The sequence below is a fragment of the Diospyros lotus genome, chromosome 4 (genome assembly GCF_014633365.1).
Source record: "Diospyros lotus cultivar Yz01 chromosome 4, ASM1463336v1, whole genome shotgun sequence".
In the NCBI taxonomy this organism is placed as follows: Eukaryota; Viridiplantae; Streptophyta; class Magnoliopsida; order Ericales; family Ebenaceae; genus Diospyros; species Diospyros lotus.
The window spans coordinates 27,421,134-27,565,312 of NC_068341.1; the positions used below are offsets into that span (position 1 = coordinate 27,421,134).

The following is a 144,179-nucleotide window of genomic DNA, read 5'->3' on the forward strand; positions in this document are numbered from 1 at the left end:
CAAGAAGTGTAGAGTAAGAAGAGTTCTACTCAAGGCACTTCAGGTATTTATTTTATTGGAATTAATCTATCTACTTCTGATCAGTCCACATGGGTATTAGATACTGGATCTAGTGCTCATATTTACACTTTCGTGTATGGGCTTAGGAGTACGAGGAATTAATAATAGGAGAAGTGTACCTACACGTGGTAAATGGATCAAAAGTTGTTCCATTAATTGTAGGGACCTATTTATTAACATTGCCCATAAGTCTTGTATTGGAATTACATAACTGTTACTACAATCCTAGTTTGACTAGGAATATAATTTCTAATTCTTGTTTGACAAGAATGGATATTCATTTTTATTTAAAGACAATAGTTGTTCATTTTATAAAAATGAGTTGTTTTATGGTAAAACAACAGTACGTAATGGTTTGTATGTCCTTGATGTTGATACTCCTATAAATAACATAAATATTAAGCGACTTAAATCAGGTGATTTAAATAACACTTATTTATGGCATTGTCGCCTTGGCCATATAAATGAGACTCGCACATCCAACTTGTATAAAGTTGGATATCTTGGCACATTTGATTATGAATCATATGGTGCTTGCAAATCTTGTTTGCTTGGCAAAATAACTAAGTCTCCTTTTAAAGTAAAAGGAGTGAAGGCCACAAAAGTGTTAGGGCTTGTGCACATTGATGTGTGTGGGCCCATATCCACCCAAGCTTGAGGTGGTTATGTCTACTTCATAACCTTTACTGATGATAAATCATGTTTTGGTTATGTGTATCTTATGAGACACAAATTTGAGGCTTTTGAAAAGTTCAAATAATTCAGATTTGAAGTAGAGAAACAAACTAGGAAAAACATCAAAGTACTTCGATCAGATCGAGGTGGTGAATACTTGAACAGTGAGTTTCTAGATCATCTGAAGAAGAATGTGATTCTCTCACAATGGACTCCACCTGGAACACCAGAGATGAATGGTGTATCTGAAAGGAGGAATAGGATCTTGTTGGACATGGTTCGGTCCATGATGAGTCGCACTGAACTCCCTATTTCATTTTGGGGATACGCACTCCTCACCGCGATCTTTATTTTGAACAGGGTTCCAAGTAAATCAGTTACTCAGACTTCATATAAGATATGGAAAGGAAAGAAGCCAAATTTGTCTTTCCTTAAGATTTGGGGTTGTGAAGCTTATATCAAGCGTGTTGACAATAATAAGCTAAAACCCAAATCGATGAGATGTTTGTTTGTGGGATATCCAAATGAATATTACTTTTACCACCCATATGAACAAAAGGTGTTTTGTTTCCAAGCATATGGTATTCCTTAAGAAGGAATTCTTAGATGCTGTGGCTAGTGGGAGGAATGTTAAGCTCGAATAAGATTCGAGGCAAACCACAAAAAAATACTCCCCTCCAGGAACCTGAGAAAGATCAGACACAAGAAGTTGTGTCAACTCCCCAACCTTCTACACAAGAACCTCATAGGTCGATGAGGGTTCGTCGCGAGCAAGAGAGAAATGGATTTCTCATCTCGGCACATGGAGATGTGTTTCTAGCTGAGAACAATGAGCCTACTACCTATGATGAGGCAATGTCTGACATTGACTCTGGGTTATGGCCGATGGATGAAAAAATAGCTTTCCTTAATGGAAACCTGGTCGAGGATGTGTATATGACATAACTTAACGGTTTTGTTACTCATAAACATGCAAATAAGATTTGCAACTTGCAAAGATCCATTTATGGACTAAAGCAAGCATCCCGGAGTTAAAATCAATGTTTTGATGAAAAGATCAAAAGGTTTGATTTTTCACAAAAGGGAAGTTGATTCTTGTGTTTACAAGAAGGTTAGTGGGAGCGTGGTGGTCCTTTTAGTCCTATATGTGGACAATATATTGCTCATAGGGAATGATATTCCCATGATGCAATTAGTTAAAATATGGCTTTCAAAATATTTTCTCCATGAAGGATTTGGGAGAAGCAGCCTATATTCTGGGAATAAGGATCTATAGAGATAGATCCAGGAGGTTGCTAGCACTCTCCCATAGCGCATACATTGACAGGGTGCTAAAGAGGTTTAGTATGGAAGATTCTAGGAGGAGAAGTCTTCCCATGTCACATGGAATACATCTCTCCAAGGCTATGTGTTCGAAGACACAAGATGAGAGAGATAGGATGAGTAGAGCACCATGTGCCTTCGCTATTGGCTCGATCATTTATGACATGTTATGTATGAGGCCTGATATCGCATATACTTTGAGCATATGTAGTAGATATCAAGCTGATCCAGGTTAGAAACACTGGATTGCTATGAAAAACATTCTTAAGTACTTGTGAAGCACTAAAGAGATGTTTTTGTCATATGGAGAATGAGAGCATACCATGAAGGGGTTCATGGATGCCAGTTTCCAATTCGACCATGATGATCTTAAATCACGTACAGTCGAAATTTATATTTTGCCTATATGGCTAGGCCATGAGTTGGAAGAGTTCCAACAAGAGATAATGGCAGATTCAACAACTGAAGTCGAATACATAACAACCTTCGAAGCAGCTAAGGAGGTTGTATGGATCTGTAAGTTCATTGATGAACTTAAAGTGGTGTCCAGTATTGTTGATCCAATAACAGTTATTGGGACAACAATGGAGCCATCACGTAAGCGAAGGAACCACGGTCTCATCAACGAACCAAATTTGTATTGCGACATCACCATATGATAATGGAGATTATCAGCTAAGGTGACATATATAGAGAAAATGTCAACGGATGACAACGTCGTAGATCCCTTGACTAAAGCTCTGTCCCAGGAGAAACATGAAAGTCATGTTCGATCATCAGGTATAAGATACATGAGTGATTGGCTCTAGTACAAGTGGGAGATTGTTAGTGTAGGTGCTCTAGACCCAATTAGATTGGGCATGCTGTACACTGACAATTGTAATCATGTTTATTATTTGAATAAAGAGTTATTCAAATTCACAAGAAGTCATTCTATTAGTTTCTTGTTATTATTGTAATGACTAAATGAAACTAGATAGAAGTCCATATGATGTATACTATGATTAATCTATAAAGATGTGAGATGATGCATCACAGTTTCTAGACATCATTAAATGTCCCAAGTCGTAGCAATGTCAAGAATGGATATTGACAATTGTGGTAAGACTTGTATGTGCTATGTTTTTGCTATGTGATAGCAATGGGGTCTCACACCCATAGGCATGGGGATGCCTAGACAAGTACATAGGTGACTAATGTTGGAGAACATGTCACTGGACATGACTAGCCATGAGAATCTATTTTGGTTATATGTTGATGGAATTCTCATACGAGATGGGTGTAACTAATCCTTGGACCTGAGATTGTCACGGTCATCTCATAAGAAGACCGGTATGCTTTGACATCGTTTCAATGGGCTTAGAGAAAGGTTGCACGTGGGCGATCATTGGGTATATCGTGAGGCTTATGGAGATGGGTGTATAACCAAGATGGGACTCGTCTATCCCTTGATAGAGGATGATGTATCTAAGGCGCCTTCGGTGGATATTCACTTTAAATCCATGGCCATGGTGAAAGAGATCAATAAGGAGTTATTGATTTACTTTCTAATTAAGTGAAGATATCCAGAAGACCGAAGAAAACTCATGTGATCGTTATCAAGCAACACATCTCCATACTTGAGATCACATAAGATACATTGACGAGAGGATCGAATTACACGATAACCATGCTCGTGAAAGGTTATTTGTTGATTATGAATCCTTCTGAATAATTGGGTAGGCATGATGCCTTGCTAGAGGCCAATCTTGTCTTATGTGTTTGTACTGACACATTGCCAACATATTCAGAAGCCTAATGAGTCATACGTAATAGGCACGGTCCCTGGCTTAAATTAGGAGAGTGGACGTATGGTTAAGTGGGACACTTCGGCAAGAAGTTTTACCGTCGTAGGTTCTCACAGAAAAAGAACAAATAGACGTAATGACGTCGATATGACGAGAAGTCGTCATAATGGAAAGAGTTTCCTAAAATGGAAATTGATTAAATTAGGAAGGAGTTTCTAATTTAATAATTTTCTATTTGTTGGAGTGGCAAATAGGAAATAAAATATTTTGGGGCTTAAGTTAATATTTGGACTAAATTAGATTTGGGCCAAATATTAAATTAAATATTATATTTGGACTAAATTGGATTTGGGCCAAATATTAAAATAAATATTATATTTGGACCAAATTAGATTTGGGCTAACTATTAAATATTATATTTGGACTTGAATTAGATTTGGGCCAAAATATTTTATTTAAACCTATAAAAGGATTTGGACCATTTAATTATATTTCTCGTTGGACTAGAATAAGCCCACTTAATATTCTAATTAAATTAGAATTAATGGGGTAGTCCAATCCATTAGAGTTTTAGAAACCCTAGGATATTTCACTATAAATATCCCTTTATGGGTTGCCCAAAGTGTGGGTGATTTTTGGTGTCATTTTTCAAGAGTTGAAAAACGTATTGCCGTTCACTCTTCCCCGTTTCTTTTTTGCATCGATTTGAAACGTGGGCGTTCTTTTACCGTCCATACACAAGCCGCGCAAAGGAGAAGGAGCTAGCACTCCTATTCCGCTCTCCTTGCCAACGGACGCGTGCCGCGTATCACGAGTTAGAGGCCAGACGCTTGGACGGCTCAAATCCGCGAACGACTCGATAATCTAAAGGTTAGATTTATTTATTTGTATGTGAATGATTTGATTTCGACGTTGATCCAATCATCGGGATCGGGGTAAGTTCAAAAATTTTGAACTACACTGTTTGCCCCGTAGCGATCATGCTTTTCTTTCAGGGCAACCTTCCCAGGGCGCGTGTGGGGCCCTCTTGCCTTGAAATTTTCTAGTTATTCTCCCCACTTAATTCCTTTCAACCTTATATAAAAATATTGGAGGCTGAAACTCGTGTTTTCTACAGAAACTTAGGCCCAGTTGCCGTAAACAATAACTTCGAAAGATAAACCTTCAAGGTAAGAGTTCCTAACCAAAGTTTGGTTATATGGTGAGTGTTCCTACATAAAAACTTGGATTATTGTGAGTGGTTCAACCCTAGTCCTGGTTTGTTTTCAAGCAAATGGTTTTTAGTTGGTTTCATGTGAGTATTCTTATCGAAATACTTGATTTCGTTTCATGCAAATGGTTTGGGCATGTGAATGGTTGATTTCAAATGGTTTAACCTATGATGGGTTGATTTCATGTGGATGGTTCATCCAAAATATTTTCTTACATGTGCATTGAAATACGGGCATTGAAATGTCATTTGCATGATTACATGTTGTGGTTATGGCATTAGCATGTGTGTGGAAATGGGTAGTGTTTTCGAGATGCTTTTGAGTAGGAACGTAATCTCTAAAGTGATTGTGGTGAGCCAGATTACTGCTTTGATGTTGACCCTCCTATGGCGGAAGTGGTAATGATTGTTCCCAAGATGTCGGAGAGATGCGTTGATGTTGGCCCTCTTAAACTAGGATTGTGTTATGCCAATGCGTTAATATGGTTATGTTGTCTTTAGAGAGATTGCTCTTTTACTGAGGTATGGGTTAAGCGTTGTATGGGATTCTCTTGGGGTGGGACATGTTGAGATTTGTCATTTTATTCATGGTCTTGCATATATTCATGAAAATGTTTTGAACCCTCACTTAGATGATTCAACATCTAATTTGGACTATGTCCCTGAAATATTCAAACGTTGCAGGTGAAAGTAGCGGCGCCAAGGGAAATGAGGTTAGCGAGATGTAGTTGTTGTTACATAGGTGATCTTTAGTAGGTTTTGAATATGTTTGAGGTATTCAGTTGTTATTTTTGAGGGACGAGTCTCTATGTATTTTGTTTAGAAAATGTGATGTTAAATGATGATACGATTTCTATGTTATAAATAAAAGTATCACAATTATGTATCATTTGAGGTTTCGATCTTGCTTCCACATCTATGATGTTATTACCTGTCTTATCTTATTGATTATTAAGTTTGATACACTGAGAAGGTAGAATGGGATTGTTAGGGGTTGATTTATGTGTATTGGATTGAGTGTATGTACGTTAAGTGTATGTTGAAAAAAATATTCTTGAAATCCTCAGATAACTCCGCGCTTGGGAAAAGCGGGGTGTTACAAGCATAGTGATTAAATTGAAATCTTGGTGCGTCTAATATCCGCACATTTTCTTGTTGTCTGGTAGAGTTCTTTTCACTTTCTTGCTCTTTTCTTTTTTGTTCTCTATCTTCTCCTCCTACCATCATTCTCACAACTTCAGTGTGGAGTATGTACTTGTTTGCTCTAGCAAATAAGTCCGTCAAGGATTTTGGGGGATCCAAGGATAACGATTCTTGGAAGCATGTTAATCATGCCCTTTGCATCATAGCATATATTTCCATTTCGAGAGATAGGTTTTGATTTTCAAAAGTGGCATTTTGAAATCTATCCACATGCTATCGTAGGGTTTCTTTAGTTCCTGTTGAATGCTGAGAAAATGCATCACATCTCTCTTTTTACGACTATTAATTACAAAGGCTTTAACGAATTTTGTTCTCAATTGTGCAAATGATGAAATGGATGCTTTAAGTAATCCTTTGAACCAAGTTCGGGCATGCCCTATTAGAGTTAGCGAAAACGCTTGACACATAATTTCGTCATCCCACTTGTGAAGTACCATCAACGATTCATAATTCTCAACATGATCATCCGGGTCATCCTTACTAGTATATAGGGTAATTTGTGGCATTTTAAACTTTTTGGGCAATGTCTTCCCTAATATGCTTTGGGTGAACAAGGATTTCTTTCAAGGCTGCTCTTCAATAGTCGGGACAAATTTTTTCTATTCTAGCATTTCTTCTGTTACTTTTTTCATGTCATTTCGCATACTCATTACGGTATTATTGTCAGCTCCTATATTTCTTGGTGTTGAATTCCTAGCGGGGCTTTGTTTTCCACCTGTGAGCGTGTTTTCAACAACTTCTAGTTGTCTTTCACCCTTTAGGCTCCGCCTACCACCTCTCTCTCTTTGGTAATCCATCTTACGCTCTCGATTTGGTCGTGGGGAGGCGTTAGGGTCCCGTGATGAGAGCTTTGAGCAATTACCTTGGTGGGGTGAGGACTGAGAGTGAGTTTCGGACACAGCTTCTTGATAAGAGTCAAGTTCCTTATCTCTTGATTGAGTTTTCCTTGGCGGTGTTGTTTAAGGTATAAATCTTCCCAGTTTTGCCGGTAGTGTTGTACCAGGAACCATACTTTGAAGTATTACAACCATGTCTCATAAGGCTTGCATTCTTTTGATATGTTATTGCTGCAATGCCTTATAGTCTGCCTAAGAGACAATGGGAGGAGCCTGTTGTGACGGTTCAGACTGATGGTGGGGTTGATGCTGATTCATCTAGTGTTGAGAACTTGGTGGAGGTGGTTGTGTCTCTACTTGTGGTTGGGGATCAAATGGAGTTCACTGAAGACTCCCTTGTTGTTGAAAGCCAAGTGGAGGCCAGGGCATCCCTTTGGGATTTTGCGAGTCTCATGAAGAAGGGCGAATTTCAACGCCTTGAGAGAAAGTCTATCAATTACCCCAGGTGGTAGCCATTGATAGTGTTCTTTATTTGACTTTTTATTGCACTTTCCCACAGACGACGCCAATTGTTGTTGCCAAGTTACAACAGTGAATTTATAATATAGGAAAACAAGATTGACGTCCAAGTATAAAGATTATCAAGAGTCTAAAAATAATTAGGAAGCTGAAAAATGATCATAGGGCCTTGAGGGACAATGACTTGTTGATGCTAATGAATAGGAGCCTTAAATAACCAATTGCCCTGAAATAATCGACTAGGTCTTGAGAACTGATTGGCCTTGAAAATTGACTAGGCCTTAAGAACCGACTGGGCCTTGAGAACCGACTGGGCTTGGAAAATGAACAAACGGTGAGAGGCGCGGGTGATCCTACGCAAACTCTCTGATGCTTAAGTCAGTTCAAGTTTGGGAGTAAAATAGAGTCTCAACAAATGAATGGGCATACTTGAGAATTGACTAGGCCTCGAAAAATAAACAAACGGTGAAATGCGCGAGTGACCCCGTGCAAACTTTTTGATGCTTAAGTCAGTTCAAGTTTGAGAGTAAAATAGAGTCTCAACAAATGAATAGGCATACTTGACAGCCGATTGGGCTTAGAAAATGAACAAACGGTGAGAGGTACAGGTGACCCTACACAAACTTTCTAATGCTTAAGTTAGTTCAAGTTTGAGAGCAAAATAGAGTCTCAACAAATGAATGGGCATACCTAAGTGAGGAGGCAAGTCTCCTATTTATAGAGGAAGTAGAATGGGAATACGTGGCAGCCATCTCGAATTTCTCGGATGGCATATTTTTGGTATATTCTCAGCATATTGAGCATCATATTTGACTTAGGGGTTGAATAAGTGCTGAAGGATCTTTGAGTCGAGAGAGTCTCGGTTGTGGCAACCAGTTATTTGAACCGAGAGGCTTTTGGTTGTGGCCATATTTGAATTGAGAGACTCTTGATTCTCAACCGAGAATCTCTCGGTTGAGACGAGTGGGGTCTCGACATCTACTTGTTCTCCCATTTCTTACTTCATTTTTGTCTCTTTCATGTATTTGACCCATATTTGTTTTCTAATATTTGTTGGGCATATCACTTCACATCCATGACCATAACTTCAAATTTTAGATAAGAAATTGTAAAATCATACCGAATTTATCAATTTTATGAACATTTACAAATTCTTTTATTTTACAATGATCACGTAATAATTTTTTCCATCAATCTTCATATTCTAGTCATGACCATAATCCATAAACCCCTAAATAAATGATATTTTTATTTTTTATTGTCATAAGAACCTACCTATTGCCTATGATGCAAGAATTTTTTGTAAGAGCACCGTTTCGACATTTTCTAAACACTAAAAAACGTTTTCGGGTTACTTTTGTAATTTAAAAATTTTTCATGACTATTGTGCAATATTAGGAAAATATTGATCCACAAATAGAAATAATTTTTTTTCGTTTTTAACTATTTTTTTTTTAAAATTTGTTTTCAGAATTTATTTGAATTCGTTATGAAGTTTATGTTTATTTTTTGATTGAATAATAAATTTTTACAATTTTTATATTAAAGATTATATTTATAAAAATATCTTTATATTTTTTTATTTATCTATTTTCTCTTACATTTCTATATCTTATTTTTTTGAAAAATAACGTTTCACCATTTTTGTTTCGTATTGTTTTCGTTTTCATATAACTTAATTTGTTTCAAAGATAAAAACAAATGAGTCCTAAATTTATGATTCTAAATTATTTCTTTCTAAATAAAAAATCTCTAAATCAACAGCTTATTTAATTTGTTGGCAAACTGTGATTGCAACCAGACATTGTTTAGGTCGAATCTGCCTATTGATTTGATTCTTCCTAAAAGTTTTAATGGAAATTTAGGGGAAAAAAAAAGAAAGAGAAAAAGGGGAGGAAGCGTATGGCCCTCATGCGCCGCACCGCATCCAGGACTCTGCGTCTAATTCCTTTGGAGGGCTCAGATTCTGTACACTTGGAACCCAACTGTCCACGTGTATGGCCCTCAAAACGTCATTTTCTCCCAATTCTGTACGTTCATTTATATTGCCAACAGGAAAAATAGAACCTTTCAAAACTTAACTTGTTCTGAGACTCCAACTCCTCTGCTCTCGATCCCTCCGTCCAGCCCAGCTTCTATTTAGCACCGCTTTCCTTCAGGCTTTGGCTTCTTCATGCCCTTCTCTCAAAAGCCCTAATTTTCACCTCATTCTTTTGGGCTCCTCTAATGCTGGCCATCTGAATTTGGTCTTACTTTCCGAAATCGGAATTTGGAGGTGTGTTTTCACTTTCTTGATCATTCAGCTGATTTTTCAAAATGGGTTTTTTCTTTTTGATTTCTTTGGCTTTTTGAAGATTTAAAGCTTGAGCTTTTAGTTGATTCGTTGCTTTCTCTGTGCTTTGCTTGTAGTGGGCTTCATTGTGCTCGTGCTGTTGGAAATTCAAATTGCTTGTTTTCTGAATTGGGTTATTAAGTGTATTTGACTGCCGGAATGTAGTCCAGCCTCTAGCTTCAATAGTAGGAGTGTTGCTATAATCTGATATTAGATACTATATAAGAATAATGCTGCTTGATGCCCACGCCATCAATGTCATTATAGTGGAAGGCCTTGCACGTGATCCTACTCGTACTTTATTTAATTTGTTTACCTTTTGTTTCAAACAGATTTCTTTCATTACTGTTTAAGGATAGCATTTGGCATTGAATTGATTGTTTTATTCATGTCTAGAATCGCATAATAAATCTTGTAATCTTTCTTCATAAAGTAATGGACTGAGATACTTTATTTGCTAAAAACACATTAATCTACTATGAGACTATTGGCAATTTTCAGCTGCGGTTGGATAAAAATAAGAAGTAAAAATTGAGAAGTCCTAGAATTATGGTAGCACTGAAGGACTTATTTTCTTTTTTTAAATAATCATAATCTATTTATTAAGTTCTAATACGCAATTTGTTTAACGTTAAGTGATATTATTATCTTCATGACTTAAATTGAGCATTAATCTTTAATTAAAAGTTGATTATGTCTGTCAGACACGCAATCTGTTTAGTACATTCATCTTTAATCACCTAAAGTTAAGCACATATTTATGAGATAATGTGAGTTTATAGGAAAGAAAGACTACTGTAAGTAGACCCCTGTGTAGGCGTTTCTTGCATGGGGCAGTGATTGAAGTGAAGGTGGTTGAGACTACAGCTAACACTTCATTTTTGCTGGGATAAATTTGTCACATTATTGCTTGCTCCTTTTAAAACTTGTTTTACTTTCTTCTTTGAGTTCTTGCTTGCTCTTACAACCATTTCTATTGGTTGATCTGAGTGGTTATAATGCTCCTCTAGTAGATTTAAATTTGTTGGCTCTGCAGGAGCTGCACGTTTGTTCGAAGATGAGTGCTTATATTGTAGGCATCCTTGTTCCTCTTGTATTTACTCTTTTGCTTCGGAATTCCAAGAATGGGAAGAAACGAGGGTTGGCTGCTGATGTTGGTGGGGAGCCTGGGTATGCAATTCGAAACTTTCGTTTTACCTCCCCTGTGACAACAGCATGGGAAGGTATCTCAACGCTTGCAGATCTTTTTGAGCAATCATGTAAGCAGTTCCAGAACAAAAGGTTTCTTGGAACTCGAAGATTGATTTCAAGAGAGATGGAGAAGGCTGAAGATGGAAGGACTTTTGAGAAACTTCATTTGGGGGATTATGAGTGGTTGAGCTATGGCGAAGTCTTTGAAGTTGTGTGCAATTTTGCTTCCGGTTTGGCACAAGTTGGGCATAGAAGGGAAGAACGGGCTGCAATCTTTGCTGATACGCGAGAAGAATGGTTTGTTGCACTGCAGGTGCTCACCTTACTGTGCTAGTACATTAAACAGTTCAGCTGCTGATACATTTGGTGAACCCTGTTGACCAAATTTTTATTAGAAGTGATAACTGAGTCTGCCATACATTTTTTCATTCTTGTTTTCTGGAATGTAATTGAATTCTATAAAAGTAAAGACAAGTAAAGACAATGATGTATCTTGCACTTTCTAATTTTCTTACTTTTATGATTTGAATTCTATTTCCAGTAATGTCTTTTCTATGTCATTGAAAATGTGGTTTGTTTTGTCAGGGTTGCTTTCGGCGCAATATTACTGTGGTTACCATATATGCATCTTTGGGGGAGGAGGCTCTGTGTCACTCATTAAATGAGGTTCTCTTTCATTCTCACTTCACACAAATAAGTACAGATGTACACTGTGTACTTGCTTACTTCTGCATGTCACTATACAATCCAGGTTTTTGTGAGTACTTATGCAATCAAAAGCTTATTTGAGACTGCTGAAAATAATCAGAAGTTATTTTGAGAATTATTTGGAAAAAGGTGGACATTCTTATCTTTTCCTCTTTGTGAACTTCAGTGGTCTAGAGAATAGAATGCCGTCAAAACAAACAATAATTTGTTGTTACTTGATCAACTGTGCTGACAGGATACATTTTTGGAGTATTATTTGGTTGGGAAGCATATGGGGATTAGTAAGATGTACATGCGTTGCTTAACTTCAAATTGCTGTTCAGTCATCAAACCTGACAATAGCTTAATGAGGTGTTTGATAGAGATTCCAATTTGTTTTTTTGTTTTTTTTTTCAAATACTACAATTTGAAAACATATTTAAAAAATACTACAATTTTCAAACTATTTAGCAAAATATTCCATGGTCTTCCAAGTCAGCATCCGCATTGGAAGGGAGACTGTAGTGGGACCAGAAAAACTCGCCTGTCGCAGTGGCGAGTTATTAACTATTCTTAGGTCTCCTTGTTTTGTGTCTTATTCTTTGTAGTTTTTCTTCTCCTTGTGGCAGTTGATGGCTTGGCTGCTGCTGAGATGGGCATGTTTCATGCATCTATGTCGTGACATTAGACAAATCAAAGGCCTGTAAATAAAGATAATGAGGTCATGGGAAGCCAATGATTCATTCAATTGTGCCCCGCTATTTCTAATTGTTTTTAGTAATTAATTGTTAAAATGTAAACCTAGCAACCTGCATGCTGCAGTGCGTCCCTTGTTTTGGTAATCTTCCCTGGATTGCCTAGCCCAAGCCCCAGCTCCACCTCTGGCAGAGACTCAGTTGCCACCTGCTCCTCTGCTCTCTCTCTTTCTCTCTCTCTCACACACACACACACAGCTTTCAACGCTTTGGGGAATAGTAACTCACTGGTCAACGTGGTGAGTAGTAACTAGCCACTGCGACTAGCGAGTTACTGTTAGTTCTATATAATGACAAATATATCCTGAGAGAGGGAGGGGGGGGGTGAATTGAGATTTGGGTAAATTTTCGATAACTTAATAAACTTTTGCTTGCAGGACACTAGGTTTCGAAACTAGAAGGAGTATGTTTCGAAACTAACCTTTCTATTAAGTATGTTTCGAAATATAGATGAGCATGTTTTGAAATCAAACTTACTGGCAGGTATGTTTCGAAACCTACTATAATATGTTTTGAAATCTTACTCTCTGATTTGCTTATTTCGAAACTTCTTTAGCTTTTAAAAAATAATTTTTTTGACAGCATAGGCAATAATAGTAAGCAAGTGAAATAATCAAAATAAGTGCACACGAGATTTATAGTGGTTTGACACTCGCCTACTCCACTACCTTCAAGCTTACCCACTTAAAGGATTTTCAACTACAATCACTTTCACTAGCGATCAAACTCATCAAGGGTTTTACCGCGGTTCACCCTAAAACCTTTACACAATGAGTTTTTATGGCTTAACTCAAACCTTCACCACATGAGTTTTTTCGGGCTAAACTCGAACCTTACAACATGTGAGTTTTAGGCTCAACTAAAATCTTTCCACAATGAGTTTTAGGCTCAACTCAAACCTTACAACTTAAACAAGATAAATAAAGTTTATCTCTTACAGCCCAGTAGATTTATGTAATGAAAACGTCTTACCAATATGGCTGTACAAACCTCTTTGGTTTGAGAATAGGAGAGCTTAGTTGAAAGAGACTTTGAATGCTTTAGCTCGCTTCTCCTTTTTCACACCACACCACACACTTAGGAATAGATGGAATGGATTTTTGTTGAATGCTTTGTCAACTGTTTTCTTTCACATGTGCTTGTGAGTGTAACTTGTGTCTCTTGAGAATGTATACATGAGTAAGTGCTTGTTCTCTTCTGTTCTTGTGTATGCATGATTGTCTTTTTATTTTCAAAGACCTGCTATATATATCAAGAAATAAAGATCTGACTAAAAATAGCCATTAGAGACAAGATCAGAAAGCTAGGTTTCGAAACATGCAAACTGTGTTTCAAAACATCACAAAAATAGACCAGGGTTTTGAAACACACACATCAGGTTTCGAAACATCCAGGCTTCCAGCTCAACTTAGCACTTAGAGACACAAACAAGTGGGAGACATATACTTAAGGAATCTCATGACCATTAAGATATAAAAATGGTCTCCACTTAGCCATTTAAGAAATGAGTTTGCAGGGCATGGAGAAATCATTTGAAAATGATTCTGAAAGCTTTTTAGATTAAACAAACATTCAGCTCCCATGCTTCTTGGTTTTGAAAATATACCTCGGACAAAGTGTCAGAGGTTTTGAAACATAGATAGGAGGTTTCGAAACATATTTCAAAAATTTCTTTCAAAACATATGCAACTCAAAATATATAAATGCTCTGCTGACGGAGACATAGGTTTCAAAACATGCTAAGGTAAGTTTCGAAATATGATATACAGATTCAGCAAACATTGGAACCTAGACAAAGTGCATTTCGAAACATATATAGAAACATAGTAGAACAGTGTTTCGAAACATAGAAACTTGGTTTCAAAACATCAAACATGAACTTGGATTTTTTCAAACATTTAAGCATTCGCGCCAAAGACTATTCATGCATGTTTCGAAATATGAAAGCTTATTTCAAAATATGAATTTCACAATCATGATTTTTCATTCTAAGATAGGTTTTGCATAAGACACATTTTCTCATATACAAAAAAATATGATACAACAATTACAACTAGGCTTGCTGATGACACTGGCGAGTCTGGTCCGGCTACGATCTGCCATGCTGGAACTGGATGCTGACTTGGAAGAAAGTGTAGTATTATACTAAACAGTTTAAAACTGGTAGTATTTTTTTTTAAATAAGTTCTTAAATTGTAGTATTTTAAAAAAGAATTCCTTCCAATTTTCCATTTTCTCTTAACTGTTTTAGGTTTCAATTCTTTGTGCAACTTTTTTTTTTTTTCCTTTAAAGAAAGGGATAACTTAACATGTTCAGTAACTGTAGTTTGTTTCATTTATTTTTTTTTTATTTTTTGTTTCCTTTTTCTTTTCCTTTCCCTTCTCTCCATGGCTTGTAAAGTCACCCAAGTCAAGCAACTCCACAGTGGTCATTACTGAGCTCCTAGACCTTGCCTGGGAATGGTATAAGAGTAGTTGACATCCTTGTGAGTCTTAGGTGGGGTTCGGAGTTCAGTGACTTCTTTGATAACATAAGTTGCTATCCATGGGGAGGGGAAGAAATGAAATGAAATGGAAAATTTTGTGCACATGTTTTTTATTGTTTTCATTTGTTTTTTAACGTTCCTAAAGTTTTTCAAAATTTTTGAAAACTAAAAACAAGCAATCAAATACCATTTCTTCTTTTGGCTTCCAAAATAATGAAAATGCAAACAGAAAACTGAAATTGGAAGGCCTACCCAATGGCCCTAAATTATATTTATTACTCTTCAATTCATAATCATGTAAGTAGCAATCCTAGTTCAGGTGGTTGTTCATAACATAATTGAGGTCAAAATGCTGTCTTTACCCTGGAATTTGATCCTCATTGAAGCCCTACTACTGCCAAATTATTGCAGCTGCTGCTACTGGTACTTAAGTCATTCAAATTCATAACTATAACGAGTATTAATCTTTTTCATTAATCTTTCTATGAAAATCAGCTACTTCCACCTCGATTCCTCTACTGTTCAACTCTATGGTATGTAACAACACTCTTCCAACCCACCTTTTGTCACTTGATTTGTGGTTCCAGCTGCATGATGAAAGGGTTTCGTATATTCTTTATCTCCATTTTCATCCTTAAGACCACCTTCTGGTAAGTCAAAGGGGAAGTGGTTGTTCCAGGTTCTCTTCTCTATATGGGCTCCCAGAGGTTGTTGCCTCAGAAAGCATGTACAGCTCACAACAAATCCTCAATCATAAACCACATCTCAGCAATTCTGGTTGCTGGCCTTGCCTGCCTCGTCAATGTCCCCTAGCCTGTCCAACCATGACTTTAGTTGAAATCCCTAACCTAATCTTTGAATTATGTTGCTCTGACACTAGTTGATGTAGGGTGAGAATAGAGAAAGGCAGCAAAACACAGTAGAAGAATAGTCTAAATTAGGTGAGATTGAAACTAGAACCTAGAACTTGGATTCTAGGATCTGAAAACCTCTAATTCTTTGTTTACAAAGTAATGGCTACTTGCAGTAGTCCTAAATGACTATTTATATTAGGCTAACTGCTACGCTTTTAACCCCAGCTTGATTAAAACTCTATCCCATCTAATCTTAAACATCCAACTCTTTACCAACTAATAAGTCACATGCTAGTCGATGACCACTTACATAAAATTAAAACAGAATTGTAGTGCTAAATGAAACAAAAGCAAGATAACATAAGTAATTAGGAAAATTATATGCTCCTGCATCAGGGAATAATGGTGTTGGGGACAAAGATGACTTTGGAGGTTGTACTAACCTATCATGCATTTGAAAATTGAAAAAAATAAAAAAGTTTCTCCTTGCATTAATCATGCACTGTATGGTACCACTAAGGTAATTTCGGTTTATATGGTGAAAGATGCTATGACTTGGGGAAGTTGTTAATAACCTTATTATGCATTTGAAAATAGGAAAAACATAAAATAGAAGTTTATCCTTCCATTTAATCATGCACTGTTTGCTACCACTTAGGTGATTTCTGCTTATGTTGTGAAAAATGCTTGCCCTTTATTTGATGCAGCACTTTCTCAATAAATTATTTTGATATGTTGTTCCTTAAATTTACAATTTTAGCTTCTTGAATTCTTAAACTTTTTTCAAGTAGTACTTACATTTTTTGGTGAATCCTGATTTAATATTGGGTCTTTAGCTTTTATGGTTGAGACAACTTCAATTTTCATTATCAGACGTGGAAAGATTAATTGCATGATGTCAATATGTTTCTATGTTCAAAACTTGTACCTAACAACTAACTGCTCATCATTCCCCTCCTCCTCCTACAACCATTCTTTAGTTGTGGACTCATTCTCTTTACCGTGGCATTTTATCATTGTTAACATATTCTTCAGACGGAGGTCACAACTGTGATTTGTGGGCACAAAGAACTGAAGAAACTTTTGGAGATAAGTGGGCAACTTGACACGGTAAAGCGTATTATATGCATGGATGGTGAGATCCCATCAAATGCCTCATCAACTGAAAGCAGGAACTGGACAATCACTTCATTTTCTGAAATAGAAAGACTAGGCCTAGAGAATCCTGTTGATGCGGACTTACCTCTTCCAGCTGACATTGCAGTCATAATGTATACAAGTGGGAGCACTGGTTTACCTAAGGTTGGTAAAGATCTATCTGTATATATATGCATGTTTGTCTATATATCATAGACTCATTCTGATACCATTATTGTGATTATTATAATTTTCAGTATTATAGAAATCACTTATCATACTGCTCCCTTCCTGTTAGGAGCTCTGTTATTTCATTAAATTTCAATAATCATATATATGCACAAGGTTGCTAGTGAAAGTGAAAAACAGAATAATAATAAAAATCAAAAAAGAAAAGAACTTCTAATATGCATGACATGTGGAGGTGTGTTGAATAAATTGTCTTGTTGACAATTCCAAATAGTTCTGCAAGGACTTTCTTGAGTTGAGTGCAGTGACAAGCTTCTGGGTATGTATGATACACATGTTTCTGTTTTGACAAGCTTCTGGGCATGCATGACAAGCTTCTGGACTTTCCATTTTGATTTTCTTTTAAGCGTGTGAAATTATCACTGAGCAATTTTTTGGCTAATTAGATGAAATATTGTTCATTTTTGGAGAGAGATTCAAATACTGAGTAGGTTGACTATTTGAAGAATCTTGGTGTGGCTTGCCCTAATAGGTCTGGTTGTGGTTCTAAGGGTCTAAGCTGTGCAATAAATTTCCTAAGAGGTTGGAGGTTTTAGGGGCCTAAGATATGCAAATTCAACTATCTAAAAGAGGTTGCCTGAGAGATTTCGCAATTGCTTGTCAGTGGGTTTATGCAACAGTGAAGCAATATGTATATATTGGTGGACCCTGTTGTGTCCTGGGTGTATCTGAACATATCCATTGTCCTGATTGTATTTGAACATATCGGTTGATATGGTCCATAAATCAATGGATGTATCTGATTAGAACTTTAAAGCCTGTATGCTATTCTTGGTCTTTTATTCTGCAAAAACCTGAACCTCTATTTTTTTTTTCCTTACCTATTTTGTGTGATTTTGTTTTTGAAAATCTATCTGAAATGCTCAATAAAGCCTTACTAGATATATTAGTAGGGATAATAAATCATTAGTATAACTTCCAACTCATACAGGGAGTAATGATGACACATGGCAATGTTCTAGCGACAGTTTCTGCGGTCATGACAATTGTTCCTGGCCTTCGAAGCAAGGATGTTTATTTAGCATACCTACCCTTGGCTCATATCCTTGAGTTAGCTGCTGAGGTATGTTAAATCACTGAGGATCTTTGTAATTGTAATATATATATTTTTTGCTTGATTTAATTGGAATAGTTTGATGGCCATATTTATCTCATTTGATGGTGAATCCTTGCTTGTGTAAGAGTATTTTGAGAATTCATTTTGTCTTACAGAATGTTATAGCTGCTGTTGGTAGTTCAATAGGATATGGTTCCCCTTTGACTCTTACTGATACATCAAACAAGATAAAGAAGGGGACAAAAGGGGATGCTTCTATGTTAAGGCCTACATTGATGACAGCCGTCCCAGCAATTCTTGATCGGGTTAGAGATGGCGTGCAGAAGAAGGTCTATAAAAATTTTCTTGCACTTGCATTTATATTTGCATATATGTATATAACACATGTCTGTAAACTATCTTCTATATATTTCACTGCAGACTTCTATTTATTTATCTATTTGTTTGGCTTCTCTAAACAAGGCTGTTTATGTAAAAATCTTGCTAAATCTTTAGATTGTTGCAACTGGTGGACTATCAAAGACACTGTTTGATTTGGCTTATGCACGGCGGTTATCTGCAATGAATGGAAGTTGGTTTGGGGCATGGGGACTAGAAAGGCTTCTGTGGAACTTTCTTGTGTTTAGAAAGGTTAGAGCAATTTTGGGTGGCCGCATCCGTTTCGTGCTGTCTGGTGGCGCTCCTCTTTCTGGTGACACTCAGAGATTTATTAACATTTGTCTTGGGTTAGTACAATATCATATATTTTGTTTGTTCTTCACATTTAAAATTACCTAATGTTATGATGTTTTTGTTAACTTACCACTGGCTTTATGTGTTTAATATTTGGAAGCATTTATTCTCCTAAGTGCTCTAAACTCACCTTTGAAAGACCATTCTACTGTTGACCATTCTACTGTTGATCAAATTTGATGAGTGGAAATCCACCTCTCCCCCCTGCCCCCCACATCAACAAATAATAATAATAATAATAATAATAATAATAATAATAATAATAATAATAATAATAATAATAATAATAATAATGCTTAACAGAAAGCAAGAGATGGGAAATTTCTAATGTTATTGTAGTTCTATGAGTATTTATAAACTAAGGAGATGGAGAAATAAAGTTCTCTATTTTCCGTACTGCAAATACACTTATTCCTCTTTTTTCTTATAGAGGAAGAGTACAACATAATAGGAAAGAATAAAAAAGGAAAGAAGAATATACATAATATTCCTACAATATACTTTATCAATCAAGGAAGTGATTTGGGATATCAATTACTTAGATTGGAGATAATTCCCATTAGTTAAAGAAGGAAATTAGCTTTTTTCCATTTCTACATTCACCCTCAAGCTGGTTTGAAGATATATTCCATGGCAAACTTGCTCACTAATTTTTCAAACTAATTTTTTGTGTAATCCCTTTGTAAGAACATTGGCGACTTGATTAGCTGTTAGAATGTAAGGCATACAGATTATCCCATTATCAATTTTCTCCTTAAGAAAGTGCTTATCTACCTCTACATGCTTAGTCCTGTCATGAAGTATCGGATTGTGGGCAATGGAAATTGCATCTTATTATCACAATAAACCTTAGCCAATAAGGAAGCGGAGACCTTTAAGTCTTCAAGTAACCTCTTTATCCACATAACCTCACAAATCTTGTGGGCTCCCGAACGAAATTCAGCTTCAGCACTACTTTTGGCCACCACGTTTTGATTTTTGTTCCTCTAAGTGACAAGATTACCTCCCACGAAGGTGCAGTAGCCTGACATAGATCTTCTCTCAGTAACACTATGTCATGACCCAAGAATCTATTGAGGGGCAATATAGTAATAGGTTGATAATAGTTGTTAGAAGATATTTTAGATATTTTAGCTATTGGTTATAAGCACATGGGTGCTGTTATGCAGTTAGTTAGAAGCAAATATGCCTATATAGGGCTATGTAAACGGATGGGAGGATACGCTTGAATTGATGAAATGAATTTTAAACTCTATTCTCTCTCTCAATTCTTCTTCTCTTTCCTCCCCAATTCTCTCTGTTTCAATTCTAAATCTCCCTCCCGTTCTGCTTTCTCTTCTTAAATCCCTCCAAATTCCTATCACAACCCTAGCCAAACCCTAGGGCTGTGACAATTGCAGCCACTGTTATGCTTCAAGACCAAGTTTATTGTAACAACAGAAAAAATTGCACACTTACAGCGACTTGATCGGCCTCCAAGAGTCCTTTAGACCGTCTTAATTGTCAGCCGAGAATCACAATCGAAAACGCAGCAATTGAGAATCAACGGAACTGCTCTAGGAGTCTCCTTCAAATTCTGAATATAGATCACAGCCAATAATCGATGTGAATGCACCCTAGACACCCTGGACTGCTTGTTGTCAATTTTCGATCAACCTTGTTTCCTTCCAACTTAAATCTCAAACACAGAAAATCCACTGCTCAGTTCTTCAGCAAGGTTCACCACACTTTCGCTGCTCTGTCACGCAATGGCTGAGGCTCACCGGCTTAGGAATGCTTTCAAAACTACACTCCCGATTGCCACGAGACTTGCTGGAATTAGATACCGGAATTTCCGCACTTCTTAGCCGAGACCCCACAGAATTTAGCGGCAGTAAAAGGAGTCGAAAGCTGGAATTAGTTGTTGTGCTTTAGCTTGCTGACCCACACTGCCCAACCTCGGAAAATAGCCGCAAACAACCTACTCTTCCGCTTCACATAAGCCGCCCAGAACAAGCGATCGCCTCACCTTCTGGATCGACTACAACAATTCGGAAAACAGCAGCAATTCACCTTGTCGTTCCACCTTCAAAATCGCGACAGCCAAGATTGATTTGCTGCCTCTTTCGCATGCACGTCTTTCTTCTCGCTCAAGTGAATTCAAGATCGCTGGTGTAATCGCTACCCAATCACCGTCCACAAGCTCCTATCGTGAATCTTCCTGGCTGGCTCGCCTTCAATTCTGGACACGATTAGAGTCTTACCCGTGAACCGTCAGCCTCTTGCACTGATCGTTCTCCACACAAGATTGTAGGGGATTAAGATAGCCCAAGCTTTGTGTGCGTTTGCTGAGAATCAATGACTACCCCCAAACTCGCTTCCACTTCGCGCCTTCCTTTCTCGCCCGAATCAGTGCCTTTGTCTCACCCAACCGTCTTCGACGGACTCCCTCACCAATAGCGAGCGTTGTCTGTTCACGACGCTTCAGGTATGCTCGCCTATCGATCCACTCCAATCGTGAACGCTCCTCTATACTGATTGATGATGGGCTCCGTTATGAATCGGCGACGAAAATTACAGCCGACCAAATCAACCCACTCACTTACAAAAACGATTGAATTTACAACCTAGGAATGATTGGCTCTGGTTGGAATCACCTTCCAGAATCGTCCAGATCCAATTCAACAGCTGAGGACTGCCGCTCAGTTGTAGTTGAACTAATCAAAATCTTAGGACGGGCTCTGTTGCGGTCTCTGAGGATTCGATCGACTCTGTTGGAGCTCCCTATGAGTTCGATCAATACCATTGCAGCTCCTCAACAATCACTCGTATCACTGGAATTGCCAAATTCTGCAACTCATTTGCTTCCGTTAAGAGTTGCTTGAATTCGCTTTTAATGACCGTCTTGCTCCGCTTCGAATCTGGCTTGCTTACTTCAAATCTGATCGGACACTATTGATTTTCCAAAATCACAGCCAAGGAATGACTGCTCTGATACCAATTGTCACAACCCTAGGGTTTGGCTAGGGTTGTGATAGGAATTTGGAGGGATTTAAGAAGAGAAAGCAGAACGGGAGGGAGATTTAGAATTGAAACAGAGAGAATTGGGGAGGAAAGAGAAGAAGAATTGAGAGAGAGAATTAAGAGAGAGAATAGAGTTTAAAATTCATTCCATCAATTCAAGCGTATCCTCCCATCCGTTTACATAGCCTTATATAGGCATATTTGCTTCTAACTAACTGCATAACAACACCCATGTGCTTATAACCAATAGCTAAAATATCTAAAATATCTTCTAACAATTATTATCAACCTATTACTATATTGACCCTCAATAGATTCTTGGGTCATGACACACTACCTGCCCAGTCTGTGTCTGTATAAGCCTCTATGTGAAGATGTTTTCGTTTTTTGAAGAGCAAACCTTTTCCAGGTGTTCTCTTTAGGTACCTTAGAATTCTGTAGGTAGCTTCAAAGTGTTGTGAACTTGGTGAGTGCATAAATTGGCTTACAACACTTACTGCAAATGCTATATTAGGTCGAATGTGGGATAAATAGATGAGTTTGCTCGCAATTCTTTGGTATTTCTCCCTTTCTACCACATCTTTGGCCTCAACAAGTTGCAACTTCAAGTTAGGTTCGATGGGAGTTTCAGTTATCTTATACCCAAGCATTCTTGTTTCATTGAGAAAATACAAGACATACTTACGTTTGTTGACAAAGATTCATTCCTTAGATCTTGCAAATACCATCCCAAGGAAGTACTTTAGGGGTCCCAAGTCCTTGATCTCAAACTCATGCTAGTTTCCTCTTAAGCTGTCCAATCTCTCCCCTATCATCACTAGTCATTATTATATCATCCACATATACAATCAAAATAGCCCTCTTACTGTCTCTAGAGTGCTTGAAGAACATTGTGTGGTTGGCTTGGCTTTGAGTATAACTATAGCCCTTCATCGCCTTTCCAAACCTTTCAAACCACGGTTTTGAAGACTGTTTTTGAACAGATTTTGTTCTAAGGGTATAACGCCTGAGAACTTCAACTAAGCTTGTGGAAATCAAACTTGTTAATTGATTCAATGAACAGAAATCTATTTATACAATTTCTAGGCTGTTTAATCCTAATATTTAGGAGATAAGATGCAGTAAGAAGATAAACTACAACAGAATTTAAGCAATAAATAATAAAAGATAACAATCACATCTACTCCTATTATTTCTCCTGATTTCTAGGAGCTTTAATTTTCAACTTTATGCTTATCTTTCCAACTCCTTTAGCAGTCTTCTTTATCTCTTTAATCTCGGTAACACTCCCATTTCACTTAGGACTCTCCAACACCCCCCTCAAGTTAAGGAATAGATCATAGTTGTTGAATCGAGATTCGAATCGAGAATCGAAATCCTTATTTTACGAATCGTGAATTGAGAATCGAATCGAATCGTAAGATTCAGTACACATTTTTAATTTCAAATATAAATAATATATATCCATAGAAAATAAATAAAATATATTAAAATTATACCAAAAATATATTTATGTTGCCTTTAAATTCAAATTGTATCAAATCAAACCACTTTCAAAATAACAAACTAGAAAAAAACAACTATTAGCCATTAGGCTACCAATAAATGCCATTGTCCATAATTTTCACAAGTTATCAATCATCTTCATCTTCAAGTTGAAGAGTATCATCATCTTCAAACGTAGCCAAATCCATTTGCTCTCCATCCTCTACATCTTCCTCATCATCAATCATTTCTAAATCCAATTCTTCTTCCACATTGTCTTCAACAACTTTTCCTTTTCTTTTTCTGTCTAGCTTCAAGTTCCTTGGCCCTATATTATACAATATAAGTTATAGCATATTAGAATTCAACCCAAACTTAAACAAACACATTAACTTATTTTTAGAATGTAGAAAACTATAAAGTATAGATATATACCTCTTCTATTATTACTTGGTTGAATACCTCCATCATCTTCAAAACATTCATTAGCATCCATCCATGAATTATCTTGGGGTAAACAAGGATCTTCTTGTTCGGTGATCCATTCATCATCGGACTCCATATCACTCAAATAAATAGGATCATAATTTTCACCTCTTTTCTCCCTCTTAGCTTGCCTTAATTCAAGTTGAATGTTATATTTCACAAAGACAAGAGCATTTAATCTTTGTTGTTCCAAACAATTTCTCTTTTTTGAATGGACATGCTCAAATGTGCTCCAATTTCTTTCGCATCCTGTAGCACTACATGTGAGACTCAAGACTCGTATGGCTAGGTTTTGTAACTCTTTACATTCTTCCCCATAGCTTTCCCACCATAAAGCTAAGATAGAAAAATAAAAAACTAATTAGTCTAATTAGTTTAAAGGAGCTAACAATTGAAATTTGAAAATTAAAACATTAAATCAAAATAATACTTGGTTGCTTCTTGTCTCTTATTAAAGTAGCCATACTCATGCCAAACAATCCGTCACCTTTTTTAAACTTTTCTAATTGCTCATCAATTTTTAGTCTTGTTTCAATATCCGGATAGATCTTTTCTATTGTCTTGTATAAACCAACTTTAACTTCTATATCCGCATTAAAAGACTCATCATATTGAAACCTTAAAAAAAATGCAATACAAGTAAGAAACAACAAAGCATATACAATACAAAAATTTGTTAGTTATAGGAAATATGATTTTAGAAACTCACTTGGGATTAAGAAAATATCCCGCTGCATGGAGTGGCCTATGAAGTTGCAAATCCCATCTTGTATCAATAATGTTCCAAATGCGCTCATACTTTATCTTTTGATGGTTGAAATTTTGTGCAATTTTCTCCTTTGCCCTATCCATTGCTTCATATATGTATCCCATTGCTGGTTTCACATCCCCATCAACAAGTCTTAAAACTTTAACAAGTGGACTTACACACTTTAAGCAATACTTGATCGATTTCCAAAACTTGTCATCGGATAACAAAATTGCTCCCACTTTAATTGCATCCACCTTAGAAGCATAATGACTTTTAGCCCACTCTTCTGATGCAAACATAGCCCTAAGAGGAATCTTATTTTCCTCAAAGCTCCTCAATGTAAGAAATGATGTAGCAAACCTTGTAACTCCTGTCCTCTTCAACTCTCTCTTCTTAGAGAACTTCCTAAACATGCTAAGGACCCAAGCATGTCTATAAATGTATACACAAACTTCTTTAGCCTTCTTTATTGTATCTGTGAAAATAAGCAACTCACCTATATCATGTAAGATCAAATCAATGCAATGTGCTGCACAAGGAGACCAAAATAATTTTTTTCTTTTCTCCATCAACAAGTCACCCGCAGCTACATAGGCTGAAGCACTATCAGTCACCACTTGAACAACATTTTCCTCCCCAATTTCCTCCACCAATGAATCAAGCAACTCAAATAACTTTTGTGCATCTTTTATAACATCTGAAGTGTCAATAGATTTAAGAAAAACTGTTCCACTTGGACTATTCACCAAAAAGTTTGTAAGAGATCTACTTTTCCTATCCGTCCACCCATCCGACATCAAAGTACAACCAGTTCTTTTCCACTCCTTTTTATACTTCTCCAGTATTGAGTTTACATTGTCAACTTCCTTCTTAAAAAATGTAACCCTAGCCTCATGATAACTAGGAAGTTTTAAACCCTTACCATATTCACCAACCGCTTCCATCATTGAAGCAAAAAGAGGACTTTTTACCAAAACAAAAGGCAATGCATGTCCATACAAAAATCTACAAATGCTATGAACAACGGGCTCCCTTTTCTTAACCATTGCATTTAAACTTTGTTGTTTTTCTTTCCCTTTAGTGACAAAGACATCCATACTAGTTTTTCTTTTTCCTCCTATCATTTGAACTTCTGTCTCTTCTTCTTGGAAATATTCTTTTTCATTCACCTTTTGTCTTTCCAATTCTCCTAATATCTGAATACAAAGTTCCCTCACATTATCTGGACATTGTGTACACGGAGCCACATTATCATGATCACCCGCAAAATGGTGTTTCATTCGATTTATCCCTCCCCATCTTTCAAGTCCACAATAATTGCACTTTAAGTTCATTCTATTTCCATTAATCCGAGTGCAATATTCCCAGATAGGATCATTATTCTTTGTTGTAGATCCCTTTTTTGATCTTGACGCCATATTCAACAAGAAAGAAAGCAATATTCTTCTAGCATTGAAAAAAAATATAAAGTCAAAATTTTGAAATAAAAAACAATACAAATATCATGAAAGAAAATAAAAAAAGTAGAACAAATTTGACCAGACAATAAAACATATTAGAAAAAATCAGAAACAGAAAAAAAGACACAGCACAACAGTCGACACTGCAGTGCAATAGGCTAATAGCAGGAAAATATATATAAAAAAAATAAAACAATAACAAGTTAAGTTAACAATTACAAAATAGGTTCTCTTAACCCCCAAAGTCAACAAAAATAGCTGTAAAAGACATAGCAATCAGCACTGCAGTGCAACAGCAACAAAAAAATAAAAAAAAAACAAAACAAGAAAACCTCAAAGTCAATAAAAACAGCTGGTGCTCAGAAATAAGCATGAGTGGTTGAGGCTCATGTGCCCAGCTGCTCACATCTCTGATGTCTTTGTTGGCACGTGAGCACATGAAAAATTATAATATCATTTTCAAGGATGAAAAATGATTTGACGAGAGAAGTGGCTAGAACAGAAGCACTGGTTTCAACACTCGTCAAGACTCCCAAGCTGGATTTTCTCTAGGAATAGGCATAGAATAGAAGCACTGGTTTTAAGCAAACGCAATCTTCTTCTTAGGATTCGTATGGTCTCGGCGTCTCGCATAAAGCAAAGAAAAAGAAGAACTGAAGAAGAAGAAAGCAACGCACCTTGAACAGAACCTGAAGTCTTGCGGTCGCAGCTCTCGAGTCTCGCCTTTGCTTCTGTCGTTTCATCTCATGCTCATATGCAGCGTTTTTGCTTCTCTGTTTCAACTTTCCAGCTTCCAGCTCCTAACGTTTCAGGTACTGCCGTTTCACCTCATTTCTATTTCAGTTTTGTGATTCGTTCGATTCACTCGATTCGTCCGATTCTACTGATTCTTTGCCGATTCTTTCGATTCATGGTCGATTCTAAGCAATTTTCGATTCTACCTATAGATTCGACTCGATTTCTCTTAGAATCGAGCCGAATCGTGCGATTCGCGATGCGAATCGCACGATTCTAACAACAGTGGAATAGATATCTCTCATTCCTAGCTTGTTGATAAGAGTCTCAAAACCTAATCTTGTCATGGATTTGGTGAGCACATCTGCTACCTGTTCTGTTGTAGGAATATATGTCAGTTTGATGTCTCCTTCTTCAATCTCTCGTTGGATGAAACTCCGGTCGATCCTAACATATTTCATTCTATCATGTTGTACTGGATTGTTAACAATACATATAGCTAATTTACTATCACTGTAAAGCTTTGTTGGCTTTGTTAGTGGTAGTTGTAAATCCTCCATTAATCTCACCAACCAAATTAGCTCACAAATACCTTGGGCAATGGCCCTGAATTCTACCTCAGCATTGCTTCTTGCCACTATAGATTGCTTTTTGCTTCTCCATGTGACTAGGTTGCCCCACAATTTTGTGCCAAAACCTGATGTAGACCGGCTGTCCATCACCAATCCTGCCCAATTTGCATCAAAATATCCTTCAGCCCCCCTTTCATTACTCTTTTGAAACAATAATCCCTTACCTGGTGTTCCTTTCAAGTACCTCAAAATGTGGTATACAGCTGCCATATGTTGTGTTGGAGCATGCATAAATTGGCTTATGATGCTCATAGAATAGGCTATGTCTGGGCGAGTTAAAGACAAATAGATTAGTCTTCCAACTAGCCGTTGATACTTTTCCTTATCCACCTGAGGATCATTATCTCTCTTCACATATTTCCAATTTCTTTCTAGAGGAGTGTATCTTGGTTTGCATCCAATCATTCCTGTATCTCTTAGAAGATCAAGAGTATATTTTCTTTGAGATATTATCATACCTTCTTTACTCCTTGCAATTTCCATCCCCCAAAAATACTTCATTGTTCCCAAGTCTTTTAGGACAAATTCTGCCTTTAGCTTCTGTTTTAGGGCTGCAATTTCTTGAACATCATCCCCTATAACAATTATATCATCTACATACACAATCAAAATGTATTTTTTTCCATTAGTATGTTTGATAATTAAAGTGTGGTCGGCTTTCCCTTGTGTGTATCTGAATTGTGTCAAAGTAGAGCTGAATTTCTTAAACCATGCTCTAGGAGATTGCTTTAAACATAAAGAGATTTATGAAGCTTACATACCTTGCCAATCCTCTCTTCTTTCTCAAACCCGGGTGGAATTTTCATATATACTTCTTCTTCTAATTCTCAATTTAGGAATGCATTCTTGATATCAAATTGAAATAACTCCCAATCCAAATTCACAGCAATAGACAATAGTATTCTAATGGAGTTTAATTTAGCAACTGGAGGAAAGGTTTCTTCATAATCTATTCCATAGATTTGAGAGTAACCTTGGGCAACAATCCTAGCCTTATATCTGTCCACACTTCCATCTAAGTTGTATTTAACTGTAAACACCCATTTGCAGCCAATGATCTTCTTATTTTTCGGAATATCAACAACTTCCCATGTGTGATTGCCTTTGAGTGCCCTTATTTCTTCCATCACTGCCTCCTTCCATTTAGAATCAGCTAGGGCTTCTTGGATGTTTCAAGGTATATTCACTCCATCCAAAGTAGTGATTAAGGTCCTGAATTTAGGAGATAACCTGGAATATGTCAAGTAATTGGAGATTGGATGTTTCACACATGATCTTATGCCTTTTCTTATAGCAATAGGAAGATCTAACTTACTGTTAGCAGCAATATTTTCTCCCTCAGTTGTTGGACCTTCTCTCGGTTCTAACAATTGGCTGAGTTGAGGAGCTGAATTTTTACCTCGCCTTGAATAGACTTTTATTGGTTTTTTCACGTCCAAGTCTTCTCCTATATCAGTTTCCATAAGTCTAGCTAGGTTTATAGATTCATGAGAGGGAGGAAGGCTTGGACAGTGAGGCTCAAATGAGGCTGGTTGAGGATGATCAGCTGCAGCTATTGGATCATAATTAGGAATGGGTTGAAGAACTGGAAATAGAATGGGCATAGGAATAGTGAGATCCCAATGGTTGTCCTTCATTTGAGGTGTGGTATTTGAGTAGTATAACTCATTCTCCACAAATGTTACATCACATGAGATAAGAACTTTTTGTGATGTAGGACAAAAACATTTATAACCCTTTTGAGTAGGAGGATACCCAATGAATATACACTTTAAGGCTCTTGGTTCAAGTTTATGATGATTTGGACTGGTTTGGTAGACATATACTACACATCCAAATACTTTGGGAGGAAGATTGTTTAAAATCCAAACATGAGGAAAAATAGATGTAAGGTTGTGCAAGGGGGTTTGGTATTTTAGGACTTTGGAAGGCAACCTATTGATGAGATAAGCGGTTGTTAAGACTGCCTCCCCCCAATATCTATTTGGAACAGAACTAGTGAACATAAGGGATCTAGCCACTTCAAGTAAGTGTCGATTTTTTCTTTCAGCTATTCTATTTTGCTGAGGGGGTGTAAGAACAAGTACTTTGGTGAAAAATCTCATTGGTAGTTAGATATTGGGTGAATGGATAAGAAAAGAATTCTCGGCCATTGTCAGTCCTAAGAATGCAAATAGAGGACTGAAAAACATTCAAAATGAGTTTATAGAAAATCTGAAAAATGGCACATGCCTCGGATTTTTCTTTCATTAGGTATACCCAGCATACTCTTGTATGGTCATCAATGAATTTTATGAACCATCTTGCACCATTTAGGTTTGGAACTTTAGCTGGGCCCCATATATCACTATGGATCAAATGGAATGGTTTAGGTGGAGTATATGGGTTCGGTTGATAAGTGCTATGAGTTTGCTTGGTAAGAATGCAATGATCACACTTGAGTACCAACTTTTCTTTATTGATAAATAAATTGGGGTACAAGCGTTTCAAATATGGAAAACTAGAACGACCAAGACGTTTTTGCCATAATAAAATTTCAGAATCTAAGCTAGCTGTAAGAGAAAACCTATGTGGAACTTGACTAAGAGAATTCTTGTTATCGGAAAGCCAATAAAGTCCATCCCTCTTCTTAGCACTGCTAATCGTCTTCCTCGAGAATCGGTCCTGAAAAACACAATATGAAGGAAAAAATGTTACAATGCAATCTAAGTCTTTTGTTAACTTGCTCATTGATAACAAACTATATTTCAGGGTTGACACATATAACATTGATTTAAGCAATAAATGAGCCACATAAACACTTCCCTTTCCTTTTACCAATGATTGTGTTCCATAAGCCATCAAAATATTTAGCTCATTTTCTTCCATCTGAAAAATATCAAGTGTGGCAGTAGATCCGATCATAGGATCAAATGCTCCGGTATCTACCTCCCAACAATCCTTATTCATCTTCCTAGTGGTCAAAGACAAAGGCTGATTACCTTTTTGTGCTATAGATCCTGAGTGACCTGGTGCTGCATCCTCCGATTCCCTTGTAACATGAGAGTTTTGTAATAGCTTATGTAGAAACTCAATCTGATCATGAGTTAAACTCAAACTTGTTTGATTCTCACTAGTAGGAGTACTTCTTGTTGCATAGGTTGATCTCTCTTTCTCCTTCCTAGGCCTAGGTTTCCAGTTTGGGGGTTTTTCATGCAACTTCTAGCAGGTACTCTTGGTGTGATAGGGTCGGTTGCAATGCTCACACTATTGCTTCTCCTTAGAATTATCTTCCCTTTTTGCAGTAGTGAGGGCTGATCCTGAGTTATGTTCCGTTGTAGATGGCAGCATAACTCTTTTCCTGCTCTCATCCCACCTTACCTCTGCAAATGCTTCTTGAAGGGATGGTAATGGCTTAGTGCCTAGAAGTCTGCCTCTTACCTCATCCAAATTTGGATTGAGCCCTTGAGGAAGTAAAAAATTCTCCCATTTTCCAACAGCTTGCTATGCTTTTGGCTGTCTTCTGCACACTTCCAGTTAGGATCATAAAACAGATCCATCTCTTGCCATAACTCTATTAGATTGTTATAGTATTCTGTCACATCGAGGCTGCCTTGCTTGGTAGTTCGAATTGTAGCTCTAATCTCGAAGCATTGAGCTGTATTTTCAAGATCGGAGAGATCTCTTGAATGGCCTCCCAAATTTCTTTTGCCATTTTATAGAAGAGATAGGGTCGACCTATCTTTGGGTCCATAGAGTTGATGATCCAAGCCATCAAGATTGAATTTTCTACCACCCATCTTTGATAGTCTCCTGAATCTTCTGGTGGTGCTAGAATTGCCGCGGTTAGGTAGCCATATTTCCCTTTGCCTTTTATCACCAAGGTTATGGATTGAAACCATTCTCTAAAGTTTCTTTCGTTTAACCCGTGTTGGGTGATTTGAAAGGTATTGCTGTCCAATGACAGGGTGTTGTGAGACACCACAGTCGTTGGAATTGAGGATTGTTGAAGGGACGAATTGTCGGATGACTCCACTGCAGTTGGAGCGGCATTCCCACGGCCTTGCGGATCCATCTGTCTTGGATCTTTAGGCTAGACATAGCCGAGCTCTGATACCATGAACAAATTTTGTTCTAAGGGTATAACAACCGAGAACTTCAACTAAGTTTGTGGAAATCAAACTTGTTAATTGATTCAATGAACATAAATCTATTTATACAATTTCTAGGCTATCTAATTCTAATATTTAGGAGATAAGATGCAGCAGGAAGATAAACTACAACATAATTTATGCAATAAATAATAAAAGATAACAATCACATCTACTCCTATTATTTCTCCTAATTTCTAAGAGCTTTAATCTTCAACTTTCTGCTTATCTTTCCAACTCCTTTAGCAGTCTTCTTTATCTCTTTAATCTTGGTAACACTCCCATTTCACTTAGGACTCTCCAACAGTTTCAGACCATATAAGGATTTTTTTAATCTGCATACCTTGTTGGTATTGAGGCTCTTTTCAAATCCAGGTGGGAGGTCCATAAATATTTCTTCCTCCAAATCGCCATTTAGGAAGACATTCTTTACATCGAGTTGATGTAGAGGCCAATCAAAATTCACCACGAGAGAGAGGAGGACTTGAATAGAGTTTATCTTTGCCATCGGAGCAAAGATCTCTTGATAGTCAATGTCGTATGTTTGGGTGAACCCCTTGGTAACAAGTCTTGCCTTGTACCTTTCTATGCTCCCATTTGCCTTATATTTTATAGTGAAGACCCACCTACAACCTATAGTTGTTTTGCCTCTCGATAGCTCCACAATCTCCCAATTCGTTTCAAGAGCATTCTTCTCCTCCTTTATCACTAACTTCCAATCTGGGTTACCTAAAGCATCCTGAACAGTTCTTGGAACATGCATGTTAGAAATATTCGAAATAAAGGCTTTATGGTGATTGGACAGTTTCTAGTATTACAAGTATTTGGCAATAGTTTATTTGGTACAAGATCTCACCCCTTTTCTAGTAGCAATAGGTGTTAATGTTAATGCCCTTAATGCTCGATTTAGATGATATCTAGCAGATGTAATTTGGGACTAATGATGTATATCTTGCAAATGTAATAAAATATGTTTTTATATTTTAATTGTCATATCTCTCCAATTTATTTATATGAATGAGCCCCTAGATAATTAAGGGGTAGAAGGGAATGGAATGGAGAAAGATAGACAAACCAAATGTGGAAAGAAATGGCTAATGCTCTGAGAAGCACGGCAAATATAGTCTTTGGAGAGACAAATGGTAGAGCCCCTAACCTTAAGGAATCTTGGTGGTGGAATGAAGAGGTATAATTGAAAATTAAAAATAAGAAAACTTACTATAAGGCGGTATATCAATGCAACAACGAAGAAAATCAAAAAAATTATAAAGAAGCAAAAAAGGCAGCAAAAAGAGCTGTTAGTGAAGCAAGGTCAAAAGCATATGAGAATCTATATAAACGACTTGATACAAAAGATGGAGAAAGGGATATATATAAATTAGCTAAAGCAAGAGAAAGAAAAACACGGGATTTAAATCAAGTGAAATGCATAAAAGATGACAATCAAAATGTTTTAGTAAATGAGGGAGCGATTAAGGAGAGATGGAAGGAGTATTTCACAAAATTATTCAATGATGGTGGTGACACAAGAGTTAGGTTGGGACATTTTAATAACTCCGAAGGGAATGTGAGCTATACATTCTATCGACGCATAAGTTCAAATGAAATAAGGCAAGTATTAAAAAAGATGAAAAATCATAAGGTAGTGGGAAAAATCATAAGGTAGTGGGACCAGATAATATACCAATAGAAGCATGGAAATGCATGGGAGAAGAGGGCATCTCCTCGCTAACGCAACTATTTAACGCTATCCTTAAATCAAAAAAGATGCCAGATGAGTGGAGGAAGAGTATTTTGGTTCCTATATACAAGAACAAAGGGGATGTTCAAAACTATGAAAATTATAGAGGAATTAAGTTAATGAGTCATACCATGAAACTCTGGGAGAGAGTAATAGAGTAGAGGCTCAGAAAGGAAACAAAGGTGTCAGAAAATCAGTTTGGTTTCATGCTTGGTAGGTCAACAATGGAAGCTATATATTTACTGAGGCGTCTAATGGAAAGGTATCGAGATCATCAGAAGGACCTACATATGGTGTTTATAGATCTAGAAAAGGCCTATGATAGGGTCCCCTAGAGAAGTATTATGGAGGGTTTTAGAGAAGAAATGAGTCAAAATAGCCTATATACAAGCCCTTAAGGACATGTATCATGGTGTAGAGACAAGGGTCAGAACATGCGGAGAGGATACTGAACCATTTACAACTACAATAGGACTGCATCAAGGTTCTGCACTAAGTCCATACTTATTTGCCCTAGTAATGGATGAACTCACTAAAGATATTCAGACAGATGTGCCATGGTGTATGCTATTTGCAGACGACATAGTGTTGGTGGATGAAACAAAAGAATGAGTGAACACTAAGCTTGAGTTGTGGAGAAACAATTTAGAATCTAAGGGATTTAAATTAAGTAGAAAGAAAACAGAATATATGAATGCAAATTTAGTAAAAATGCAAGAGTGGATGATGTTATAATAAAATTAGAAGACCAAATCTTACAAAGAAAAGACCATTTTTGATATTTGGGATCAGTGATTCAAAAAGATGGAGAAATCCACGAGGATGTCGCACATAGAATTAAGGCAGGTTGGCTAAAATGGAGAAATGCATCGGGGGTGTTATGTGATGGTAAAATCCCATTAAAATTGAAAGGAAAATTTTACAGGACAGCTATAAGACCAGTCTTGCTGTATGGCTCAGAATATTGGGCAGTCAAATACCAGTATGAGCAAAAGACGAGTGTAGCGGAGATGAGGATGTTAAGATGGATGTGCGGACATACAAGAAAGGATAAAATTAGAAATGAAGTTATTCGTAATAAGGTAGGAGTAGTGCCAATCGAGGAGAAGATGAGAGAGACTAGACTAAGATGGTTTGGTCATGTGAGAAGGAGAGTAAGAGACGCTCCTGTGAGGAGAGTTGATGAAATGGAACAATTAGTCACAAAAAGAGGTAGAGGTAGACCCAAGAAGACTTTGGGAGAGACATTAAAATTTGATATGAAATATATGGATCTAAATGAGGATATGACAAAATACAGAAATACATGGAAGTCTAGAATTCATGTAGCCGACCTCACATAGTGGGATAAAGGCTGGATATGTTGTTATTGTTGTTGTTGAATGAGCCCCTAGATTTCCTAATAAAGGTCTTATTCTTAAGTGTTAATAATATGTGACAAAGGCCTTCGGATTAAGGATTTCTTAAAGTGATTCCCAGTCTTTAGATTTGTTAGATAGAGTCTATGATTAATCGATTACGCACTAGCACATGGGCTACTACCTTTGATTAGTATGGTGAGTCATATGTCACAATCGATGGAATGGATATAGTAAACATGTGGGTGGATGTTAGTTGAATATTTGTTGAATGTGACGCAAGTGATGGATCACATGGTTGAGAGGATTAATGATCTATCACTGGCTTCGATTGTGTTACTGGTCCTTATACCGAAAGCAACATAGTTGTCTTGTATCTTGGTGTTAGAGATTTGCCGTTGCTACTAACCACTTGGTCATCGCGGTGGGAATATGTATTGTGTGATCTTTGTGAAGTAACATATGGAGGCAAGTGATTGCTAATATGATCTATTGATCTCTGGCGTAAGGTGAACATCCTATGCAATCAGTGGTGGTTTGTGATTGTATAAATCCCTTGACTAGGGTGCACATGATTGGAAAGGAGTTTTCAATGTCAAAAGGAGTTTCGAAATGTCATCTCAATCACACCATGCTAGATCTTGGTATAGCTATCGAGTTAGTGAGTTTGATCAGTCCATGGCTCTCACTCGATTGGGATGTTAGTTGATGGAGGGATTATAGTACAGCGGAATTGAAAGCCCAAATAGGTTCTCTTAAAGTATGACTTTATTACTGGTATGATCGTTTTGATATAATGGTAGTTGTCACTTAGAACCTTTCGGGGTACATCAGGGAGATGGATGTCACGACCATAGGGTTTGGGAAGTAATTTGGTATGGACACGGGGAAGAGAGAGTAGAAAGGGATACAAAACGAGAACATGGTTAATTGAGGGAGACGAGAGGAAATAGAAGGAGATGAACGTAGAGGCATCAACTAACAACTAATTTGAAGCATATTCTAGACTAACAGGTCCCGTGTGCAATTACAAAATATCTCCTAACAACAATGATAACTAATTATAGCTTTGCCCCATGATTCCCCTTGGGTTGTGACAATCCCCCCTCCTTTGAAAAGTTTTTTGTCCCCAAGAATTTGATAGCTATTGACCCTATTCTTCATCCTATTTTAGCCTTCACAATCCGACTTCTTCTTCACCTTTTCTTGTTCTTTTCTTCTACTTGCTTGGGCCTCTTTTTCTTTCTCCGTCTTGGCTTTATCTGATGAATGAAAGAGGAAACAACATCTCTTTGTTCAACAGGTATTTCGAACTCTCTTAAAGTACCTCCTTTATTTTCCTTAGCTAAAATCAGCACCAACTCCTCTACATGTTCAACGGCTAAGAGATAACCAACACTATGAGCTGCTGTGGTTTCCTTGGTGGTGTCTAAAAGACTAATAAAATCTTTTGCCACACTATGACATTTCTTAACTTTTTTTTCCTCCTTCCCACTGGCACTATTCTGTAGATCCTAATAAATTAGCTGTGTATTTTCATTAGGTAGTGGATGTAACGCCCCGCTCCCACCTACGGGTGTTACTCACGAATAATTAACTTATTATTCACATGCTAGGGCAAAGATGAAGAGATGGCTACGTTTCAAAGAGAAACGACCTAGGTGGGAAACTAGACTTCGCCCTCTCTTCACTCCACTCAAGGTTTCGGGAAGATAACTAAATGACCCCGCGAAGAATAAACCCAAAATCTCGAGAAGTGCCACCTTCTCAAGCTTTTAATGAAGAGCTAATGATGGCTACCCAGGATCGAAGGAAATAAACTCGCTCACTAAATTCATACAAATTATGGCATAAGCGTTAATTATAAGAAAATAATAATTTCTTTGCCCCAACTATTAACCCATTTATCTCACCTTCATTTCCTTTAGAAAATTATTGGGTTAATATTTCTTTAGAAAAATTTTATAAAATTTTCCTTATCAAATCTCCATTGTTTTTTTTTTCCTTTAATTATTTCAAAATACCAAATTTTCCAAACACTTAGGAAATAAATTTTGAAATACAACATCAAGGCATCCTCATCCATTTTCTAAAATTTAAGGAAAATACTCCATTATTGGTATTCCCAAATTATAGAAATTTTTCCCACAATTGCCTCAAGTTCATATTAATTTAATAATTAATTTAGAGGCTAAAATACTCCTTTATTTATTTATTTATTTAAAATACATTTTATTTCATAATTACTCAAAATGTTAGAAATAATTAATTAAACAGAAAATAGAATTTAAAATAACATAAAAAGCATCACAACAGCAGGGGGGCAGTAGCAGCCTGCCGCGCCCCCAGGGCGCGGGCCGCGCGGGCTGGCTGCCTGCCATGCGCGCGCCCCTGGCACCAGCACACTACCTTTTAATTTTTTTTTTTTTGAATAAAAACCCCACATTTTCCAGAATTGAAATAAATGAAAAAAAAATACCTTTGGGCCACCCCCTTTTAAATAAATAAAAAAAAATTATTATTATTTTTTTTCATGACCCAAAATCATTTTAAAATAATCAAACACCCTTCCATTTCATGCCAACCAAACCTCCAACTAAATCACATGATGTATCCACCATCAAAGACATTAATACCTTCAAAGACTAGTAAAATAGATTACATGCTAACATTCAACAGCATAACCCAAAGATCTAAATGGTTTCAACTTTTCATACTCAAACCTTACTAATGATCACTCAAAATAGATAATAGGCATGCTCATACTTTCCAAACTTCAAGCATCCATCTTCTCCTTCCCTTTTGATGATGCCCCAACTACAAGGAGGTAAAAATACCTCATGAGCTTTAAGCTCAATAAGGGTGCAAATGATAAAATATGCGCAATAACAAGTAAAGTGTGACAAAATAAATGTATGCAATATGCTTGGGACTTCACATCCTCACAAACCACTTGGTTTGAGGCTTCCATATATCCCAACTCACATAACCTCATGGCCATAGGTCTTTACCACAACAAACATGCAAGATGCACACACATAGTTAAAGCATATATATAACATTTGCAAAGCCACCTCCCATGGGGCCATCCCTTACCTCTTAAGCTTCAACAACTAGCTTCAAGACTTCCTCCTTGCTTAACAACAACTTGCTCTCACTTCCAACCCTTAAGAAAAAATAAAACTTGCTTAAAAAAAAAATATTCAAGACTAGGGTTTTAAGGAAACAAGCTTTCTTGGAGAGCTTACCTCTTCAATTTTCCAAGCTCTCTCTCTCTCTCTTCTATGCTTTTCTTGTACTTGCCCAAAAGAAGACAAGTCTTCTTCTTCTTCTCTTATATGTCAGAACCTAACCTAACCTAATAAAGAGTATGATAGTATATGGGGGGTTTCCATAATTGTCCTTGAATCATGGAGAAGTCATAAAATTATAAGATGCCTTGGGAAGGGCAAATTTGGTAATTTGGTGTTTTTCCCCGTAAAGGTAATTATTTGGTGGAGAAATTTATATATATTGTGTAATTACAATTTTAAAGAATTTAATTCTTATTTTCAAGCATGGGGAAAAATGTATGGAAAAATTAAGAATTAAAAATTAGAAGCCAAGTTGTGTAGAATTATGACACTTGGAAAATTCTTATGAAAGGAATTTAGTTAAAATGTGAAATTAAGAAATTTAGCCAAATTAGATATTAAGGGGACACTTGGCATGATCTTGTGAAGGAAGATAGGAGAATAAAAAGAAATTCAAAAAGAAAAAAATTTGGTCTTTCAAGCATTAAATGAAGCCATGATGATGTCTCTAAAAAGAAATTACAAAATGAAATGAAATTAGTCACCCATTAATGGGTGAAAATAGAGATGATATATAAATTAGAAAGGAAAAGGAATTATGTCTTTCAAGACATGTCTTGAAATTAGTCAAATTAAGTTAAATGGGAATTAAAATAGAAACTCCAAGTGATCTAATGGTGGTGATTAAGTCTTGAAAGAAGAATTAATCCAATGGCTAGAATTGGGTCTTGGAAGATAGCATGGATTGCCAACACATTTAAAAATTTAATTTAAAAGGAATTAGGGATGGTGGAGATCATGGGCTAAGAATTATGGATGGTTAAGATGTAGTCTTGAAGGAAGACCAAGATTGTGCTTTCTTTCAAGGGTGGAGATTAATTCTCCCAAGATGGATGGATGAGATTGCTTCTTGAAAGAGCACATGGATTGTGCTTTATTTGGATGGCTAGGATGGGTTCTTCCAACTCAAATTAAATCCAAAGGCCAGGATTTATTCTTGTCATAGAATTAAATCAAAATGAATTAAGGAATATTTGTTTATATAAGAGAAGAAGAAGAAGACTTGTCTTCTTTTGGGCAAGTAGAAGAAAAGCATAGAAGAGAGAGAGAGAGAGCTTGGAAAATTGAAGAGGTAAGCTCTCCAAGAAAGCTTGTTTCCTTAAAACCCTAGTCTTGAATATTTTTTTTTTTAAGCAAGTTTTATTTTTTCTTAAGGGTTGGAAGTGAGAGCAAGTTGTTGTTAAGCAAGGAGGAAGTCTTGAAACTAGTTGTTGAAGCTTAAGAGGTAAGGGATGGCCCCATGGGAGGTGGCTTTGTAAATGTTATATATATGCTTTAACTATGTGTGTGCATCTTGCATGTTTGTTGTGGTAAAGACCTATGGCCATGAGGTTATGTGGGTTGGGATATATGGAAGCCTCAAACCAAGTGGGTTGTGAGGATGTGAAGTCCCAAGCATATTGCATACATTTATTTTGTCACACTTTACTTGTTATTGCGCATATTTTATCATTTGCACCCTTATTGAGCTTAAAGCTCATGAGGTATTTTTACCTCCTTGTAGTTGGGGCATCATCAAAAGGGAAGGAGAATATGGATGCTTGAAGTTTGGAAAGTATGAGCATGCCTATTATCTATTTTGAGTGATCATTAGTAAGGTTTGAGTATGAAAAATTGAAACCATTTAGATCTTTGGGTTATGCTGTTGAATGTTGGCATGTAATCTATTTTGCTAGTCTTTGAAGGTATTAATGTCTTTGATGGTGGATACATCATGTGATTTAGTTGGAGGTTTGGTTGGCATGAAATGGAAGGGTGTTTGATTATTTTAAAATGATTTTGGGTCATGAAAAAAAAAAAATAATAATTTTTTTTTATTTATTTGAAAGGGGGTGGCCCAAAGGTATTTTTTTTTCATTTATTTCAATTCTGGAAAATGTGGGGTTTTTATTCAAAAAAAAATAAATTAAAAGGTAGTGTGCTGGTGCCAGGGGCGCGCGCATGGCAGGCGGCCAGCGCGCGTGGCCCGCGCGCTGGGGGCGCGACAGGCTGCTGCTGCCCCCCCCCCTTGCTGTTGTGATGCTTTTTATGTTATTTTAAATTTTATTTTCTGTTTAATTAATTATTTCTGACATTTTGAGTAATTATGAAATAAAATGTATTTTAAATAAATAAATAAATAAATAAAGGAGTATTTTAGCCTCTAAATTAATTATTAAATTAATATGAACTTGAGGCAATTGTGGGAAAAATTTCTATAATTTGGGAATACCAATAATGGAGTATTTTCCTTAAATTTTAGAAAATGGATGAGGATGTCTTGATGTTGTATTTCAAAATTTATTTCCTAAGTGTTTGGAAAATTTGGTATTTTGAAATAATTAAAGGAAAAAAAAAAGCAATGGAGATTTGATAAGGAAAATTTTATAAAATTTTTCCAAAGAAATATTAACCCAATAATTTTCTAAAGGAAATGAAGGTGAGATAAATGGGTTAATAGTTGGGGCAAAGAAATTATTATTTTCTTATAATTAAGGCTTATGCCATAATTTGTATGAATTTAGTGAGCGAGTTTATTTCCTTTGATCCTGGGTAGCCATTATTAGCTCTTCATTAAAAGCTTGAGAAGGTGGCACTTTTCGAGGTTTTGGGTTTATTCTTCGCGGGGTCATTTAGTTATCTTCCCGAAACCTTGAGTGGAGTGAAGAGAGGGCGAAGTCTAGTTTTCCACCTAGGTCGTTTCTCTTCGAAACGTAGCCATCTCTTTATCTTTGCCCTAGCATGTGAATAATAAGTTGATTATTTGTGAGTAACACCCGTAGGTGGGAGCGGGGCGTTACAGGTGGTATCAGAGCCGACCCCCGAGCCTCTGAGCGCGGTGGTGGGGTAAACCTCAGCGAGGAAGCTGAGTCCCTGAGGGGGGGTGCGTGTAGACACCTTAGGCGAATCCCACATCGGCCATGCATCGGGGGGAGATCTGGGACCGGTTGTAAGGTCGCATGACGAGGACGTCATGTGCTCAAGGGGGGGAGAATGTAATACCCCGAGAGCCCAGAGAAGTTAGTATATATCGAGAATAGTGTAAGAAAGGAAACAACACCAGCTGGATACCTTTTGGGCTGAATATTGGCAAATAACTCCCAAGTTAAGCGTGCTTGACCTGGGGTAATCCAGGGATGGGTGACCCTCCTAGGAAGTTCATGGAGGCCCATCAGGATAAGTTGTTCCGGATCTTCCTATCGCTCGAATGAGATGTTACAGTAGAGGAGTACCCTTTTCTTTGAGAGAAACAGATTTGAAGTCTTCAAAATCCCAAGTTATTGTGATCATATCCTTTCTCGAGTTCTCAACATCTTTGACTTCCTCATCTACCTTAGAAATCTCAGCAATCAGAGTCTCTTTTACTTCCTGAATTTTCTCATCCGTTGCAGGAAGTTCATCAACTTCTTGCTGAAAACTATGCCCTAATTGCCTCTTCTAATCCATGGTTAGGGCCTTAGCTAAGGTTGGGGTAGGTAAACTTTTCACTGTTAGACCATTCCGCTGCCATGATTGATTGTTTCCCTTAGTCATTACCCTACTATTACCATAAGAATTCTCATGTCTATTTCCTTTATGTTTCAATTTATTGAATTCTTCAATGATATCTGTCCTCATCTTCTCCCCGAACCGGTTGCAGACACCATTTACAAACTCTGGCCAGCTCCATTCCCCCCTTCCTTGGCTTCAAATTTGAAACCAAGTGTTTGCATCGTCATCCAAATAAGCTGCAACCATGTTCACTTTCTCTCTTTGAGCTACTCGGTATTGGTAGAACACTTGTTAACATCGCCTGATCCACTACCGAGGTCTATCTTTTTCAAATGGGGGAATGTCTGTTTGTGGCCCTGGGATGGTGGAGAGATTACCGCCAACACCTCGATTCAAATTATCCTCCTTTGTCTCCGTCCTCTCCCCTGCTTCCATAGGATTATTAGGCCTTTGCCTAGATCTTTGTGTTGTTAGAATTGGCACTAATGAAGCCCTGGGAGGGAAATCCGTCGGAAGGTTGGCATTAGGCAACCAAGCAAACACGCTCAAGGCTGCACTCACCTGCTGACTTAATCTAACAAATTCCTCCCAGAGCCCACTAATGGCTCGATCCAGATTGACCCTATACTCCGATCAGCTCCAATTGACCTCTTCTTGAGTATTTTTGATTCTCAACTCCAATGTTTCTAGGCGATCTTCTACTTGCTCTTGGTTCTGTTGCATTCCAAGCTCAATACCATCCAATCAGGATTCCATTTGCTTTGCCCGTGATCACCTATATCCAAATTGCACAATGCAGCAGGCACGAAAATACAAGATTGATGAACAGCCTCTTAGGAAACAGAAAATCGATTATCGCTCTCAATTATTGTCGAGAATTAATCGGCCCCCTGAATCAATCGATCTGATCTGCCTTCAAATTCTGATTGAACTTGGATCGAATTTTTTTCAGTTAACCTAATCTGCTTCTTTGAGATGGCTTCCAGGAATTGCTTAGATCTAACTTCAACAATTCTGAATTAGTTGCTAAAATTACTAGAATTGCTGCCGCGAGTGAGCCAGCTTTGATTCTGCCTTCCAAAATCACCTACATTAGCTGTTAGGAGTTGTCAGAATCACAACTAAGAAACAGCTATCGCCGTTAATCAACGATCACCGAGATCCCACCCCTAAGTTCACCCTTTCTTGTTACAACCCTTTGGGTAGAAGTCACCCCCAAAAGCTAGCTGTTGAAGGAAGGGTGTCCATGAGATTATAAACCCCACACCAAGAGCCTATACTTCCCGACGTGGGACAAGTCCCATACCTTGTAATGGACCATAACATACCGCTACGCTTAGTAGCCCTGGCACCCATGCGGGCAAGTTGGAGCCACGCTCTGTAGCCTTGGCCATGGCCACATTGGTAGGTTGGAGTCATGGGGTCAGCTCTGATATCACTGTTACAACCCTTTGGGTAGAATTCACCCCAATTGTCAGGTCCTAAGATCTGACAATGGAATTTTGGTAGAAATAGAGAGAAATTGGGGAAGAATTAGACTGAGAGGGGGGAAGAACAACAAGAATTAGAGAGATAGAAGGTTCGGGAGAGAGAGAGAGAATTCAGAAAGAGGGAAAGGATTCCATTCATAGCATCAAAATTATCCTCATCTACTTACAATCAGCCTTTTATAGGTAGTTCCATGGCTATAACAGCCGTATCAGCCATATGTATGACTAACCAATTCATAACAGAATGCACTATTACAAATATGCCCTCCAAGTACCCTAGGGTCATGACATCTCTCAATCTCGTTGAATCGCCCTTTCATAGGCAGTGACCAAGATCCAATCGCTTGGAACAACAGTCGAAGTTGCCTGGGTCTGCTACGCCTTCACATGCCTTCCAATTTGAGTAGAGACTTAGCAAAATTCACAGCCCGAGGCTACCACTTGCTTCGCCTTCACTATCCAATTCAATTCTGATTAACTGACTCGGTGATGGGCCTCAATTAATTGGATCGACTTTGCTTTAATTCGCCCCAGGCCTGCGTCCTCTTCAATTCCGAACCAAAGTCGCTTTGCTTTCCAAATCCTAGTTTGCTTTGCTTGGCTACGCCTTTTAAATCCAAGTTCAATTTCGACTTGCAACCAGCCGCTATCTACCCACGATTTACACAAATTAGGATTCCCAATGGATTTGCCACCCAATCATTGTCCAAAGTCCCATAATCATCGGAATTCACTTATCTCTGCCTTGGCTTAAAATCGTGGAACTCTGCTTCAAGGAAACTGATCTGATCCGGTACACATTGAAGGACACTTGAGTTTATCCCCACTTCCAGAATGCAGCTAGGATCAAGATCAGTTGCGTTAGATTCCTCTTTAAGGAACGTTGCCTCCAAAATTCAAGTCAGATTGGCTTACGGAATTTGCTCCTCCTGCTATTTCCGAAGCAATATTAGCTCCATCTTCTGTAATCAATTGACTCGCTATTCGATCAATTCTATCGCCGCTTTCGACAACGCCTACTGGACTTAATCAGTTCCGCAATCTATTGCCTGAACTCACCTGTTGCTATCGGATTTCATAGTCGCCTTCAAATTTCGAGAATCAACCTCCGTCGAAATTTTTTGCATGGAATTGCCTTGGTCAATTGCTAAACTTCCGGATCACAGTCGAGAATCGTCGACTCTGATACCAAATGTCACGACCCTAGGGTTTAAGAAGTAATTTGGTATGGACACGGGAAAGAGAAAGCAGAAAGGAAGGGAAATACAGAATGAGAACAGAGTTAATCGAGGGAGACGAGAGGAAATAGAAGGAGATGAACGTAGAGAGAAAAGACTCAAAATCATATTATCATTCAACATAACATCGGTCCTCCTACAAGTAGCCTTTTATAGGCATCAACTAACAACTAATCTGAAGCATATTCTAGACTAATAGGTCTAATGTGCAATTACAAAATATCTCCTAACAATAATGATAACTAATTATAGCTTTGCCCACTAATTCCCTTTGGGTCGTGATAATGGAGAGATCTTCGTTGTAGATCAAAGTGTTTGGTTGGCGTCAAAGTGTTTTGACATGTCCTGATTGCTATTTAGTGGTGAACCTAGATAGTCACATGCATATTCGAGTGTAGTGGTTGACTAGTGATGAAATGCTGGAATTAAATGTTGATCATCATTAAGAGTTAATGATGACATTGTTAAGAGTTAATGGAACAGGTTTAAATTAATTGGAGTAATTGTTAAGAGTTGATAGGCATGCTATTAAGAGTTAACAGTGACCTCGGTTTCATTATGAGATGATGAAAGAGCCACTAAGAGTTAATGGCAGGCCTAGATGCAATTTGTAGAAAATTGGAATGAAGGAACAAAATCGATCGACTGGCCTTGGAGGCGGTCGACTGGATCGTGGCCAAACCATCAGATCATGGTTGAATCAGTCGATAGGTTGAGAACTAGTCGATCGGTCCTTGCAGACTAGTGCAAACCGATCAACTTCTTTCTCGAAACCGGTTGACCATTTTCTTGCATCGAGGGTTGCATTTGGCACAATTTCTTTATCGTTTCTGCAGCCATTTGGGAGGATGCGTGGCCAAGGAGGATGACGGGAAGGATGGCATGCCTCTCCCTCGCACAACCTTATCCCCTCTCTCGCACAGCCTTGTCCCCTCTCTCTCTCCTAGTTGTTTACCATTTTGTCCCCTCTCTCTATCCTGAAGTTTGATTTGGTTTCGTATAAATGATTGTATTGCATCAACTGGATATGTTTTGTAAAAATGCATGGTGTGTGGGTTTTTCATGACATTGTTATATCTGAAATCATGTCGTTGTTATGATGTCCGGTAGGACGGGGTGGGGTCTTTTGAGAATGGGGCAAGGTTAATCTCAGCCATTGGGTGACGTTGTTGGGCACCCGGAGATTAAGTATGTCACAACAAGGTAAATCCCAACAGTGTGTGGAATAGATTTTTCACAGGAGATTGAGTATGCTAGGGAGATTTCTCAAATTGACGTGTTGTGTCATTTTTACATGCCATGCTCATGAACATACATGCATTCTGTAAATTGTTTTTATGCCATCACTTAGATGATTCAACATCTAATCTGGTTTATGCCCCTGGAACATTCAAACGTTCCAGATGATGGTTTCGGCAGGGGCAAGGACATGGTCAGTTAGAGTTGATGGAGTACGAGCAGGACAGTTGTAGTTTACATTTTTGAGGTTATGTAATTCTTGTTTTGATGAGAAGATGCTATGTATGAACGATTGTAGTATTCTATGATATTCAGTAATGTTTTTATCCGCTGCGTAATATTATGCCTTGTTTAACTTAAGTCTATTGATCTCGTTAGTTAAACGGGCATGACTGGGGTTTTTCTGGGGTTTCATGAGCATATGAAGATTGTACTTTGAAACACCGCGTGTGTCGAGCGGTGTATGGAAAAAGAAATCCTGGTAATCCCTTATAGTGGCACGCCTGGCAAGGCGGGGTGTTACACTTTTGCTTTTGGCTTTTTGTTTGTTGCAATTGTTGCCTTGCATTCTATCTTGGCCAGAGCATTCTGAGCATTCTTCTTTTCTTCCAGAGCCCTTGAAGCCCTTCTCTCTTTTGCTCCTTGGAGTCCTTGTTGCTAGTGTGGCAATCCAATCCAATAGAGAATTTATTTGGATTTGGAAGCACTTGTTTTGAACCCATTTTCATGTTCATCATCTGCAAGTGGTTTGCCTAGCACATTGGCCATCTTGCAGATTTCATCCGCTATTCAAAGCGTGGACTGACTAGGCCCCTCGTAATTTTGGGGGTCGGATTGGTTGTCTGGAAATTTGTTTGGAATAGTGAGACTGTTCGGAGGTGCTATTTGGAAGCCATTTGGTGAGGATGAGTTGCTGCCTCAGGTGGATTTTCAGCCACTTCATCAGATTCGAAGCTCTCTAGTGAGGTATACCTTCTAACGCCCTATGAATGGTTTTGTTTTTGTACTGCATATGGTTGTCGATACCGGGTCTTGCAAGGTGATCTTGTTTTATTTCCACTACGTCTATTTTGAAAACTGGTAAAACCCTTGCATGACACACCAAGAGTTGCCATTCCCCTTCAATAGGGACATCAAGATTGGACAAGTCAAATGAGAAAGAATCTGAAGGAGTAAGTTTAGAGTTACCCTGAGAAGAAGAAAGACCATCATTTAGTGATGTTGATTGTTCAATTGTTAGAGTAATATTCGGATTGATAGTATTCTTTTGAGTTTGCCTTCTCGTATAAAACTGAAGCTCTAGTTTTGGATTGCTTTGATCTGTTTGTGGTAATTTGTCATGACCCAAGCGTGGCAATGGCTTGATTTCCAATCTGGTTAGAATTGGAATAGGTGCTGCTCAGAGCAGAGTAGGCGCAGAAACGATTTTGAGAAGAAGGAGAGAAGAGAGAGAGAAGGTTGATAGAGAGAAGTAGAATTCAATGATTTCTTATTTCATGCTCACCTATAGCCATATAACTGACTATATATAGGCTGCCCAAGGGCAGATTCCTAGCCCGTCCGTTGCAACAAACAGCCAGTTGACCACATGCATAGGAATATTTTATTTGTCCAGTCAACTAATAAGGAAATACTGAAATAAAAATTACAACAGTAGTAATAATGCAAAGGAAATTAAATTAGCAGTAAAACATTGTCTTAGAGCTGGCGACGCATGACAATTCCCCCCTCGTTAGCTCTTTCTTGTCCTCAAGAAAGGCTGAGGAGGCCGACTGATCTGGGAAACTGCTGCAGTAACTATGGTAGGTATTCCCATGTGCTATCTTCCTCTCCTACTCCCTGCCATTTAACCAACATTTGTATGATAGGTGCCCCTTGCTTGTAGATGACTTTGCGATCCAATATCACTTCTGGTTCCACTATTCTCCTGACTTCTTTAGGCAATTGTGGTAACATAGGACTCACCAACTGTGCTTCAGCTGACTTCTTCAATAGTGAGACATTGAATACAGGGTAGATGTGAGACTCCTCATGGAGTTTTAGCCGATAAGCCACTCGGCCAACCTTGGCAATTATAGGGAAAGGCTCGAAATACTTTGGGCTAAGCTTGGATACAGGCCTCGACGAAATGGACTTAAGATCGGGATATTGTAGTCTTAGGTAAACTTCCTCGCCCACATTAAACTCTCGATCACTTCTTCTGTAGTTAGCGATTTGCTTCATCCTGTTTTGAGTCGATGCCAACTCTCTTTTTAACTGCTGCAACACCCTTTTCCTTTGCTGCAAATAGTCTTCCACTTTAGCCACTGTTGAGTAATTGCCTACAGCTGGTATTAAGGGAGGTAGGTAACCAAAAAAAGCCTCAAATGGTGACATTTTGAGTGATGAATGGTGGTTAGAACTGTACCACCATTATGCTATTGGCAGCCACTTATGCCACTCTTTAGGGTGCAGAAAACTGATGCATCTCAGATAAGACTGTAAGCTTTGATTCACCCTCTCGGTTTGGCCATCCGTTTGAGGGTGATAGGCCGTGGACATGTTCAACCTCGTTCCCAAGGCCTTCATGAGCTCTTACCACAGCAGACTGGTAAAAACCTTGTCTTGGTTTGAAATAATAGTCTTTGGGATCCTGTGCACCTTAACTACCTGATCCAAGAACACCCGAGCCACATCTTGGGCTGTAAAAGGGTGTGTCAACCCTATGAAGTATGCGAATTTCGCGAGCCTATTAACAACTACCAAGATGCCATCATTTCCCTTAGATTTCGGCAGCCCTTCAATGAAGTCCATAGAGATGCTTTCCCAAGCTTGGTCTGGAATCGATAAGGGCTGTAGAAGCCCAGGATAGGGTACCGTCTCACTCATCGTTTGCACACCTCACAGGCCATGACAAATTTCTTCACCTTTGCTTTAAGGCCCTGCCAATAAAACAATTGTTTTACCCTTACGTAGGTGTTCTGCACTCCTGAATGCCCTCCTAAGGCTGACCCATGAAAAGATCACAGTATCATTTTCTTGAGATCATCATCATCTCCCACCACCATCCTTCCATGGTATCTCAACACTCCTCCACTTAAGCTGTATCTATCCTCCCCTATGTTGCTTGTAGCAACTCTTTCCAGTATTTGCTTGATCTTTGCATTCCCTTCATAGCTATCAACAATTTCCTTGCACCAATCAAGAACTACCGTAGTTATAAGGGCCATTTCCCCAACCTCATGACACCTGGACAAAGTATCGACAACCACATTTTCTTTCCCTTTTCTGTACTGGATCACATAGTCCAATCCCATAAGCTTGGACATCCCCTTCTTTTGCAGCTGGGTGTGCAATTTCTGTTGTAACAAAAACTTTAAGCTTTCACGGTCGGTTTTAATTATAAACCTCCCTCCTTCAAAATAATGCCGCCATTTATCATCAGTCATTAACATAGCCAGGAACTTCTTCTCATATATGCTTAACCCCACATGTTTTGGTCCTAGTGCACGGCTAAGAAAGGCCAGGGGTCTCCCTTCTTGCATCAACACTGCCCTAATAGCGGTTGCAGAAGCATCGGTCTTCAATACTAAAGGTTTGCCAAAATTAGGTAGCCCCAAAGTGGGTACTCTACTCATTCCCTCCTTAACCCTTTCAAAGGCTATGTCAGCTTCCTCACCCCACTTAAACCCTTCTTCAAGAGTCCAGTTAAGGGCTTGCTAATAACCCCATATCCCTTGACAAATCTACGGTAGTAACCTGTGAGGCCCAAGAATCCTCTTAAGGCTCAGATTGATTTGGGTTTTGGCCAATTCAACATTGCCTCTATCTTGCCTTAGTCGGTGCTGACCCCATTTTCCGAGATCACATGCCCTAGGTACTCCACTTGGCTTTGATTAAAAGCACATTTGGACCTCTTGATATAGAGCTGATTGGATTTAAGGATCTCAAAAGTGGTTTTAAGGTGTTTTAGGTGAGCTTCAAAGGATGGGCTATAGATAAGTATGTCATCGAAGAAAACCAATATAAATTTTCTTAGGTAAGGCTCAAAGATTCAGTTCATTAGTGATTAAAAAGTGGCGGGGGCATTGGTGAACCCAAATGGTATCACTAGAAACTCAAAATGCCCATGGTGGATTCTAAAGGCCATTTTAGAAGTGTCTTCGGGTTTCATCCTAATTTGATGATAACCCGAGTGAAAGTCAAGTTTAGAAAAGAATTTGGCTTGACTTAGTTCATCCAAGAGATCTTTCACCAAAGGTATAGGGAACTTGTCTTTAATAGTTATGGCGTTAAGTTGGCGATAATCCACACAAAGCGCCATGAACCATCCTTTTTTCTTACCAATAAAACCGGAGAAGCAAAAGGGCTATGGCTGGGTCTAATGATGGACTGTTGCAACATTTCCCTAACCATGGTTTCTATAACAGATTTATGAATTGATGGGTATCTGTAAGATCTCACATTAACAGGCTTTGAGTTGGGCTTAAGATGAATGGCATGGTCAAACTCTCGGCTGGGGGGTAGGCCTTTTGGTTCTTGGAATAGATCATTAAATTCAATCAACAATTTATCAAGTAGAGCAGAGTTTTGTACCTGCCCAGCAGTGGAGTTCGGGATCTTGATGCTAAAATAGGCCTCTCCTGGCCTAGCACTGCCTGGTGCCTCCTCTACTGACACAATTGAAAACAATTGTGTTAGCCGTCCTTACTTGTTCTTAAACACCTTTTGGAGCCTTTTCCCAGTTATCATCTTGCTTACTCCTACTTCTCTTCCTCCAGATAGAGTCAATCTTCTTCCTCCTTTCTCAAAGGAAACTTCCATCCTATTAAAATCAAAACTAATAGGACTAACTTCTTTCATCCAATCTACATCCAAAACGACATCACAACCCCCTAGGCCCAAAAGTCTCAAGTCTGCCTTGAACGGTTCTCCCTGCATCTCCCAACAAAATCCTTGGCAAGTTGACTTGCTTATTACCTTGTTTCCATTGGCAACGGTTACACTCAGTGGTTGTGTACTGGCCAACTTGCACTTAAGCTTTCCCGCCATTCCTTCATTAAGGAAGCTGTGAGTGCTTCCACTATCAATCAAGATCATTAGGCTGTAGTCCTTTACCTTCCCTTCAACCTTAATTTTTTTGTTGTTGGGGACTCCCTTGAGTGCATGTATGGAAGTCTCTCTATTGTGTTCCCCTTCACACTCTTCTTCTTCAGTTCCTTCTTCAATTTCGTGCACCCCTTCCTCTTTGCCTTCTAACAGAAAAATTTGCCTCTTACATTGGTGTCCAGGGAAATACTTGTCCCCACACCTGTAGCACAGCCCAAAAAGTCTCCTTTGATCTCCCAATCAACCACCATAGGATGAAAAACCTCCCCCAGCCACATTTTTTGTCCTAGCACTCTCCCTGGCCGTCTCCCTATTGGGGTTTCTACCCCCCGGAGGAAACGACCCCAATCCCATGCTCTTCTGTTGCTGTTTTTGTTTCTTCACTAGAGCTTTAACCACCATCTCCTGTTGTCGTGCACTTTCTGAAGCTTGCTCAACTGTTCTGGGCTTCAACACTTTTACCATTGGTCTCAATTCATCATTCAATCCGCTTAAATAACTAGACACAAAATAAGCTTCAGACAGGTGAGGATTATGGTGGATCATAAGTGACTTAAGCTCTTCAAAGCGTTTCTAATAGGATTCCACACTTTCGACTTGCTTTAGCTTATTAAACTCCCCGATAACGTCCACCATGCTTCTTTCCCCGAAGCGTTCTTTCAATTTTTCTGCAAATTCTTCCCATGTGTGAATCGTTCCCACTCCCACACATCCTTGGTACCAAGCATCCACCACCTCGTTAAAGTAGGCTGAAGCCAAAGTTATCCTCTGTCTTTTGGGTATATTATACCATTCAAACACTCTCTCGCATCTCCTGATCCACCATCTGGGATTGACTCCTTCGAAGGTTGGTATCTCCATTCGGGGCATAGGAAATCCAGGTGGTTGGTGATTAACTTGGTTGTCCCCTCTTCTTCTCACGGATCCTTCTATTTCCTCCTCTGGTTCAATCTCATTTTCTTGGTGGTCATTTCCTTGGTTCATTATATTCTCTCCTAGAATGGGTTCAGTTCTTCCCCGGGGAGGAAAGTCAGGTGAGAGCCTTACCATATGCTGTCAGGTGAACATCAGCATAAATTGTTGCATCTGAGCTCCTAACTCCTCCCGCACCCTCGCAATGGAGCTATCCAACCTGCGTTCCAATCCTTCCATAGAACTCTTGACCTTGCAGTCCAAAGCTACGATTGCTTCATGCTCCCTCGTAGCTCCCAACTCCAACTGATCGACCTGATTGTGAAAATTGACCAGAGACGAGCTGACTTGCTGCAACTATGTCTCTAATCCCTTCATCCTAGTTCTGTTCGCCATTGGTTCAATGTTTTCGACTCGAGAACCGGAGCTTTGATACTAAGTTGTCACGACCCAAGCATGGCAATGACTTGATTTCCAATCCGATTAGAATCAGAATAGGTGCTGCTCAGAGCAAAGCAGGCACATACACGATTTTGAGAAGAAGGAGAGAAGAGAGAGAGAGAGAGAAGGTCGATAGAGAGAAGTAGAATTCAATGATTTCTCATTTCATGCTCACCTATAGCCATATAACTGACTATACATAGACTGCCCAAGGGCAGATTCCCAGCCTGGCCGTTGCAACAAACAGTCAGTTGACCACATGCATAGGCATATTCTATTTGTCTAAAAGCAATACTGAAATAAAAATTACAGCAGTAGTAATAATGCAAAGGAAATTAAATTGGCAGTAAAACATAGTCTTAGAGCTGGCGACGCATGACATAATTCTCCCCCTAGTTCCAATCCTATCATGCTAGGTACTTGTGAACTAAACACATTCTGTTCCTTAATTTTTTTAACATCTGTTTCCTCAAATTGTTTATCAGAGTAGAGTGGAGTGGAGTGTCAATCATGGTTGGAAGAGGATCATGGATTTCTAGAAAAGTATCGTCCTCAACATGAAGTTTCAAAAAATTATCTACCCCCTGAAGATGATTTTTGGAAAAATAAGGTTGAGTCTTGAGAAAGACACATCCATACTTATATGAGTTTTTTTTTTTGTCACAGGGTTAAAACATTTGTATCCTTTTCTATTTGGAGCATAGTTTAAAAAAACACACTTTTCAGCTATGAGATCTAATTTGGAATGAAATATTTGTGGCAGTGATGTAAATATCAGCCTAGGCGGCCGCCTAGGTGCTGACGAGGCATTAGGGGCCGCCACAATTATGGAAAAATCAGCCCCTTTAGGCGTTGGCCCAGCTAATCGGTGCCGAGCGGCGTGTAGTCGGCCAAGGCGACCGCCTAGCCGCATGGGCCGCCTAGCCCCATGAACCGCCTGAGCCTTCTCTTTCTTGGGCACCGCCATCGATCGTCTCTTGTGGAGTCGCTGTCGCCGCTTGCTCTCTTTGGTTTCCATCGACCGTCGTTCCTCTCTCTTCGTCTCTCGTTGCTTTCCCTTTCTATCTCAGCCTCTCTCGTCGCACGCCACCGTCATCTCTTGTGGACAATGGACTCGTCGGCGCTGCTGACCATCGTTCCTTTCCTTTCTCTTTGGTATCTGTGGTCAACCCTAATCGTCTCCTTGCCACCAAACTCTTATACCTTGTCTTCCACCGCTTGCGGCCCTTTGGTAAGCAATAAGCAAGCAGCAAGCGTTGCTTGCAGCAAGCAGCGTTGCTTCCTTTGTTATTTAACTTATTTTAATAGTTGTTAATGCGCTGCACAACAAGCGTTGTTGTGCCTTTGTTAATATTTGTTATTTGAATATTTTTTAATGTTTCAAATATTTTAATATTTGTTAATGTATTAATAAAAAATAAAAAAAAAATCTTGGGAGCGTCTAGACCCTGCCTAGGTGGCCTAGGCGCTAGGCATCAGCCTGCTGCCCAACTAACGCCTAGCGTCTTTTAAAACACTGATTTGTGGAACATAAACAAAGCAAGTGCATTCGAAGACCTTTAAGTGTAACTCAGAATATATCTGGCACATGAGAAAAAATGTTCTTAAAAGAATGTAAGGGGGTTTCAAAGTTTAGAACATGAGTGGGCATTTGATTGATGAGATAGGAAGCAGTTAAAATTGCATCGCCCCAGAGGTATTTGGGGATGTGCATGGAAAATATAATAACTCTAGTTATTTCGAGTAAATGTCTATTTTTGTATTCATTAATACCATTTGTTTCACGACAAGTGGATTGATGTAAAATTCTTTTTTTTTTTTTTTTTTTCGAAAACCCCCCCCAAAGATTCATTAAAATATTCAATTCCATTATCTGATCAAAGAATACAAATTTTTGTGTTAAATTGCGTTTCAATCATATGAAAGAAATCCTTGAAAATTCTAAACACGTCTAATTTCTTGGCAAGTAAACCCAACAAAGTCTAGTATAATCATCAATAAAAGTTACAAACCATCTTTTGCCAGATAAAATGAAAACCTTTGAGCGTCCCAAACGTCACTATGTATCAAATAGAATGGTTTTGAAGGGCAATAGGGTTTTAAAATAAATTTAACATGATAATCTTTAGATAAATGACAACTCTCACATTAAAACATAGAAGAATCCACTCCTTTAAACAACTTAGGAAATAAATGTTTTAAGTAAGGAAAACTATGATGACTTAGCCTAAGATGCCATTACATTATTTGAGTAGAAACAGAAGTCGAATGAGTACCACCCAATTCTTGAGCTTTTTTATGACTGAAGATATCCCCATCCAAATAGTAGAGTCCATTTATCTCTCTAGCACTGCCAATTGTCTTCTCCGAGTTCTGGTCTTAAAAGATACAGTAGGAATCAAAGAAGATAACACAACAGTTAGAGTCTTTTGAGAGCTTAAGAGTTTATTGATAGACAAAAGATTGCAGGCAAGTTTAGGAACATGAAGTACTGATTTAAGATCAATACTATTAGGGAGTTTAATGAGACCTTTACTTGCAATAGGTGAAAGACTACCGTCAGCTATTCTTATTTTTTCACTACCAGAACATGGAATATACGAATTGAACAAATGTGATAAACCAATCATATGATCAGATGCCCCTGAATCAATGATCCAGGGAGCAAATTTAAAGGAACTAGACAGGGTAAAAGAATTTCTACCAGAATAGGCTAATGAACAATTGGGTGTATTAGGTGATGGATTAGACTTTAGCAATCTCAGAAGTTAATCGATCTACTCTTTGTTGAATGGTCCAGCTTCAACTTTATTAGTAGTGGGTTGGGATCACTTCTGTCTCGGCTTCTAGTTGGTTGGTTTTCCATGAATCACCTAGCAAGTTTCTCGAGTATAGCATGGTTTGTTGCAGTGGTCGCACCAAACACGAGGCTTCTCTTTAACCTTTCGCTGACCAAAAATATGTCGTCCACTGGCATTAGCATTAGCAGTAACAAGTGCTATATTGTAACATCCCTCATCGAGCGATAGGAAGGACATGGATAACTTATTCTGATGGGCCTACATGAACTTCCCAGGGAGTCACCCATCCTTGAGCTACCCTAGCTCAAGCACGCTTAACCCCGGAGCTCTTTGCCTACATTCAGCCCAAAAGATATCCAGTTGGTGTTGTTTCGTTTCTTACACTATCCTCGATATATACTAACCTCTCTGGGCTCTCGGGGTATTACATTCTCCCCCCCTTAAGCACATGACGTCCTCGTCATGTGACCTTACAACTGGTCCCAGATCCACCCCCTTTGCATGGCCGATGTGGGATTCGCCTAAGGTGCCTACACGCACCCCCCATAAGGACTCAGTATTCTCGTTGAGGTTTGCCCCACCATCGCGCTCAGAGGCTTAGGGGTCGGCTCTGATACCACCTATAACATCCCGTATCGAGCGATAGGAAGGATCGGAACAACTTACCCTGATAGGCCTATGCGAACTTCCCAGGGGGGTCACCCATCCTTGGATTTCCCCAGGTCAAGCACGCTTAACCCTGGAGTTCTTTGCCTGCATTTAGCCCAAAAGGTATCCAGCTAGTGTTATTTCCTTCCTTACATTATCCTCGATATATACTAACTTCTCTGGGCTCTCGGGATATTACATTCTCCCCCCCCCTTGAAGCGAATCCCATATCGGCCATGCATCGGGGGGAGATCTAGGACTGGTTGTAAGGTCGCATGACGAGGACGTCATGTGCTCAAGGGGGGAGAATATAATACCCCGAGAGCCTAGAGAAGTTAGTATATATCGAGGATAGTGTCAGAAAGGAAATAACATCAGCTGGATACCTTTTAGGCTGAATGCAGGCAAAGAACTCCAGGGTTAAGCATGCTTGACCTGGGGAAATCCAAGGATGGGTGACCCCCTTGGGAAGTTCGTGTAGGCCCATCAGGGTAAGTTATTCCTGTCTTTCCTATCGCTCGATGCGAGATGTTACATGTGCTATTAGAGCCGACCCCTGAGCCTCTAAGCGCAGTGGTGGAGCAAACCTCAACGAGGACACTGAGTCCCTGAGGGGTGGTGCGTGTAGGCACCTTAGGCGAATCCCACATCGGCCTCATCCTTACATTATCCTCGATATATACTAACTTCTCTGGGCTCTCGGGGTATTACATTCTCCCCCCCCCCCCCCCCTTAAAGCGAATCCCATATCGGCCATGCATCGGGGGGAGATCTGGGACTGGTTGTAAGGATGCATCGGGGGGAGATCTGGGACTGGTTGTAAGGTCGCATGACGAGGACGTCATGTGCTCAAGGGGGGAGAATATAATACCCCGAGAGCCCAGAGAAGTTAGTATATATTAAGGATAGTGTAGGGAAGGAAATAACATCAGCTGGATACCTTTTAGGCTGAATGCAGGCAAAGAACTCCAGGGTTAAGCATGCTTGACCTGGGGAAATCCAAGGATGGGTGACCCCCTTGGGAAGTTCGTGTAGGCCCATCAGGGTAAGTTATTCCTGTCTTTCCTATCGCTCGATGCGAGATGTTACATGTGCTATTAGAGCCGACCCCTGAGCCTCTAAGCGCAGTGGTGGGGCAAACCTCAACGAGGACACTGAGTCCCTGAGGGGTGGTGCGTGTAGGCACCTTAGGCGAATCCCACATCGGCCTCATCCTTACATTATCCTCGATATATACTAACTTCTCTAGGCTCTCGGGGTATTACATTCTCCCCCCCCCCTAAAGCGAATCCCATATCGGCCATGCATCGGGGGGAGATCTGGGACTGGTTGTAAGGATGCATCGGGGGGAGATCTGGGACTGGTTGTAAGGTCGCATGACGAGGACGTCATGTGCTCAAGGGGGGAGAATATAATACCCCGAGAGCCCAGAGAAGTTAGTATATATCGAGGATAGTGTAGGGAAAGAAATAACATCAGCTGGATACCTTTTAGGCTGAATGCAGGCAAAGAACTCCAGGGTTAAGCATGCTTGACCTGGGGAAATCCAAGGATGGGTGACTCCCTTGGGAAGTTCGTGTAGGCCCATCAGGGTAAGTTATTCCTGTCTTTTCTATCGCTCGATGCGGGATGTTACATGTGCTATTAGAGTCGACCCCTGAGCCTCTAAGCGCAGTGGTGGGGCAAACCTCAACGAGGACACTGAGTCCCTGAGGGGTGGTGCGTGTAGGCACCTTAGGCGAATCCCACATCAGCCATGAGGGGGGAGATCTGGGACCAGTTGTAAGGTCGCATGACGAGGACATCATATGCTCAAGGGGGGGAGAATGTAATACCCCGAGAACACAGAGAAGTTAGTATATATCGAGGATAGTGTAAGGAAAGAAATAACACCAGCTGGATACTTTTTGGACTGAATGCAAGCAAATAATTCCAGGGTTAAGTGTGCTTGACCTAGGGAAATCCAAGGATGGGTGACCCCCCCTGGGAAGTTCGCGTAAGCCTATCAGGATAAGTTGTTCCGGTTCTTCCTATCGCTCGATACAGGATGTTACACATATTCTCGGTCAGACCACTTGCGCCATTGTTCTTCTTGCCAAGCATAACAACTCTTTGGCTTTCTTTGCGTCGAACTTCTGAAAAGGCTTCATTGAGTGCAGAAAGAGGATTTCCTTTGATGATCCTTCCTCAAATCTCATCAAACTCAATGTTGAGTCTCACAAGAAATTTGAACACCTGATTAACATCGACCATTTTTTGATAATGTTTGCAATCGTCAGAATTTTTCCACTCATAAGTGTTGAAGAGATCCAGGTACTGCCATATATGCTTCAAGTAGTTCAAGTATGTGGTGATGGTGTCGCTGCCTTACCAAATCTCACTGAGCTTCAAGTTGAGCTTGTAGATTTGGGATTGATTGCCCAACAAGTGACACTTGTTAGCACCCTGCATCCTTGAAAATCGCGCCCTATAAATACCCAGCTACAGAACATTGAAAGGGACCTCCGAATTTGATAAAATTTTGATATATTGACTACCTTTTTACTGCTTTCGTGAATAGTTATCTGGATCCAGTACTGACTTAGGCATCGAAGGGTTGTCGCAGGCGAGGATTCCCATGAGCCTTCTAATCCATTTTTGAAGTATCAACAGGGTCATATCCTTGCGGTGAGATTCTCAAGGCAAAGGTGCTTGAGACAAGATCTTTGTAGCGAGACAGATCCTTGTGACAAGACAGATTCTTGCGGCGAGATCCTTGTTGCAAGACAGAACCTTGCGGCGAGATCCTTGTGGCAAGATAGAACCTTGCGGCGAAAATCTTTGTGGTGAGATCGATTCTTGTGACAAGCATCCTTGTGGCAAACCCCCTCGCGGCAACTTTTCTTGCGACAACCCTATTTCACCCGACACTGAGCTTGAGTAGGTCCCACATCATAAAATTTAATTGTGTATTTTTTGCAACAACAACTGAAAATTATCGTTAAGATATCCTTATCGCAAAAGTTAATTGTCACATATTCTTAACACTTAAAAATAAGACTTTTAACAAGAAATCTATGGAGTCATTCATATATAATGATTGGAGAACTATGAATGAAGATATGACTTTAAGATATGAAAATATTTTTTATTACATATTGCAAGAATTACATCATTAGTTCCATAATAATAAATGTCAGATGCCATTTAAATCTAGCATTATGGCACCGACATTAATAATGGTTGCCTAGGGTTTTACAGTCAACGACTGTGATTTAATCCTTACTTTGATACCATATAAACTAAAGGAGATGGAGAAATAAAGTTCTCTATTTTCTGTATTGCAAATACACTGATTCCTCTTTTGTCTTGTAGAGAAAGAGTACAACATAATAGGAAAGAATAAAAAAGGAAAGAAGAATATACATAATATTCCTACAATATACTCTTATCAATCAAGGAAGTGATTTGGGGTATCAATTACACAGATTGGAGATAATTCCCATTAGTCAAAGAGGGAAATTAGCTCCTTTCCATCTCTACAATATTAGTATCATATGTCTTGCTCGACCTGTTTGTCCTTTTGAATCTATCTTCAGGTGCCATGTACTCAGAGGGATGAACCTTGTAATGAATTGGAGTAGGGACAACAAAAACCTAAATTTTGAAGCTCTGTTAGAAATAAGCATATCTCTGTCATCTAACTCAAAATTATTTCTTTTAGTGCTGCTAAGCTGAAGCTGGGGAGTGCTAATAACCCACACATATTTTTCTTGTGATCCTAACTCTTTATAGATATGGCACATTGAAGGTTTGAGATGCAAGGATTTTCTTTTTTACATGTAGTTTGCTTATAGTTGTGCAACAGTCAATCCTCAAGTGTAGTAGAAAATACTTGAATAATGCTGCCAAAGTTTGATGCTGTACATCCAACTTATTTCCTTGATCCGTGTGACTGTTATGCTAAAGATTGGACAGTGTGATATGATGCCATTCCACTTTCTAGATAAAACACCTTTTCATTTTCCTCCCCTATCTCATTTTGCATTTTCTGGTTCTTATCTTCAGTGCTCCAATAGGTCAAGGGTATGGTCTTACTGAGACTTGTGCTGGTGGGACTTTCTCAGAGTACGATGATACATCAGTAGGCCGTGTTGGTGCTCCACTTCCTTGCTCATTTGTTAAGGTAAAATATGTTTAGTGATATCACTTCAATGTTATGAAGCTTTGAACGTTATTCACTATCTCATGTGATTGGAGGGAATTTCAACCGGTGATTTCTGCTCCTTTTAAAAATTTATTGTCCAATTTGTTTTTAATTGCATTAATAAATTTTAAAAGGTTTTCCCAATATATTCTGCCATATCGAAAGTTTATATAATTTTTAAGTACCTCCTCTTTTATCTATAATTCTCATCAGTTGGGATTAAGGGCTAGTCACTTTTGGGTAGTTAATGTTCTATTTGCTAGTTGCCAGAATAGCCGTGAATGTGATGTAGTTGTCTTTTTGGAATAGTATTGTCAACCCATGTCCCACAGACATAGGGGACCAATGCAAAATAACGTGGACATCCTAATAGAGTAAATTCTTCAAAGGCAGGATAGGGACAGAGCAGAGCAATAACTGGACGTGCTTTAATATTTCATAGAACGTATATAGACAATAAATAAAGCATGGTTTATAAGAAATTGTGTTTTGGATTGTAATATTTGGAAAATGAAGCTTCCTGGATAATACATGCAGCTACTATTCTCTCTCTTGCTTCCTTTTTTTTTTTTTTTATCATTATCTTAAATAAGAAAACAAAAACATATTAAAAGATAGATGCCTTGCTGGTGCATGCATGCGAAAAAGTTTTTGCAAAGAGGACTAACAAAACTAAAAAGACTGCACCCATGGGTCATGAAAATGAAAGGTTCAGTTTCCTGCCCTCTATTCTGTGGCTTCTAATAAAATGACTACCGTGGAAGATACCCTCTCTCTCTCTCTCTCTCTCTCTCTCTCTCTTCACTCTTAGTTCATAGGTTTCAAATGCAATTCTTAGGAGTGGGTAATTGACTGCATGCCAGCTTTTCTGAACTTGCTCCAAAACTAACCCATGACTGGGAGTTTTTTTTTAGCCCCCGCGCGGAGGGGCTGCCTGATATGGAAGGGGACTTTAACTGTTTGTTCTTTCTATACTGCCCTTTGTGTTCGCTTTCCTGGGAGAACAGTGTGGAAAATGAGCACTTTGTGTAGATGGCCATCCCTGCAAATAGACAATCTCTTACTACATTGTCCAGTAGCTTGGGAGGTGTGGAGCTTTATGTTATCCATTCTTGGGTATTCAATGGGTTATGCCAGCTTCAGTGAGGAGTTTCTTATGTTCTTATTGGAGTTACCCACCGACTTACTAGAGATCTGTTTGGATGACTATTCCTTTATGTATTTGGTGGTTATATAGAGAGAGAGAAACAGGAAAGCTTTTGGGGATTTATAGTGGTTGGTTTTGAGTAAAAAAATTACATAATTTTTATTTTTATTTTTCTCTTGGTTAAGGATGGATACTTTTTTTCTTGTACTTCTTAGTACATTTTTAGGTGATCTTCATTCTATTTTTTAGTTTACAGTGGAAACTCTTGGTTTTGTACAGAGTCTTTTGAATAGGGGTTTGCCCCCTTAAGGCAATTGTTGTTTATATAAACTTTTGCAATTACTTATCCAAAGGAAAAAATGTTGAGGATGGTTCCCCATAGAGAATGGAAAGATCCCCCAAACTTTCCAAACTCTAAAATTTCTCTGCTCATAAATATGCTCACATAAAGTGAAGATGTGTCTCACACCCTTAGACTACAACCTTGACTAGCTAGCAAAGCAGTGACTAACTCTGGCATCACCCTAGCAGTACCAGACAAAGATTCTGTCTTTTGATTATTAAAATTTTTAGTATGTCTTCTCCTATATCTTAAGTGTATTGCATACTTTACCCTTTATTTATTTTTATTATATATCACATGATAAGAGATTCATCAATTTTTTTTTTTTTTGATTCACTCGGGGTATCCGGACTTACACCCAACTAGTCCCCAAGGGGCGATGACCTTCCCCCTTGATGCACGCCTGGATAAATCCGGATGCGGACCCAGCCTATACACACCCAAAGTGGACCCAGCCTTCATCAATTTTTACTCTGGTTGTTGGCTGGCCTAACACATACTTCCTCCTTTATCCGAGCTTGAGAGTAGCTGTGAATAGTAGAAATACCTCCCAACACTAAAAGCATTGAGGGGATTTTCCAATCCATAGACTGAGTTTTGCTTATTCTTATTTTTATATATTATTTTAGGCATAACATAACAATAAAGACCTTACAAAAAATATGGTCTTTAATAGAGATGACTAGCAAATTTTAATCCATGTAGGTGTGTAGGTGACTGCACTTAGTAGTTAAGGCTTGGTGGTGTTGTTTATGCGATGTTATGTTAAAACATTTCAAAGTATATTTGGGGATCAAGTTGCATATTGAACAAGATTGACACTTGTCTTGAAAATTTCACTATAATCTTTTTAGAGAAATCATATCTCGAATCTTTCCCTCACTTATTTTGGACAGAAAAGGAAAAAAAAAAAAAAAAAAAGGATTTTGCCAGAATGAAATTCTATTTCTAACTCAAGCTAGGACTAAGATGTTTAAGCATTCTATGTGTCTCTAAGATAATAAGTCTGCTCCCTCAGGATGATACTTGCCCAATCTAGAACATTATTCTTTCAAACTTCTATGTTCCAATTCAAACCAAAAAGAAAAAGAAAAAGAAAACATATACGTGCACAACTCAAACCATAGATGCAATAGCATCAAAACAATATTTTTCTCAACTCGTTTTTTCTTAGCATATGTTATCTGTTGGATTAGTCACAGTTTCTAAGTTCAACGGGTAGACATGTTAGTTTTTGGCATATTAACTGGACATCTTCTGCATTTCAGTTGATAGATTGGCCTCAGGCTGGTTATTTAACAAGTGATTCACCAATGCCTCGTGGGGAAATAGTTATCGGTGGGCCAAATGTTACGCTTGGATATTTCAAGAATGAGTTGAAAACAAAGGAAGTGTACAAGGTATTATTTATGATTTCTTATTTATTGTCTTGTTTGAGCATCTGTGTGAGTAACTTCTTTTTGCTGAATGTAATGAACTGTGACATTATTTTAATGCAAAAAGGTTGATGAGAGAGGAATGAGGTGGTTTTACACTGGAGACATAGGTCAGTTTCATGGTGATGGTTGCCTTGAGATAATAGACCGGAAGAAGGACATAGTTAAACTTCAGCATGGGGAATATGTCTCCTTGGGGAAGGTATGAATTCGTTGAAATAATATATATATTTTTGGCTTTCTTTTCATTATTATTATTATTATTATTTGTGCGCTCTTATGTTTTCATTAGTGTATGATGCTTGCCCTGCAGGTTGAAGCTGCACTTATTGTCAGCCCATACGTCGACAATATAATGTTGCATGCTGATCCTTTCCGTAGTTATTGTGTGGCTCTTGTGGTAGCTTCACAGCCCACTGTGGAAGGTTGGGCCTCGAAACAAGGAATTGCTTTTCTTGATTTTTCAGACTTATGCCAAAAGGAAGAAACTGTGAAGGAAGTGCATGGGTCACTTGTAAAGGTAATTTGATTTATAATTTTCCATAAGGTCTTATTGTTAGTTTATGCTTGCCCACATAAGTAAAATTTTGATCAAGTGACCAAGAGAAGTGCTAGGGGGATAACTACAAGAAGTTGCTTTAATTCTGAACTTTTTGGCATGGGAGTGGCATTTTGTAACCACCACAAAATGGTCAATGCATTTGACTGCTCATAGGGTGGAAGCTGGAGATCAGATGTCAACTAGAATAATATAAATCTAGAAATAGGAGTTTCAAAAATTATCTGGGGCAGTATCTTGCTTTGCTATCAGATGTAAAATTGACCGTGCTTCTTTCTTTAAAATTTGAAACGTAGATCTATAATACAGCTTCCTGTTATGGGGATGAGCAACTAACTTATCAAGTCACATCTATGAAGGCGCACCTTGTGTGCGGCCACAAACAAAAGTGAAAGCAAAAAAAAAAAAAAAAAATGAGATTTTACATAATACGGTCAGATTGGAATCTATGATAAGATATGGGAGATGTGATTCCAAGATGGTTTGAACATACACGTTGAAAGCCAGCAAATACATGAATGAGGTGAGTATGAAAGTGACAATGAAACGGAGGAAATCTTGTAGCAAAAGAGGAAGAAAAAGCCAAAGAAAATTTGATAGGAAAGCCATAAATATGAGTAAGGATATAATGGGTTTACATAGGTTATAACCATGGATAGAGATGGTTGGAGATCTATAATTTATGTGGACAACCGTGTGTAGTGGGATTAAGGCTTGTAATTGCTGTTGTTGCTGTTGCAGTTACCCTATATATTTTGTACAATGGCTAGTTGAATCTAGTTTACCTTCCTCTTCGCTGGGCTTTCTGTGAATTGAACTCTTTTATATTTCTTCCGGAACAACTTAAGTTTTGGAATTTGAGATATTGGGTATCAATTGACATCTAAAATAGTATAAATCCACTTCTCTTTGGATAGCTTACCTATTTACTCTTTTACGCATCGGATACCAACAGAACTAAAACCCATGTAGCCGACCCACCTAGTGGGATTAAGGCTTGGTGTTGAGGTTGTTGTACGCATCGGATACGGACAGCATTTCCATGAGAGGGTGCTTAATATATAAAGAATTGCGGACTTTTCTTTTTGTTTTCCTTTTTTTTTGGCTTATATATTCCTTGTTTACCATCACACAGGCAGCAAAGCAGTCCCGTATAGAGAAGTTTGAGATCCCTGCGAAGATCAAATTGCTTCCTGAACCCTGGACTCCCGAATCTGGCCTGGTGACTGCAGCACTTAAGATAAAGAGAGAGGTGATTCGGAAAACATTCTCCGACGAACTTGCTCAGCTATACAAATCATGATTCTTCCAGCTTTGCTTAATAGGCCAGGCCTGGCGAAGCTTTGTGTAAGCCAACTCTGTTCATATGCAGGTTGCTGTTTTCCAGTCATTTCTTTATGATGTTTTTCTACTTTTTTCAACCACAAATAGACTTTTCAATTTGTTTCTACTTCTTGTGGCGGAAGTAATTTTGGTCAAAAATAAGACAGGATGGCTGTCTATTTACGTGATGTACTTCATTTTGCTTCACATTCTTTTCTATCAAATGCTATGATTTCAATGTACAAATAAATATCATAATTGATAATGGTTAATTAATATTCAAAAGAGACCAAAATGAGTCAATTTGATCAGAAATAAAATAAGATGAGATGAGTTATCATCCTAAAATAAAATTATTTCTAAGTGAAATAATTTTAAAATTAGAATGCTAGTTGATCTTTATCTCCTAAATCTTATTAGATAAGGTTTTCTCTTCTATAAATATAGATCCTTGCATACGGTTTGGGACAAACTGAAAATCATTGAGCATCATATATTGTGAATATTATTAAAAGAATGGGTCTTTTTGGTTATGGTCAGTGTTTTAAAACGTGTTAGGCGCTAGTCGAGTGGCAGATGGGGGCCTAGTGTCTAGGAAAAATGTTGCTTGCCTGCAAGCAGCAAGCCATTGTTGCTTGTTGCGAGCCATCTTGCTGCTCAATATGGAGGAAGATGGCTTGCTACTTGACGAAGATGGTGCAACAAATAGCAAGGAGAAAGGAGGAAGATGACCATACATACCGAAGGAAGAAGAGCGAGAATTGATAGAGTGAGAACGGCTCGATCAACAACGAGAGAGAGAGAGAGAGAGAGAGAGAGAGAGAAGAAGATTGGCGTCTCGAGAGAGAGAGAAATGACTAGATTGGCGATGGTGACAAGTCTGACATCGATAGTGAGAGAGAGAGAGAAACAAGAAGATTGCGATGAGAGAGAGAGAGAGATGACTAGATTGGCGATGGTGACAAGCCCGACGAGAGAGAGAGGGGGAGGGAATGATAATTGGCTCAGGCCGCGCAAGACCCAAGCGGTTAGGCGATGACCCAAGCGCTGATCAAGCTTGAAGATGCCTAAGGGTTCCAATTTGGACTGATTCGTAGTGGCCAATGGCTGCCTAGTGGTTGCCTTTTAGAACACTGGTCATGGCTTCAGTGCACTTTTCGTCTTATGATTGTGCACCTAATTTGAAAGTTCAAGGAAGCTCGTGGCACGACAAATTTCAAAGATCAAAAATTTTCGTTGTTAATCAAGTATTTATCTTTGTGATATTTATGATTTATACATAGAATAACTAACAAATGGTATTAGAGCCACGATTTTAGAAACTCATGTATTTTTCACACAAATTTGTTTAGTTCTTGTATTTGTGTATATTTACTTGTACATAAAATAAAGAATGATTGGAATCTCACCGTTTTGGGGTTGTTGGATAGTTTAATGGCGATTGAAGATGGATTTCGATGGATTAACGGCGATAGGAGTTGGCTGACGTTAAATAGTCGATCATCGCATTTGGGTTTGCCATGGCTGTGGACCTTTTGTGCATCCCCATGGCTATGTTGCAATTGATTGAAGTGTTGCCTTTTGTTGTCGTCTTTGTTGCTCCATTTCTAGCATGAAAGGATGGCTAGTTGGAAGCTACTCAAGGTCACCAACATCTACCTTGATTGACCGCTTTTGCGGTCATGTCTGATTAGTGGCCGTAGTCATCTAATCGAGGGTTTTTCTTTTTCATTGCGCCTTTCGTCAATGGCCATGGCTTGATGTGGTCGCCATGGTTGTGGGCCTTTATCTTCTGCCATGGCGTTATTATTATTATTTTTTTTTTTTTGAAAAACTAATTTTTAACAATTAGTGATATTATCTTTATTTCTATAACATGTTCTATGGTACATATGCATGGATTAAATACACTAGGTAAATTTTACGTGAATTTTGTCTAAACTTAGAACACATACTAAGGTGGCATGTATACTTTAATTCTTTTGCACAATTATGAAAAATTATTATGCATTTTAATTTTGTCATGATAATTACTTTAGTTGCAAGCATTTATGTTAAAATTGAATATGTAAATGAGATAAATATGATGTGGCATATTTTATGTGGATTGCACAAATTATAATTAATTATATAATAGTCGAACATGTGTATATGGATTATGATTAGAAGCATAGATGACCTTTGGATTCCAATACAAATGTGATATTATTATATTCTTGATTTGTCTTGTTGCAATTAAAATGCTGTGAAATTATATGCTAGCTCATGAATTTTCATGTCTCTCAATCAATTATCATGTCTACTGTAACCAATAATATAATTGCAGAACTAAATAAGGGTGAAAAATTGTATGGAGACAATTATGACATGTGGCATTGAAAGGTGCAATTTATACTGGAGAAAATTGAAGTCACATAGACTTTAACAAATGTCATGGTTCATTATGATGGTGGGAATACATCCCAACATCAGAGAGATCAAGAGGCATATAACGCCTGAAAAAGAAAAAAACACCCTAGCTCGCATTACTTTGTTGGGTTGTATGTAAGATGACATTCTTTGTCAATTTGAACATTATAAAACTGCTAGAGATATATGGAATGCTATAAAAGAAAGATATTGCAATACCTCACTATCAAGGCAAAGAATTCTTACAATCAAATTTGACACTTATAAGATTCATCCAAGTCATAACATGAGAGAACATCTCTGGGCGATGTCAAATATGATTAGAGAACTTCAATCGGCAGGGCACAATCTCATCGAGGAGCAGCAGGTTCAGTCTATTATAAGATCTCTCCTTACTACTTGGGAATATATGAAAGTGAATATGACGCATAATGATAACATTAGAACGTTTAATGATACAATCATTTGGAATTGGAAGATAAGCGCTTGCAAGCTACTAAAATTCCTAATCAGGCATATATTATCGAATCAGGCTCCAAAAAAAGTCATTTCACAAAAGAAAGTGGAAAGAAAAAGGTTCTTAAGGTAAGAAGGTTAAAAGTCGGACAAGGATAAACCTAAGGACAACTCACACCAAAGAGGTAAGCGAGGCAGGAAGAAGGACATTTAAAAAGTAAAATGCTAAAATTGTGGTTAAAAGGGCCATTTCGCTAGGGATTGTGTTGAGTCGAAAAAGGTAGTGTTCCACTCCACTCATGTTGCTTTTGTCTCAAGTTATGTTATGATGGTTGACTCTTGTCCTCTATGGATTGTAGACTCAGCAGCAATCGATCGCGTAGTTAAAGACTATGGAGCTTTCATAGAATATCATCGGTTACCTGAGAAGTCAAGATGGATATTCATGGGGAATAATACCAGAGTTGAAGTCAAGGGCATAGGCACTTGTCAACTCCAACTTCGTGGTGGATGGACTCTACTTTTTTATGATGTCTTGTTTGCTCCAGATTTACGACGAAATTTAATTTTCGTTATAGTCCTTCTTAGGTTAGGTTTCATATTAAATTTCGTCTGTAGTAGTATGGATTTGTTTTTAGAAACAATTTACTATGGTTATGCATTTCTTTCGAATAGTTTTATGGTTATGAATTGTGATTTTAGTAATTATAATCAGGCCTGTTCTTTGTTACATCTCATGAAAATATGGATGTAAATGTGAATGTTTGGCATGCTAGGCTAGATCATATTGGGCAAGAAAGAATGAATAGGCTAGCTCGAGAAGGCCTTTTAGGCCTACTCACTAAAATTGACTTGCCCACATGTGAACTTTGTCTAACTAGTAAAATAACTAGAAAACCATTTGAAAAAGGCACCAAAGCTAATTTTCAATTACAACTCATCCACTCTAACACTTGTGGTTCAATGAGTGTGAGGGCGAGGCATGGTGTCTCATATTTCATCACTTTTATAGATGATTTCATGCATTATGGATATGTTTATTTGATTTCTCAAAAATCTAAAGCATTGAAATGCTTCAAACGATACACTAATTTAGTGTAGAATCAAACAGAAAAAACGATCAAAACTTTAAGAACTGATCATATGCATGAGTATCTAGCTAACCTCTTTAGAGATTTCTATGATGAAAAAGGGATTGAGAGACAATTGACTCTCCCATATACTCCTCAATAAAATGGTGTTGATGACAGAAAGGAATATAACTCTTTTGGAAATGGTTGGGTTCATGATGACGCAAACAAATATGCCAATTTCGTATTAGGGAGATGCACTATTGACTGTTGCCTACATACTTGATCAAGTGCCCTCCAAGTCAGTGAATAATACTCCTTATGAGTTATTATAATGGCCTTCTTCCGGATAATCTCGCTAGCATAGGAAATCTAAAAGAAGGTTGTTACAAGCATAGGTACAGGCAAATCTCAATTTAAACCATCCACTTAAAAATTCAAAACATCTTAACCACAAAAGATCATATACATTCTTTTGATAATCAACATTCTTTAACAATTCCATAGGCTAAGGCACCCATTCATTACGAAATAAAAGGGCAAGAATGAAAATTCACAACATTAATTAATTTATCTTTATCCTTCAAATACCCCGAGACCTTTTGATTGGGAGAGTCGTGTACACGTCTAAAATCAAGTCCCACTTAGACTAGCCCTTTCTTTAGCCTTTCTTTATTTGGAATGATGATAAAAGAAAAGAGTGAGCCATAAGGCTCGGCAAGTATACAAGATATAGCAAGTAATGAATGAAAAAGAATTAAGGCACGAATAACTATTATAACTTGGAATAAAGTTCATCATCATAATTCATACATATTATTTCATCGTGCCTCGCGTTCATTCTTATTATATGTCAATGCAATGCTTTGTAGATCTACCATATTGTGGACCATTATCCACCCACGCTCTAGTCTTCTATTATGCGCGCCTTGTGAACTGAAGCTCCCACAGTACAAAAAAGTCCACCGGCTTATTAGGATATAATTTTTCCTCACATTTATAAAATGCCATGCATATGCCAAACATCACATGCCACCAATGCTGGTTAATATCAGAATAAATATTCATGATCATTATGGAAATTACTCACTATGTCATGCACAACTTAACCATTTACATTTAGGAATCATTTATAATATAAATGATGTTCTACCCTTGTGTTTAGTTTTGATGATGAAAAATAATACTTTGTTTTATCCCCAAGTCATGAGTAAAGTTTATGGTTTTCAACCAAAATCAATTTCAAGTAGTGCTTTATTAAAATGAAAAATAAAATGATTTATGATTTTCTATATTAGTTGGAGATTTGCAAAGTCAAGTATTTAGTCTTAAAAGAATCTCCTAAAATGCTTTTCAAAATAGCTTTGAAGTCGTTGGGTAACATAGAGCTAAAATTGTTCTAAGGCAAGAGATCAACTAGAACATAAATATGTTTGATGAAAAGTATGAAAAATCATTTATGTCAATCTCATATTTTGAAATAAGCTTTTTATATTTTGAAACATGCATGAAAGATTTTGGCTCGAAATTCAAATGTCTGAAAAATCCTTTAGTTCATGCATTATGTTTTGAAATTCCTTTTGATAAGTTTTCAATATTTTTCTAAATTCGGAAAGTTAGCACCTTATAAGGAGACATATAAGAAAATATTTTCTTTTTAAAACACTATCTCCAGTATTTCAATAGCTATTATTCATTGGTGATAAAATGATTTTTTCAATAAATAGAAAGTGTATATCTTAGAGGTGGTAAAATCGCAAAATCATAAGTTTGTATTAAAATTCAAATTCTACTTTCTTATTGTTATGGATTTTGATTTTCTAGATATTTTTATTGAATTCAAATGGGGGATAGTTTCTTATTTACATTTATGTATTAAAGTAAATGGAAGGTAAAATATAAATAAAATAAAATGAGGGCATTTACTTCATCATCTGTCGACTGACCTTGTATTTTTCATGAATCTGTCGACCGATGCTCTTGCATATGTCGATTGGCAGAATGCCATTTCGTGGTGCTTTGATAGTGTGCAAGCCATCTGTCGACCGACAGAATGCTTGCACAAGGAACAGTCGACCAACTCAAATTATCTGTCGACCGGATTTTGAATTTTTGCTAATCTGTCGATCGATGCCTTGCATCTGTCGACCATTTGTATCGCATAAACCCCCAACGGCTAGTTTTTTCACTCACCCAAAGTGGTTTTTCCACTACCAACGGCAAGATTCGTGAATGGGCTCTCAAGGGACTATAAATACAAGACAAATGGATTATTCAAATCAACCAAGAGGATTGATTTCAAGCTTACAAGTGTTTATTCTTTCAAGAGCTTAATTGTTTCATTTGTGGTTCATTTTTCTCTCTAAAGGTTTTGATTATCATTTGTATTATTTTGTTCAAACCTTGTATTTATATTGAGAGATCTTGTAACTAAAAGTGTCTACTCTTAGATCCTCTCATTTTATATTATTCTTGATTTTCCTAACTTGTTGTGCTAGAGGGCTTGCTTGTCTAAACAAGAGGTTATAATCTCCTAACTTGTTGCTAGAAGGTCTATCCGAAGAGATATGAGGTTTTTAGTGGATTGATTAAAAAATCTTTAATGAGGAACTAAGGTAGTGGATTCGGGTTGGTTTAAGCCAAACCACTATATATCGTTGTGTATCTTCTTTGCTTGTGCTCTTTCTTTCATTTATTATTCCAAGCACTTCAATAATCTTCACTTGTTCTAAAATCTCATTTTTCATCAAAAGGATTTTCAAGTTCAATAAAAAATTTAAAACATGGGATTTACCCCCCTCTTGGTGTTGGTGCCATTGTTATTCAAATCTAACAATAAACTCCCATAATCCCATATAATAGATTTTCCAACCCTCCAAGTATGGTGATTAAGATCATATATTGCTGAATCATCTTATTAAAGACCCACATGGAGAATTGGAGGGAAATCAAAGCATTAAAAGAAAGGATAAACCATCGATGGTAACAATTGGTCGACAAATGAAATAGATATGTCGATAGCCTGAATCCAATACAAACCATCGGTCGACAGATGACTCTCAATCTGTCGATTGGCAAGATAAAATCCAAGAATCGGTCGACAGATGGAAAGAATTTGTCGACTTCCAGAATGCCAAACCAAGACCGGTTGACAAATGCAAGAAGTTTGTCGACCGACAGAATGCAAGATAGGAAGCGGTCGACAGATGAAATGAATTTGTCGACCGACAGAATACAAGTCATGCAGCAGTCGACAAGTATAACCAAATCGATCGACAGGTCTCAACAAAAACTAAGACTGGGGCGAAAATGCATGCAAGAAGTCCAAATTCTTGCACATTACCAAACTTTAACTAACAACTCATCATTCCTTAAAATCATATAGTGGATTAGGACTCCATTCGAGCGTTTAAACTCTTATTTAAGATCTCAAAGAAATCTATACAAAATACAAACAACGACTACATCCTTTATGACATTTAGATAGGAATTCAACGATCAAAAGTCCACAAACGGGCCGTTTAAAGACACCACATCAAAAGGAAAATCGAGTTAGGCATTTGTAGAAAAAGTGGTGACACAATAGCTTCATAAGAATCAACGAAAATAAACTTGCTATATCAAAAGAAGAATAGGAACTTGCCTTTTGCTAATACCAAGATGAGAAGAAGCATCCCTTGAGACTTTCTATCCACCATTTGAACCACCAATACCAATATCAATGGAAGAAGAAGAACAAGAAGAATGAAAATAAACAAGAAGAAGAGCAAGAAGACTTCTCGAGGAAGAAATGGAAGAAAGAGAAATAAAGGGAGACAATAAAAAGAAAAAGAATGGGGGAGGGAGTGGTCTACCACCCATTCTCCAACTACCCCCTTACACATTTACCATCTTGGCCCTCACCATGCACACACACAAACTTTATGAGATGTCATTATGGTGGAAGAGAAGAGAATAGAAAGAGTAAGAAGACAATGAAAAGAAAAGAAATGTGGGAGGAGTGGTCTACCCCCCACTCTCTAACTCCCCCCTTACACATTTACCATTTTACCCCTCACCACACACACACACACAAACTTTATTAGATGCCATTATGGTCATTTTGCTTCTTTTTCTTTTCTTTTCCATCTTCCTTTTTACTCATAATACACAACAAATTATTTATAATAAATATTCATTTATAAAATTTTCATTTTACCCTTAACTTTATCATACTCAGCTTATAAGAAAAGCCCTCTTTAGACTTTTCATAATCTATTCTTTTTGATTAAATAAAATAAACAATTTTTATGAACATGGGCCCAATGCCCATTTCACTAGCCCAACTCAAAGGACCAAACATATCCTTAGGCCTAATGGGCTTTACAACTATACTTCAAATAAAACACAACAAACTTTACCCTTAGCGTTAGCTCAAATTTCAAGACCCAATCCATTAAATTAAAGCCAACACAATATCATATGGACTTAAATTCAATTGACAACTTCTTGTTAGCAACGCAAAATATTTTTTTTCCTTAATTTGGCCTCTAAACCAATACTCAAAATAATTCCAACATTTAATTTAATAGAGGCAAAAATTTCTATGCCCTAAAATAAAATTAATAAACGCTTATAACCATTAGCGGGTCGTTACAGTTATGGACAAGAAGAAAGCTTGACCTAACGAATCTAAGACCCTGGGGGGGGGGGGGTCAACAACATTTGTTCATAAATCTTCTCGCATATTTGGAAAATTAAGACCGAGGGGTAAAAAGTGTATTTTTGTGAGACGCTCAGAACACTCCAAAAGGATATGTATTCATTGGAGAAAATGAAGATAGGAGTATTACTGAAATTGAATCACGAGATGCTATATTTTTGGAAAATGATTTTCCCTAAAGGGGGAGGTCGATAAGGATTCCCAACTATATGAGTTAGGAGATCTTGAACCAAGTGTACCTCCAATTGGATCTAATGAGGAGTCTAATTCAACATCTAAAACTCTTGATTCAGGTGGGAGTAACACACATGAATCAATTTCTCAAAAGGAATTAGAAAGGAGTAGTCGAAAAAACATTTCCCGTCATCATTTTGAGATTGAAGGGGAAGCTTTTATGGTAGCTCCTCGCGACCTTAACAAGCCTAACAACTTTGAACAGACTATGAAATCTCCGAATAAAGAAAAATGAATGAATGCAATGGAAGATTAAATGGAGTCTATGAAATCAAACCATGTCTGGGACTTGGTTGATCTTTTTCTTAACCATAGAGCCATTGATAATAAATGGGTCTTAAGGATCAAAGGGAAGGCAGGTAGGTGGGACAATAGATAGATTTAGAGCTCGTCTTGTTACAAAAGGTTATATGCAACAAGAAGATATAGACTATGAAGAAACATTCTCTCCTATTGTAAGGATGGCTTCTATATGTTTGATTCTAGCCATCGCACATAAGCACCTTGAATTACATCAAATGGATGTAAAGACTAATTTTCTTTATGGAGAATTAAAGGAGGAAATCTACATGGATTAACTTGAAGGTTTCGTAAAAAAATGCCAAGAAGCAAAGGTTTGCAAATTAAAGAAATCCATCTATGGGCTTAAGTAATCTTCTCGACAATGGTATATGCAATTCCATCAAGCAATTGGTTCTAATGTATTTGTAATGATTCAACAAGATCACTGCGTCTATGTCAATAGTTCAAAAGATTTCTTTGTGATTTTAACATTATATGTGGACAATATCTTAGCTAGAAATAATAACGAGTTTGTCTTAGTTATTAAAAGTTGGTTGGGTTCCAATTTTGAGATGAAGGATATGAATGAGGCTACTTTTATTCTTGGAGTTAAGATCCATATGGATTGTTGTTGCCTAACTATTATAATTAAATTTATTTGTCATGGGAACAACTAGGGCAGAATCCTTGAGAGAATCGAGAAGGCTACTAGGGGTTAACTGAAACGGGAATCTGAACTAAGAAGGGCTGAGGCTTTGGGATCCCGGAGGGTCTTAGGAATCTTCGGGTGATTGTCTTCAAGGTTTTTTGGGTAATTGTTCTCAAGGTCTTCGGGGTATGGTCCTTGAGTATCTGTAGCACAAAGACAATTAGAAGGCACACGGGGATCTTCCCTACACGGGCCCTCTGATGCCTAAGTCAGACAATGAAATCTAAAAAATAAAGTGCAAATGCATGTACGAATGTATGTAGTATGTCTAGAGTAAGTCTTTGAGGGAGTTAGTTCCTAATAAGTCTTGTAGGGTCTAAAGTCTTAGTTTTTCGGGTCTAGAAAGAGTCTAGAGGATAGAATCGGAAAAAGGTCTGGGAAAAGAGTACCCAAAAAGATCTGTTTGCCTTGGATTTGGCATGTATTTATAAACACTTGGTGGGGTCTACAGATGAGAGTATTTAGATTCTTCGGCGAGATGCATTGGGTGAGGCCAGAGGGCCTAGAGGGTTTTTGGGGCAAAAGTGCCCCGATGAGTTCCCTCCAAGTGGGTTTGAAGACTCTTCGGAGCCATTGGGTGAGTCTTCAGGTTATGCTATGCTAAGGCTCAACCGTCCCAGAGACTCTTCGAGGACTTCAAGGGACACTTGTCTAGGAGACTCTCTAAGGGTCATCCAGGGATATGCAAAATACTTAGAATTTTTTTTCAAGATTTTGAGATTTTAGGAATTTCTTAGGGCATCCCATAATAGGGATCGTTCAAGAAAACTCTTAGTGTTGTCTCAAGAATCTTACATTGAAAAAATTCTTAATCGCTTTAATATGAGCAGATGTAAACCCATGGACACTCCAATAGATAAGAGAAAAATTATGAGCCTAAAAATGTGTCCCTTGACTCCAACAAAGAAAGCTCAAATGAAAAACATGCCATACTCAAGTGCCACTGGAAGTTTGATGTATGCCATGATGTGCAGCATATCGGATATTTGTTATGCGGTTTGATTGGTAGGTAGATACCAATCAAATCTAGGAGCTAAGCACTGGAATGCAATTAAAAGGATCCTTGCATACCTAAGAGGAACTGCAAACTATTGCCTATGTTACCAAGGAGGACATATGCATTTAACTGGCTACACAAATGCCGACTGGGGTGGAGACTTGGGTGAATGCAAATGAACTTCTAGATATGTGTTTTTGCTCAATCGAGGTGTTATATCTTGGAGTAGCAAACAAACATGCACAACTCTGTCAATAATGGAAGCTGAATTCGTTGCATGTTCAACTCCAGTATAAGAAATGGTATGGTTAAGGATATTTCTAATTAACCTTGGGGTCACTCTTAACATTGCAATACCTGTTACACTCTACTGTGATAACCAAACTTCGATTGCATATTCCAACAATCCAAAATATCATAGCAAGTCCAAACATATTGAAACAAAGTATAACTTTATAAGAGATATTCTAACGCAAAAGGAAGTGGTGTTGCAATTTATCTCTACACATAGGATGGTTGTTGATCCTCTTACAAAGCCTATCACTAGAGATTCCTATAGAGATCACGCTAGATCTTTAGGCTTACATAGATTGTAATTCATTTCTTTATTGTATATGTGACTTTTCATTTATTTAATAAATTGAAGTATTGTTTAAAATTTTCTATTGTCTTTGGACTAAAAGAATCAAAAGCTAGCATAAGTATGTCAATCAAACAAGGATTGGTTCCCTCACATGAATCACTTCTATCACTTTAGTAGTGAATAAAGATGAGACACAATATTTTTGGAGCAAGTACATTAGAGTATACCATACATAAATGTTGATGACGCCTTGGATAGTTACCAAGAAGAGGCTATTTTTGTAATGGCGAATATAATAATTCCACAATCATGTAAGTCTGAGATGAGCTGAATCTAACACATAGTGGGAGGCGTGATTGAAAAGAGATTCGTATGGTGATAGAAGTGACATACTCCCTTTAGTGGGAGGAAATCACCATGGTATGTAATTCATACTACATGTGCTTATTAGTTCGACCAATAATAAAAATGAGTACAAATTGAGATGTCCCTCATTCTCATTGTGTGAGCTCCTTAAGACATTTTTTGTGAATGTCTTATATCGAGTCTTTTGGAATTCTTGACTATATTATGAAGTAATGGGTCAGTAAATACTATTTTGGTATGTTTCTTATAGTTTTTGACATATTCAACTCATGGAACATTTATAGGAGAGCAATTGATCCAAAATGGACTAATATGAGTATATGAAGAAGACTTAACCGTTTTTATAAACATATGTATTCTCAGGCCAGAAAATTATGATATCTTTGTGACATTTGAACAATTGTGAATACCTATATATGAAGTATTAATTTCTCTTATAGAGAATGAGATAATGTTAAATCGACGCATAGCGAAATATTTCATCACATTGGAGCTGAAGGCTCTTTAATGAAAATTTTGCTCATATTTTTCTCAATTATATCTTGTAGGCCACATGATCCATTTTATAGTATGAAACTCTACTCTGATAAAAGAGGTTATACTCATATTTCGGGTATTGGTTGACCTATCATGCTCGAGTGAGAGATGTAGATAAATATTATAATTGATAATTGTCAATTAACATTCAAAAGCGATTAAGATAAGTCAATTTGATCAGGATTAAAATAAGATGAGATAAGTTCTCATCCTAAAATAAAATTATCTCTAAGTGAGATAATTTTGGAATTAGAATTTCGATTGATCTTTATCTCCTAAACCTTATCAGATAAGGTTTTCTTCTCTATAAATAGAGGTCCTTGCATATGGTTTGAGACACACTGAGAATCACTAAGCATCATATAATGTGAGTACTATCAAAAGAGTGGGTATTTGGGCATGTGATAGTGCACCTGATCTAAAAGTTCGAGGAGACTCGTGGCACGACAAATTTTAAAGATCCAAAGTTTTCACTCTTAATTAAGTATTTATCTTTGTGATATTTACCATTTATACATAGAATAACTAACCCAATGAAATAGATTGACTCATGGCTTTTATTAATTGTTGAAATTCAAGTGATGCTGCTTCTTCGCTTAGGTTCATTCTGGTTTAGAATCAAATTAGTAATTAGTACCTCATTTTGACACTCGGGTTATGGATTTTAGTACATGTACTATAAAGAAATCAAGAAAAAGGCGATTATAAGCAAGGGGCACCAGTAGAAGCCAGAGGAAGGAACAATTGTTACCCAAAAGTTCTCTTTTTTCTTGTCATTTCTCTTCCCAATATTTTTTGGTAGTAATTTACGAGAAAACTCATTTTTTTTTGTTCCCTTGGTTTCTCACAAAAATAGTTAAAAGTTCATACAATTTTTTTTTTTTTTGGGGGGGTGGGGTGGGGGTGGGGAATGAAGATGATCCCAAATTATTTAGAGGGTTACCATTATGGTTGCATTGGCAAAGATATGGACTCAATCTGCCTAGTGAAAGTAGATTGAGCCAATTACAAGTGTTTATCTTTAATCTGGGTGGTTAGATTCTCAAATTCTTTTTTTTTTTTACAAGGATAAATATAAACCTTTAAATTTGAGTTTAATAATAATAATGAGGTGTGTACCTTTGATTGCTCAATTTATTTTCATTTAAGTACACTAGATCATTTTATATTCTTTGAGTATTATATTAAAAATTTGATAGCTCAATTTACAGTGATTTTGTGTAATTGCCAAGTTATTCCCACTGCCTCCAAGTTCTATGCTCCGAGGTTTATCACTATAACTAAAGGAGGTTTTGCTCATGCACCTTTAATCATTTTATAATAATACAACCTATGGTTTTTTAACTCGTGCTAACCTTAAATCACTTTTCAAGAAAAATAAGTTGATGCACCAATGTGTATCTGAAATGTAATTGTTAATGTATTGTAACCTGTACAATCGGCCAAACCAACCAAGAGCAAGCGCGGTAAAAATAGAAACAAAAAACGAACGCAAGAACACAACGATATACGTGTTCGGATCAATCGATCCTACTCACGATAGAGGCTCCGCCTCTAGTCAATCCACTAATAGCTTTCGGTTACAACCAGATTACAAGATCACAAGAAGAACAAAAACGTATTGCAAATACATCAACTGAAATCAGAATCTAAAATACAAGAACAAGTATAGAATCTGTTCTACCGATCTCAAGATCGTGTCAAGAATCTGATCTATCAGCTATACCAAATCTCTCACGCTTCAGGCGATTCAACAATAGAGATTTAAAGCAATACAACCTTACCGTGATCTTACCAATAAACCGAAGCCAAACGAACAAGAGAATGATTCACAAGCGAGAGAGAGTCTCACTTCGAAAGCGCCGAACAGAGGGTTTCAAGGGAGAGAGAGAATTGCAGATCTGTGGAGATTAGGGCAAGAAGCTGCCCTTAAATAGCTGCTGCAATCGGCTGGGCTTGGGCAGAGCAAATGGGCCACATGAAAGATGGGCTTGCTACACAAAACTAATCTCGGCCCAAATGGCTAATGGCCCAGAATGTAAACAGCAAAAATAGCTCACAATATAATCAGCAATTTAATCATGTATACAATTAAACATTAGTTAAATGAAACCCAAATATATATATAACAGCACATATCAGTTATATATAAAAAATACATTTTGAATCATAATCCTAACAGTAATGTTTTAATCTTCCTAGAGGATCTAAATATTACAAACCAAATATTAATACAACACTCAATGGAAAGATCTTACCTTAGCTTCCTCGAGAATGTAAAATGAAGATGCACTTAGCTTGAGCACTGGAAGCACTTTGAATCTTCAGAGCTTTAAGAGCATTTTGAGAGCGTAAGACTTTAATTTGCATTCAATGATGTGTATATTTTGTGATTATGAGGTTGTATTTATGGTCAGGATGTTCGTTTGAATGTCTCCAATTTAGCCAAAATCCAATGCTGAAAATAACTTTACATTTGAACAGGTAGAAAAACTAGTGTTGTGTTCTACAATTGATTCTTACATCGGTTGTAGATTCTAAATTTGAAATTAGTTCCTATAGTGGATTACTAGATTATATTCCATTACCATGTATTATAATCCTTTTAGTGACTAACATCAAGACTGAGTGAGAGCCGTGTGCTGATCAAACTCACAAGACTCGTTTGCTATGCCAGATCTAGTATAGTGTGATTGAAATGACATATCGAAACTCCTTCCAACATCGAAAATTCATTTCTGTTCATGTGCACCTTGGTCAGGGGTTTTTCAACCAAAGCCAACTAAAACAACATAAGATGCTTATCTCATGTCGAAGGCCAATGGATCTCATTAGCGAATATCTACTTTCATACACCACTATATAGAGACCACAAAAAGAGCATTTCCACCTCTTACACCGAATGATTTTGCTTAATGAAAAATCCTTGACACCAGATCAAAAAACCAAATACATAATTAAAAACTAGTAATAGATCATTAATTCTCTCAGTCGATCTGTTACATGCATCACATTTAGTAGATGTTCAACTAACATTTATCCCCATGTTTACTCACTGCATCTCATGGCTCACCATCCATTATCATTAAAATCTCATGCTAATCAATGGTAGTAGCTTATATGTCAATTCGTAATCGATTAATCATATTCCCTTTCTGATTGAAAAGTTTGTTAGCTTAAGAATGAGGGTGAATTAAGCTTTTTTCGCCCTTAAAAATAAAAATTTAAATCAATAAATAAAAATAAAAAATGCAACACACAGATATATATAGTTGTTCAGCTTATACCTAGTGCATTACCTTGGTTTCTCACAAAAAATTTATGAAAGATCACTCAAGAGGGGGTGAATTGGTTGTTTAGAATAGTTTTGTAATATTAAAAATATTATGTCTAAAGCGTGGTTAAAAATGATGCCTTTTATAACATTAAAGATTGCAGCAGATTGATACAAATTTATATGTACTAAGAGATTTTTCACAAATATTATTCTAAATATATTTCAATCATATAATATATACATGTGAAGAACCAGTATTTGAAATTAAGTATAAGAAAACACTTATTATGGTGACAATATTATTTTGCTCACTTTTTGTTAAATGTTAGCACTCATGAGCCAATATGCAAAATTAGCCAATATGCAAAATTAGAAAGGTTTAAAAAACTTTAATACATGCAATGAAAACTAACATAAGTTTACTTAATGATGATTGAGATAAAATGAGAATACATTATATAGTATATGGAAAGATGTTTTAAAAGTATTAATTTAAACATACTTCAATCATAGAATATTTATGTAAAGATTGAAGTGTGGCATTTGAAAATAAGAACAAGAAAGCTATTATGCTGACACAAATAAAATTCTATTTATTTTTCTAACTTCTGGTTTTCAAATCTTATTGAAAATATATGCCTTTGAGAAGAATGCATGCAAGTAGAAAAAGCAATTCTTTATGTATATAATGTAAACTGAACTTGGTATGCTTTGAAAACAATGAGCCGATTTCAACTATGGAAACATTTGCATGACAGATAAAAAATAATACCATCAAAACATAAGAAGCAAACTACATGAACATCCATTATGAGATTTTAGTTTTTAGGGCTTAACTATAATCATACATATTTTTTATAGGTTCAACTATAATCTTTACTTTTCACTAGCTAAGTAGGAACTCCAGCTTTTACAGGAACACCTATAACCTATACAAGTTGATATTTTCATAACTAGGTTCAGCCACAACCACTATCTTTTAAGAATGAGATGTAATCTATTACAAGTTTTACAAAATTTATGAAAGGAGTTCTCAAGAGAAAAATATGAGATAATGCAATGATTTCAAACATTTTCTTAAGCAAAAAAGAGTTACAAGAATGAATAAATAAAGCACCCAACTCTCTTGATCCTAATATCTGGTTTAAGAAGTTCTACATGAAACTTTATCAGATAATGGCTTGAAGTGAAAGAAGGATAAGCATGAAGAACTTATCACTCAAGCAGTAAACATTGGCCCGAAAGGAATTAGGCTCTTGCTATGTCTAGGTTTGGATTAGCTCTACATTGTTTGGACATTAACTGGACAACAACTTAGGCTTCCTTGAAGGTAGCTTAGGCTTGCTTAATAGCATCAAGTAGACCTTGTGCAACACTTGGCCTTCTATAGAAGCTTGAGACTCAGATTTGGCCTTGATACTTGCATATGCTCATAGCTTCTTTTCATTTGATTGATAACAGTCAAATTAGTTAAGAAAAATATACATATTTTAAAGATAATCATTTTGCACACCATACATCAAATGCTTAAATAGGAAATTTACTCAACTCTCATGAAACGCACCCTTAACGCTTTGGTGGTATGTTAGGTACACCCAATCAAGCGACGAACTCCTATGACGATGGACGGTCACAATAAATCTTATTTATCGTACCTAATATTAGTTTGCACAATTTGGAAAGATTTCGATCTTTATTTTATAAGATCTCACTTTGCACATGCATTTATGTTTTTCTATTATGTATCTCATACATAAATAAACTCATGCATTAAGAGGATTTCACTTTGTACATGCATTAAGTTTTTCATCATGTATTTCATACACAAATAAACTTATGCATTCATATGGGGTGATCATGAACTTTTATGCTTATTGATTAAATTTGAGCCTCTTGACTTAATCAATAGCATTATAGGGATAAACACATATAGGGGCAGCACCCAGTGCATGGGTTGATCTCTCACGGCCTTTTTATTTCTTGGCGTCACCAACTCTTGATGGATAATTCATTTTATGTAGCATTTGTACTATAATTTTTTTACTAAAATAAAATTTACAAGGAGACTCATGTCTCATTACAGTCCCAAAAATAGAATGAAAATAATTATTACAGGCCAAGTGAATACCTGTAACATACATCCATTCATTCATACAATCACATTGCATCAAGTCCATAATCACCCACCCATTCAATCTCATTGAATGCATTGAGAGGATTTCACTTGGTGCATGCATTAAGTTTTTTTTCATGCATCTCATACACAAATAAACTCATACATTCATATGGGTGATCAAGAACTTTTATGCTTATTGATTAAATTTAAGCCTTTGGACTTAAGCAATAGCATTATAGGGACAAACACATATAGGGGCAGCACCCATCGCATGAGTTGATCTCTCACGTCCTTTTTGATGTTTGGCGCACCAACTTTTGATGGATTCTTCATTTTATGTAGCATTTGTACTATACATTTTTTTACTAAAATGAAATTTACAAGGAGACTTATGTCTCATTATCGTCCCAAAAACAGAGTGAAAATAATTATTACAGGCCAAGTGAATACATGTAACATATATCCATTCATTCATACAATCACATTGCATCAAGTCCATAATCACGCACCCATTCAATCTCATTGAATATTATGGTTATTTTAATAAATATCCATGTTAATGTAATATGCATTATTTTTAAGTTATTGATATCTCATATCATGAGCATTAATCAATTTTGTATCGTAGCAATCATATTGCATCAAAATAGCAATCGAAAAATCTCAAAACTTACAAATAGTGCCTAAAACAGTTGATAGTTGACTAGTGGTCAATTTTGTAATAATTATACCCTTATTTTAATCTTAAACTTGTAATTGAATACTTTGTGATTATATGTAAGTTTATATAAAAAATGAAGATTAAATCAACATCAGGACATATTCAAAAATTTAAGAATAAATAATACTAATACTAATACTAATAATAATAATAATAATAATAATAAAGAAATAAATATAATATAATATATTATAATATATATTCAATTGAAATATACATGCGTAATATATATATATATAATATAATATATTAATAACATATTCATAATTGCAGCGTGAAGCTGGCTCAATCATGTGCACTTGAAGGCCCAAGGCCCAGCCGCTTGTGTGAAGCCCAATTTAGGCAGCCCAATTGAAGTATTAAATTGGAATTAAAGCCCAAACTTGAGCCAGCCCATTCAAGGAACAGTCAGCGCACAGCAGCCTCTACGCGGTCCCTTCGCTGTAATTTCATTGAATTGCAAGGGCAATTGGGATGTGAGAATACATATATGGGAAATTCTATTAACAGCCAATTTTCTGCCCTTCGCAGTAATAAATAATTTTATTTTTATAATTATTCTTATCAACCACTTTTATTACTCTTCGGAGTCATTTATATTCCAAAATTACCCTCACTCACATATCTCATATCTCGTGCACAATCACAACCCACACATTGCCTTCTTTATTCGTCGTCTCCTTCTGTGCTCTGTCATCTGCTGTTTGTTTGTCATCAGAGTTATCTCGTCTTACCGGAATTATCAAGTAATGAATTTGAATTTTCAATTTTGCAACGAGTTTAAATTCGGAGGTTTCAACATGATAGTTGGAAAATTCATGTTTCTCGAAATTTATATCTTTAATTTTTTTATATTTTATTTTTTATACAAATATTTAACAAACCCAATTTTTAATTAAATAGTGCTGATTAACATACTTAATTTTTTTTTTATCTAAATAGCAAGAAGTGATGGAAGAAGTGATGGCTGGGTTGCAAAAAGACTTCATGGCTAAGTCTTTTGCAAATGAGAGGCAAGAAGGGATGGTCAAGGCAACGAGGAGAGGCGGTGGGATGCCTACATATAGAGGGAGAAATCAAGAGAAAATGAAAAATGGAAATTGAGGGTGAAGATGGCAATCAGAATCAAGGATGGCAACAAACATGGCCAAGAGAACGAGAGAGAGCTTGGAGCCGATGCTAGTGGCCGGAGGCGGTTAGAGTTGGCCGCACAGCAAGCGGTGCCCAGAGTTGGCCGCACAACAAGCAGCGGCCATAGATGTGAGCTTGCAATGGCGGTCGGCGGCTGGGGCGCACAAGGGGTGGCTGCGAGGCTGTTTGCGCGCAGGTGAAGTAGGGGAGAAGAATAAGAAAGAAGAAGAAATAAAAAGAAAAATAGGAAAAAATGAGAAAAAACTTTCCAAAAATTTTGAAAAATTCTAGGAATTAATTTAGGGCTAAACGAGCATGTCGAAACCAGAAAATTATTCGAGCTCGAGTTTCGATGTCAAGACATGCATACTGGAAAAGCTTGAGAGGATAAGTCAAGGTGAATGGTTTTCCCTAAAAGCTTGTGCATGTTATGTTTTGTCATATTGACCATGATGGTTGCTAAAGCATATGTAATTTATGCACATGTTGTCATATCTGTATATATATTGTTGCATCCATAATCGTGATTTTTCCTTAGCATGATATTATTAGTATATCGATATTTCCGTCGGGATGGGATGTTGCCTAGATAGTGTAGTCGTAATTCCCTAATGGTATTGTTGGAACAATGTTAGGAGTACCCCATTGTAATGCCCCGCTTTTCCAAATACATAACAACATGAAATATAAGTAGACATCACCTATGGGCGTTAAGGAAACCCTTACTAATGAAAGCGTTGGATTGAACCTGAAAGCTTAACCAAAGCTAAATAAAGGGGGTTTCCACTATATTTTCTTTACAAATACAAGAAATGCTCACGACTTTCAATACTCCAAAAAGACTTAACACACCACTGTAGGTACAACTGTAGGACACCCACCCACACACACTTCTTACAACCTTGAGTATCTTAGCTACTATTCAGAATGCATCATTTGAAAACTTCCTAAATCCAACAGACAACTCTTACCATGTTCATAGTACATAGTAACCCCAACTTACACCCTCAACAACATATAAGGTGAATCCAAGCCTTACATAACCCATGTTTAAACAATTGTAATACACAAGTCTCAAATAAATCAAAGGGTTACATAAGATCCATAGCACATGAATAACATGAAGTTAAACTAAACATCAGCCTCCTCGTAGCCTTTTCTCCTGCTTATCTTTGGGGTACCTGGCATGCTAATATACCTAGGACATTGAATGTCCCAAGGGCATCAACCCAAGTTAGATATTGACATGTAAGTGAGTGCATCAAAGAAGAAAAGCGTGCATGTAAATGAGTTATGCAAATGACATGAAACCGCCCGTGTGGTAGTGACGCCGAGGTGTTGCAATCACCCTTGCTGATCTATCATGTTCTCACATCTCCATGATTTTTCACCAGTCTAACATGAGATCCTAACTTCAGCTAGCCACACACACCAAGTGATGCATGACAAACAAAGAGAAAATGTTTGGTATAAAGGAAAGTCATGCTTATGCAAGTAATCACCCTTACTCGTGTGAAGAAAAAATGTTTGGTATGTAACAGAAGGATGCAAGAAGCACTCACCTTGTTGGTTTGGATGCGTTAGGGTACTTTTCACAGGGTTCGGGAATGGTTTTCTTGCTGTTTTGATGCTGTTTTACTCCTTTTACGGTGGTGGTCCAAATTTTCTGGCGAAGTGTTTTTCCACCTTTTTTTGCAAAGTTTCTCCTCTCAAACTCACCTTGTTTTTCCTCTTGTTTAATGGTGAGAATGTCCCTTCTAAAGGCTTAATATTTATAGGCATCCTTGGCCAATCCGGGTGTGCCATGTGTCGCTTGGATAAGTTAGGAAATCATTACTTTCGTAGGATCGCGCCATGTGTCCCTAGAGATTTGTGCCATTTCATAAGACAAGTGTCCATTGAGATATGTGCCACCACATGTTTAATTAGATTTTCAAGATTTCCCATCATTACATCCCACATGGTAAATTACATTTTCTACATTTTCCATCCTTACACCTTTAATTAACAACTACATCCCACATGGTTAATTTCATTTTTCACATTTCCCATCATAAGAATTCAAATCCTATCTCCAAGTTGCCAATTAATGTTTGCCACATGTCCTTAAGGATAAGGTTTGGAGACTTTAATAAACTTGGAGGCTAAGTAAGCTTTTATTGGCCAATCACGGGATGCCATCTCAGGGGGTCATTATGAGCCATCATGTGACCTTATTTTATCTTCCAAGTGGCCAATGGTTGATTGCCATGTGTTCTTGACGATAATGTTTGGAGACTTTTGGAGGCTAAGTCTTGGATTTCAAAATGATCCAACAATGGATTAAATGTCATTTGAGATCCGCAATCATGACTTAACTATATTGGAATAAGTTTGGAATCCGCAATCATTACTCCCAAATGGTTTAGTTGGCCCAGTTCATTATTCCAATGATCTAGCTACAGGTTTCAAGAACTACATCTTGGCCTGAACTTTTCGGGTAATTTGGAGTTAGGCCTTTGCAACTTAGTCCCCGGGCCTTTTTTAATTGCACTTTTTGGTCCCTAAAAAATGGATAAATTACGCTAATACCCCAAGATTTTTAGGTAAATTAGACTTTTACCAGAACTTCAATATTTACAATTTTGCCACTAGCTCAAAAACTGAACCTTTGTCTCAAGGCTTCTATAATCCATTGAAAGGACCTATTTCCTCAAGTATTAGAACCTAATAACCTCAGGTATTACATCATATTTGAGTTTGAAAATTCGGGATATTATATCCTCCCCCCTTAAAAATAAATTTCGTCCTCGAAATTCCACATCATTCCTCAAGATTATGGTGTCCCCAAAACACATTCCTCAAGAGATATCATCTCACTCCTCAAGACTCACATCAGGATGGACAATGTACCCGATTTGATATGTCTTATCTAACGTAGTTGCCCTAACTTTAAGCCTTAGGCTCCTGAATTCGACTTAGAAATCAAAGTATTTCATCAAAAAATGACGTCAGGGTTTTTGACCCATTCCAGATTGACTCCCTTCAGTAGTCTTATCATAGACACAACTATTTCGGAGAATCCTTTTCCTGAATCTCTAACAATAGATTACCAATCTCAAAAAGCTTTCAACCATTTATAGACAGTTAAGGATCCTATCATAGTACTTCGGTCCCTTGGGACTTGGATTCTAGTCTAAACATAACAGCCACGGTGCTGCCCAAACTTTGGCATCTGACCATCTCCACAGTCCACTAAATAGCTCTGACTATGGGTCTTACACCCTTACCGCAAGCCAGCTTACAAGCTTATCCGGTAATTAGTCACAAGCCTATCACTAGTCCTCTGTCTTGGTCCTTAGGCTCAGATCCGCTGTTACAGGCCACACAACCATGGTGCTATTGTTAGGCTAGAGCCTCATGCCCCGTCTCCGAAAGTTGTAATTGACCCGACTCTTATCACTTCTGATACTTCTTTCAGTACCAGCTCAAATCTCCAAATCATGGGTGACACAACACTGCTCACAATTTCCCTTCTACTAGAACCCATGCTCCCAAGTGTACCGGAGTGTATCTATTACCGCATCATCCAATATTCCAATAGGGTAAGATTCAAGATAATCAAACCAGAGCCAGCTGCTTATAACTATTGGGATGTACAACTGTCTGCATACAAAATCGAAGGTTAAGTCAGTAACCAGAATAAATTTCTCCCCCCAAGGCCAAATCTAAGGATCATGCATCCCCATGCTTACTATTATGGGAAACACATTTCCCTGAGCAAGCCGACATCACAACACATGCCTTTATCAGGGAAACATACCACTCATAGTTACAACCTACCCTACCCACGTATGCAACCACAGTTTCATCACCCTCCTCACGCACAAACTTTTGAATCCTAAAGCCCACACAACATACTGTGCATTAGTCACTCTCTTGGTACCGAAGTCTTTTCCCTCAGATCAATGATTTAGCCCCATGTTCCCAAGCTTTCTTCCATTTTCTCTCACAAAGGAAAATACTTAACTTTTAAATGTTCTTTAAATTGTACCTACTCTGTATTCGGCATACCTTGCCTTTCGAGATCTGACAAAATTCTTATCATAGCTTCCCATTAATAACCCTCCTCGTCCAAAGCACAAAGTGGAACAAATGATATTTTCCTTTTCACTTGGTCGTCACTTTCAATCTTGTATTGCCTCTACTCTTGAAAGACTTACGGCCAACCTGTTCTCTTAGAAAAATTACCTGCAGTGTCTTCAAGATAATCCTCAAGTATTGCTCGACTTCCCTACAGGCTAAGTAAACCAAAATATACTCAACCAATACAATCATAAACCAATCCTACTATGTTTTCAACATCCAAGGTATCAAATCCATAAAGGATACTAGTTATCCCAATTGCTATCATCAGATACCCATAATAATCTGTAACAAGATCTAAGGCAACCTTACTATATCTTCCTTTTTAATTCTCAATGGGTTGTATCTTATCCCAAGACAACTTTCAAGAGTATCCTTAATTGAGCTCCTCAATAAATTGCTTCCACATCTATTTAACACATGTGGGTCAACAACATTCCTTGATCCATAGTTGCCTACCATTTACGAGTTTCCTACTAATAAACCATAGATAAATCTCCCAATCCTCCAAACATTTGTAATCTCTAAATACAATAAGTTATCCCAACCACTATGAATCCGCAAAATCATCCTGAATGGAAATACCACATATCCTTGTAGTCCCACAATAACCACAGGGGAATAATTAATCATCCTAATTTCCTAATCCACTATTGAACATTCCACTTCCTGTCAAACTATAAGTTGACACATCATATCATCATTTTCCAGTAAGACTCGTTAGCTCCAAGAAATTATCTTACTAGATTACTAGGACATTTTCCTCATTCATAAACGTAACAAATTTAAATTTCCTTTGGCTTCCTCAAACAACTATACCCGTAAAGTTTATTGATAATCCATACCTTAAATACATAATTGCATAAATTTACTGACCATCCTTTGCTCGTCTTGTTTTGATTGATTCTTTCCCTCTTGTGGACAATTCCTAGAAAGATGGCCAATCTTCTGGCAATTAAAGCATATGGGCCCGTCCGGACAATATCGGGACAAATGTCCTTTTTCCCCACAAGTGTAGCATTTTTTACTTCTCTTCTCACAGGGTTTTCCAATATGAGACTTTCGACACCTACGACAGTTACCTTTTAGCTTGAAATCTCTTCCTCGTGCTCCCTAACTTTGTCCTTGGTTTCTTTCGTTTAGCTAATTGACTTTCATTTTCTGTGGGCAGTCCTTGGAGAAGTGGCCGATTTGATGGCATTTGAAACACCTTGGCCCTTCCGGACAGTCTCATGCTATGTGGTCACTTACTCCACAAATGTAACATCCTTGGGTTCTTTCTTCACATGGTTTTTTGTGGTGAAATTTCTGACATTTAGAACAACCTCTCTTTGGCTTGAATTTTCTTCCTCGAACCCCCAAGTCATGTTTCTTCCCAAAACTTTGAGAACGTTGGGTATTTTTCATCTGGAATAGCCACACTCAAAATCATAAGGTTAATAAGTAACCCTTAGCAATAAAATAATTCTGAAACATTCGTAACCAACTAATAAAAACTCCAAAAATCACAAGTTTCCCAACTTCCCCAACCTTTGTGGACCAAGCTAATTACTAATCCAACCAATTCCAGTTACCCATATCCTCAAATTTTATAAGGATTTCATGCACTAGGTGTCCATTAGACCTTTATTAGGTTCATATCCACGACTCGAGAAATTCCAACATTCCTATAAGACAAAATAGTCCTCCAAACTCCAAAATTTTCGTAGACGATAAAGTAGTTTCCCAAGTGCTTGTTATCCTCCAAAATCCTTGAAACACTTGCAAAACATTTGGCTAATTCCAACAAACTGTATATCATTATATCCTCAATGATTCAGTCAGTCTCTAAAATCTCATCTAAAGGCTTATTCTTCTCGGATACTTACAAATCATGTATCTCCCAAACGACCACTACTCAAAATCCTCGAGATTCCAAAACTCATTAAACTCCCGTAGCATATTGGTTAGTACAAGGCCCTAGTAAACCATATCTTGAAGTACTAACTAAAAACTCATTCGTCTTCCTCTGAAAGAAACATATATGAGATCAACATTTAAACAAAATCTCGAATGTTCATAACCAGTCAACAACTATCCCAACCTTTGATTACCAGTCCACTAAATACCTATGTGTCTACCTAGCATACATAAGTACACCAAATGTCCATTTTCTGCAAACTCAAATAAGAGATCTGCTATAAAACCACAACACTGACTCAATTAATTTCTTGAATCCAAAAATTTCTTGTAAGTAATGTCCTTCTAAGATCTTATTATCTTCTTGTGATTCTCAGGACTACAAAACATTGTTTAGGTGCTTATGAATAACCTCAATGAAATAAGGTCCTTGCACTTTAAATTCTTAGAATCATTTGGCAACAACATCCATTTCTCATCGCTTGACATCTACTAAAATCCTCAGGACTCCAAGTTCACCAATCTCTGCAAGACATCTATAAATAAGGATTCTATATTTCCAGAATTTAACTATTCTTACCAGGACCAAATTACCCGCAAATCCTCAAGATCCTAAATTCATCAAACACTTGCAAAATAAGTAGTCTCCCATACAATTACTTAGTATCCTCGAAACTCCAAGTTTATCAAATCCCTACAATTCAAATAAATTTCATATAAAATATCCCCAAGTAATCTTCAAATAAGGAAGATGTCTCCCCAAATCCCGTAAGTCATTCATGATTTTCAAACTCATCAAATTTCTACAAGATAGTTGTGAATAAAAACTTCTAACAACCCACATATGGGAATGTCTCCAAAGATCTCATGAGTCATCCAAGCTTCTGGCTAAGGGTTTAATCTTACCAAATAATGAGAATACCTCATATTCTTCTGACAGTCATCCATAAACTTGCTCCATGTCCTATCTTAGCACCAAGGAGCTCAAAAGTTAGTAAATCCGTTAATTGTCATAAACTCCACATATCACCATTTATCCTCATTTGTGCATAGGTGTATATGTATATAGGCTTTTCATTTCACCACGTAGACATTAGGATGATTTCACATGTACTTATTATCCGAAATCCTCAAGATTTTCAAATACCTCAAATATCTGCAAACATTTAAAAATTATAATCATCCTCAAATCAAAGTACTTACTCATTGGACTTTACCATAGTCATTGAAACAACCTCAAATTCCATGTAACCCATCCTGTCACCAAAACGCTTACATATTAGTAACATCAATTAAAGCATCTCAATCTACTAGTTTAGCTTCTAGGATTCCCAACAATAACCATATAATCTATCCTGTCATCGAGGAACCCCAAGGTTAGCAGCATTGGATAGGCATCATATCTTACTATCTTATCCTATGAAGCATGGAAACGGCTCGGAGGCGCCGTTTTAGCATTTCCGAACCGTTTCCCGTTTCGGAAACGTGAAAACAGCCCGAAACGACCTTCGAAATGTTTCTATAAATTGCGAAACGTTTTAGGGGCCGTTTCGCAATTTACACAAAATGTGGGAAACGCGTTTCACACTTGAAACGTGTTTCCAGCGACCATGGTCGCTCACCTGCAGGAGGAAGATAATGGTCACTGAGAGGCGAGGCGGCGGCGATTGGCGGCGAGGCCAGATATGGAGTGTGTAGCAACGATCGAGGCGAGAAATGGTGTACGGCGGTGGGCGGCAACGAGGGTGAGAGGCGAGCGACGATGGCAGAAACTCTTCGACTGTGAGAGAGGCGAGATCGAACGCGATGGTGAGGGCAAGAGACTCGTCAATGGCGAGAGAGGTGAACAACGGTGGCAGAGACGCTTCGACTGTGAGAGAGGCAAGACGAAGACGAGGGTGAGGGCAAGAAACTCATCGATGGCGACTGAGAGAAGCAGCAACGATGGCAGAGATCGACTGTGAGAGAGGCAAGATCAATGGCGAGGGCGAGGGAAACAGACACGTCGACGGCAAGAGAGGCGGCGAGTTGGCGACGGTGGCAGACGGAAGAAGCGGTGTGGGTCTAGGGTTTGCAAAATCGAAACGGCCATTGACAACAAGTTGTAGGTAATACTCTAGGGTAATACTGTAAATTACATTATTTATAGTATTTTTAGGTTTGCAAAATTATAACTTAATATTATTTATAGTATATAAATTATATATTAATTTCACATACACCCCTATATTTTTTAAAATTACAGTTTACCCAGCGTTTCCATTTCCGTGCAACATAGATCTTATCCTATTTGTACACATATGCATATGTATAACAACAACATCTCATCTCATTATATAGTCCCTACTCTTCCAACAACAAAATTTATTTTTCCTTGGTCTTGGACCCGGGTAAAGGTGTTAGGGCTCGCTTCTCGGGTAACTCTATGGGCATGTCTCCAATACCCTGGTTTCTAGATATCTTGATCCATACCTATAATCATCTAAAAATATCCTCGAGGTTAGTTATACCAAAATCAAAATCAAGACCATAAAAATTTAGCTCCGAAATAACCTCAAACTTAGCCAAGTCAAACCCTAAAAAAACTTGGCTCTGATACCAACTGTAACGACCCACTTTTCCAAATACACAACAACGTGAAATATAAGCAAACATCACCTATGGGCGTTATGGAAACCCTTACCAACGGAAGCGTTGGATCGAACCTGAAAGCTTAACCAAAGCTAAATAAAGGGGGTTTCCACTATATTTTCTTTACAAGTACAAGAAATGCTCACGACTTTCAATACTCCAAAAAGACTCAACACACCACTGTAGGTACAACTGTAGGACACCCACTCACACACACTTCTTACAACCTTGAGTATCCTAGCTGCTATTCACAATGCATCATTTGAAAACTTCCTAAATCCAACAAACAACTCTTACCATGTTCATAGTACATAGTAACCCCAACTTACATCCTCAACAACATATAAGGTGAATCCAAGCCTTACATAACCCATGTTTAAACAATTGTGATACATAAGTCTCAAATAAATTCAAGGGTTACATAAGATCCATAGCACATGAATAACATAAAGTTAAACTAAACATCAGCCTCCTCGTAGCCTTTTCTCCTGCTTGTCTTCGGGGTACCTAGTATGCTAAATACCTAGGACATTGAATGTCCCAGGGGCATCAACCCAAGTTAGATATTGACATCTAAGTGAGTGCATGTAAATGAGTTATGCAAATGACATGAAACCGCCCGTGTGGTAGTGACGCCGAGATGTTGCAATCACCCTCGCTGATCTATTATGTTCTCACATCTCCATTATTTTTCACCAGTCTAACATGAGATCCTGAGTTCAGCTAGCCACACATACCAAGTGATGCATGATAAAGAAAGAGAAAATGTTCGGTATAAAGGAAAGTCATGCTTATGTAAGTAATCACCCTTACCCGTGTGAAGACAAAATATTTGGTATGTAACATAAGGATGCAAGAAGCACTCACCTTGCTAGTTTGGATGCGTTAGGGTACTGTTCATAGGGTTTGGGAATGGTTTTCTCGTTATTTTGATGCTGTTTCACTCCTTTTACGGCGGTGCTCCAAATTTTCTGGCGAAGTGTTTTTCCACCTTTTTTTGGAAAGTTTCTCCTCTCAAACTCACATTCTTTTCCTTCTTGTTTAATGGTGAAACTGTCCCTTCTAAAGGCTTAATATTTATAGACATCCTTGGCCAATCCTAGTGTGCCATGTGTCGCTTGGATAAGTTAGGAAATCATTACTGTCGTAGGATCGCGCCATGTGTCCCTAGAGATTTGTGCCATTTCATACGACAAGTGTAATGCCCCACTTTTCCAAATACGCAATAACTTGAAATATAATTAAGATATCACCCACGGGCGTTATGGAAACCCTTACTAACGGAAGCATTGGATCGAACCTGCAAGCTTAACCAAAGCTAAATAAAGGGGTTTCCACTAGATTTCTTTTACAAGAGTAATAAATGCACATGGCTTTCCAATACGCCAAAAAAAATGACTCATCACATTGTTGTAGGTACAGATGTTGAACACCCACATACACACACCTCTTACAACCCTGAGTACCCTAGCTGCTATTCACAATATATTACTTAGGTTACAAGGGTACATAATGAAACCAAAATCCCAAAGCTAGCGAAGCTCCACCTTCTTGCCCACGCTTTGACCTGGAACCTGAAACACTTGATACTTTTGACAAAGCTGGGACGATGAATGTCCCAGGAGTATGAAACACCCAAGTTAGATTATTACATCTAAGTGAGTGGTAAGAAAGAAAGAAACAGCGCATGGAAGAGCAAAATTCAATATAGCAAGAAGTCTCCCTAAGTCACCATCATCCTTGCCGGCACTTGTGTGAAACATCTCAGCCTCACCTCTAGGCTAAGCCCCACCTCTAGGCACGTGATCATGGTCCAATCCCTCAGCCTCACCTCTAGGCACGGCCCCACCTCTGGGAACGGGATTGCCCCCCCGATCATCGTGATGTTCCCAAAAAGCGGCCAACCAACATATATAAGTTCCCGATCTACCAATAGCAACTATCACTAAACAACATGTTGAAGACAAAATAGAAGGAATATGTTCAAATTAAGGAATATTAAGTAGGCACGGTGCACAAACCAAGGAAAATATGATATGCAATCTACAAGCTACGAGCAAAAGTAGTCATGTTTAATCCCATCAACGAACCACAGCAAAAAATTCCGTGATGCAAGCAAAATAGGAAAGAAATGCTCGAAAATAGGGAAACATGAGATGTAAGCAACAACCATCCACAAGTGGAAACCAAGAGTGATCAATTGGAATCAAGGAACATGCATAAGAACCTCTCACAAATGAAACCAAGAATGATCAAGAGGTAGCATGCACGAGAGCCACTCACCTCGATCGTTTTCTCTTTGATAGCACGATTTTATAGCCCGGTTTCAAGCACTAGGGGTTGTTCTGTAGAAATCACGTATTTCGGTGAACCAAACCTTAAATATTTCTATATGGGGATTGTAGACAATTAAATTAGGAGAACAAAGGTAAACATTTCAAGCTAAATAGACCAGACGCGCCCTCACGCACCCCCGGAAGGTTGGCCACGCGCCTTCTCCTTGATACGGATTCTGCACTTAGAAATTAAAACGGATATATCTTGCTCATTTTTTATCCGATTCGCTCTCCGTTTGAACCTACGGACTCCTATTTTCGTGCTCTACAATCCTACCAATAGAAATTTTTCTTACCTTTTCAGTTTCTTTTCTGTTTTGACAGTTTTCCGACCAGGTCTCTCTTTCCTTTCTTCTTTTGTTTTTCTTTGGTTTTTCTTGCACTTGCTTTCTTTCCTCTTTCCTTAGCTTCTCGTGGCCTTAACTCCTTCCCTTTATATAGCCTTTAAATGCCCAAATCCTCAAGATTTCACTTGGCCTCCAAGTTACTTATTTTCCACCCTAGTAATCATCACAACTTTGAAATTTCTCCATTCTTCTCAAGCAAGCCTCCAATTCTTCCAATCCTAGGCCACCAAATACACTTTCAAGATAAGCCTTATCATCTTATTTCCTTGCAAGCAACTCCTAGCCAATCATAGTCTTCCAAGTTTAGACTTTAGGATAAAAATCAATCATTACAACCTTTGAATATTTTTATCTTCCTATTCAAGCTTCTCATTTCTTCCAATCTTAAACCTCCAAATATTCCCTCACGTGGCTTTAGGATAAGCCCTATTATCCTCTTATTTTGCAAGCCAATACAAGACTTCCAAATTAAGTCTTCCAAGTTAAGCCATTCCAAGACTTTTGGTGATTAAGTAAGATTAATCATTATAACAATAAGACTTTAAAACTTTAGGAAAATTCTCAACCAATCCTATCTCTCCAACACATGGCTTCTAGGATAAGGATTCACCATTGCTAATATTCCCATTCGTTGGAGACAAGCTATCTTTTTTTACAAGTTATGATATTTGCTTTTGGGTCCTAAGCCATTTACACTTAAGCCCTAAACTTTCATAAACACTTTATTGCAACATTCAACTTTTACATTACATTTTGGGGTATTAAAACAAGTGTCCATTGAGATATGTGCCACCACATGTTTAATTAGATTTTCAAGATTCCCCATCATTACATCCCACATGGTAAATTATATTTTCTACATTTCCCATCATTACACCTTTAATTTAACAACTACATCCCACATGGTTAATTACATTTTTCACATTTCCCATCATAAGAATTCAAATCCTATCTCCAAGTGGCCAATGAATGCTTGCCACATGTCCTTAAGGATAAGGTTTAGAGACTTTAGCAAACTTGGAGGCTAAGTAAGCTTTTATTGGCCAATCACGGGATGCCACCTCAGGGGGTCATTATTAGCCATCATGTGACCTTATCTTATCTTCCAAGTGGCTAATGGTTGATTGCCATGTGTTCTTGACGATAAGGTTTGGAGACTTTTAGAGGCTAAGTCTTGGATTTAAAAATGATCCAACAATGGATTAATGTCATTTGAGATCCGCAATCATGACTTAACTATATTGGAATAAGTTTGGAATCTGCAATTATTACTCCCAAATGGTTTAGTTGGCCCAGTTCATTATTCCAATGATCTAGCTACAGGTTTTAAGAACTACATCTGGGCCCGAACTTTTCGAGTAATTTGCACTTAGGCCCTTGCAACTTAGTCCCCGAGCCATTTTTAATTGCACTTTTTGGTCCCTAAAAAATGGATAAATTACGCTAATACCCCAAGGTTTTGAGGTAAATTAGACTTTTACCTGAACTTCAGTATTTACGATTTTGCCACTGGCTCAAAAATTGAACCTTTGTCTCAAGGTTTCTATAATCCATTGAAAGGACCTATTTCCTCAAGTATTAGAACCTAATAACCTCAGGTATTACATCATATTTGAGTTTAAAAATTTGGGATATTACACCCATAATCAGGTCAGGATTATTGCCTAGGGTTCCGTGTTGGGCTGGTTTGCTAGGGAACTTATGTTGTATCATATTTTTTGATATATGAGAAAATGCGTATGATAAAACCTATCTTAGAATGAAAAATCTTTTATGTGAATCTCATATTTCAAAATAAGCTTTTATATTTCGAAACATGCATTAATAGTGTTTGGTGCGAATGTTTAAATGTTTGAAAAATCCAAAGTTCATGCATCATGTTTCGAAACTTAGTCTCTATATTTTGAAACATCATTCTGCCATGTTTCTATAGTTGTTTCAAAATGCTTTTTGAAAAGGTTTCAATGTTTGTTAAATCTGTATGTTATATTTCAAAACCTGTTTAAGATTTAAGCATATATTTCGAAACCTCTGACAATTTTGTCAGTAGAGCATTTAAAATCTAAGTTGCATATGTTTTGAAATAAGTTTTTGAAGTATGTTTTGAAACCTTTATAACATATTTCAAAACATCTGACTCTGTCAGCAGAATATTTAAAAACTCGAAATGCTTTTGTTTTTCATTCTCTTTATATTCAAAAGTTTTTTAAAAAGCTTACTTTTTATTTTATCTCCATAATTTCGATTTCAAATTTTGTAAGTGGAGAACAAAACAAAATCATAGTAAGCATAAAGTTTTGTCTTCTACTCATTCTGTCTCTAAGTGCATAACTAGCTGTAAAGGTTGGATGTTTCAAAACATGTGATGTATGTTTCAAAACCTTAGAGAAAAATTGTGTTGTTTCGAAACCAATAAGATGTGTTTTGAAACCTACTTTAATATCTTGTCTCTAACGATTATAATTAGCCAAATCTCTATCTCTTGTTATATATAGCAGTTCTTTGAAGACAAGGACACTTACTTACAAGCACATACACGAGAACACGCATACAAGAGACACAAGATACATACTCAAGCACTTGTGAATGAAATCTTTTTTGACAAGCTCTCAAAGAAGATCCATACATACAATCCTTGATGTGCATTGTGGTGTGAAAAGGAGAAACAAGCTGAAATCTAAAGTCTCATCCTTCTAGCTCTCCTCACCTCAAATCAACCATTTGGTAACACATTATATTGCATTAAATCTGTTGGGTTGTAAAAGATAAGTTTTATTTATCTTGTTATTGGTTATAAGGTTTGAGTTTAGCCTTACAACTCATTGTGGTGTAAGGTTTGAGTTGAGCCATAAAAACTCATCGTGTACAAGGTTTTAGGTGAACCGTGGTAAAACCCTTGTTGTGGTTGATAACTAGTGAAAGTGATTGTCTTTGAAAATCCTTCAAGTGGGTAAACTTGATGGTAGTGAACTTGGCAGGGTGCCGAACCACTATAAATCTTGTGTGCACTTGCTTTACTATTTCATTTTCCTATTCTCACTATTCAAGTTTTCAAAAGAATCATTTTCAAAAGCTAAAAGTTTTGAAATAAGCACAGCAGAGGGGAAGGTTTCGAAACAAATATAGTAGGTTTCAAAACATACCTAACAGAAAGGTTGATTTCAAAACACACTTATCTATATTTTGAAACATAGTATTCTACAAGCAATAGATCTTTAAATTATCAAAGAATTTACCCTAATCCCAATTCACCACCCCTTTTGGGATATATTTTCCATCATTTGGAACTAACAAGTTACACTAGGGCATATGTTTGTTCATGTCGTTGTATCATACATTCATGTATCTATTTTTAAACCCTCGCTAGAAGGTTCATCTTCTAATTGGGTTATGCCTGTACAATCATTATTGAGAAAGATAGATGATGGTAGATGTGCCAGGATGACAGGTCGTAGTAGGAGAAACTGCATTCATAATAAGACCTAAATCTAGTGCAGATCCAGGATTTTCCATTTTGGAGAATTTAACTCTCATATGGTTAAACAATTAGTCTAGTTAGCCCTGATGGGCAAATTGGGAGATGTATAGCTAGAAAAATTGTTAAAGATCGTGTCAGCAAGTTACGCATATAAAGAGCCTGTGGATATGATTGTACAAGCACATGCGATCAGTGAAAAGCTGTGAGAAAGTTGAGATAGTAAGAGAAATACTAAGATGTATTCTCAAAAATTTATTGGGATTATTTCTTAGTAATGAGGTTGAATATGCCATTGATAGCTTGAGATTATTGGATGCTTAGCTACATGTGGTTTGATTGAGGGTATAAATTATCAGGCTTAGATAAGATGATAATTAAGAGTCAGTATCTTTTACCTCGAAATAATGAATTATTAACCGGCTACAAGAGATTAGGGTATTTTTATGATTGATGTGCGATTGAGGGTAAGATAAGGGAATGAGATATTTCTGAAACGACATTAAGTCATGATTTGATGATTGCCTTATGGTTTGACCAATGCACCAGTTGCATTAAAGTTGCATTGGTAATTCTAATTTTGGATAATATACTAGTATACTCCTCGGATAGGAAGATGCATGAGGAACATTAAGGATAATGTTGAGAACTCTTAGAGAGTATCACGATAAATGTTGTGACCAAGATTTTCTTGCTAGGTCGTAACAAAGGTAATGAGAGCATGAGTCTCCATGAGGGTGAACATGAGATCGAAATTGATTGTCATAGGCACCATGGGCTTAGGGAGTTCAGAGAAGTTAGATGTCTTGATAGGTTTTGGGAGATGATTCGAAGTTTTAGAAAGAGGTTGATCCAAGGAAAGATTGATAACCCGAGTAAATGAAACTTCGAAGAGGATCGAGGATCCATGAGGTTTGGAGTTAAGACAGATACTGGAAGAAGTACTAGAAGTGAAAGAGGAAGGGACAATTATAACTCTCAGAGACGGTACAGGAGTTCTAACATGACAATAACACCATGGGTATGTGGCTTGTAACAATGGATCTGAGCCTAAGAACAAAGGTAGAGGACTAGTGATGGGCGTGTGACTATTGATTACCGGAGCAGCTGGGCTGGCACGCGGTAAGGGTGTGAGACCCTTGAGTCAGAGTTACATAGTGAACTGTGAAGACAGTTATATGCCAAAGTTTAGGCAGCAATGTGGTTATTATATTTTGACTAGAATCCAAATACCAAAGGACTGGAGCACTGTGATAGGATCTCTAACCGTCTAAAGATGTTTGACAAACTGTTGTTAGGGGTTCGTGATGGGACTCTCTGAAATAGTTATGTTAATGACAGGACTCGTGAGGAGAGTCAAGTGAGGTCTACCGGATGCAGGGAGAGCTTGCAATAACTCAAAGGTTTGGGTTGCTTGTTAATGCAGCATGGATGAGTGATCATGTATGGATCAAGCCAAGGCACAGAATGAACTACCTGACGTCTGTCTTGGAGCTAGCAGTTTTGGTATGTGCTCTAGAGGTTATGGAGGCACTACCGGCATGGTGGGACATTTGATGTGCTCACGAACCACAAGGAGTCTGAGGTATGTGTTCTCGCAAAAGGAGTTGAATGAGAGGCAGCGACAATGGATGGAGTTCCTTGAGGACTATGACTGCACTATTTCGTATCACTCGAGGCATGGTAGTAAGGTGCTTGACCCTTTGAGTAGGAGTGTGCCTACCGTGACAGGGTGGATAGCCATGAGTGGCAATTGTTGGAGGCTTTTAGCTTGTTGATTGTAAGTGTAGTGCCAAAGGGATCATTTCTTTTTATCGCTAGCCGACGGTTTAGCTGGATCTGGTGAACGAGATATGAAAGGCATATGTGGGTGACAAGTATTTTTCTATTGATATATGAGCATGATTAGCTGAAGGTTTTGATTTATTTTTGAGATGCGAGATGGCATTTTCAAGTTTCGGGGTAGGATGTATGTGCCTAAAGTTTGAGACATATGTGATCGAGGTGTTTAGGTAATGAGTTGTGTTTTGACTTAATTACTTGATCGGTCAGATAAAAATTTTGAGGACAAAATTTCTTTAAGGAGGGGTGAATATAATACCCGAGAATGTTCAAATGACTCAAGTGTAAATTTATCTTGGGCCATAAGTGAATTTTTCATGAAGTTTTGGGATTTTAAAGTAATTTTCTCAACTATGAGTGATCGAATCGACTGTAGGGAGTGCCCTGGAGCCTAGATAACTAAGAAAAATTGTTATGTCATAGAATTCCCAAGCATCCACCTAGGAGTATTTTGGTCATTAGACCCCTAGGTGTATTTCGGTCATTAGACGCCTAGGGGTAGTTTGGTCAATAAGCCCAAGATGGGCGAAGCCCAAAAGTGGTCCTGAGCCGGGACACGTTTTTAAGAAAAAATAGCGGACAGATGGTAAGAGAATCGCTAGTAGTGGCTAAACTGTAATTAAGCAAAGTTTAGAGGGCAAGAAAGTCATAAGGTAAAGTTGGGAAGTCTTCCCCTATAAAAGAGAAAGTCAAAATAGGCTAATGGGGCTTATTCTTCTTGGGGTAAGCGAATGGAGTTCTCTGCTAAGGTGTCTCCGAGAGAGATTTTCTCTCTTGGAGAGGATTCTTCTCTCTCTCTGCAAGGAATCGGCCTCATCTCGGAGAGCAGCCGGCTCTCTCGGCAACCTCTCTCCGAAGGTCTTGAATCCTCTCAAATAGGTTTTCCCATCACTACAAGTCTCTCGGTGATCAATTTCCGGAAGGAACCTCGCCGCTACAACTCTCTCGTGGTTTCAGTCTCCCTTAGCAAGGAAGCAACAGTGTAGGTCCTCTCGGAGAGGACCTGCATCTCTCGGAGAGCAGCAACTCTCTCGGCGGGCATGGTGGCTTTCGGTGGTGTTGGTCTCTCTACAATGGCGCATCTCTCTCCACTGGTTTTCTCTCGGAAAGGCACGAGGCACCTTGGCCAATCGTCTCTTGGGAAGCTTTCTTCCTGAGAGGCTTCTCTCCTCGAGGCCTTCTCCCTCGCCCCTGTTTTTGATATCTATATCATATATATGTATATATATATATATAAATAATGTATACTCACATGAACGACAACCAAATAGATAGACTTATGCGTTGTGGTATGGTGTTAGCATGCCATGCTCTTATGATGTATCATCAAGTCCTTATATCCCATTATGTCCATATGACAATATATATATATAATGCTTGCATGTTTCCACACACGATATACCTATATGATGTAATACAATATGCCTGCGTCCACGAAGTGTGATGTGTCCTCTAAGGGAATAGTGGTCAAGTAAGCATCACCTCAAGGCATCTCTCACTAAGACCGAAGCTATGCCCGGGCCTGTCTCTTAGGTGCCGAGACCCTGCTTCGGTAGCCTACCGTGAGGCACACCTTCTCTCGAAGGACCCCTTAGGCAATTTGGTCCTCCTAGGGGGATTCCTCTTAAGCCTGTCCGCATGCTACTAATGTGCAGGTGCATCCCTGATTCCCTGCAACAGTACTGAGGTGGACCCCCTCTTATCGAGAAAGGTATAATTGTTTTATATTTAATGAAAGCATGTTTTATTCGCATATTGCTTCTATCTCCTACTGGTATCGACTTAAGTATCGGAGGGCATACGCAGGTAAGGAATCCCCGCGCGCCTTCTAACCTGTTCATGTGAACGGAGATATGCCTTAGGCACACAGGAGGCCGATCTTGAGCGATACCGAAGATCCCCTGGAGACCATCTGTAACGCCCCATTTTTTTCCGAGCTAGTTATAACTTAGGACCAGTCTAGGATAATTTTTTTTTTTTATACTACTAAAACTAAGACTAAACCATATCATTGCTCTTATCCATCCCAAAATTTTCATTCATTTATCTCCAAAGAGAATTATCATAAACATTAAATGTTGAAGCTAGAATCGAATCTAACATCATAACATCAATCATAAATCAATTCTTACATCACGGGAACATAAATTTCTCAACATAACTTAATACACAACATAAGTTCTCGACTAACATTAACCCTAAATAGGGTTCTACATCATCATTTCTCAAAACGTATAGAATTCGAAGTAGCAGAACTTAAATACAAGAGCAACATAACATACGTTCAACTGATCATGCAACTCATCATGCACTTTGCTAAGTGCCATTGCATACCTCATTCATCCTTGTTTTTGCTACTATCTTCATCTGGAACGTTTGAATATTCCAGGGGCAAAGCCCAATTTAGATGATGAATCATCTAACTAAGGGAACAAAACATTTAATGCTCATGTATGTATGCAATGCACATAACATCATAACTCTCATGTTTGGGTCGACTGCACCTTAAGATTACTCACCATTTTTCCAGTCTCCCTGCCAGACCGAGGTGTATGGGTGCACCCTTGGCAAAGTAGCAGAGCTAGTACCTAATCCCAAACCCATGCAACGTATGACCGTGAATCTCATCATGCCCATATGCATATTTCATCATCAAACATGTAAATGCAAACTACATGACATACTCACATCAAGACATGACAACATGATAAAATCATTTACTTAAAATTAAATTTTTTTGGGTTGAACAACTTACAAATTAAACATTTTCATAAAACTAAATCCAGTTGGAAAGTATCACTTACCTTGCAAAAAGATAATTTTGCCCCTAACATAATTTTTCCTCAAAATTCGCGTCGGACTTCCAATCATACTCAATTATGAACCTTGACGTATCCTGGGCATCATAATTACTTAAGAAAATTAGATTTATAATTTTCTCTAATTTTCCTAATTTATCCCATTTTCTCCTATTATTTCCTCCAAATTATGAAATAAATAGCTTCTCATAAAAAATTTTCAATTTCTTTTCACAATAATTCCTAAAACAATATTTCTAAGCCCCATAAATTTTCTCATAATTTTCAGAACCCATATTCTATTTATTTCTCATTTTCTCTTTGATTTTCAAGCATCTATTGCCTCAAAAATTCATAATAAATACCAATCATGCATTTCTTTTCTAATTTCGTCATAAAAAATTCTAAAATATCATTCTCATATTTTTAAAATTTTTCAAGAAATTTTTGAAAATAACTCACCTTCCCGCGGAGCGATTCAGTATTTTTTTATATTGCGACGAAGCCTCGATTTGCGCATCCAACAATGCCTTCCACCACAAATTTTCACAAAAACTACTAAACCCAGCCTATAGGATTTTTCTATGAATTTTTTTGGTATTTCTCTCTCTCTCTCTCTATATATATATATATATATATTTTTTTTTCTTTCTCTTTTTCAAATCTCTTTCTCACTCTCAAATTTTCTTTCAACCTTTCTCCTTCTAATTTAAGTTCTCAAACCTTTCAAGTTTCCTCTATTTATAGGAGGTTGAATTAAGCTTAACATAATTTTAGTGACCCACTATCTTTAATTATTTTGTCACCTTTCTTAATTATTTTTAACTAAATCTAACTAAAAATCTTTAATTATTTATCCACACCTTACTTTGTCTCCCACATTTCTCAATTATTTCATCCATTATCTTTGATTATTTATCTATACCTTACTTTGTCTCCCACATTTCTCAATTATTTCACTCATCATTTTTAATTATTTTGTCATCTTTCTTAATTATTTTTCAATAAATCTCACTCATAATCTTTAATTATTTGTCCACACCCTACTTTGTCTCCAACATTTCTCAATTATTTCACTTATTAATTTGTCTCCCACATTTCTCAATTATTTCACCCATCATATTTAATTATTTTGTCATCTTTCTTAATTATTTTTTACTAAATCTTACTCATAATCTTTAATTATTTGTCCACACTCTACTTTGTCTCCCACATTTCTCATTTATTTCACCAACTATCTTTAATTATTTTGTCACCTTAATTATTTTTTACTAAATCTTCTTTTAAATAGATTATTCTTTTATTTAATTTTAAACATATTTTCTTAGCCTACTAATTAGCCCAATTACTTAGCCTTTTATTTTTTTCAACTTAACCCACTAACTCTAAGCCCATTTACTTGGTCTTTATTTTTTCAATTTAGCCCACTAACTCTAAGTTCATTTACTTAGTCTTTATTTTTCCAACTTAGCCCACTAACTCTAAAGCCATTATTTTTTTTTTCAATTATAATCTCTAATTGATGTTAAAAATAAAAAATTAATTATTATTATTCTCAAAATACTAGGATATTACACCATTTACGACCTCGGTTAAGATAACGGGGATCAGAGCTACCCAACGCCTATCTTCATCGGTAGACTTTTGCCAGCTATTGACCTTGCTCTGCCTCGGCTCTAGCTTTCTTCCATTAGAAATTCTATTATCGTAGTTTTTGGGTTATAACAATTGGCGTCATTTGTGGAAAACGGATAAGAAGTTAAAATCTACGAAGAAGATAGCCAAGTCTGCCAAGCGTTAGATATCAGTTGGGTAATACGAGAAAAACCAACACACCTTGTTTGGGGGATTGGATGGCTTGCTCACTTATTGGGTTCCCTAATATGAAGTTGTTAGAGATCGTGTGTGGGCTTCCAAAAACATTTAGCAGCCCTAAGATGAAGTCCTCTAGTGACCGCGGTCACCCCATAGCCCTTGATCGGGCGCTAATAGCTATTTTACTCTATAAATACAAGGGATCGAGGAAGGATCATGATGCATTCAATACGTAACAGAAATGTTAAAAGAGATTCTTTTACATTGCTAACAAAAGAGTCGCGACCACTTCTCTTGGATCATCATTTCCTAAGTCAGTCCATGGAGTGTCTCCAAGAAACATGACCCAAAGGAGCACGAGCCAGGATTATCCAATCGTTCCTTACGAGTATGCAACTAAGGATGAGATAGTTGAAAGACTGAACTAGATACCAAGAAATAGTCAACCAAAAGAAGAGTACGTCGAGGATACGACCCCAAGAAAGAATGAGAAGCCAACTTAGAGTTCACGGTGTATGATCATTAGTAACTAAGATGCCGTGGACGGCCTAGTGTAGAGCCCTTGAAGAGGGGGGCTCTTCTCATGCTTCAGAGTTGGTGATAACAACAAAGTTGATTATGGACCCAAATACAATAAGTCAACTATAAGGTTATGGAAGTGACGTCTGGTATCCAAGCTTGAGGTGGTTCTTTATTTCCTGAAGGAGCAGGAGCTATTGAGGTCCTCCGAAGCAAAGTATGGAAGCAGTAATGAGTAGCCGTCAATTCCATTTGTTGTAACAAGTCATGAACTTTTGCACCACCAGAATGAAGGGAATGAAGTCCCTTCGTGTGGAAAGCCTGAAGAGGTGGAGAAGCATGATGGTGCCATCGTATCAGTCAATGTTGAATCCCAACCTCTTGTAACTATTTGCTTTGGCGACCGTGTGAAAGTAAAGCAAGGTCACTACGGGGCAAGTAGTGTAGTTCAAAAATTTTGAACCTTACCCCGATCCCGGCGATTGGATCAACGTCGAAATCAAATAATTCACAAACAAATAAATAAATCTAACCTTTAGATTATCGAGTCGTTCACGGATTTGAGCTGTCTAAGCGTCCGACCTCCAACTCGTGATACGCGACACGCGTCCGTTGGCAAGGAGAGCGGAATATGAGTGCTAGCTCCTTCTCCTTTGTGCGGCTTGTGTATGGACGGAAAAAGAACACCCTCGTTTCATATTAATGCCAAAAGAAACGGGGAAGAGTGAACAGCAATACATTTTTCAACTATTGAAAAACGACACCAAAACTCACTACACTTTTGGGTAACCCATAAAGGGATATTTATAGAGAAATATCCTAGGGTTTCTAAAACCCTAATGGATTGGGCTAGCCCATTAATTCTAATTTAATTAGAATTTTAATTGAGCATATTCTAGTCCAACTAGAAATATAATTAAATGGCCCAAATCCAATTATAGGTTTAATAAAATATTGTGGCCCAAATCTAATTCAAGCCCAAATATATTTTATTTAATATTTGACCCAAATCTAATTTGGTCCAAATATAATATTTAATATTTGGCCCAAATCCAATTTAGTCCAAAACCTCACGATATACCCAACGATCGCCCACGTGTAGCCTTTGTTTAGGCCCATCGAAACGATGTTAAAGCATACCGGTCTTCTTATGAGATGACCGTGATAACCTCAGGTCCAAGGATTAGTTACACCCATCTCGTATGAGAATACCATCAACATATAACTAAAATGTATTCTCATGGTGAGTCATGTCCAGTGACACGTTATCCAACATTGGTCACCTATGTACTTGTCTAGGCATCCCCATGCCTATGGGTGTGAGACCCCCATTGCTATCATATAGAAAAAACATAGCACATACAAGTCTTACCGTAATTGTCAATGTCCATTCTTGACATTGCTACGACTTGGGACGTTTAATGATGTCTAGAAACTGTGATGCATCATCTCCCATCTTTATAGATTAATCATAGTATACATCATATGGACTTCTATCTAGTTTCTTTCGGTTATTACAATAATAACAAGAAACTAATAAAATGACTTCTTGTGAATTTGAACAACTCCTTATTCAAATAATAAACATGATTACAATTGTCAGTGTACAACATGCCCAATCTGATTGGGTCTAGAGCACCTACACTAACACCATGCGCATATCAAGCTCTGATCTAGATTATTGGTGTCATCGCAGATTGTAGCCTAACCATAGCACTTGACAGAAGTCTCACAAAGGCAATTTATAGAAGAGTTGCTTTGCACAATGTAACACCCTGCTCTCCCAGGAGGGCATTACGTAATGTAAGATTCCGGGGATATAAATTGTTTTCCAAATAAACAACAGAAACCCAACACAAACACCATTCCCCGAAGATCCTGTTACACCTTCTTAGTATATCAATTATGAACTATCAATAAACTAAGACAAGTTCATCAACTCAAATGCGGAAGCTAGATCGAAACTGTAATACCCAAGAATGATTTGAGGATATAAATGGTATTTAGTGAAGGGCATAAATGGACTTTGTGGAAAAATAAGACTATAAGGTACACTAACGCAACTTTGGACGATCGAATTAGTTAGAGGGAGTACCCTGGACCCTAGATAGCCAAGGAAAATGGTATAGTATCGACAAGTAATACGAGTTATGATTTTAGGCATCAAAAGAAGTTGGATCAGGAATGGCTCCCGGTACAGCTAAAAAGGCAATTGTGATTTAGGCTGAAATACTGAATTATCGTACGGGGCATCCGGGAAGTCAATGGAACCCCGAGGAAGTTCATATTTGGCATATAGAGTAACCCTTTAGTAGTTTTTGGAAGAAACAAAAGGGTTTGTAGCCAAAACGAAGATTCGGGCCTAAGTGCAATTTTTCGAAATTGACAGAGGGAGATCGAAATGATATTTTTTCGGAATTTTAAAGAGAATGTTTTAGGATATTTCAAAGGGTTATATAGGTCTTTAAAGAGAAGTTCAGTTTTTGAGCCAGGGGTAAAATCGTAATTTTTGAGGTTGGGGTAAAAATGTAATTTACCTAAAAATTAAGGGCATTAGCGTAATTAGTCCATTTTTTTAGGGACTAAAATGCAATTAAAAATTAGTCCGGGGACCATGTTGAAAAGGGTTAAAGTGTAATTACCCAAAAGTTTGGGTCAAAGTGTAATTATTGAAACCTTTTTACTAGGGGCATTTGGAAAATTCAGGAAAAACCTCATAAATGACTTTAGTGCTAAAGATGAAGTTTCATGATGATATTAGAGATAAGATGAAGCCTTATGATGACGTTAGAGATAAGATGAAGGTTCATGATGACTTTAAGGATAAGATTTGATTGGATAAGATTTGATTGGATAAGATAAGATTTAGATAAGATTTGATTGGATAAGATTTTGTTGGATATGATTTGAATAAGATTTGATTTGGATAACAATGATTATATAAAATCTTAGAAGATTTAGAATGATTGTAGAATATCTTAGAAGATATGGTAATGATTATATAAAGAATATCTTAGAAGATTTGATAATGATTATATAATATCTTTGAAGATTTACAATGATTGCAAAAGATATTAGAAGATTTTGGAATGATTGCAAAAGATATTAGAAGATTTTGGAATGATTATAGAAAATCTTAGAAGATTTACAATGATTGTAGAAGATCTTTAGAAGATTTGGAATGATTGTAAAAGATTTTGAAATATTTGAAATGATTGCAGAATATATGTTTCTTGGTGGCTAAGTTTCCAAAACCTATAAATAGGGGTTCATAACCAAAGGTTTCTCATTCGAAATTGTGAGAAGTTCGTGCCAGATAAGAGAGCTTCGGGTTTAGTAGATAGAGGGATTTTTAAGCATATGCGAAGCATCACACGCGCAGAGCACTTGGATAGCGCGTGAGGGCGTGTAAGGAGGTGGTTTGGTCAAAAAACTAGAGGAGTTGCACAAAAGTTGAGGTTCAGCACAAGATTTGAGGCATTTGAGTTTCGTTCAAGGTGAGTGGTCTGATCCTATCTTTACCTTATCTTGAAAATATGTTGGAAGGTGTGTAGTGGGTTTAGGTGGGCGGTGTTACCCTCTCGAACTTAGGTTACACCCAATTGGGACCAGTTCTAGTGAGCGATTTTACCTCTGGAACTTGGGTTGTTCTGCAAAAGCGTTTTACTTATGTATTTGTGGCATCATTTGCATATTGAACATGTGATATATTGCATCAACTGTTTTTACTTATAAAAGAGTCGGTGCATGGCATGTGATTTTCATATCATCGGGGTATTGATATTCGTGTTGGTGTTGTGTCCGTATGGGACAGGATGGGGTCTACTTGAGATTGGGACAATGTTAATCTAGGTGAATGGGTGTCATACTGGGGCACTCGAGGGAATAATGTTAAACCAGGTGAACGGGTGTCACGACGGTGCACTCGAGGGATTAGTGTTAAACCAGGTGAACGGGTGTCACAGTGGGGCATTCGAGGGATTAAGTATGTCGCGGCAAGCTCAACCCCAACGGTATGTGGAATGGTGTTTTCCACGGGAGGTTGAGTATGCCAGGGTGATTTCTCAAGCTAGACGTGTCTTGCATATTGTTGTCTTCGTATGCTATGCTCATGTGTCTTTCATGCATTGTATAAACTGTTTCATGCTGTCACTTAGATGTTTTATCATCTAACCTGGGCTATGCCCCTGGAACGTTTAATGTTCCAGCCAGGGACTGCTGCGAGGGCAAGGACGTGGCCAGTTGAGGGCCAATGGTGCTTAGTTTGATAGTCATTGTAACATTTGGAGGCTTTAATACGTATCTCAGGTTGTAAATGAACAGTTGTATATTAGCAATGTTATCATTTGATCTGTATGGCGTATTTTGCTAAGGAAATGCAATGTAAGAACTACGGTGTTTTGATATTAATGTATCTGCTGCGTCGTATTATGTCCCGTTTAGTTTAAGATTATTGATCTTGGTAGTTAAACGAGCAAGGCTGGGGTTCTCGGGGTTTGTATCTGCATGAAAAGTTTATTCTGACACACCACGCGTGTTAAGCTTGAAAAAAAAAAAAGAAATCTCGGGATACCCTTATAGTGACACGCCTGGCGAGACGTGGTGTTATAGAAACCTTAACAGGTCATAACCGAAACCACTTTATTTATAAAATAAAGTTGCACTAACGTTTACATGACGTTCTCAAAATAAACAACATAACTAAAAGGACATAATATAAAACATCCTCTAATCGCCGTCACTCCTTGGCAATTCCATTTCCCTTCGCACCACTGCCTTCACCTGGAACGTTTGAATATTCCATGGACAAAGTCCAAATTAGATGATGAACCATCTAAGTGAGAGTTCAAAACACATTTTTCATGAATGAATGCAATACATGAAATAAACCAATACACCCAGTAAGCACTAACCCAAGAGAATCCCAAGCACTTAACCTTACCACGGGAAAAGAGCAATCTCTCTAAAAGCTATGCCACCATACCGACTCAACGATACGACTACACGATGCGATTCTAGCTTAAATGGGGTTGCCAAGTCTTTTCTTCTCTCCAGCTCCGAGGAAAATATTTTGCGTCAAACGCTTCCTTGAATCTTGCCCACATCACAGGTTGAGCTTGCCTCAGCCTTGGATCTTGATCCACTTGCCTATGTGTCCTTTGCAAAGCTCGTTGGGTTGATTGCCACCATCGTGCAGCTTCTTCCTCAAGCATGAACATAGCACAGTTGACCTTATCTTCATCACTGCACTGCAAATGTTAGAGCAGCTTTTCGGTTTGCTCCATTCAGAACTCCGCCATGCAAGGGTCATCTTCTGCTTTTCCCCTGAACACCGGGGGTTTTTGTCAGCGATACTGATCCAACACATGAGTAGTATGCCTCGGCGGTGCGTTCCTTGTTACATGTGTCAGATACTCTCTAAGATTCTTTCCATTTGATCAAGTCTATTCTCACTACGACCTGATCGTTCCTCTTATCGTCCATCATTCATGACATGATTCGCAGAGTGGCTGCGATGACTGCTACTACTGTCACTCTCGCCTCGATCGCTGAGATCCGTGACTCTTCGAGTTTTCACCATCTGAAAAAGAAAAACACTTTCTTAATCAGTGCTAATCTCACTTAAAGATAATCTCTATCTTGCTATCAGTTCTTTCAGGTCCCACAACCATCAGAGCTACCCTATCCAAATCCAAATCAAGAATAATCAAAATTCCTAATCTCCAATAATGTTTACGGGATTCAATCCTACATCCCAGCCTCTTCATTCTCTAGATCAACATTTGAACTAACACACTCGACTCGTTCCCATGAGTCGTTTCCTTAGGGTAATCTTACCTCGATCCTCAAAACATTTATTTCAAGATCCCTATCATCAAAATCAATCCTCAGAATCCTTAAACTTGATTCTTCACAACTCTTATCGAATCATCCTAAGTTCAATATCCCTAGGATCCTTAATCCAACCGAATTATTTCTAACTTGATCACTCCCGATAACTACCAGTTATCCTATTACTCCACGTAAAGATTTCAACTATTGACCTCAAATTGATAGTTTCTAAATTTCCAACAAAATCTATAATCCTCAAATAACATTTACTCTAATCAGAGTCCCTTAAATTTCAAACCCTATTCAGAGTCCTTTAAATTTCAAACCTTGTCTTTGATACCAATTGTAACACCCCGCTCTCCCAGGAGGGCGTTACGTAATGTAAGATTCCGGGGATATAAATTTTTTTCCAAATAAACAACAGAAACCCAACACAAACACCGTTCCCCGAAGATCCCGTTACACCTTCTCAGTATATCAATTATGAACTATCAATAAACTAAGACAGGTTCATCAACTCAAATGCGAAAGCTAGATTGAAACCTTAACAAGTCATAACCGAAACCACTTTATTTATAATATAAAGTTGCACTAACATTTACATGACATTCTCAAAATAAACAACATAACTAAAAGGACATAATATAAAACATCCTCTAATCGTCGTCACTCCTCGGCAATTCCATTTCCCTTCGTACCGTTGCCTTCATTTGAAACGTTTAAATATTCCAGGGACATAGTCCAAATTAGATGATGAACCATCTAAGTGAGAGTTTAAAACACATTTTTCATGAATGAATGCAAGACATGAAATAAACCAATACACCCGGTAAGCCCTAGCCCAAGAGAATCCCAAGCGCTTAACCCTATCACAGGAAAAGAGTAATCTCTCTAAAAGCTATGCTACCATATTGACTCGACAACACGACGCAATTCTAACTTAAATGGGGCTGCCAACACATCTCACCAGAATACATTCCCACCTTAAGCATCCAGGAGCCACCATAGAATCCCAACTCCAAAATTTCACATGGACCACCTAGTCATCCTAGTGCAACTTCCCTGGCCAAACGGCCTGGCACGGAAACCAAGGCGACTATCCCAGCATACACACCAACACAAGATACCCCTATTATTCCATCACGCCCTTGGAGAATTATAGCTACACTATCCAGACAACATCCTAGACTGACATCCCACATGAACAACATAGTATGGATCACCTAGTCGTCCTAGTGCAACTTCCCTGACCAAACGGTCTGACACAAAAACCAAGGCGGCTATCCTGATATGCACACCAGCATCAGATACCCATATTATTCCGTCATACCCTTGGAGAATTATGGCTACACTATCTAGACAACATCTTAGGCTAACATTCCATACGAACACACAAAACGCAATACAATGCTAGATTTCACAACTCAATGCATCATATAAACAACATTTATAAAATGTAATGCATAAGTACAGAATGTTTAGGGTCGAACCTCCCTCATAAAACCAACCGTCACCGGTTACAGTTTCAACGCATAAAACCATTTTGCATGAAATCCACAACATATTTAGGTAACACAAACACCAAGTTTTAGGGTAAACTGCTCACCTCAACATATTCGGATTGCCTCGATCCTCGTGCACAACCTTAATTTGGGTGCCAAAACACAGTACTCGAACTTACAATCAACCTCAAACCACAACACTTCCTAAACACCATATTTAAACTGCAATTCCTTTTAGATATCTTAAAATCCTTTTATTTATTGACACTTAATTAAATATGGTGTTTAGGAAGTGTTGTGGTTAGAGGTTGACTGTACGTAAGAGTACTTGTGTTTTCGAAAGCAAATTGAGGTTGTGCACAAGGATTAAGGCGATTCGAATATGTTGAGGTGAGTAGTTTACCCTAAAACTTGGTGTTTGTGTTACCTAAATGTGTTGTGGATTTCATGCAAAATGGTTTTGTGCGTTGAAATGATAACCGGTGACGGTTGGTTTTATGAGGGAGGTTCGTCCCTAAACATTTTGTACTTATGCATTACATTTAATAAATGTTGTTTATATGATGCATTGAGTTGTGAAATGTGGCATTGTATTGCGTTTTGTGTGTTTGTATTGAATGTCAGCCTAAGATGTTGTCTGGATAGTGTAGCCATAATTCTCCATGGGCGTGATGCAATAATAGGGGTATCTGATCCTGGTGTGCATGTTAGGATAGTCGCCTTGGTTTTTGTACCAGACCGTTTTGTCAAGAAAGTTGTACTAGGATGACTAGGTGGTCCATACTGTGTTGTTCATGTGGGATGTTAGTATAAGATGTTGTCTGGATAGTGTAGCCATAATTCTCCAAGGGCGTGATGGAATAATAGGGGTATCTTGTGCTGGTGTGTATGCTGGGATAGCTACCTTGGTTTCCGTGCCAGGCAGTTTGGCCAGGGAAGTTGCACTAGGATGACTAGGTGGTCCATGTGAAATTTTGGAGTTGGGATTCTATGGTGGTTCCTGGATGCTTAAAGTGGGAACGTATTCTGGTGAGATGCGTTGGCAGCCCCATTTAAGCTAGAATCGCGTCGTGTCATCATATCGTCAAGTCGATATGGTGGCATAGCTTTAGAGAGATTGTTCTTTTCCTATGGTAGGGTTAAGCGCTTGGGATTCTCTTGGGCTAGGGCTTACCGGGTGTATTAATTTATTTCATGTCTTGCATTCATTCATGAAAAATGTGTTTTGAACTCTCACTTAGATGGTTCATCATCTAATTTGGACTATGTCCCTGGAATATTCAAACGTTTCAGGTGAAGGTAGCGGTGGGAAGGGAAAAGGAATTGCCGAGGAGTGACGAAGATTAGAGGATGTTTTATATTATGTCATTTTAGTTATGTTGTTTATTTTGAAAACGTCATGTAAATGTTGGTGCAACTTTATATTATAAATAAAGTGGTTTCGGTTATGACCTGTTAAGGTTTCGATCTAGCTTCCGCATTTGAGTTAATGAACCTGTCTTAGTTTATTGATAGTTCATAATTGATATACTGAGAAGGTGTAACAGGATCTTCGAGGAACGGTGTTTGTGTTGGGTTTCTGTTGTTTATTTGGAAAAAAATTTATATCCCCAGAATCTTACATTACGTAACGCCCTCCTGGGAGAGCGGGGTGTTACAATTGGTATCAGAGACAAGGTTTGAAATTTAAAGGACTCTGATTAGAGCAAATGTTATTTGAGGATTATAGATTTCATTGGAAATTTAGAAACTATCAATTTGAGGTCAATAGTTGAAATCCTTACGTGGAGTAATAGGATAACTGGTAGTTATCGAGAGTGATCAAGTTAGAAATAATTCGGTTGGATCGAGGATCCTAGGGATATTGAACTTAGGATGATTCGATAAGAGTTGTGAAGAATCGAGTTTAAGGATTCTGAGGATTGATTTTGATGATAGGGATCTTGAAATAAATGTTTTGAGGATCGAGGTAAGATTACCCTAAGGAAACGACTCATGGGAACGAGTCGAGTGTGTTAGTTCAAATGTTGATCTAGAGAATGAAGAGGCCGGGATGTAGGATTGAATCCCGTAAACATTATTGGAGATTAGGAATTTTGATTATTCTTGATTTGGATTTGGATAGGGTATCTCTGATGGTTGTGGGACCTGAAAGAACTGATAGCAAGATAGAGATTATCTTTAAGTGAGATTAGCACTGATTAAGAAAGTGTTTTTCTTTTTCAGATGGTGAAAACTCGGAGAGTCACGGATCTCAGCGATCGAGGCGAGAGTGACAGTAGTAGCAGTCATCGCAGCCACTCTACGAATCATGTCATGAATGATGGACGACAAGAGGAACGATCAGGTCCTAGTGAGAATAGACTTGATCGAATGGAAAGAATCTTGGAGAGCATGCTGACACATGTAACAAGGAACGCACCGCCGAGGCATACTACTCATGTGTTGGATCAGTATCGCTGACAAAAACCCCCGGTGTTCAGGGGAAAAGCAGAAGATGACCCTTGCATGGCGGAGTTCTGGATGGAGCAAACCGAAAAGCTGCTCCAACATTTGCAGTGCAGTGACGAAGATAAGGTCAACTGTGCTATGTTCATGCTTGAGGAAGAAGCTGCACAATGGTTGTAATCAGCCCAACGAGCTTTGTAGAGGACACCTAGGTAAGTGGATCAAGATCCAAGGCCGAGGCAAGCTTAACCTGTGACGTGGGCAAGATTCAAGAAAGCATTTGACGCAAAATATTTTCCTCAGAGCTAGAGAGAAGGAAAGACTTGAGAGTTCATGAAGTTGAAGCAGACTGACGAGATGTCAGTGACTCAATATGACGTCAAGTTTACTCAACTGATAAGGTATGTGCCTATGTACAAAGCCGATGAGTGGCAGAAGGCACATAAATTTGTCAATAAATAAAATAATCTATTGACAGAATGTATTAGGGCCTAAATTTATAAGTGATGATTGGGCACATCTATGATAATTAAATTTTTACTTTTCAAGTATAGTCGACAGAATTCATGTCTTTGTCGACTAAAGAGTCAAATCTTTATAAGGATAGTCGACAGAATCATTCATCTGTCGACAGCTTCTAAGCCTTGAGTCGACTATGTGCTTTGTTTAAATCAAACTTAGTCGACAGCAACATCGCGTCTGTCGACTATTCCTCCGATTTTCTCTTAGAATAGTTGACTATGCCCCTTAAGTCTGTCGACTATTGGGGGTTGTCTATTTAAAGATCGGGCAACTATCCGCGTTAAATATAAACCCTAATTGTCATAGTGTTGGCTAACTTCTCTCTCTCTCTCTCTCACTCTCCTTTGCATCCTCGATCGACTATCTCTCTCTCTCTAAGTGCCGACTCACTCCAATTGCCCACTATCTCTCGGCTCTATCCTTTCTTCTCGCTCTCTCTCGGTTCCATCTTCGAATATCACTTCCTATGGCTCGAACGAAGAACTCATACAAGGGCAAGGGAAAAGGCAAGGAACCGGCTTCCTCAAGCCGTCCTCCATCTCAACCGAGGCCTCAACTCCAACTTTTCAATTCTGAGGGACAACAAGAAAAGTACTCCATTCATTTTGAGTCCCGGGAAGTCCTTGAAGGTCGTTATTTGGATTCAGCATTTCTAGAAACCATTGGTTTTCCATATATTCAAACGTTTAAGGACTTTGGTTGGTGGGAATTCTTAATAATTCATCGATGCATATATGAAGATGTTGTTAGGGCTTTTATTCAAATGCTGACAATACATATCATAAGAGAAAGTCGAATAAAAAGTTTAAGACCAACCTTGGTGATTTTCAAATGGAGATTACCTTGACACTGATTCACGATCAGTTTGGAATTCCTTTAGATGGTAAGGAATATGCCTCTTGGACTCAAGATTATGTTCAGGCCAGTAAAAAAGTCATAGGAGATGACTCTCTTACATCTAAAATATCTAACACATCAAGTATGGACTTGAACACTAGGATTCTTCATCTTATTTGTTGTTAGATGATTTACCCTAGGAATGGCAATTTTTCTCTTGTCACTAGACTTGATTTGTGGCTACTTCAATGTATAAAGGCTAAGAGAAGGCCAAATCTCTGTCTACTTATGATCAACTTGATGATAGACTCCTTTTCAACAAAAACTAGGTCACTTCCCTGTGGTATGGCAGTCAATGTTTTACTGGATAGTTTGGCGGGGAACATGGAAAGTGCTAGAAAAGTATATCTCAGCCCCTCTCAACACATAAATGACAAGACAACCATTAGAATTGGCTATGCAAATAAGGATGGGGAATGGGTTAAAGATGACAAACCTGAAAATCCTAGGAAGAAGAGAAGATCAGAAGGACCATCTTCATCTTATGAAGAGTTAGTGGTTCAAGGTATGGCAGTTTTAAAATTAGACATATCAAGAGTTGAAGCCAGCTTGCAAGAATTTAGAGAAGAAGTTAGGTTAGATTTGCAGAGTCTCCATCAGCAGCAAGAAGATCTATCTTCTCAGATGGGGCACCTTATTCATATGCTATCTTCTTAGTTCCCTCCGCCTGCTGCCTCTCCATCTATTCCATTAGTTGCCTCTCCTTCATCAGCTCAGTCTTCTCCTTCATCCATCTCTCAAGATGTTTAGATGATGCCCTCATCATACATTCTACTTTACTTTTGCGTTATGTATGCTTATTTTGTCAGATTTCCCTATTGCTTTTGTTATCTGGATTGTTGAACTACATGAATAAATGTTTAAGTATTGCCATTTTACTCTTGTTAATGTATGTTTCAATCTAATTGCATGGTTTAGTTGGATAATCTCTATGTACAGCTTGGTTAAAGGGGGAGCCTTAGTGTATTTCAAAAAGGGGGAGTATTCATTTTTTTTTATTTTGACAAAAGGGGGGGAGATAAAATGAGTGAATTGATTTTCATAATTTTCATAATTGTTTTGTCATCATCAAAAAGGGGAGATTGATATTTTACTCTTGGTAATAAAATGGTTTTGATAATGACTATATGAAAATCAATCTCTACTATATGAATGAGAAAATCGATTTTTCATAAATGAGTTTGAAACAAAGTATGAAAACCTATAGAAGAAATATTAAGCATGGTTGAGTGCGGTTAAATTCAATATAAATATATCTTTGATAATCTCAACTTGCTTTCAAAAGAATCAAAAATGAGAATCAGTTAAGTTTTCAATCGTTTCAAAAAGATAGTCGACTATGTGGAATCATTCTGTCGGCTATGCTTAAATATAGTCGACTATGAATAAGGATAGTCGCATATGCTTGTTCAATCTGTCGATTATATATGGCCTTTGTCGATTATTTTACACTCTGTCGACTATCAGGTAAGGATAGTCGACTATAGCTTTTCATCTGTCGACTATATTTGTTCATGAATTTCAAAATCCTCTTCATATTTTTACATCAGACGACTATGAGAAATTTGTGTTAAAGATAGTCGACTATAATTTCTTGTCTGTCGACTATACCTAGTTTTATTTGATGAAATAGTCGACTAACCTATTTTATCTGTCGACTATGTGTTTCACAGAAACTTATAACGGCTAGTTTTTGGTGCATTTAATGTTCGCCCAACCACCCACAACGATCCAAAATTCAAACTTACCCACCATCAACTATAAATAGGTGGTTGAAGATGCATTGAAGGCAGTTGAACACATTGAAGATTTTGAACTACCGAGCTTTCACTGTTACATCGAGCATTTATTTTTTTTTCTCTTTATATTTTCATTTAAGAGGCTTTGATATCTTATTGTTCTATTCATTTTTAAGCGTTGATCATTCATTTAAAGAGAGAGCTTGTAACTAAGAGTTGTACTCTTACAATCTCTATTTCACGACTTCTGTATTTTTCCTAGCAGTGGCTAGAGGGTCCATTAAATTGGGAGGTTGTACATTACCTAGTCAAGGACTAGAGGACCTGCTCGTATTGAGTACGGGGTTTGATAGTGAAGTTGGTTTTAAAATCCTTAGTGGATAGCTAAGGTAGTGGACTAAGCTTGGAAAGCTGAACCACTATAAATTTGTGTCTTCTTTGCTTTCCATCCTCTTCTTGCTTACGTTTTTGTTCCTATTGACTTTATTTATTCTTTCATAAGATTTCAATTTTATTCTTCACCATACGAGAGTGTCTCTGCTTCTCAAAAGAAATTTTTAATTATACCAATTCACCCCTCTTGGTGTGTGCCACATCAGTTCAATTCTATCACACAACCCCACCGGTCTCAGGCCGAAAGGCCATAGGAAAACCCACCCAATGGCCGGTTGCAGGTGGCGGTAGGCGGTCCGCCTTGCTTCTTCCGGCCAACTTCGAATAACCCTCCAACTCACACCAAAATGCTTCAAAACACTCCCAAAATCTTCTCCTTGATGCAAGGATCAAAAGCCCCTTAATCACTCTCTCAAAAACATTAAAAACATAGTCTATTTATGCTTCAAAATTCGAAACCCTCGACCTCGATTTATACCCAAAAACTGGCCAAGATCCGACCAATCACCGGCTAATCCTTGCTCCCCAAGACTCCTACGGCCGTATACGACCTCCCCCAGGCCACCCTCGGCAGTCCCATCACCGGAATTGGCCTCCACGTGCGGTGGCAGTGCGGCGGCCATTTTCCTTCATTGCGTTCACACCACCAGATTTTCATAAATTGCATTTCAGCCCCTTAGTATCTTCAAACACCATTTCTGCCCTCTCCACAATACCCCTGATAAATTCAACTATACCTCTAAAACCCACAAGATTAGTATTTCTCATGTCACCCTTGAAACTTCTGAACAATTACCGTTTTGACTTCCCTCAAGCAAATTTAGAAAATTACACTTAGGCCCGATTAATCGTTTTGACCTTAAAGCCATTCGTTTCAACACGAAATCACTTAAGGGTTGTTCTGTACATAAAATATTAGTCCTTGACACACTCCATTGACTTTCCGGACGTCGATTTGGTTTTCTCAGCCTGATCGACAGTTGTACCGAAAACTGTTCCTGATCCCACTTCTTTCGACACTAAAAATCATAATTCGAATCACTTGTCAATACTACACCATTTTCCTTGGCTATCTAGGGTCCGAGGTAGTCCCTCTGATTAATTTGGTCATCCAAAGCTGCATTAGTGTACCCTATAGTCTGATTTTTTCACAAATTCCATTTATACCCTTCATTAAATATTGTTTATATTCTCAAATCATTCCGAGGTATTACACACGAGACAATATATTAATCGCTCCAAAAATGCTATTACGAAAGCTCCCAACCTACGAGTAGACATGATAAACTCACTTTGGGCCAACGATCCTCCTAGTAAATTTGATTAATGCATGCCTTAATAGAAAGGTTCAAATAAATGAGCTTGAGTAAATTAGAAATGAAGCATTCGAAAAGATTCTCCTCGGCCATTCTTATCAGAGATGTTGCTAGGAGGGACAACGAGCATAACGTCAGAGGTGGTACACCCTGAGGAGTACCTCCTAATCCTATAAAGAGTGGTTTTTCCCTTTTAAGTATTGCCATATATTGTAACCTCCCCAAAATGAATAAAAGAATATACCTCCTTGTATTCCTGTGGATAATGGAAATCTTATAAGCCAAACCCTATAAATCCCCCGTGCATCATGCATATATGTATATAGCTATTATGAAATGTGATGCAAGAACTATGGAAAAAAGACAGGATGGGCAGTGATACTCCCAAACTTAGTGGAAGCACTTCAGTTAAGGTGAGGAAAAGTTCAAGTCCTAAAAGGTTCAGCCTGACGAATGACTATCTGGTGCTAAGACCACAGACCTCCTTGGATTTCTGTATACGTTCCGATGCCATGCCTGTAGGCTAACTTGGATCCCTTGCTTGAGTCCAGTGCTAAGCTAAGGTGCTAACCTTAACTCCTTAGTGGATCTAGCGCAAAGCCTCTCAGTAAACTTGGAATGACCGACAGTAATTTGGCAGGTAATATCGGGTCTAACCTAGATCCCTCGCGTCGGACGAACCTGAAGGGGCCCAAATGAGGATCAGGCCGTAGAAGCAAAATGTTAGCACAAGTATTCTCTTGTTGCGGACATAGGCCAAGCATTCTGAACCGCCGAAACAAAATATCAATATTCCCTTGTTGCGGACATAGGCTAGGCATTTCGAACCACCGGAACAAAATATCAATACAAGTATTCTCCTGTTATGGACGTAGGCCCAGCATGTCGAACCGTAAAAACAAAATATCAATATTCCCTTGTTGCGGACATAGGCTAGGAATGCTGAATCGCTGAAACAAAATATCAATACAAGTATTCTCTTGTCGCAGACATAGGCAAGGCATGTGAACTACCACAACCAAATATCGATGCGGTTATCCTCTCCGGCGTATATGCATGCCTATGATATTCCTATCAAGGAATTCTTGATGTGAACGTAAGTGAGGTATGCCTAACCCTATAAATTGTTTCATGAATAATACTCTTTGTGTATTCGCGTAAGATCTAGTGTAGGTGTCACGGCCTGAGCATAATGTAGAAAAAATGCCAGAGCTACTTGGTATATCGACGATAGGCTGGCAAAGGTAAGGGTAAGACCGCATCCTAAGAGGTTCGGTTTGAAGAATTGTAATCTGGTGCTAAGATCCCGGACTCACCTAAATTCTCGGATGTGTTCCGATGCTATGCCCGCAGGGTAACCTGGATCCCTTGCATGAGTTCGATGCTAAGCTTACGAGCTAACCTTGACTTCTTTGTAGATCCGATGCAAAGCCTCCTGACAAACTTGGAACAACAAATGGTAATTCAAAGAAAGGTCCTGGGTCTAACCTAGATTTCCCGTGTCTAACGAACTTGAAGGAGCGACGTGGAAGAAATGGGCACGACCCTACCTTCCCAGACGAGCCTGCCCAGTAGTGATCTTGTGCAATGGCCTCGAACCTTCATGGATTCCTAGATGTGATCCGATGCCATGCTCGCAGGCTAACCTGGATCCCTTACGTGAGTCCAGTGCTAAGCTTATGAACTAACCTTGACTCCTTGGTAGATCCAGTGCAAAGCCTCTCAGCAAACTTGGAACGACCGGTGGCAATTCAAAGGCAACTCCTGGGTCTAGCCTAGATTCCCTATGTCATGCGAACTCGAAGAAGTGACGTAGAAGAGAAAAAGCCACAACCCTACCTTCTTAGAAGGGCTTACCCAATTGTGATTTGGCGCGATGGCCTCGAACCTTCCTGAATTCCCGGATGCATTTAGATGCCATGCAGATAGGCTAACCTTGACTCCTTGGTAGATCTAACTCTAAGCCTGCTTGTAAACTTGGAACATCCGATAGAAATACAGTTACGGACCTTGGGCCGAACCAAGATCCCCTGTGGTAGACAAATCTAAAAAAGGCAATGAAAGAAATGTAAAATGCCTGCAAGGCTAAGCGTCTGGCCTGAATTACTGGATGTGTTCCAATGCCACGCTCGCAGGCTAACTTGGATCCCTTGCCAGAGTCCAGTGCTAAGCGTATGAGCTAACCTTTACTCCTTGGTGGATCCGACGCTAAGCCTCCCGACAAACTTGAAACGACCTGTGGGAATTCAGCGACAAACCCCGGGTCCAACCTAGACTCTTTATGGCCGAATAAACTTGGGAAGAGATGAAATTAAGAGACTCAAGAAAGACACAACGAAATGATCACCGAATGACCCCGGGTTGCGATATGAGTCAAGCCCAGACATCACGCTCAAATGGAGGACGCAGACCCCAATCCATATCTCTTATGGTGAATAGACCCCAAAGTCAGGCTGCGAGTGTAGACGGGAAAAGGTAGAAAGCATTCCCTAGTCCCCGTTAAGAATGCGACTATCAACGCTCGGCAACCTACCTGTCCGAGACCATGTAGCAGATAATCTAAAAGGAAAGGTAATGAATGCAATGTCTGCGCTTAACCTTGTGCATTTATTTCAAACAAACACATATAAAATAAATAAAGAAAAAACAAGCATGCAAGCACAAGGCATTCATACTCGCCAGTGTACAAGTGTGCGCTGTAGCACAATTTAATTTTCTAGGTAAGTCCAGGTCGATTCACTGGGAGATCAAAATGGAAATGAAATGCGGCGAAAGATTTTTATGCGCTGAACAGGTTTGTCAGACCAGTTCAGCTGAACAATTTGTTTTTCAAGATTAAAAAGATGATGTTTGTGTATGGAAGGAAATCTTGGGACAAAGCAATTTATGTGCCAGCCTACTGATTTACCAAAGAGATATCAAAATACTTAACATCGACGGATTAAAATTGAGGCTATGCAGTTAACTATATTCCAAAATGATGATAGCTCTAAGTTAAACACTTTCCATACATGGCATGAGAAAGTCTGGATTAAGCAACTATCATAAATCAAAATACACTTAACATACCTTGAGATTCTGCCAATAATCACAACTCAAGATAATGATAATTCTAAGTTAAGCACTCTCCATACATGGCATGAGAGAGTCTAGATTAAGTAATTACCATAAATTGGATTGCAATTAATGAACAAAGATATAAAATTCAGATTAATCAAATGAGTTTGGGTATGAAAACATTTCCAATTTAAGTATCCTCCATACATGGCATGGAGACTCTAATTTAGGATCATGCTTCAATCCAAACCCATAGATTCAATTTACACATTGCTCAATTAAAATCAACCCACTATTAATTCATTAGGAGTTCGGCTCTCTTGGGCAAGTAGTGGCACTGGACACAGTCCTTGCCTTGGCTCAAGTTTAAGTTTAGCCACACATCTCCATTATTCAATACGAAAATAGAGGTTATATTGTGATATTTAAATGACTAAAATTAAAGTGTAAGAAATTAAAGTTGTAGAATGTAAATATGTGAGCAGAAATGTAAATGCAAATAATTGAAATGAAATAGAACAGTGTATTGGAAGAACATAATGAAAAGATCAAAATAGTGCGTTGAATGAAACCAAAAAGAACAAATCAAAGAAAAATAAGAAGAACGGTGCTGGTCGCCCCTTTATCCTTGCAGAAATGGCGGATGGGGGTCTTCTCTTTTGAAGTCGACGATGGATATATATATATGTATATATTCTGCAAATGGCCCTCATCAAAGAAGAAATTACGTCGCATGCCACCACGTTCATTTATGCGTGCTTTGACAAAATATCGCGTGTTGAAGCTGCTATGCGCCTGGTGATTCCACGAGCTGGGCTTCCAATTTAATTTCATGGGCTGCTTAGAGCTGGGCCTTCTTTAAATGGTGGAGTATGCGGCTTTAATTTAACACAATGGGCCTCCAAAGATCAGTGGCTGGGTCCAATTTAATTGGCATTTGTGGGCCTTCCTTTGCTTTGGACTTTGATGAGCCTCCAAGTCCATGCATGCTGCATCCATGAATATATGTTATTATATTATATATTATATATATGTATTACGCATGCAATTGTATCATACTATATATATATTTATATAGCATTGCACATATATGTATTGAATATATATATGTATTATATTTATATATTATATATTATATTTACTTACTATTTTATTATTATTATATATATATTTGGGAAATCTACATATAACCATGAAAGGCATATAAATATTCAATTAAATCCAATTTCAAGGTCAAAATAAGGGTAGAAATATAATAAAATTTTGACATTTTTGAGCATCAATCACACCCCCCAACTTAAACATTACTAGTCCCACAGCAATCGAATTTTTTACTGGCCAATTTTCATTCACAGCATTCAACATTAATGTTTAAATTTCAAATCTAAAACCAAATTATATAAAACAAGAATAAACTACTCTAACATGCAATTGACCATTCTTTGTCAGATTTTCGTAATGGGACACTCAATCATAGAAAAAGCAATAAAATAAATTAGCACACCCGCATTACAACCTCTAAGCTTTGACTTCAAACCCTCTCAGGTGTACACTCCAAGAAAAATAATCCCTCATGGCTACTCTCTGGGATGCACCGTAATAAGATTAACTGCAAAACAAATTCAAATCGGTACCATCCTAAAATGAAAAATGGACTTTAATGAAGGAAGAGAGATTTTGACATAGCTTCATGATCAAAAAAATATGCACAAATGCACAACTTCAGATATAAAACAAAATTTCAACTCTAAAATTCAAATCTCAAGCTTCTATATGTCATAGGATGTAGAGTGATTGCATAAAGATTGTAACGGGGCTTAGGGGTAAATGGGTTAACAACAAAAAAAGGATAAAGGATTCGAAGGAATGTATCCCGGGAAATAATTCTATTTAAGCAGATTCTCATTTTCACTTTTTTTCTTTTTTTTTTTGAATTTGAATTTGACAAAAAAAATGAATCAACACAATGAAAGCATACATCTTCTCATCAGCTTTTTATTGAATAGCTGGGAGTTTTTTTTTCTTTTTTTTCATCATTTTTTTTTCAATTTTCAGTACTAAGATAGACTATTTCCCGAACACATTAGGTAGGGCAAATATTTATAGGGTTTAGGATAAAATGAGGGTAATATGAAAAGAAATAATTTAATGGGCTCAATGGGGCTAATAAGGGAAAATAATAGAAAAAGAAATAGGTTAACAGGGTCAAATTTTCAGCAAAAGAATTCCACTATCACATCCTATGACACATTTTCACTCAATCATCAAATTTTAGAATTTGAAACCAGTTTAATTCTTCCATTAACATTTTTGGCATTCAAAGCAAAATAGTGTAATGAAGCTATTGAAAAACATGAGAGGCAAGGATAACTTCAACTAGAGTAAGCGTTTATTCACTCAGAAAGAACAATTAATAGGCTCAATTGATCACACTAAGTAACAGTCTCCACTTAAGTTGAGGAATCATGCGGTGTATTAATCAATTAATCACTATCTCTATAGATTTCATGCCCGTCAGACAAATTTCCAATCAAAGGACAATCTATGCATACAGATCACTCATTCTAAATCCTATACATTCATGTGTTCAAATAAGAAATCATCGCACTCATGCCTCAAATTGGCTAACAACATAAAAATCTAATTCAATAGAACAAGCATCAATGAAAGCATATTAATCCTCAAATAGAAAAAGTATATACGTATGTAGGACAATTGTAGGAATAAAAAGGAGCAAAAGAATCCCAATTTTTTTTTCTTTCTTTTTATTATTTTTTAATTTTTAATTAATTTTTTTATTTTTTATTTTTAATTAATGCATTCGGATGCTACAGGAAACTCATCCGAATTGATTTTTCATTTTTTTTCTTTTTTTTTAATTTTTTTATTTATTTTTTAAATTTTTAAGTGATTCATTCAAATGCAATTCAGATGACTTTGTTAATTTTTTTAATTATTTTTTCCTTTTTTAAAATATTTATTTTTTTAATTTTTTTAAGTAATTCATTCGAATGCTACACGAATAACATTTGGATAGATTTTTGCAGATTTTTTTTAATTTTTTTGTTAAATTTTTTTATTATGTTTTTAATATTTTTACTTTTAAGTGATGCATTCAAATGGTGCAGAGACAACATTCGAATGCATTTGATCAAAAATATTTTTTTGAATTTTTTATTATTATCTTAATTTATTTATTTATTTTTTAATTTTTAAAATCATTCGAATGAGTGCAAAATTCATTCAAATGAATTTCAAATAAGAACTCAATTTGTGAAGAGATTGTACAACCTATTCGAATGAAACAGTGATATTATTCGAATGTGTTGTTTTATTTTTTTTAATATTATATTTAATTTTTTTAATTAATTTTGTTTTTAATTTTAAGAGATGCATTCGAATGCTAGGAACAACATTGAATGTATTTTCTCAACAATTAATTTTTTTTTATATTTATATTTTATTTTTTGTATATTTTTTTATTTTTATTTTTTTTTAATTCTTTTATTTACATACCAAAAAAACTGGAGCAACATTCAAAGAATTTGCTTTTTTTTTTTAATTTTCAAATATATATTTTTTATTTTTTTTATTTTTTATTTAATATATATATATATTTTAGAATTATCATTTGAATGAGAACAAAATTCATTCGAATGGATTTTAAATAATAACTCAATTTGTGAAGGATTTGTACAGGTCATTCGAATGAATTTCATGTATAATCGAATGAAAATGAGGACATTCAAATGGTTTTCTTTTTCTGTACATTTCCTTCTTCTTTTTCTTGAGTTATTCGAATGTAACAGCAAGTCATTCGAATGACTTCCAAGACATTCGAATGACTAAGCACACATTCGAATGTCAACCAAATTTTTTTTTAATTATTATTATTTTTTTATAACATAAACAAAAAAACACACAAACAAATGAAATTAAACACTCAATTTGAGAAACTAAAACAAAATGGAAATCATATTTTTTTTTTCTTTTCTTTATTTTTATATAACACAAACAGAAACCCAAATAGAAATAAAAACGCACAAACAAAAACTTGTATTCGAATGTTTTTATAACACAAACAGAAAGTCACACAAACAAAATTAAACAAAAACTATATGTTTTTAATTATTATTATTATTATTATTATTATTATTATTATTATTATTATTATACATTTTTTTAAAATAACACGACCACACAATTAAACAAAATCAAAATAGAGTCAAGCATGCTCACAGGTAAACATGAAATAAGGTTGCAATTTTTGTTTTTTGCAGAAACTATCGCAAATTCATCTGAATACTAGTCGAGGCATTCGAATATGAAGGAAATTCATCTGAATGAATTTGACACTGGGGTTCAATTTTTTAAAATTTTGTGAAAGGCATTCAAATGCAACAGCGCATCATTCGAATGACTGAAAGGATATTTGAATGGCTGAAAGGTTATTCGAATGTGCGTTGAGAAATTTTTAAGAAATGGACACCTCATTCGAATGTAAGCAAAATTAATTCGAATGAATTTTAAACAATAACTCAGTTTATTGAAGGAATTTAGCTAGTTATTCGAATGCAACAGTGCTGACATTCGAATGAATTTCATGGACATTCGAATGACTTTGAGTACATTCGAATGGTTTTGGCAAAATGCGCACTGAGGACTCATTGGCCATTTGAATGTGCTAGAGTTCATTCGAATGCTGCAGAGCTCAATTTTTTTTTTTTCAAAAGAACTAGAACTGCTGAAGCCTAATTAACAAAGCCATATAATACTAAGAAAAATAAACACATCAAACACCAGCAAATATTTTTTTTTTATCAAAAATAAATCAAACAAACAACCACAATTAAGCATGAATCAATTATACCTCACCCCCCAACTTGGATTGTGTATTGTTCTTAAACACAATAACACATAAAAATTAGGAATGTTTGGATGGTGAAATATGCTTAGACACAATAAAAAGTTGAGATTAGGAGTACCTGGTGTCTTCAATGCAGAAAAGATCCATATGCTCATTGTGGATTTCAAAAACTGAACTAAAAAAAGAAGAAGCATAAACTAGTGAATGATAAAGAGGAATGCCAAACTTACAAAAGAACTCTCTAACAAAAAACACACATTCAAAATCAAAAGCAACTACATGAAGGCAGAACTAATAGCCTTTTATTCTTATTATTATTTTTTCTATTGCTTTTTCCTTTTCTTCCAGTTAAGGATCAAATAAGTGGTTGCACTTTGAATCACAACAATCATTACATGCTTTAAACCACTTATAACATTATTTTCAAAATGATGCAATTGGATTTTTCTTATAAAAGCACGACCATCTTTTGAAAATGTTTCATTCAGAGGTGTTGGATATATTACATCAGAATGTGACATATTAATTTGCGCAAACACCTCACACATGTTTGGTTTAAATTGATCCCCTACATAGACCAAACTAAAGATCATAAAGTTAGGCTCAAATGTGGATAGACCTATGACATCTTGATATTTCAACTTCTGGATCTTATCCTCATCCTCCTCCCGAACTTCTTATTCTAAAATGATATCACTGGATGAAAATTCCTCCCCAACACATTGACCTATGGAATTTTGATTGGGTTGGGTTGGAAACTTACCAGGCTCACTCATACTCAAGGTCTGTGTTAACAAGGTCAACTGATCGAGAATATCACCTATGGTCTTAGAGGTTTGGTCTTGAATTTTGGCTATTTGCTCATTTAAAACTTTTTGATCTTCCATGAACTCCTGAAGGGTATCCTCTAAAGATTTCTCATATGGAGACAGATAAACATCGGATGTAAACCCTTGCTCTAATTTAAATTGGTGAGGTGATGGAGGAAAAGGTTCATGAGATTGGAACACACAGTCATTGTTCCATGGATGATTCAAATGGTTAAAAGAAAACCTCTCCTCACTATAGTGTGTTTGAAAATCAGATGGTTGCCTATTCAAAAATTTCTTGAGAACAGGTATGGTAGGACAATCATTTGTTTGATGATTTGAAGACTCGCACACTGAGCATCTAACCTCACTTACATTTTGAAAATTTTGATATTCCAACCATTCCATCTTCTGGGTTAAATAATCTAATGTCGCACTAGGGTCGTCATTAAAATCATGGTGAACAGCAGGAAGTGTGGTGTAGGAAGGAGTTGGTTGCCTAGGAAGGTTTGGGTAATTCTTAAAGGGTCTAGAAACAATTTGCTCAATGGGATCAAGATAACCAAAAGAATTTCCAAACATAGACATGTAATCAAGATACTGAGACATAATTAAATATGAACGTGAAAATGCAAATAAGGATTCTAACAATGAATCTTACCTAACCTATGTCTCATGTATTAATAACACAACAACAAAATTAACAGAAACTAAGTTATTGTATTTTTTTCGCAACACTAATTCCATCACCGATCTCCCCGGCAACAACTCCAAAATTGGCTGCGTATAACCTTGTGCATTTATTTCAAACAAACACATACAAAATAAATAAAGAAGAAATAAGCATGCAAGCACAAGGCGTTTATACTCGCCAGTGTACGAGAGCACAATTTAATTTTCTAGGTAAGTTTAGGTCAATTCATTGGGAGATCAAAATGGAAATGAAATGCGGCGAAAGATTTTTATACGCTGAACGGGTTTGTCAGACTAGTTCAGCTGAACGATTTGTTTTTCAAGATTAAAAAGATGATGTTTGTGTATGGAAGGCAATCTTAGGACAAAGCAATTTATGTGCCAACCAGCTGATTTACCAAAGAGATATCAAAATACTTAACATCAACGGATTAAAATTGAGGCTATGCAGTTAACTATATTCCAAAATGATGATAGCTCTAAGTTAAGCACTTTCCATACATGGCATGAGAAAGTCTGGATTAAGCAACTATCATAAATCAAAATACACTTAACATACCTTGAGATTCTGCCAATAATCACAACTCAAGATAATGATAATTCTAAGTTAAGCATTCTCCATACATGGCATGAGAGAGTTTAGATTAAGTAATTACCATAAATTGGATTGTAATTAATGAACAGAGATCAATAATTCAGATTAATCAAATGAGTTCGGGTATGAAAACATTTCCAATTTAAGTAACCTCCACACATGGCATGGAGACTCTAATTTAGGATCATGCTTCAATCCAAACCCATAGATTCAATTTACACATTGCTCAATTAAAATCAACCCACTGTTAATTCATTAGGAGTTCGGCTCTCTTGGGCAAGCAGTGGCACTGGACATAGTCCTTGCCTTGGCCCAAGTTTAAGCTTAGCCACACATCTCCATTATTCAATACGAAAATAGAGGTTATATTGCGGTATTTAAATGATTGAAATTAAAGTGTAAGAAATTAAAGTTGTAGAATGTAAATATGTGAGCAGAAATGTAAATGTAAATAACTGAAATGAAATAGAACAGTGTATTGGAAGAACATAATGAAAAGAACAAAATAGTGCGTTGAATGAAAACAAAAAGAACAAATCAAAGAAAAACAAAAAGAACAGTGTTGGTTGCCCCTTTATTCTTGCAGAAATGGCGGATGGGGGTCTTTTCTTCTGAAGTCGACGATGGATATATATATGTATATATTCTGCAAATGGCCCTCATCAAAGAAGAAATTGAGTCGCATGCCACCACATTCATTTATGTGTGCTCTAACAAAATATCGCGTGCTGAAGCTGCTGTGCGCCTGTTGATTCCACGAGTTGGGCTTCCAATCTAATTTCATGGGCTGTTTAGAGCTGGGCCTTCTTTAAATGGTGGAGCATGCGGCTTTAATTTAACACAATGGGTTATCAGTGGCTGGGTCCAATTTAGTTGGCATTTGTGGGCCTTCCTTTGCTTTGGACTTTGATGAGCCTCCAAGTAGAGTTGTCAAAAGGGCCGGGTGGCCCGCGGGTCGCCTGGCCTAGCCCGTTACTGTTCAAACGGGCCGGGCCAAGCCCGGCCCCCATGGGGGGCTGGACCGAGCCACAGAATTTGGGCCCACGGCCCGGCCCGTCTAAGGGCCCAGCCCGGCCCGGCCCGTGGCCCACTGGTCCCGGCCCCGTTGGGACCCTATGGGCTGGCCCATGAGGCCCTTATGGGCTTGGCCCGTGAGGCCCTTATGGGCTCATAAAATTGATGGCCTTCAATCATCATATTGAGTTGGTATGATTTCACATAATAATTTTGTGATACAAGAGTTAAAAATTAATTGGCTCTGGGTACACAGTCTGCTTGAAATTTAAGTTCAAGCTTGACTTAACTCTAATTCAATTTTATCTAACTAACTAAGTTTTTATCAAAGTCCGACCCAGTGCAAGTTAATTAGTATCATCATTAGGCCCTAACAAATACTAAGCGAATTAATTAATGATTGTGAGAAAGAGTAATAGAATAAAACAAGCAGAGGGCTTGATGATTAGCTTTAATCATGGGCGCATCACCCATCCTTTGTAGTTACCAATTTCATCATGGGCGCATCACTCACACTAAAGGAATTAATTAATGATTTTGCAATTTGCATGTTACTTTTCTTGTGAGTTAACAACTTGACATAAAGGAAAAGCAATTTGCATGTGTTTCACTATTTTGCTTGTGAGTCCACAACTTGACATAAAGATAAAGTATGACTTGTGACAAATATTCACCCATAAGGGCTGCCTAACAACGTTTGAAAATTTGAAGGCTAGTATATATAACTTGACAATGACAAGGCTGGCAAGGCTGAGACTATTAACATTATAAAAGCTTTAAAATTTAAATATGCTACTTTCTTTTGTTATATAATATATATTATAAATATATGTGATTTAAATATAATATTATATCTGTTATGTATAATATAATATAATAACATATTATATATCAATTTTAAGTCATAGGAGTTATTTTTGGAATTTTCAAGTATTTTCCCAGAAAAGTGCATAAAATACAAAAAGTGACAATGAGATTCCCTGCAGTATCATTGATAGGAAAGTAAATGGTGGGAAGGCTGAAGGCATCAAACGCCATCAAAATTTTTAGAAAAAGTATCCTTCATGATGACCACCAATGGTGCATTTGGCTGCTGAGTCAGGTTGTCACCCATGTTTGTCAGGCTGTCTGACAAATATTCTCTAACTTTTCTATCACAACATTTGAAAATTTGAAATTCAAATTTGTAAGTCTCTTGATTGTCTATAAATAGGAGAACAAATATGAGTTATTTTCATTTGCTCTTGAATTCCATGCAATTCTGTTGTTCAATTGTTCTTGAGTTTTCACTTCTTAATTCTTACTTATTTTTGCCTCTCTATTTTATAAGTTTTATCCATTCTCAAATTAGATAGTATTCTTATCAATAATAATGTCTTTCCTTCGTCGCTCAAAATTCACCCGTTTTTCTCGTGGGACTCCTTCTGGTTCTATAGATCCACCACGGTCTAGCACATCTAACCCCATAATTCGTCCACCTCGTCGTCCTCAGCCCCAACCCCCAGTGGATTTCATTCATGATTTGTATAACACAAATTATGTAGATCAGAATGAAACACTTCCACCCGACTCACTAGAAAAAGATGACAACATCAATTTTGCTGGGCCTGCTGATTTTCCACCCCCACCAACACCCAGAGAGAATGAAGAAGATGATGCAGGTCCGTCAAATGTGGGAGCTGTTAAGAAAAGACAGCGAACAAGTGCTGTTTGGAACTATTATGAAATAGTTCAGGTTGAAGGCGAGGGTGAAAAAGCCCAATGTAAGGTATGTAAAAAACGTCTTGTGTGTGGCGATGGAACAGGTCACCTAAAAAGGCACGCGACAAAGCATGAGGAGGCAATGGCCTGTAGTGAAAAAGGTAGTACACAAACTCAATTAAATCTTTCAGGTAATATTCATCGCTATAATCCAGAATTAGACAAGGAGTGTTTAGCTAAAATGATAATTAAATCAGAATGCACTTTTTTGTTTGCACAAGATCCCGCTTTTAAGTGGTATTGTAAAACTGTACACAATTCACAGTCTAGAGGTTTTTCTAGGAACACTATTAGAAATGAAGTAATGAGATTATTTTTAATATATAAAGATAATCTAAAAAATGTATTTAATCAACTTACTAGTAAAATCTCACTTACATCTGATATATGGTATGACGGATTAACAAATAATCATTATTTATGTGTGACAGCCCATTAGATAGATGACATGTGGGCTATTCAAAAAAGAATAATTACTTTTAAAGAACTTGTAGAAGCACACAGTGGAAACTACATAGCTCAAGCGATTTCACAGTCCGTTTTAGATTACAATATTTTGGAAAAATTATTTGCTATTTCTTTTGATAATGCTAGTAATAATAATGTCGCAGTGGAACAATTAAAACTTTCTGTGCCCTTAATTTTAGGGGGAAAATTGTTTCACAATAGATGTACATGTCACATTTTAAATCTATGTGTTCAAGATGGTCTTCGTGTAGGTTCAGAGTCATTAGAAAAAGTAAAAAGTTGTTTAAAATTCATATGCACTAATACGTCTAGACTTAGAGAATGGAAACAATTAGTTCATGCTTATCAACTTCCCTATAAAAAATTTTCAAAAGACATTGAAACTAGATGGAACTCAACATTTTTGTTATTACAAATGATAACACCGTATAGAGAACTTTTAACAATGTTTTGGAATAAAGAAATGCCCCCATCTCATCACATAACTGAACTTGATTGGAATTTGTTAGATATACTTATTTTTATATTAGAACAATTTTATCATGCTACAATTACATTTTCTGGTTGTAAATACCCAACAACTCACCTTTTTTTAAGAGAAATATATAGTATAGTAAATTATTTCAATGAATATAGAGAACATCAAAGTTACATGCCATTTCTTGACCCAATAGAAGCAAAATTTAGGAAATATTGGACACAAATTCCACCACTTTACCTAATAGCTAGTACGTTAGATCCCACACAAAAGTGGAATGCTGTAGATGGTTTTTTAGATTTTTATGGCAATGCTATGAATATTGATATAGATGATACGAAATATGAAGTTAAACAATTAGTATATGAAATGTATAATTTGTACGAATTTCATTTTAAACCTAGACAACAAGTTGAAGACTCATCAAAACAAACAAAATCCAAAGGAAATTTAAAATTTGAATTTTCAAAATTTTTGAGAAGTAAACAATCAAAAAAAACAACTAAAACGTCAAGTAGTGCATTTAATGAATTAGATTTTTATTTAAATAGAGATATGTAATTTTCTGATGATGAAATAAATAATTTTGATGTTTTGGCCTGGTGGCGCCTAAACCAACACACATATCCTGTTTTGGCTGCCATGGCTCGTGATGTACTAACTCCTCCGGTGTCCACAGTACCGTCGGAGTCTGCTTTCTCTGCAGGTAACAAGGTGTTAGATCCAAAAAGATCAAGATTATCACCGAAAATATTGGAAATGTGTGTTTGCTTTAAAGATTGGCTCGATGTGGAGTTCGAACAATAAGGGATCGAGTTAGTAGATGAATCAAGTGAAGATGATGTTGATAACTAGCTGAAACCACTTTACATTTGCAATTTTGTACTATTTTCTTTTATTTAATCGAAAAGATGTAAAAATTTAATTTAACTATTGTACTCCCTCACCAATCAATATTGGCAATTGCCATTTGAGTGATGGGAGTTTTTTGCTAGCCGCAAGATAATGATCTTGCTGCAGCAATGAATTTAAAAATTTCCTACCTCTAAAAAGAGACTAGGATTATTAGGGATGGTTGCTAGCTCATGTAAAAAAGGTAAAAAAATTATTTAATTAAACTTCTTCAAGTGATGGCTTGAAGAGAGAGGAGTAGGCCATTTGTTTACCAAATGATTCGAACCTCTATAAATTTCAGTGTCCATTGCTTATTTATTTTTTTAATTATGTTATTTTTTATTTATTATTAATATTGGATGCTAAAAAATTTACATTTCGCAATATATATAAATAATAACCATCAATATATTTAAAATTTTCAAGCTAAATTTTTTTATATATTTAAATTATAAAAAATATTCTTCTTTTTATGTGTATTATTTTTCATATCAATTCACAAGAAAATTTATAAGCCATATAGAATTTTGAAATATAAAATAATGAAATAATATTTAAAACTTAAGATAGAAAATTGTTTAAAAAGAAAAAAAAATTAATTTTTATATATGCATTATTTTTATATTTATATATGTATATATTATATGTATTATTTAAAAAAAAAAATGGGGCCCGGCCCTATAGCCCACGGGCTGGCCCGGCCCGGCCCCCCTATAGGGGAGCCGTGGGCCGGGCCGGGCCCTGTTCACAGCAAAGTGGGCTGGGCCGGTCCGGGCTGGGCCGGGCTGGCCCTTTTGACAACTCTACCTCCAAGTCCACGCATGCTGCATCCATGAATATATGTTTTTATATTATATATTATATATATTACATATTATATATATGTATTACGCATGCAATTGTATCATAGTATATATATATATATTTATATAGCATTGCACTTATATGTATTGAATATATATATGTATTATATTTATATATTATATATTATATTTACTTACTATTTTATTATTATTTTATATATATTTGAGAAATCTACATATAACCATGAAAGGCATATAAATATTCAATTAAATCCAATTCAATTAAATCCACTCTTGGCACAATGATTTTAGGTTGGCAACATCATTTCTCACTCTTGATTTAAGACACTCGTGGGAGTTTAGCAAATGAAGTTCGAATGGGCGATGATCCAAGGCATTGGAAAGAGACGTCGTAGGCAAATGCATCATATTGGGATAGACCCGCTGAGGCACTTCAATCCTACAAAGAACCATCTTAGCTCAAGCCCGAGTCTAAATAGAGTGAAATCATTAGCGTAAGTTTGTCTATGCCCTAATGCTCATTCTCTAAAGAATCCAGTGCCCCTAAGCACTCAATATCTAATCTATCTCTATCTATACCCTCAACCACAGCCCAAAAATCTTATCGCAACCATGACATTTCTAGCTTGTGAGCCATTAGGCTATCCTCCTAGCGTTGCGCTGCCAGTAAGGCTCGCGCTTCTTGGAATCCCTTCTTACCGCGCCTTAGAGGCACACCAGTTTCCTTCCCTTGAGCGGATCATTCTTTATTTTAGATGCCTCAAGTTGCGCCTTCGTACCTTCCACCACCACTTGGCATAGTGGGTTATGCCTTTGAATACCTGTCGAGCCTTACCTCATTAAATGATCTCGTTTTATTGTCGGTGCGAGGCCATGAATCCTAGGAGAGTAGATTTATCCATTGGGGTAAGTGGACGCGAGAGTAGCATTAGTCTTCCCTTTGACTTAACAGTCGAAGCTAAGACTAGGGAGTTATTGTTGTGCCATAGAATTCTCGAGAGTCCATCTAGGGGTATTTTTATCATTAGACCCCTAGGGGTATTTCGGTCATTAAACACCTAGGGGTATTTTGGTCAATAAGCCCAAGGTGGGCGAACCCCAAAAGTGGTCCCAAGCTGGGACACGTTTCCAAGAAGAAATAGCGGACAAATGGCAAAAGAATCGCTAGTAGTGGCTAAAGTGTAATTAAGCAAAGTTTGGGTGGCAAAAGAGTCATAAGGCAAAGTTGAGAAGTCTTCCCCTATAAAAGAGAAAGTCAAAATGGACAAAGGGGGCTTCTTCTTCCTGGGACAAGTGGCTAGAGTTCCCTGCAAGGTCTCTTCGAGAGAGATTTTCTCTCTCGGAGAGGATTCTTCTCTCTCGACAAGGAACCGACCTAATCTCAAAAAGTAGTCAACTCTCTCGGCAGCCTCTCACCGAGGGTCTTGAATCCTCTCAGAGAGGTTTTTTGGCCACTACAAGTCTCTCGGTGACTGCTTTTCGGAAGGATCCTCACCGTTGCAACTCTCTATCGGTGGCAGTCTCCCTCAACAAGGAAGTAACAATGCAAGTCTTGTCGGAGAGGACCTGCATCTCTCGGGGAGAAGTAGCTCTCTCGGTGAGCATGGCAGCTTTCAGCTATGTTGGTCTCTCCGCAATGGCACATCTCTCTCCATTGGTGTTCTCTTAGAAAGGTGCGAGGCGCCTCATCCAGTCATCTCTAGGGAAGCTTTCTTCTCAAGAGGTTCTTTCCTATCACATCGAAACATTCAGGATTATCACTTGATTGTGCAACTATGAATTTTCACAAATTCTGCAATCACGCCATAGCCACATGTTCAGCCTATCATAACTCACATTACAATGTTTAGAGATCCCTACACTTGAAACCCTCACATGTTTCAGTATTCTTTCCTTATGGTTGGCTTTCATCTTGTGAGTTTTTCCCTGAACGACACTGACTCCACAAAACACCCTTGGGTCCCTCAACAACTCTTCCAAACAACCCCATTTTCTTGCATTACCGCAGGGTCACATTGGGTACATCATACCAATTTACTAGATTAGCCATGATCAACTCTAGTCACAAATGTGTTAGGATCCTTTAACAAGGAGCATCATCTTGTATCTTGTCATCATACCATAAGATATCACTTAACTGCTTCACAAGCTTTCAAACTACCACAACAAGCTAATGGTACTACCATGACAGTTCAATCCCCACAGAACTCAGGCCTAGCCCAGACATAATCTAAGTGCACTTCAAGTCTTCAGTGTCTAATCGTCTCCACATAAGATTGGTTACTCACATAGAGGCCTACAGTCCCTCATCATGAGTTAACCTATTTGGCCACTTGCCATCTACATTCAGTGGTCCCTAGCATTAGACTCGTCACTAGTATATCACACATATAGTGTCTTTCCCATGCTATGGCCTCTCTCATCCATTCTCTGTGGGTTCCACTAGTTACACCACTAAAACTATTGTGGTTTTTCTTTCAGCCCTCACTTGGCTTTGGTTCCATTCTCTAAACAACTCGAGTCCACATGATCTTAACATTCTTCGAACCATTTTATCACCACTTCGTTAATGCAAAGGACTTAACCCCCACTTAGGCCTTTGTGCACTTTGCTCAACTTGGCCTCTATGCACTTACCCAACTCGTCCCTCACGAATTCGATATCCCTTCTCATCATGGTTCATCACCATGTCCCCACTGGTTCTACTTTCTTTATCGAACCAGTTTTTAGGTAGTATTTACTCACATAGATGACTACATCATTCAAAGCATAACTGATTCATTTCTCAACTCATGATTTCTCAGCCACCCAACTGAGCTTGCTTTTTTACTCTAAGAGTCTAATCATCTCGGTACTTGGGTCATTATCATTAACCGTGTTACCTTAGTCTCTCGGTCACCTTGACCTTCACGAAAGATTAACAGTCCTTCGGAACTTAGACCCTTATCCAACATCATTCCAATGGTGCTGCTCCAAATCTTCAGCATCTGATCATCACCTATAGTTCACTATGTTGCTTCAACCAATGGATCACCTACCCTTATCGCAAGCCAACTCATTAGTCCTCTGTCACATGGTCCACAACATCAGATCCATCACTACGAACCTTGCACCAGTAGCATTAATGCTATAATGAAGCCTCCACGAGCTACGATAGTTCCACCTCCATCTAACGAGAGTAACCTTATCAGGTTGTCGTTACCTTGATAACCTCAAGCTCACACCATGAGCCTTATTCCTTAAGGCTTTATATCTCTTGCAAGCCAAGAGAATCTCAAATCATTCCAACTCTTTAAGCCTCATGATCTTACAAAATGAGATCATACCTCATAGCCTTTCATCCAAAATTGGAAAGACCTATCTTTCCATAACAATGGATCCAAGTCCATCATTAGCCACAAAGTTGGCAAGCTCATCCATATCTTAACAATCCCACTAACATCGATCTCTCAATCCATAACCATCATGCTAAGTCTAGCTTAGGTTCTAGCACCCATCGTCCAAAGCACATACTGTCACCCTCCATGTGAGTCGAGACCTCACGCCTCTCCTTGCATACCCATGTATGCATTCAATCATTACACCTAACTCGGCCTTCCAACACGCCTTACTTGGGCTCTCGAGACTTTGGGATTACGACCCAGGGCCTCTATATCTATTGCCACACCCCTACCCATAAAGGCATCTGCAGTTGGCATTTCTTTTGTATGTATGCATAACCCATGGATGTCCTATTACCACAATCTATCCTATCACTGCCTTCGGCCCACACAACCCTTCATTAGGTGACCTCCTCATCACCCCAACAAGGATCTCATGACCTCAGGCATCCTTCCCGACCCCAAGTATCACACTGAGGGTCTATTCATGTAATACCCCAGAATTTAATGTAAAGCTTGGATGTTGCAATAAAATGTTTCAAATGGAAGTTTAGAATGTAAGTGTAAACATGAATGGTTTTAAGGCATTAAACCGAACCCAAGTGCAAATATCACAACTTGTAAAAGGGTTAGCTTGTCTCCAACAAAAGGAATGAATGCAATAATGATGCCTTATCCTAGAAGCCATGTGTTGGAGAGATAGGATTGGTTGAGAATTTTCCTAAAGTCTTAAAGTGTTATGGTTGTAATGATTAATCTTACACCAAAAGTCTTGGAATGGCTTAATTTGGAAGACTTATATTGGCTTGCAAAAGAAGAGGATAATAGAGCTTATCCTAAAGCCACGTGAGGGAATATTTGGAGGTTTAAGATTGGAAGAAAGGGGAAACTTGAATAGGAAGATAAAAATATTCAAAGGTTGTAATGATTGATTTTTATCCTAAAGTCTAAACTTCGAGGATTAGGATTGGCTAGGATTTTCTTGCAAATGAAGAATATGATAAGACTTATCTTGAAGGTGTATTTGGTGGCCTAGGATTAGAAAAAGTAGAGGCTTGCATTGGAAGATTGGAAGAAATTTCAAAGTGTAATAATTACTAAGGTGGAAAATGAGTAACTTGGAGGCCAAGTGAAATCTTGAGGATTTGGGAATTTAAAGTCTATATAAAGGGAAGGAGTTAAGTTCATGAGAAGCTAAGGGAAAAGGAAACAAGCAAGTGCAAGGAAAAAGCAAAGAAAAAGCAAAGAAGAAAGGATAAGGAGACCTGATCGGAAAACTACCAAAACAGAAAGGAAAGTGAAAAGTTAAACTAATTTTCTTTCCTTATGGTCATAGAGAATGAAAATAAGAGTCTGTAGGTCCAAACGGAGAGCAAATCGGATAAAAAATGAGCAAGTTATAGCATTTTTAAGTTTAGGTTGCAAAATCCATAACAAGGAAGGAGGAGGTGCGTGAGGGCGCGTCCGGCCTCCGTTAGGCCTAAAATTTTCTCCATTGTTCTCATATTTTAATTACCTATAACTCTATGTAAAAATATTTAAGGTTTGATTCACTGAAATCCATGATTTCTGCAGAAACTGCCCGTAGTGCTTGAAATCAGGCTGAAAACAGTACTATCGAAGGGAAAGCAGTCAAGGTGAATGATTTCTGCATGTTTTGTGGCATTTTGAGCATTTGTTGCTTCACTTGTGTGTGGATGTTGGCTTGCATATCATGCCTTTGCAGCTTACATGTCATATTTTTCCTTGGTTATGCATATTTCTTCTGTTTTGTCATATATCATGTTCATGTTGGTGACTGTGGCTAGTTGTTGGGCCATCATGGAAGAACTCGTGCTGTTGCGATGAGCCAAGGGGTGACTATGGTGACCTCGGGGGTGATTGCAACACCCTGGCATTGCTACCACAAGGGTGGATTTCATAACAAGATTATTGCATTTGCACACATGTACTTTCCTTTTCTGAGTCACTCACTTAGATGTTATTATCTAACTTGAGTGTTTCATACCCCTAGGACATTCAACGTCCCAGCTTTATCAGAAGTGTCAGGCGTTCTAGGTATGTTAAGCTTATCAGGTACTCCAGATTTCAGCGCAAGTAAGGATTCAAAGGTGGTGCTTGGCTGATTTAGAGTTGGATTTATTTGTGTACCCGTGTAAACCCAATATTGTAATGTAATTAACAGTTAAGATACTTAAGGATGTATGGTGTTTGTGTGTGGTTCTGGGATTGTATAGTAAAATTTATGTATTTATGAAGCTGTCATAACTTTCTGATGTGTGGGTGCGTGACGAACTTTTATTTAAATTAGTGGAAACCCCTTTATTCGATCCAAGTGCTTCCATTGGCAAGGGTTTCCATAACGCCCAGGGTGATGTTGGCTTATATTTTACATCATTGTGTATTTGGAAAAGTAGGGCGTTACAATTCATCCCTCATCTCCCATGACCATAGGCATCCCACCTGACCCCAAGCGTCACAATGAGGGTTTGATTAGTCCCTCATTCGTCAACACATGAACGGTTTCTTAGCCCTTCACAACATGGACTGCTAATCCTATAGCTTTCACACACATAACAATACACGCCCAGCTCATTCATTCCCAATTTGGATTCCTCTGAATCCCAACTCGATTCACTAGGGATTTTCCATCTCATACAAATGCCAACTAGGGTCCATTTGCCACACACCCATCCTTCCTTAGGATAGATCTCATTTCATCTTAAAACCAGCTAGGGTCCACTCATACCCTAAGCACATCCGTCCAAGATCGTCATAACAATACGATCACATCTTACTATATACATGTAACATGCATACATCACACACGACTCCCATCAGAGTCCTTCCGAAGGCTACTTACGTCATGCCTACGCTAGCCATGACATGCATATGCATTACATGCATGCTCCAGTTAAAGCCTCACTGTAAGTAACCTTACTCCTTTCTTGGAGCTCGTCACATGTCTTGTTAATGACTCATTTCCTTGAGCTTCAATCTAATTCCCACTTTAGCTCACTCTATCTTAAGCACACAAACCTTATCGCACCATTTCTAAGGGAAAAACTCTATTCCCTCAAACATGCTTAACTAATTCCCCAACATAGGGGCACTCCACTAATCCCTTCTCGGGTTAGTTATGCCTCAGGCCCTCCTTGCCCATCATGAATCTTGTCATGACTTAGTTTTTTGTCCCCACACAAGGCTCAACACTTCAATCTCAAAGAATTCTGATCCTTAGAACGCATAATATCCCCCAAATTCCCACATTCGGGTTTCTTGACACCAACACCTATACTTAGGTTTTTGATTCTTCTTTGCTCATCCTGTATACCTCTTAAGGGCATATCATCTCAACCTATGGTATTTTCCTATTCCTAGAGTAGAAATATCCGAGCCTACCCATCAAACCATCACAAGCCTCATCACCTTGACCCAATCCTTGGGGTCCTCGAACCACATGTCCTACTTTCGAGGCCATCGAATCAATCTCTCATCCAACCCTAAGATTACAAACAACCGTTCCTGACCCCAACTCAGCAGCGAGAACATTTCGAATTACAGCTAAATTATGCCAGACATCCTCGACTTATAACTCTTACAATTTCACTCACATCAATCACTTAACCGATCATACATAACACCATCAATGTGCTAGGTTTCCCCACTCATATTGCTAGCCATGTGGCCGGCTGTCGAACCACTCCAGAATTAGAGATCTATGTATCTCTTCTCTAGTTTGCAGCAAGTGCACCCTAGGTCATCTTCTCACAAGGAGCCTCACCTTCTTCTACCAACAAGGAGAACCAATACAAATAACTGTTTGTTTAGGGGGGGGTTGTTTTGACAGAAAATTAATTGGAAAAACAGAAAGACAATGATGGATGAAAAATCAGTAAAAGATATGCAACCGGCTGTGTATTTGTCTCCTATGTGAAATCTTCCTCGTCCAACCTATATACCTTGGCTTGCTAGATGTTTTGATATCCGGATAACAAACTCAAAGCATCCCCAACAACCCTCCAAGGATTAGAATGATTGGAACAACAAAATGAATACAGAAATCTCTTGTAAACAAAATGCAGCCATTCACTCTCTATTCAACCTATCCGGACCTATGCAAGAACAACCGTTCAAGCACATAATATTCATTTCCTAGATGTTATACCAACCGGCTATAACATTCTGCTCTCTTAAGCATTTAACAGAAAATGAAACCATGCAAATTCACACAAACCTGCCATGAACTCCATGTATTCACAAATCTGCCCAAACTAAACCAAATAGAAATTAATAAGAAACAAACAACAAACCAGATTCTTGTAGCTCATCCGGGACTCAAATTCCACATGGATTCAAGACACACAACCGGTTACAAATGCTCTAGCCTATCATTACAGCAAGGAAAACAAAATGGAACAAAAGATGTAGAAAACAGAAAAATGCTACAACAACAAAAACGGGCAGAATCCTCTCTATTTTCTCCTCTCTCTCTATCTCCTGATATTCTGGAAATTAATGCTAAGAGGCCTTAAATACATGGCTAAGAAAGGAAAGGCTAGGGAGGCTAGGGTTGGGCCTAGCCCGACAGAAAACAAGTGAGCCCAAAACAGCACAATGAGTAGCCCAAGTCTGCTCCTTGAAAGTAGGCCCAAGCTCCTTTAGTTGAGCCACTTCTCTAGCCCATCCAATATTCCCTAAAGCCTGGATCCATAGAGTAGAGGTAAGATAGAAAATAGTGTAAGGACAATTTGAAGCATAATA

At 37.6% G+C, this 144,179-nt stretch overlaps 1 protein-coding gene across 1 annotated transcript; it reads left to right on the forward strand.

Annotated features, from left to right (window-relative positions):
* The first annotated feature begins 9,674 nt into the window (after positions 1–9,674).
* LOC127799228 (long chain acyl-CoA synthetase 9, chloroplastic) lies at positions 9,675–64,737 on the forward strand. The gene is made up of 12 exons (XM_052333046.1): positions 9,675–9,888; positions 10,982–11,449; positions 11,722–11,802; positions 16,954–17,220; positions 18,236–18,367; positions 18,517–18,690; positions 18,857–19,086; positions 59,603–59,720; positions 62,500–62,631; positions 62,735–62,869; positions 62,981–63,187; positions 64,362–64,737. Exons 2-12 carry the CDS (start codon positions 11,003–11,005, stop codon positions 64,527–64,529), a joined length of 2,091 nt encoding a protein of 696 aa, XP_052189006.1. The 5' UTR covers positions 9,675–9,888; positions 10,982–11,002; the 3' UTR covers positions 64,530–64,737.
* Positions 64,738–144,179: the final 79,442 nt, after the last annotated feature.

Excerpts from the sequence above, each read along its gene's own strand:
- LOC127799228 (XM_052333046.1), top strand. The coding sequence starts at position 11,003 with ATGAGTGCTTATATTGTAGGCATCCTTGTTCCTCTTGTATTTACTCTT. Across the intron at positions 17,221-18,235 it reads GGAGCACTGGTTTACCTAAG|GGAGTAATGATGACACATGG; the intron begins GTTGGTAAAGAT and ends CAACTCATACAG. Across the intron at positions 19,087-59,602 it reads TTTATTAACATTTGTCTTGG|TGCTCCAATAGGTCAAGGGT; the intron begins GTTAGTACAATA and ends TCTTATCTTCAG.